The following is a 144,179-nucleotide window of genomic DNA, read 5'->3' as shown; positions in this document are numbered from 1 at the left end:
ATTTGTTCCGCTATTGATCAGATAATTATATTTCACTTTAGCTGCTTACCAATAATCGCAACTTGGTAGTTCTAGTTTGAGTGAGACATGCTCTTCATCGTTTGGCACATGAGATACGTCCCTCTAGCAACTACTGCGATGAAGGTGCAGCTTCATCTCGACATCACCGTCTCATTGAGTTTCCAGGATTCCAACCACACCAGGGACAGACCTACCCATTGGACAGGGTGGGTCAGCTGGTCTAGCTATCCATCTATATGGTGCAAAGATTATTCCTTTACTTTAAAAAGATGGGTACTATTTTGATATCATTTTTTGTCTTAATTTATTAATTGTACAAATTTTTTTTACGCGGTTGCAATATAAATATTGTATGTGTTACGTTAGGTTGTCTTTATCGGACGAGCATTTGTTAAAATAATGGGCTAGATCCAATTAAATCCCAATAAATTCCAATGGCCCATATTTAATGCTATAGGTAATAATACCACCTTAGAAATTTAAGTGAAGATGTCTCAACTTAAATATAGAGCTAGTGGAGAGTCTCCGTTGACCGGTTGAGATGGTGGGTGGACAGCCACACATACGCGCACTCGCCGGGCCAGGGCTGCTCTCTCTCTGTCTCTCTCGTAAATTTTGCAACGGACGAGAATTGAATCCAGCGCAATTGACACAATTTCAATACGGTTACGGGTAGATGAGAATTGAATCCAGCGCAATTGACACAAATTCAATACGGTTACAGGTAGGGGTGGATAGGAAGCTCGTGGCTCGTTAGCTCGCTCGGCTCATGACAGGCTCGGCTCGGCTCGTTTGATTTTCCTAACGAGCCGAGCTGGCATTTTAGCTCGTTAGGGATAACAAGCTGGCTCGCGAGCCTTAACGAGCCAAGACTTCATCGGACAACTGCAAAGGCCTAGCCCAATACAATAGCAAAGGCCTAAGCCCAAGACAACAGCAAAAGCAAAACACTAGTCCTGGCTTGATCACTCCTAGTCCTGGCGGCGACTGCACCACACGAGAGTCGAGACCGCACATCCACATCGGCATCAGCATCGCTCCGCCGCATGAGACTGCGCCGACACTGTCGCCAGGCGCTCGTGCCGCCGCCGGCCGCTGCCGTCGCACATCCCCAGCCGCCACCGCCGCCAGCTGCACTTCCCCAGCAGGCGCTAGGGCCCCCGCCGCTAGGGCCGCCGTCGCCAGGCGCTCGCGCCGCCGTCAGCCGCACTTCCCCAGCCGGTGCTAGGGCCACCGCCGCCGCCCACCGTTAGGGCCGCCACCGACGAAGGCGCAGGTCGCACTCACAGGTCCCCTCCTACGGAGCTTGATGTCTTGTTGGATTGGCTCGCGAGCCTAACGAGCTGGCTCGAGCTTTCAAACGAGCCGAGCCGAGCTAGGTTTCTAGCTCGTTAGGATAACGAGCCGAGCCAAGCCGGCTCGCTATCCACCCCTAGTTACGGGCGTGATTACTCCTATAACGGACGAATCAATCTTGACGTAAATCAGATTGATTGCGTTGTTACTGCAGTAATGATTCTCCCTCCCGTACGCTATAAAATGCCACCAGCTCTCTCTCTCTCTCTCGTAAATTTTTCAATGGACACGAATTGAATCCTGCTCTAGCGCAATTGATACAATTTCAATACGGGCGCGATTACTCCTATAACGGGCAAATCAATCTCAACTTAAATCGGATTGATACCGTTGTTACTACAGTAGCGATTCTCCCTCCCGTACGCTATAAAAGACTACCACCGAGGCAGACGAAAACACAATTCTCTAGTCTCTGCTCTCCTCCTCTCGCACTCAGATCTTCCTCTGTTCTTGCGCTAGCTATTGCTTCCCCGGTTCTGTCCACCTGCGCGCGCGAGTGACAGGATGAGCAAGCCTTCAGAACTCCGTCCGCTTGCGTACCTACACGGGTAGCCGGGCGATCAAGTTTTCTGGGAGCATCTCGGTGCGACTGCTCCTGTACTGCTTCCTCTGCATCCATCTGTTCTTCTGCAACGCGATGGCTTTCTCTGGCAATGGCCCACCAGGAGCTGGAGGGAATGGTCCTGCACCAGGAGCTGGAAGGAACGACAGCGCTCCAGGAGACAACACCAACAGAAGCAATACAAATACCTCAACCTCCACTGCACTGTTTTCTAGGTATATGGTTTTATCTCTAATTGATGTTCTTCCTGTTATTTACATATTGATCATTCTATCCTTCGGATTACAATCCTATGTGAATGTTGATGATGCTTATGCTTATGTTATAAAAAGCATGCCCATATTTCGTTTAGCGCCATCACTAGATCACTTACTATTGTGAATGTCATGTTTATTATCTTATCTTGTTGTTTTGGATTAAAATATATCGAATTATGATCATATTTCCAACAGCATCATCATCTCATCTTTATTTAAAGCTGTGTTCGCCATCTAACCACACTATACATAGAGGGATGATGGGACGATATCAAGACCGAGGCTGCTACTATGTAGGAGTAGTCGAGCCGCTGAGTGGTTCATTGAGACAAAATGTGAATTTGTGATTCACTTGTTTTTCATTCCTTGTTCTTTAACTGCACACTGATTCAGTTGAGTGTTGAGAGTTAGTAGATCTCTTGTTTTTTCTTGTCCTCTTAGTTACTGTACTTAATTAGGATTGTTTAGCTGTCTGTCGATTTTTTTAAAAACAATGTCTGATGATTCTTATCCTAGCTATTAAAGTGACGATGTTGATGCCTGCTATAAATAACGTGTGCACGTGAGAAAGAAGCTAGGGATATACTAGTTCTTGTTTAACCAAACATATCTGCTATAATCATTTTTTTTTGTTAATTAACACGATCTCAGTGTTCGGAGAGAACAGGCATTTTTTTTGGTATTTTTGAGATGGGGACAGAGAAGATCACCAGACTAAACAAGAAACAGAATCGTAGTTGAAACCAAACCCTTCTGTATATTTGCAACAGAGCTGGTGAACCCTGTAACCGATCGATCGAGCTGGATTCTCATGAACCATGCCTTTTTTCCCCAATAATTTAAAGTAAATCTAGTTGAGCTCAAAGAAACATCTCCAAATCACCGATCGTATTAATCCTGCAGAGATATGAATAAATATTTTAGTCCCAGCAGACACACGTGAGCCAGTCAGCCAGACAACATTTTATTAACGTCAGTATCAATGTACTCTCTCCATTTCATAATACTAATACTAAGCATCTGTAGGTTCAAATTTTAAACACGATGTAAGCATTTATCATCTGTAGAATACTAGCTACTTCTTCATCGATGCTCATTCAAATTCCTCATCATCATCATATCTCTAACCTTACCATCCTTTCACTTCCAACCATCCCTTATTTAATTAGGGGTTGCATAGTTTTTTCTCAAACTTTAATCTTAACTAAATAATATAGAAATACTTATATTTAAATTTGAAGACAGACAATCCAATCCGTTATGAAGACATATAGTATGATAGTAGCCTGTCTGCATGGGCAAGGAAGAAGGAAAAAGGGACGCGGCGACGGTTGGGCTCCCCTCATTCGAGAAAAAAAATTATTTGTTAGAGTGGCATCATCGATTTGATACTAACAAATAGCGAAGATAAGGTGAAAAACAAGGTGGTGGCGACGGTATCGGCTAGGGTTTGCCATCGAGCAGCTGCACATAGGTGACACGGGTCCCCTTGTTTGAGAGAAAAATATTTATTTGTTAGAGTGGCATCATCTATTTGATTCTAACGAATAATGAAGATAAGGTGAAAAGGCATCTATAATTTGTAAAATGACTTGTATTTGGAGTTGGAGGGAATATTGAAGAAATCATGGACTTACAGATTATTAGCTGACTAAAACTTCAGTACGTAACGCGAGTGTCGATGGATGTCATTTGGAGTAAGTGGTTATGGAAGTTTGGTTGAAATTAGAATGATGTGACCGAAAAGTTAGAAGTTTGTGTGTGTAGAAAAGTTTTGATATGATAAAAAAATTAAAAGTTTGAAAAAAAAAACTTTGTAACTAAACACGGCCTAAACTGGACACAAGTTTCCCGGTGCAATAATAAAATCAAAGTTGATGCACGCATGATGTTGCCAAAGTACCGAGGAGTATCTTTAGATTAAATTCTAAGCTTCTAGAAAGAGTACCGACAGAGGTCAGCAGCCATGGTGCGTGAACATTTGAACCAAATTAACGGTCAGGAAATGTTTTACCCGAAAATATTGGTCACGATTAACCTTTAAATTGATGGTGTATGTATCCATTAAAACTTTTAGATGTGTGTTTATGAACCATCTAATTATATCTTACTTCCTCCGTTTCATATTATAAGACTTTGGCCACATTTATATATATGTTAATGAATCTAGATGCTTTCTAGCATTGCCTACATTCATATATATGTTAATGAATCTAGACATAACATATATATGAATGTGGGCAATGCTAAAAAGTCTTATAATCTGAAACGGAGGTAGTAGTTATGTAGAGATCAGAAATAATTCTGAAAACTGAGAGATCCGACCATGAGCCTAATACATCGGGAAGAACTTACTGGACAATATGTAATGTGGACGCATACAATTGGTATCGTAGTTATGCATCATGTCCACATCGTGATATATAATTGTATATATTTAAATTCAGCTAGCTCAGACATATACAAATATCCAACTCTACTCAACTCTCTCTCTCTCTCTCGCTCTCTCTCTCTCTATTTCAATATTTGTCACCTTTGACCAGTGAAATTTTCAAATCAATAAGTTTTGAATGGTTAATTAGATCGATCATGATGTACGGAAGTTTTATGACTGTATTTAGAATGCAATCCACTTCGTTAATATGAGTATATGACATACTTTACTTAAAAGGGATTTAAATTATAACTAGTCTAAGTAAATAGGTGGTGAAATTTTAAAAACAAATACTACTACATTTGTTTCATATGATAAATCGTTTTGATTTTCTTTCTAATTAAACCATTTTAGTTTGACTGAATTTATGTGCTCAAAGACAAATAGAGTATATGTATTAATTTCCGGAGCAGTTTCGGCGACCACGTGCGTGCGTACTCCAGCTGCTAGCTAGCTGAGTACTAAAGGGGTGTTTGGGAGAGAGGGGCTCAAAAACATAAGCCCCTCCCCTAGGGACTTATTGTTTTGTGAGAGTCTCCCAAACACCAAAAGCAAAGATCGATCGATCTAATCGTGCCATTTTTTCTAGCGAGCGATTTGTCAGTTTCTCCTCCTCTTCATCTGCAGAATCTCCAATTTTTTTTTCCTTATTCCGACTTCCAAGCCAGTCAGCACAGCAACAGTTAATAATTGGCTAGAGCTGGACGATGACGAGAGATAGATAGATAAAGGCAGGCGACTCTCTATTCTCTATTGGCCGAATCCACTGGCTGTTACGTAAGCTAAGCTAGCTCACTCATCAGCAACGTTAACGCGCAGTAGCTTCGGCGCAAGTGAGGTATCAAATTATCGACTAAATTTCCCAGTTGACCCGGGGCTTGCTCTCCAAGGCATCGACAAATGCGTCAAAACTGCACTTTTTCTTTCTTTCTTTCTTCAAATTATTCAGTGTGTTCTTTTTTCCTTGGTTTTTGAAGACTTCTTGTTCGGTGTTGCACTAGCTAGTCTCTCTCGCGGCTTGATATGCGTATGCGTGTATAAATTAAACAAGAAGATCAGATGGACCGTATGCGTTCTAATCACATACATATACATGTTCCATAAAAAATCAATCCGGTATCTATATCCAGATTTATTGTAATTTATTGTACATACTATGATGTGTCACACACATTCTAGATTATTTTTTATGTGACGGAAGGGGTACGCGGCTAGCTAGCTGGTCAGAAGATATGATGCATGGTTGAGAATATACTAGTATATCTTTGTCGACTACCGGCTTCAATTAAAATTCGTTAGCCCTGATTACAGGAGTACTAGTAGTAGGTGTGAGGATGGTATATACTAATGCAAAGTAAGGTTTGTGTAGGGTTTTGTTAATTCTCGCAGATCAAGCTGGATTTGATTGGCAGTCTAGCTGATAAGGCTGTGTTTAGTTCAAGCCAAAGTTTGAAATTTGGTTGAAATTAGAGACGATGTGACTGAAAAGTTATGTGTGTATGACAAGTTGATGTGATGGAAAAAGAGCAAAGTTTGGATCCAAAGTTTGGATCTAAATACGGCCTAAATTAAGTAGATGCCCTATACTGTTGCACTTGCACTTCCAGATCTTTAATATTTGAGTTCCCTTTTGTTTAATTGAAGTATATGGGAGGGTGTTGCATCGGGATAAGGGTGTTTATCTCAAAGTAAGTCTTATAGAAGAGGTAGATGTCACCTCTAATTTTATCCATATAGACTATTCATTAATGAAGAGATAACATGTACAATAAATTACATGTCTAGCGCACTAAGCCTAATAGTTTTATTTTATTTGTTTGTCCCATCTTCTATCTCTCCTTTTCCTTTTTTTTTAAGTTTGTACGGAGACTGCCATTTGCTTGCATGAGGGGTGGTTCCTCCTCTCTCTCTCTCTCTCCTCTCTTATGTCCTCCAACTCATCATATGAGTCTACGGGGTATGTGACATCTTAGGGCAAATGTTTAGATGCCCATAGTACTTGCTCTCAGTTATCGATCCGCATCTAAATATTCTAGGGTTGTATTGGGCTGAGGGCCGATTTAACCGTCATATCAACCCTACCCCCACCCCCAAAATTAAGAAAAAAACACACATTTTACTCATTTTGATTTCAGTATTCAGTCATTTTAGCCTTATCAACTGTTCTCTAAATATTAACCGTTTTAAAACATTGTTGAAGTTGCACGGACCATTATAATTGATATTGTTGTTTTGAGATTTCTCCTCATAACACATTTTGTTGTAAAAGCCTACCCTCAATAGTGCTAAGCTGAAATTGACCACTTGGTGTTCATGAGTAACTAATTCATTCTGTCTTATCCTATGTGGGTTTACAGCGGGCCATATATATCAGCTAGGTCGGGCTCAACTAGTGTAGCTATGAGGTGAGTTCGACTCAAACCCGTTTTTAGGCTATTTCTTGACACGACGTCAGGTTAAAGGCTTGTTTGCTGTGATCTATAAGCAACACCATTCTTTCGCTGAGAAAAAAACTTGAGTCAAACTCACTACACTACTCTAGATGAGCCCCTCTTGACTGATATAGCGATATGACCTGCGGTGGATCCATGTTGGAAGAAATGGACCGAATCAGCTACTCATGTGCTCGGTGGAATGGATAACTTTGGTCTAGTGGTTTGAGTTTTTGCAATAAAATGGGTTATAGATGGAATCTCGAAACAAGGGTGACATGAGTTTTGCAATATAGGTGGGGTGATTTATGCAATTTTACCTAAACCTTTTATGGCACCTTCTTTTCAAGTATTGTTCCCAATTTCTTCTTGCTAATAAATAAATGTTACCTTGTCACGAATAAAATTATCCATATTTTTAGTGTTGTACAAAAGGCAACAAACTTACCGAGTTATTTTCTTTTCTTACACACAAGTCTAAGATGATATACATTTGGAACCATATGCTATAATTTTCTAAACATCAAATCTTTTAGCTAGACTGGTAAACAAAAAGACTGTTGTGGAGTTTTCAACATATTCTAACATAATTTTGGCACAAAGCTAGGTATGAAAAGTAAACCCGAATTTGATATATGACTATTATTAATTTCTGTTACATATATAAAAAAAGTGTATTTTGTATGCAATATATCAAATCAATTTATATTTCCAACTCCATTTCAAACAAAACCACAGAGAAAAATATATGGTCTAGGGTATTATTTGTCCAGAATTAAAAAGTTGAGGTGAAAAACAATCGGTTTATAGTGTAGGCTGAAATGGACTTCGAGCCAAATTCAATGCCCAAAATTAGACGTCACCCTAATAAAAAATTGACCAATAAGTAGTGTGAAATATGAAGATTGTCAAGTGAAGAATGGCATTAATAGTTCATTTTTCCTAAAATACACTTCCGTGTCAATATATTTTTAATATTTACCATTGAAAGGCTGAAATAAGAATAGTACTAGCTAAATTATGAGTATGTGGGGCTACAGGTAAAATAGGAAAGGTTAGATGGAATAAATACACGCAGCTACAGCTGACACTGAGTCTGCTAGCTGTATATATACATGTAACTAACGGATGCTGTCCGGTGACAAAATAGGCATTAACTCGATCTGTTCGAGCGACTGGCATGGAGAGATGTTACTCATATCAGGAATCGTATTATATGTCGTCGTACTCTCGCTGTCTCGCCGTTGATGATCCACTGTCAACCGATTGCATCGATACTGTATTAGGATTAAAACTATGCTGTTCTCCATTAATTTATTCCATTCTCGAATATAATCATTATACTAGCTACAATCTTTGGACATTTTTCTTAAATAAGTACTTTATGTTTGTCTTCTATTCAACAGATTTAGGAGAAAATGCAATGTGATAAAAATAATATAAAACATATTCCCTATATATCGAGGTTCTTTTTTTAACTAGGGGACAAGGCCCCCATTTCTCTTACTAGAAACGAGGTAATGTCAGCTACAAGGAGTATTAAAAAAACAAAAGAAAGGAACAGCTTAAAATGAGCCTGGGGACATTTTCACCCCACGACTTCACAAGACCCAGAATAGCCTGACCATTTGTATCGAGGTTCTATTCGAATAATATTAATTGTTGTAACATTATCTTAAATTGTTGGTCAAAGTTATAAACATCGTAGGTGGATGTTTGCAGGTGGGTACGTTCCTGCCTAAGATAAATATATAAAAGAAATAATCTTGTGCCATCGAAATATATCAAAATGAAATCTAACAAAAGAACATATAATAGAGAAATAACGGCATCTGTGCTTGCAAATCACAAATGAGCCATTTGATTTGAGGAATAAAATGATCAATTGATCATTCAATCTTGAGAGGTTTTACGGTGTTTGCATTCCAAAAAAGGTAAAGATCCAACGCTCCTCAATCACAGGTACCATGTTAAAGGTTTAAGTATTGATATAGGTGCTTAGGTACTAAGGGTAAAAATATAATTTTGCTAATAGAGAGTAAAGGGTAGAATCGTCTCCCAAATTATAAAAGGTACCGCAGAAATATAACGGTACGCGTTAACACCGTAAAACCTCTCTCTGCACGGTTTAATTTCCTGTTTTGCATGGTTTCTTGTAGATTTATGTTGTATTGCAGTTAAGTCATTTACCGCAGCACTAGGGTTTAATATTCTGTTTTGCGTGGTTTCTTGTAGATTTACGTTGTATTGGAGTCTAGATTTACATTATGTTCTTATAACACATTATTGGCCTAATTATGCGAATTTTTTCTACATTTACATTTTATTCCAATGAATATGTAAAAACTCCTACCTTAATTGTATTGAAAATTATATTTTATTTCCAACAAGAGATTTATATTGTGTTATATTGTTATATTGCGCTAGTTTGAGCCTAGCTAGTCGTCGACCAGGCGATTTAGTCTCCTATTCAACCCTCAACTATGCCTACACTTTTCCCTCTGTCTCCTTCCGGTGAACCCTGTCTCCTTCCGGTGAAACGTTCAAACCCTAGAACAAGAAGTACAAAGCAGGGAAAGAAGACGATGCGATCCGGGAAAGAAGACGATGCAATCTAGTATAGATCGATCGGATATCCGTGATTTACTCTTTTTTCTGATGACATACCGATCGATGGATGTTAGATTTATTCTTTTTTCTGATGGCATACCGATCGATGGATGTTAGTATTCAATTAAAGTATAATGCCCATGTTTTACAAGTTAATTACTCCACTGCCATTATGTTATAATAAATTTGTTCCGTACCTTGCCCCTCTATTGATCAATGGTGCACGTTGTTCCACCTCCAAGTACCTCTCTAGGTACCTCGCAAACACCGTAAAACATCTCTTCAATCTTACGTAATAAGTACGTTGTTTGGTTTGAGAAATAATGGAATGAGTTTGTGTATACCATTGTCTTGTTCCTCATACATGTTAGGTGGATATATAAATGTGAAGTAAAGCTATGTATTCCACCAAATTTGCAAAATAATCGTAAATATAGACAGTTTGCTTATACCTAATTAATAGAGACCGAAATAAACACAAATCATCAGAGATGGATGGTACGGAGTCTTGGATCATATTAACTCCATCCAAAAAGATTTAATACCGATCCTCATAAATATACATACTTAAATATGCTACCGGAGATGATGATCAAGAGTGCTTAATTATCTAACTATTCGCCTCTTAGAGCACCCGCAATGGTAAAGTAATATGCTATCTATAAAACATGTACATCTCAGTAATAGACTAGATTAATAGTAAACCACTTCAATGGTATGTCTACATGGGTATCTATAGCTCTCTAATCTATAGCCTCGTTTTTCTCTATAGACTATCTTCAGATTAGTAGATACATTTGCTCTCTCTCTTCATTTAATCTCTTCCAAGTAGGAAAATATGCTGACATAGATCTCTTGTAGAGAGCCTATAGATAACCATTGCGGGTGCCCTTACATGTATCATGGCCAGCTAAACAATCGATCAATCCTTCACGCAAAAAAAAACGAAAATGACAAAATGGGAACATCTACCAACTATAACTCCTAAATATTCACTTCATCATTACAAAGGGTTATCCAGATTCATTGGAAGGAGGAATCACATCTGATTGAGTTTTTTTTGTTGGAGAGAGCGATATTTCCAACTGAGGGGATTGAGGAGCGCACGATACCATATCGGTCTGGGAATACGCATCACCTGGCATACAAGCCCTATCTTATTTGACCATAGTAGTGACGATAAGATTGCCGTTTTACTCATAAACACCCTGCACGTGCTCATTTAGTGCTGTCCATGCAATGCACTACTGGCGTGTATATGCACGTGTCAGATTTATATATATCCCTCTAGAAGGAATAACATCCATATTACGGTGCTAAACTAAAAGAACCGCTTCTTTTTCGTGTAGGGATTTGAAAAATAGTACCGAAAAATCATGGAAGATTCTTGTGAAATTCGCTAGCTCTAGCTGCACTGTTCTTACTCAAGAAATGATATGATGGATGAATGCACACGCTTTTTGATAATATTTTTTAAGAAAACACTCTCTCTATATATTAATTTATTATAATTATATTTTAGTTCATTTTTCAGTTTATAATGTTTACTTTATTTGATGTATCATCTACTAATAGTACTCCCTCCGTCATAAATTATAAATTGTATATTTTTTATGCAGTCTACCATGACATATTTTGATCATTAATTTATTTCATATTATGTTATCAAACAACTATAATATTATTATCATATAAAAAATAAATACAATTCTAATAATATAACATGTATAATATTTACTATAGATATTGTTAGTGTAATTATTATTTAAAATTTACTGAGTTTTATTTTCCTAGTATAATATAGAAATAAAAGATGTCCTATAATTTGAGGCGGATGGAGTAATAATTATGCCAGTCATCCAATTATTCAGCTATAAAAAAAAAAAGACAGTGGCTGGCACATATCCGAGAGGGTGGGAGCCAAAAAGGAGAGGTCACAACTGACACAACTCACAACGTTGGCCGTCCGCCGCCCGCGGTTGCACGGCGGAAACGAGAAGCGCCACAGATAAGCAGCCAAGCCTCCGCCACAAAGCCGCTCGCCGCAACGCAACAAATTCACAATTCAAACCTACCCCCTCTCCCCTCCTTCCAAGACGAGGAGGACCAAAACTCCCGCACGGAACCCGACCCCGACCCAGCCGCACACCGAGACAACCACACGACACGCCCTCTCCCCCTCCCTCCGCATGCGCCGCCGCTGCCGCTGATCGCTCCATCGATCGGCGCGCGGCCAGCGCCCATGGATCTCGCATCCTCCTCGTCGGCGGCGCCGGCTCCCCCGTGGTGGCTCACCTCGCGCACGTGCGACGTGCTCCCCTCCGCGTCCCCCTCCTCTTCGGGATTCGCGGAGTGGGCCGCCTTCCTCTTCCTCTCCGACTGCTCCCAGCGGGTGCTCCTCTCCGCGCTCGCCTCCCTCTTCCTGCTCCTGCTCCTCTGCTTCGCTCGGCGCAGGGCCGTCTCGTCGTCGTCGTCGTCGCGGCGGCGAGGGGGTGGTGCTGATGGGATCGACGGCGACGATGGCAAGCGGCCGCTGCTCCACCGCCCTGGGCCGGCCCCCGCGGTGCGGGTCGGGGTGGGGTACGTCGTCGCGCTCGCGGCGTCGCTCGCCCTCGCCGTGTTCTACGCCGTGCTGCTGGTGCTCTCGCTCGTGACGCGGGGAGGAGGAGGCGGCGTGCTGGAGCCGGTGTTCCTGGCGCTGCAGTGCGCCGCGCACCTCGCCGCGGCGGCGGTGGTCGCCCACGAGAAGCGGTTCCGCGCGGCGCACCACCCGCTCACGCTCCGCCTCTTCTGGCTCGCGGCGTCCGCGCTCGCCGTGCTCCTCGCCGGCTCCGCCATCGCTCGCCTCGCCTCCGGCGCAGCCGCCCTCCCCGACGACGCGCTCGCGATCGCCGTGCTCGTCCTCTCCCTTCCCCTGCCTCTCCTCGCGATCGCCGGCGCCACCGGCATCACCGTCGTCGTCGCCGCGGCGGAGAGCAGCCACGAAGAGGGCGCCGAGGGGAACGGGAACGGCGAGGACGTGAGGGACTACAAGAACGTGACGCTGTACGCGACGGCGTCGTGGCCGTCGCGGCTGATGTGGGCGTGGATGCACCCGCTGCTGAAGCGCGGGTACCGCGCGGCGCTGGACCTGACCGACGTGCCGACGCTGGCGCCGGAGCACCGGCCGGAGCGCATGTACGAGCTGTTCCTCTCCAACTGGCCGGCGGCGTGGGCGACCAAGGACAACAACCCGGTGCGCCACGCGCTGCTCCGCTGCTTCTGGCCGCTCTTCCTCCTCAACGCGTCCCTGGCTGTGCTCCGGCTGACGGTGATGTACGTGGGGCCGACGCTGATCCAGAGCTTCGTGGACTTCACGTCGGCGTCGCCGCGACGGCCGCTGTGGGACGGCGTGCGGCTGGTGGCGGCGCTGCTGGCGGCGAAGACGGCGGAGGCGTTCTGCAGCCACCAGTACAACTTCCACTGCCAGAAGCTGGGGATGCAGATCCGCGGCGCGCTCATCACGGCGCTCTACCGCAAGGGCCTCCGCCTCTCCTGCTCCGCGCGCCAGAAGCACGGCCTCGGCATGATCGTCAACTACATGGCCGTCGACGCGCAGCAGCTCTCCGACATGATGCTCCAGATTCACTACCTCTGGCTCATGCCGCTCCAGGTACGCACACGCCACACCTTTTTTCCATTTTTTTTTTACATTTTCACATGTGAAAATTTCTCCTCTGTTTACACGCATTTCGTCCTGTCCTTCGCAAAAATAATGTTCACGATCCCCTGTTTCGCGTCAAATTACTAGTACTCCACGAAGTTGGGTGCACTTGCCGATTCCCTTGTGACACGATGATTCATAGGAATGGTCTAGGATTTCGTTGTCTTATGTTAAAAAGTTTTAGACACCGACAGGTACCATGCATTTCTTGATAGACATCGAAAACTAAACCATCTTTACGTGACAAAATCCATTGGTATGAACGCGCGCATTGCTGGGAAACTCACATCTCATCCCTGACGATGGAGCCAGAAATGTGTAACAATCATTACATTGTACTGTACATATGGTAGCCCTGAACTTCTGCAGCGATGGTGTTCCCACTTCCCGTGCCAGAGACAGAGTGGACCAGTAGAACCTTGGGTGGGGTCTCTGGTCCCAGTGGCAGTTACACGTAGTAGTTAATATGTGGAGGGACCGGTTCTGTATTAGCAGTAGTGTTTTTCGGGAGCAACGTGCCCATCAGCTTCCAACGTGATTCGGTTGTATGTTGTCCAATCAACTACTCTCTCCGTTCTAACATTTCCTACATTTATATTGATATTAATTAATCTAGATATATATATTTATCTAGATTCATTAACATTAATATGAATATGAAAAATGCTAAAATGACTTACATTATGAAACGGATGAAGTATTATACCCGTACCACATTCTCAAAAACTGGGTGCTTTGTGTTTTTCGTAGCATTTCTCTTTCTTTTTTCTTTTCCAAGCATAAAAGGACGTATTGATTCGTAGAGCTGTTGTCCTATCTCTATTGTACGGTCGTACGTACGCCTGCCTACATACTTGAAATCCCGATGATTTGTCCTTACGAGATCCACAAAACAAACAAAAGATCATTTCATAAATTGAGTCCTAAAATACACCTGAACTCATAGGAATTTTTCTGTTCAAGAGTAAGGGTGTGTTTAGTTTCTGGAAAAAGTTGAAAGTTTGAATAAAGTTAAGAGTTTAGAAAAAAAAGTTAAAAGTTTATGTGTGTAGGAAAGTTTTTGATTTGGTATGATATGATGGAAAGTTGGGTATAAGGGAGAAACTAAACACGGCCTAATACTACATATACTCGGCACACCACTTGTCAGGAAAGTACTCCAGGTCACCAGTCACTGTATTCACCGATTTGTTTACAGCACACATCTACTCCCTCCGTCTAAAAAAGACAAACCCTGGGTTTCCGTGTCTAACATTTGACTGTCCGTCTTATATGAAATTTTTTTATAATTATTATTTTTATTGTTGTTAGATGATAAAACATGATTAATACTTTATGCGTGACTTGTCTTTTTAATTTTCTTTCATAATTTTTTTTAAATAAGATGACGGTCAAACGTGGGACACGGAAAGTTAGGGTTTGTCTTTTTTTTTTTTGGACGGAGAGAGTAAATAATTAATTAACGGTACATGTTAGTACATCCGGATCTATAAGACCAATGTCGTCAGACTCAAATCGTGTTTCAACCATCAATTAAGATTTGCCATGTGAAGATCCTTGCACATGGAGGAGACAAAACTCAAGGACGTGAGCATTGCCGGCCACTAACTCCGTCGTCCTTTGTTTTATCGCTGGAGGAGGTGGGGACTACAACGATGTGCCACCCTAGGAGAAAACAACAAATACAATAATTTTTTTCTATGAAAAACACACGAACCCAAGTATACTTTGATTTTCTTTTCTTATGTCATTTCTTTGAAAAACAAACACAAATCTATACCTGCACTGCACTCTGCGCTTCACATGTTAACCAGAAAATAGTTGGCTGTTGATTATGTTGATTATATAATCGTGGTTGTAGACCGTATTAAAGTTGAATAAAATGGACAAATTTCATCTAGATTTATTAAACATAACAGTTGAAAACTCTATGTATTAAATGTAATACATAATATGTTTAACCGAAAGAGAATAATTGTGAGATCAATGTCCTATATATGTATTGCATGCAAACGCGTGGTATGTTAATCGTATAGTTTTTGGACTCCGCTTTTCATTTTTCAAGAAAGATCGTCCGTGGAGGTAGTTGAGTGAATCATGTCCATGCATGTTGAGAAAAACATTCAAAAAATAAAGAGAGATATTGATCAGATAAAGAATTTGCCTTAAATAAGTAGGAGTATAGGTTTAGTATTTAAATACTCAGTTTAACTACATGATTTTTAATTACTTATCATCATCATTTGAAAAAAATATGAAAAATACCAAATATATTCAATATACGATTAGTATTTTAATTGTTATAGCGTTAATAATAATGGCTGCATGATGAACAGGTAGATGGTACATTATTTTGCTACTCCCTCCGTCCCAGATATAGTAAATCAGAATTGGATGAGACGTATGCTTAGAATATGTTCTGGTTCTAAGTTGCTATATTCTGAGTTGAATCGATCTATATACAGCCTAATTTGGTTCTAGTACTTTCTAGTTTGGGCATTAATTGGTGGGAGAGCACAGTTTTTCCGGTGTGCCTACTCCTTGGCCTAAAGCAGTCCATTTTGTGTCTCTGGTTTTGTTTCTTTGTACCAAGTAGTTTTTTGTTTTGTTTTCATATATATTTGGTGGTTGGTGCCAATAGTAGCTCGATCATATTGCTGCGAATTAATTAAAGACCGTAAGGCGTAGGTAGCAAGTTAAGTTTGTCACGACGCAGCGCGAGCCCACTTTTGTTGTTGGTGAAGAATTTTAAAACAATATACTTACAGTATACACTACAGTACCTATGTTTTGATGTTGTACTTCAACTGTGCACAGAGAATCACTTTTGCAGCATAAAAAACCTAGGACGTTTCATGGAAAAAAATGTTTTGGCTCAATTTGACATAGATTGTTGAACACTTGCGGATTATCTACTTGATTATATGGATAAATTAAATATTTTGTTAAATAAACTTAATAAATAACTTAAAACAAATGGTCTAAGCAATACAATGAAATATTTTTTTTTAGAATATGTGTTTTTTGAAGCATGGAGGAAATAATTCATTTGGGCAATCTGGTAAATGATCTGAAAAAAAAAAACTCAACCTTAATACTACTCAATTGGATCTTAATTTCAAAATTTAAGTTTCATGTGTTCTGAAATTTAAGTTTTTATTTCTAAGGAGAGCATTTATACTAGTATGGTTTTAATAGTTCTTTTACAAATATTTAAGGTTTAGGAAAGATTCGGTCAAATTTTTAGAATTTTAAAAATCAATTATAGATTAGAATAAATTTAAAAAATGTACGCGCATCATTTTGTTCTGGTTTTAAAACTAGCATTTGAGAATAATGTGTGGACAAATCCAGCTTGTCTAGGCAGAATAATTTAGTGTGGGTTTTTGCTATTGACCAGTGACAGCGACTGTAGTTATTGGATCATCGGCACTGGGATCCGCGCCCGAATACTAATAATTGAACTAATACTATATTTTTGCACGTGATCCGCGACCAAAATTAATTAATTTACTGTCGCACTGGTCAAACGTAGCCCACCATCCCCCAATGACTCCGGCGATGTAACAGTGCACTGGTCTTGTACCGCAAATCGTACGTTCATACTCGAGAGCAGTAAGGCCCTGTTTAGTCGTTTAGGTGTAAAATTTTTGAAGTATACGGATATATATATTTGAAGTATTAAACGTAGACTAATAACAAAATAAATTATAAATTTCACATGTAAACTGCGAGACGAACCTATTAAACCTAATTAATTCATCATTAGCAAATATTTACTGTAACACCACATTGTCAAATCATGGCATAATTAGGCTCAAAAGATTCGTCTCGCAATTTACATACAAACTGTGCAATTGGTTTTCTTTGTCCATATTTAATACTCCATGTATGTGTCCAAACATTTCATGTGATGGAATTTTTAGAAGTTTGATGGGAACTAAACCTAAATGTAAATTGAACTAGTAAACATTATTATTATTATTATTATTATTATTATTATTATTATTATTATTTTGGACTGCAGGTTGGGGTGGCGCTGGGATTGCTGTACTTGTACTTGGGCCCGCCGGTGACGGCGGCGCTGGGCGGTGTGGTGGCGGTGATGATGTTCGTGCTGGCGGGGGCGCGGCGGAACAACCGGTACCAGTTCCGGCTGATGACGGAGCGAGACAAGCGGATGAAGGCGACGAACGAGATGCTCAACTACATGCGGGTGATCAAGTTCCAGGCGTGGGAAGAGCACTTCAGCGCCCGCATCGAGGCGTTCCGGCGCGGCGAGTTCGGGTGGCTCACCCGCTTCATGTACTCCATCTCGGGCAACATCATCGCGCTCTGGAGCGCCCCCATCGCCATCGCCGCTCTCGTCTTCGCCACCTCCGTCCTCCTCGGTGTCCGCCTCGACGCCGGCCTCGTCTTCACCGCCACCTCCTTCTTCAAGATCCTCCAGGAGCCCATGCGCAACTTCCCCCAGTCCATCATCCAGGTCTCCCAGGCCATGGTCTCTCTCGGCCGTCTCGACTCGTAAGCCCACTCCCCTATACATAGATCTCTCTTTGGATAATATGTAGTCAGGTTATAAGACATTTTGACTTTGGTCAAAGTCAAACTGTTTCAAGTTTTTAACTAAATTTATAGACAAATATATTAATATTTATAATACTAAATTAGTTTCATCAAATGAATAATTAATATATTTTTATAATAAATTTGTCTTGGGTTGAAAATGTTACTACTTTTTTTTATGAACTTAATCAAACTTAAAGCAAGTCAAAATGTCTTATAGCCTAGAACTGAGTAACTGGCTACTGTTCAACATTGTATTGTGTTGCAATCGATTGCAGGTACATGACGAGCGCGGAGCTGGACGAGGGCGCGGTGGAGCGGGGGCCGGCGGTGGGGGCGGGGATGACGGCCGTGCGGGTGAGAGGTGGGGAGTTCGCGTGGGAGGAGGAGGAGGAGGCGGCAGGGCAGCAGGCGGTGCTGCGCGGGATCGACATCGACGTCCGCGCTGGCACGCTGGCGGCCGTCGTCGGCATGGTCGGCTCCGGCAAGTCGTCGCTGCTGGGTTGCATCCTCGGCGAGATGCGCAAGATCTCCGGCGAGGTACGTATAATTTAACCAACTACTCCCATCTTAGTACCATTCTATTATTAGCTATTTAGCAGCTGGGTAGTATAGTATACGTACGTACGATCGAATGCATGTCACCGTCACGTTGTGTGCTCACCTAACGCGTGGGGGGAAACAGCTTTGAACGACCCGTGAATTGCGGCGGTGCATATATACGTGCGTTATGGCATGCATGCAAAGCGACGTGCAATGATTCGACGATCGGGACACAGTACCGACCGATGGATATAGCTTGTTCGTGGGCACGCTCCGGCATTAACTCCGATCCAATGGATAGAGGCATAGAGCTAGCTAGTACAGGTACAGCAGTGTGTGCCCTGCCTATGGACCGGAGACCAGCTACAGTGATGACAATATATTGGAGGAGTCCTACATGCCGTTAGCTATAAGTATGGGGAACATTTGTACCGTGAAGATAAAAAAAAACACTAAATTCTTAAGAGCAAGTTTAATAGTATAGCCAATTACTAACTCCAATTCATCTATAGCCAATTTAATAGCTCATTCATACAATAGTTACATATTACACTATTAATACATGGTCCTACCTGTCATACACACACTGCGTCTTGGAGTCCGTGCTATAGCTGGCTACAAATCTGTAGCCCGCTGCTCTTCTCTCTCCTCACTTATCTCTTTAAAATATGTTTGCAGCTGGCTTATAGCCTGCTATTATACCTGCTCTAAGATCAAACTACTACTCCTACGTAAGTTGTTTTTTCTGATTATATATGTACTTTCTCTATTCTAAGAGAAATCAACTCTTCTGATTACGTTCAGACTCGTAACTACTACGTAAGTTGTTTTTTCTGACTATAGAGTACTATCAATCAGCAATTCCAATGGAAATAGTGCGAGTTTATACTTTCTTGGTTGATCATATATATAGTGATAATTAGGTCTTGCAAGCTAGCTATGTGGTCATGGGGAAATCTCAACACCTATTATGTTAGCTCGTGAAAGTTCCAGTTCTCTTGCATGCCGAACACCTCTCAAACGAGAGCGATAATTTTGAAAGAAGGTACAATTATTTTGTTCTTTGGGGGGATTATTGCAATTAAGTTGTTGTTATAGTCCACGTCTACTAGAATTGGCGATATAGACACGACATATATGTCATAATCACTCCAATGAATATGATGTACAACAAAAGACTCGTTCAGAGATCTGCCATCAATATCAGATCTTCCATCAACCGTACATCTCCTCCTTTAAATATCATCGGTCGGTAGGCTGTGTCGCACGTTTGTCCTGATCTATTGTGAGCATACGAGTATGCTTGATTTTTTTTTCTTCCCTGTTGATTGTGAGCGTTCGGTAGAATGATTGCTTGATGACAGTGGAACTGTGGAAGTCTAAGCTCTATCAAGAAGGTTCACGAATCAAAAGCCTAGGGTATAAGAATACATATGTTCGGATGCAAGTGTTCTCAACCTACACAGTGTTTACGGAAAACGGAGCGATTCATTAGTGCTTGATTAATTAAGTATTTGCTAATCTTTTTTTCAAAAATAAATTAATATGATTTTTTTAAACAAATTTCGTATTGAAACTTTTTTAAAAAATTCACCGTTTAGTAGTTTGAAAAGCGTGCACGCGGAATATGAGAGAGACGGTTTTTTCTCCTTCCCTAAAGCAGTTAAGTGACGTTTTAAAACATATAATTAATTGAAATGCTGAAGTCTTCAAAACTCTTTTGATGAATTATGTGATATATATGAAAATGATATTAGTGTATTTCCCTACAAAATACTTATATATAAGTTACATTTTTAATGTTTTATTAACAGAGAGTAATTAGGGAAGGCAGTAACTAAAATATGCGCTGAAAACCTATATTTGTGCTGGATTCTTTTCATGATTATTGCTTTGATGCAATCAATAATAACCGTATAGTTACGACGTGGCTTGATAGGACAATTATGCATACATGTATATATAAATCTTTTTTAAAAAAAATATAATGTACTCCCTTCATTCGAAAGCATAACATATTATAGTATTATAAATGTGTCATAAAATATAATAACTTCTTAATCTATATTTTTCTTAACTAATCATAATATTTCACTATTTAAATTCTTCGCCTACCTTTTCCCATCCAACCTTATAGTTTGTCCAAATAATACGATCATCTGATCGTCTGTTTGCTGGCCGTGGGCCTCTTCCCACTGTTGTACCCGTGACCGTGAGACATCATAGCGAAAGCTGCCAGCGAAAGCTGTTGATTTTGCTTGTTTCAGGGGGCCATAAACTTTCGGCAGCAGTAGGTGTATTGTACGCGTTCAGCTGAAAAAACGCACGTTCTGAAGCGTCATCTAGTCTGCCCTTGTTTGCAGACAGCAGATGCCTGCAACTAGTACTATGGCCTGCAAATGATGTGATGGAGTTGAAGTTTTTGATTTTTCTTTCGCTAGAATCGTTTTTTTCTTTTTTTGACAAACTCATGTCTCCCTTGAGATTTTAGATTTTTTATTTTTACAAAAGGAATAGTAAAACTGATCATTTTTTTGAGACGGAGGATTATTCATGCTCCGAGTTGTAGACCACTATTCGCGCATCCCCCAATAGTCCCTTTTGTATACGATAAAATTTTTGCTATGTTATTAGAGCAGGTACAATGACAGGCTATTAGCCAGCTATAAATATATTTTAATAAGATAAAAGATGTTAGAGAAGAGCAGCGAGCTACAGATCTATAGCTAGCTGCAGCACGGACTCCAAGACGCAGTGTGTGTATGACATATGGGACCATATGCTAATAGTATAGTAAATAACTATTATATGAATTAGTTATTAGATTAGTTATAGATAAATTGGAGTTAGTAGTGGGCTATACTATTGAACTTGCTCTTATACGCGTGTCAGCGTTTTTTAAGTTCACTCCACTACTATTTGAGCGTGTCGTCTCGCGACTGGACTGTTGCTACCTTGCAAGTGACATGAGCCCAAAACGGCATCCCAAAAAATTGCAGTAGTAGGAGTAGCATCAATTGGTTTGGTTCCAAGACAGCCGGCTTTGGTTGTTGCTCGGTTGTTTCAAGGCAGGAGAGGAGTACTTTTACTACGGCTGTTTCTGTTTCCCTTATACCCCCCACAGCCAAGTGGTCCGCTGTGCTGACACTCTTCAGCTGAAAAGGCTGCAGCTAGCTCATCCAATCAAACACATTGAACTTTTAAGTTGAAACTTTTGCGTGATGGTACATGTCCCGTTGCAAAACTCCAAATGTAGGGCTTATTCGGATTAGAACAACTTCACAGGATTTTTGGAGGAATAATGTGCATAGGAATTTTTCCCTTACCTGTCGTTCGGATCATAAAAACTGGTTATAAGAAATCCAAAGGAAAGTTTCCTTTGATGCTGATTTCACAGGAAAACTACAGGAAAAATCCATCCACCTCAAGCTCTTTTTTTTTTTTTTTTGCTTCCTGCATGCAAATCCTAGACAATCAATTTCATGTGATCCGAATGCTCTTAACTTTTGTATTCCTTTGTTTTTCATTCCTTTATTTTACACTTAGATTCCTTTCCTATTTCTATACTTTTCCTATCCTATAATCCGAACAAGTCCGTATTGTCGTATTTTCTTAACGCATTTGCGTGCATTTCGGTGCAACCATAGTACTACTAGAAGATTTGTTACGGCATTCACAGTGAGTCACCTATTTTCGCCGTTCCTCGTGTGCCACGTAGACGAAGAACCTCGTAAACCATATACTCCACAGTGCAAGTATCGGTAGTGGGTCCCACCAGTACATCTTTTCACTTTTCATCTCTCAATCTCTCTCCTTTACTTCCTTTCTTCTCTCTCCCGAGTAGTACTAGTAGCGGAGACGCCGGGCATCGCGTCGGGGAGGTCGAGCGGCGACGGCTGCGACCGGCGGCGCACTCGAGCGGTGACGCCGCGGGGCGGTGGGGTGGTCGAGCGGCGGCGGGGGCGGTCGAGTGGCTGCGCGGGCGGCGGGGCACTCGAGCGGTGCCGGCGACCGGCGGGGCAGCCCGAGCGGCGATCAACGGGCGGCGGGGCGGTCGAGCGGCGCTGGCGCCGACGGAGCAGCACAAGCGGTCGAGCGGCGACGGCACCGGCTTCGAATCGGCGTCGGCCTCGACCTCCTCTGCCTCTCCGTCGCCTCCCTCTCCCATTCTCTTCTCTTCCTCCGGCTCGGCGGCAGATCGACGTCTTCCTCGCTTCTCCACTGCGGCGGCGGTCCGGCGTCGTGCGGAGTAAGGCTCCCCGGCGGAGGCGCGGTCCGACGAGGTCTCTCTCCTCCATCTCCTTTCCCTGGCGACACGGCGCTTGATTGTGGGCCCCACCTACAAAAGTGAGGAGGAACGGGGAGCCAAAATTGGCTCCGCGTGCTTGAGCAGGCTGCTCGGTTTGCCTAGGTGGCCAAGAATATTCGCCTTTTTTTATGAGCCCGAACGCGACGTCCTTGCATTGTAAATGGCCTTAGATGTTCGTGTGGGGCTATGCAGCCATATGATTTGTTTATTCTTTCTGCACTCATATAGATCTGAGTCATCTGACCATGATTTCCAGAGGACAAAGTTGTCCTCTCCGTTCCAGCTAATCATGAAAGCAATTGTAGGTCATTATTTAGAAAACATGAATTTTCACATTGTTTTCACATACTGTAGGAAATAATTTATGACAGTAGAAATAGGAAAAAGGACTTCTCTTTCCCACAGAACAAACCAAAATGTTGAGCTAGAAAATGGGGTTATCAGTAGGTAGAACACCACAATCAGAGAGAAGCAAAATGCAAAAGCTGATGCATATAGATCCTTGTTTTCTGTGGCAAAGACAAAGTTCATCTTTTGCAAATTAATTAGCTTTTAATGGAGAAAGGGAAAACATAGCATAATCTTGTGCTACATCTTTGTGATTAATTGTGATGCTAGGACTGGTGATGCTCGCTGAGCCACAGCATGCATCACATCCAGCATCTCCAAGTCCCAGATCATGCTGCAATGTGTTACTCCACTTTTTGAGCAAACTGTACTACACCTGCACAAGTTCCTGCCGTCCTGGTTTTTTTTAAAAAAAGAATCTTTGAGATTAATTGGCTTTTGAATGTTTTAACGAAACTATAGATAATGAATTCTGAATTCTTCACTGATGTTCACTACGACAAAATGGGAACAAAATTTCACGTTTCACTTACAAAAACACCACCGCAAGAACATTCATTCCTCAGGGGGTGTCTCTCCAAAAAAAATAAGTCTCTACCCTAGAGACTTATTTTTTGAGAGAGGGAGTCCCTCCCTCCCAAACACCCCCTCACTTTTTTCAGAGGAATAAAAACTTCTTCTAATGTTCCATAGATTGGTGCCCTTCCATTGTATTGGATCTGTTTTAATGTTTTGTCGTACATTCACTGACATTAGGGGTGGATAGTCATGTACTACATCTATCCCAAAATAAGTGCACCCATGAGTTTCTGCGCCCAACTTTGATCATCCGTCTTATTTGAAATTTTTTTAGAATTAACATTTTTGTTGTTATGAGATGATAAAACATGAATAGTACTTTACTCGTGACTTATATTTTTAATTTTTTCAAAAAGTTTTCAAATAAGACGAACGGTCAAAGTTGAACGCGGAAAACCATGGCTGCACTTATTTTGGGACGGAGGGAGTATGAATTAACTGAAACTTTATGTTCTTTGTTATTCCTGTGCTATTATGTCGGTGGTTGGATCCTGAATTTCTATGAAAGATACCCGTTTCTGAATTCCGAACGATATTGGGTCTGGTTCGACAAAATGCTGGGGCTGATTCTTCAATCGTCGGATCTGCCAACTGAATATGATGTGCATTAATGTATTGGATTTGATTATCTCTGAAACAAAAACTTGTCCATGCATCGATTGGCGTTGGGTTTGATAATCTCTGAAGCTGAAACTTGTCCATCAATGGATTGGCATTGGATTTGATCATCTCTAAACCTGAAATTTGTCCATCGATTATTGGCATTTGATTTGATCATCTCTGAACCTGAAACTTGTCCATCAATGGATTGCCATTGAGTTTGATCAGCTCTAAACCTCAAACTTGTCCATCAATTAATATATAATTGGCATTGGGTTTGATCATCTCTGGAACTGAAACTCGTCGATCGATTATGGGCATTGGACTTGATAATCTCTGAACCTGAAACTTGTACATCAATGGATTGGCATTAATTAGTATTTGGTTGGATTGTTGCAGGTGACAGTGCGGGGGAGCATGGCGTACGTGCCGCAGACGGCGTGGATCCAGAACGGGACGATCGAGGAGAACATCCTGTTCGGGCGGGGGATGCAGCGGGAGCGGTACAGGGAGGCGATCCGGGTGTGCTCCCTGGACAAGGACCTGGAGATGATGGAGTTCGGGGACCAGACGGAGATCGGGGAGCGCGGCATCAACCTGAGCGGCGGGCAGAAGCAGCGCATCCAGCTCGCCCGCGCCGTCTACCAGGACGCCGACGTCTACCTCCTCGACGACGTCTTCAGCGCCGTCGACGCCCACACCGGCTCCGACATCTTCCGCGACTGCGTCCGCGGCGCCCTCAGGGACAAGACCGTCCTCCTCGTCACCCACCAGCTCGACTTCCTCCGCAACGCCCACGCCATCTACGTCATGCGCGACGGCGCCGTCGCCCAGTCCGGCCGCTACCACGACCTCCTCCGCACCGGCACCGACTTCGCCGCGCTCGTCGCGGCCCACGAGTCCTCCATGGAGCTCGTCGAGAGCGCCGCGCCCGGTCCTTCGCCGTCGCCCGCGGGCAACCTGCCGCTCTCCCGCCAGCCGTCGTCCGCGCCCAAGGAGAGGGAGAGCGCGTCGTCGAACGGCGACATCAAGACGGCGAAGGCGTCGTCGCGGCTGATCAAGGCGGAGGAGCGGGCGAGCGGGCACGTGAGCTTCACGGTGTACAGGCAGTACATGACGGAGGCGTGGGGGTGGTGGGGGCTGATGCTGGTGCTCGCCGTGTCCGTGGCGTGGCAGGGCTCCACCATGGCCGCCGACTACTGGCTCGCCTACCAGACCTCCGGCGACGCGTTCCGGCCCGCCCTCTTCATCAAGGTGTACGCCATCATCGCCGCCGTGTCCGTGGTGATCGTCACGGTGAGGTCCCTCCTCGTCGCCACCATCGGCCTCGACACCGCCAACATCTTCTTCAGGCAGGTCCTCAGCACCATCCTCCACGCCCCCATGTCCTTCTTCGACACCACCCCCTCCGGCAGGATCCTCACCAGGGTAACCCACAACATTCCCAACTAATCAACCATATTTTCTAGTGTAAAATTTAAGTACAGGCATCAAAATTTACATTAAAAATATTGCTACCTCCCGATACTGACCGTAGAATTACTCTAGATAGGTGTATATTACGATTTTATATATGAGTGAGGTAACATTTCTATCTTTGTGATGTGCAGGCGTCATCGGACCAGACGAACGTGGATCTGTTGTTGCCGTTCTTCGTGTGGATGAGCGTTTCCATGTACATCACGGTGATAGGCGTGGTGATCATGACGTGTCAGGTGGCCTGGCCTTCGGTCGTCCTCGTCGTACCCTTGCTCGTGCTCAACCTCTGGTTCCGGGTAAAGTTGCTAGACCTGGATTTCTTTTTTCTACGCTTAGGCGTAACCCGTTTATTACACGTGATGTAAATAGTTCTAGAAAGAAATTTGACATTTTTTTTTTGCTGATTTGATTTGCAGAAATACTACATCTCGACGTCGAGGGAGCTGACCAGGCTGGAGTCGATCACCAAGGCTCCCGTGATCCACCACTTCTCGGAGACGGTGCAGGGCGTCATGGTGATCAGGTGCTTCCAGAAGCAGGACAACTTCTTCCACGAGAACCTCAGCCGCCTCAACGCCAGCCTCAAGATGGACTTCCACAACAATGCCGCCAACGAGTGGCTCGGCCTGCGGCTGGAGCTCATCGGAAGCCTTGTCCTCTGCGTCACCGCCTTGCTCATGGTCACGTTGCCGTCCAACATCGTCCTTCCAGGTACAGCAAAATGGACCACAGTATTTTTTTTTTGGAATTTTACGGTTTTTGAGAAAATATCTTAAGATATCTAAATTTTATATTAAAATTTTTGGTACGTCAAAACACTTAGTATCTAGAGGTATCAAATTTTACAATAGAAAATATGATACCTTACTTTCTTAAGGATGGTAAAATCACCCATTTTCTTTATCATGTACTCCCTCCGTTTTTTAATAGATGACGCCGTTGATTTTTTCTCACATGTTTGACCATTCGTCTTATTCAAAAAATTTACGTAATTATAATTTATTTTGTTATGAGTTGTTTTATCACTCATAGTACTTTAAGTGTGATTTATATCTTATACATTTGCATAAAATTTTTTAATAAAAGGAATGGTCAAACATGTGAGAAAAAGTCAACGGCGTCATCTATTAAAAAACAGAGGTAGTATGTAGCGGCTGTATTTTTCTATGCTGAAGAGCTGAACATGTTATCGCTGCTGCAGAGTATGTCGGTTTGTCGCTCTCGTATGGCCTGTCACTTAACTCGGTGATGTTCTGGGCCATTTGGTTGAGTTGCAATATTGAAAACAAAATGGTCTCAGTTGAGAGGATAAAGCAGTTCACGAACATCCCATCTGAGGCAGAATGGAGGATCAAGGAGACTGCTCCCTCTGCAAACTGGCCACACAAAGGCGACATCGATATCATTGATCTCAAGGTAACTCCCAACTCCGTAAGTTTTACTTGTTCGGTATAACACAGTCAAAAAAGATCTTTACCAATTTGATCAAGATTTAAAATCATCAGCACTGGAGAATATACATTTGGTTTTCTTCTTTCTAATGGTCCTGAAGATTAAAAATGTGCAGTAGCTAAACCTGAAGTACTCTGTCTGCCCTTGCAGTTTCGGTACAGGCACAACACTCCCCTAGTGCTGAAGGGCATCACGCTAAGCATACACGGAGGGGAGAAGATTGGTGTGGTTGGGAGAACTGGCAGTGGGAAATCGACGCTGATCCAGGCATTGTTCAGAATAGTTGAGCCTTCTGAGGGGAAGATAATCATCGACGGCATCGACATCTGCACGCTAGGGCTCCATGATCTGAGGTCTCGGTTCGGCATTATCCCTCAGGAGCCTGTCCTCTTCGAAGGGACGATTCGGAGCAACATCGACCCGCTTCAGCTGTACTCTGATGATGAAATTTGGCAGGTATTTGACAAGCAGGTTTAAATTTGTGTCCCAGCACATATTCTGTTATTTAAACATTTTTTTTCCCTTTTAGGCCTTGGAACGTTGTCAGCTGAAAGATGCAGTGACTTCAAAACCCGAGAAGCTTGATGCATCAGGTACTTCATTTACAAATCACTGTTATTTGTATACATTTTTAGCTCAGGTGCTGAGCAATTATTCCATAGACTTTAGCTTACATGAACTAGTAGTGACCTTGTTACATAAGTTCTAGTACAACTCACTCTCGTGGCAATCTTTTCACAGAAAAAAAAAATCCTTCTTTTGTTACATCGGTTACAGCTACGTACTAATATGAGTATGGCTTGCCCTTTTCATCTAGTTGTCGACAACGGCGAGAACTGGAGTGTTGGGCAGAGGCAGTTGCTGTGCCTTGGCCGAGTGATGCTGAAGCACAGCAGGATACTGTTCATGGACGAGGCCACTGCTTCAGTGGATTCCCAAACCGATGCCGTGATTCAGAAGATCATCCGGGAAGAGTTCTCAGCCTGCACCATCATCAGCATCGCGCACAGGATACCGACGGTCATGGACTGCGACAGAGTCCTGGTCATCGATGCCGGTAAGCTTCACTGAAACTTCGAAACAGGAAGCAATGTCTTCTATTTCCGAATACCGAAACTTTAGCTCATGATATCCTAGCTTTAATGTTATCTGACGCTCTTAGCAATCTGAAAAACTGAAGAATTTTTTTTCTTCTTATTACCAGGCCTAGCGAAGGAATTTGACAGTCCTGCAAACCTGATCGAAAGGCCATCACTGTTTGGAGCATTGGTTCAAGAGTACGCAACCCGGTCATCCGATATATAACTAATGATGAGATGAGCTGATTTTTGACTCAGAATTTGGGAGGAAATAAGGGCGACGGATGGCCACCCAAGCTGATCTAGTGCTCTCTCCACACTGTGAGATGCTTTTCAATTTTTATGAGCAGTGAGCCTGTGAGTAGTAAGTAGCGTGAGAAGGCACCAGGAAAAGAAATACGAAAAAAAAAACGCAGGTTTCGGTGTATTGTTTAGCACGTGTTCAGCGCGTGCACTGTGAAAGCTATGATGCTTTGTGTAACAACGATGAGATAAGTTAATTCAATTAATATATTGTTACCGTGGAAAATTTTCAGTCAAGGGCAGTAAAGACTTCATAAATCCCTAGACCGTGTTCGAGAAAAAAAAAACCCTAGACCGATGCATAAATAATCATAAGGTTTAGGCTTGTAACTTGTTCTTAGTCTTGAATATATATGTCCACCCAAACCATATTGATAAATCTATTGAAGATTTGAAGGCGAGTTATTTGCAAGGTATTTTCACGAGAAAATTCTCTGCATGCATTATTCCACTCAATTTCCCTGAGTTTTGTTTCATTCATGCATTCAACTGGTTTTTTGTATTAGGACCAGTTGGATTTACAAAGTTGAAAGTGTACACAATAACACAAGTATTCTAAGAAACTTATATACAAAGATTTTGTAATAATCACACTGGTTTGGAGCTTGAGAAGTGTGCCCGTGATAATCTAAAATTCATATAAGAAAAATCACGTATTCTTAGAACGTACCCATTTGATTAGTTTGACCATGAGTTGGCCTTTGATTTTCTTAAATGACCATATTGTCCTCGCTTGAAAAACACCGAGAAACAAATTCTTCACTTGTATATTTTTTATGTGATTCAACCTTTTGAAATTTTCAATTTTTTTGGTGGAATGATTTGGTATGGTCAAGTGGATGGATGAAACGGATGTCGTGTAAATGAAGGAGTGGTTCCAGGGGCAGATCTACCCATTAGACAGGGTGGGTCAACCGATCCAGCTACGACTCATGTCGTCCCACACCCTCCAAACCCCCGTAACCCCTTATAATAGTTATGTGCCATCAAAATTAGGTATAACAAGGTGTAAACACCCAATAGATGTTCGTTTCTTCACAACATATGCATGCCGCAAATAATGATCGAGACGGTTATGCGATTAATCTATAAATACGATATATGTTGTATTCGATTGCTCTTATCGAGTGAATATCTCTGTTCTCCGCCCCATCTACGTCGGCCACTCAGTGACTTGGATTGAATGGTGGATGAAGCGCCCGAGCGATCGTCGTTTCTCCGGGCACCCAGATCTGCGTATTCTCCCATTAATCATGACGCGTGTGATATTGCCTTCACATTTCCTCTTCAACTGTTTGCTGACTTCTTTCCTTCTACGGCTACTTGGCTCTTTGCCTTCTACACGCTCGTGCACTGTTTTCATCTGAGTACTAGCATGCTAGTAATGAAATTAATGGATACGCACACAGGAGGCTATGATCTCGATGACCGCTTGCTAGCTTAGAGGGGAGTGTGGCGACATCGATAAAAGCAGGAGGCGTTGTGTAGAGCAAACATGAGCGAATGAAAAACTGACCAGGATAGTTTAAGAGAAAAAAACTTTTAAAGCTTAAAACATACTTGCATGCGCATTCCCCTTGGCACATGAGTATGAGTACACCTAACAAATTGCTTTGCCATGCACTTGTGCTTTTGCTGACACCGGTCATACGTATGCTGTGCTGCTGCCCTTCACTCCCTCTACACGCACATATGCACCCATCAACAAGGCTCTCATAGAGACGTACTAGACTAGTAGGCCTATACCCATATGCATCCAAACATGTAGAATTTGAATGAAGATTCAAGTATTTTTCTCTTCTAAACTACTTATTGTATTTAAGATCTAATTACACTATCATATTTATTATAATTAAATCTTTATAACAAGATATCACTTAATTATATTTTAATAAAAAATCGAACGTTGTTTCACCCCTTGAAGAAAATTGTTTCAGTTCCAAGAAATGCAATATTTAAAAATATTGACTGCAACATCGGTAACCACTTATATGAAACATTGAGTGTGAAAGAGCGAAAACATGTCATATTTATATCATATTAATATTGAACTATAACTATAATTATTGAAACATTATAAAACACTTATTGAAACATTTCAGGAAAACACGTGCAACATTTACAAATTAACTAGTGATACATTTAAGTAAAACATGTGCAACATTTAAAAGAAATATATTTAAAAAGCTAAATAATCATGTGATCACATTAAACATAAAATAAATTTGCAAAATACTTGATCTTGTTTAAAAAATTATATCAGCATTGAGTTGTGATTTTTGAAACATCGCAAAATAGTTACTGAATCATCTAAAAATATCGCGTGCAACATTTACATGAACTAGTGAAACATCATAAAACCACTTATTGGAACACGAAATAATAACATGTGCAGCAACTAAAAATATCCATTCCAAAAATTTATCGTAATATAATCTGATAATCATGTGGGATCTTATTTTAAATATTTAATTGATATGAATATAATGGTGTAATCAAATAGTAATTTGGATAAGTAATTCGACATAAAATTCGTTTTGAAGGTTAATAAAAACTTTGCATGCATGAATAGAAAGGAATAAAGCTACCGTGTATGCTGTTTCACTCCCTATATATCTATTGTCCGCCAAAATTGGAAGTTTGGTTGAAATTGGAACGATGTGATAGAAAAAATTGGAAGTTTGAAGAAAAATTTTGGAACTAAACTCGGCCAGAATTGCTACTTTCAATGCTATTGATTCCTTGCAGGTTAGGTGGATTCCAAGAGAAATGAACAAGATGGCTGACAAGCTTGCAAAAGAAGCCAGGAAAATGACAAACAGGGATTTAGTGCAGAACTGTCAAAATATTTCCCACATAGCTAGCTTACCCTGACAGAAGCTGTTTTGCCAAACGTCTGAATGATCAGTTCAGATCTCTTAACTGTATTATCAATTATGTACTTTGCTTCTAAGTATAATATATTCCCTGTTTAAAAAAAAGTTTGGCGAGAACCATCCACGGAAGTGAAGTTTATTTTGGTTCGGGTGCTACAACGCTAGCATCGATTTATCGGGCCCACCTAGAATCAGCCGTAACCTTTCCTCCCTCACACAAACAAACGAAGAAATATTTTTCTAAATCGACTGTTTGGCTAAGGTCAATTTCCTCACTGACAAATAACAACCGCATCTCACAGTGTGTTAGGTTCGATATTTTTGCCTCACTCATCGATTCAACCCAACGCTACAGATGCTCTAAGCTGGTTGTCGTTTTACAGCTCACGCAATGTCCTAGAAAGGTTGTCATTTTACGGCTCACACAATGTCCCAAAAAGCTGGTCGTTTCAGCTCTGGGAAACATTTGCTTCGGAAAGTTTTTTCCTTGGATTATTCTAAACCACTCATTTAAACAGAGTAAACTCTCATTTATACAATTAATTTTATTATTAGTCTATATTTAATACTCCAATTTAACATCTAAACATCCGACGTGACAGGGAAAAAAAAAGTTTAGTCCCATCTAAACACCCCCTAACACTATTCCATATTATGTTTTAATCCCATCTAAACACCCCCTACCACTATTCCACATCATGTCTATAGAAAAGTGATGCAATGTATAGATACCTTGTGGACCCCACTGCTTGATTAGAAAAACAAAATAACTAGTTTCTCTCTCTTCTGCTACTTCGTTCTCACCAGTGATGATGGTCTCCTGTCTCTTTCTCTTTCTCTATTTTGGACTGACAAATGGACCCATACCATTCTCTCTCCTCAAGAATCGGGTGCTATCCATGATGCCGGTTGCTATGCAAGGACCTGTGAAAAAAACACCTGCAGTGTATATGATCGGTACTAGAGAGCTCTCTCTCCTCTGATACCCCTCTAAAACCTACATTGTGGACGCTCTAACTCCCTCTACACGCACGTATGCACCCATCAACAAGTCTCCCATAGAGACGTACTAGACTAGTAGGCCTTTACCCATATGCATGCAAACATGAAGAATTTGAATAAAGATTCAAGTATTTTTCTCTTCTAAACTACTTATTGTATTTAAGATCTAATTACACTATCATATTTGTTACAATTAAATCTTTATAACAAGATATCACATAATTATATTTTAATAAAAAAATCGAACGTTGTTTCACCCATTGAAGAAAATTGTTTCAGTTCCAAGAAATGCAATATTTAAAAATATTGACAGCAACATCGATAATCACTTATATGAAACATTGAGTCTGAAAGAGCGAAAACATGTCATATTTATATCATATTAATATTAAACTATAATTATAATTATTGAAACATTTCAGGAAAACCACGTGCAACATTTACGAATTAACTAGTGAAACATTTAAGTAAAACATGTGCAACATTTAAAAGAAATATATTTAAAAAGCTACATAATCATGTGATCACATTAAACATAAAATTAATTTGCAAAATACTTGATCTTGTTTTAAAAATTATATCAGCATTGAGTTGTGATTTTTGAAACATCGCAAAGTAGTTACTGAATCATCTAAAAATACCGCGTGCAACATTTACATGAACTAGTGAAACATCATAAAACCACTTATTGGAACACCGAAATAATAACACGTGTAGCAACTAAAAATATCCATTCCAAAAATTTATTGGAATATAATCACAGGGGCGGAGGCAGAAAATAGCATGAGTGGGGGCTAAGGATCTACCGCTTAGGTAGACTAAGGAAGTAAAAAGTGTCAAGGGGCATTTGCCCCCACTCGTTGCAAAATTGAGTGGGGGCCAAGGCCCCCGCTTGTTACACTCTAGATGCGCCTCTGTATAATCATGTGAGATCTTATTTTAAAGATTTAATTGATATGAATATAATGGTGTAATCAAATAGTAAATCAGATAAGTAATTTGAGATAGAATTTGTTTTGAAGGTTAATAAAAAATTTGCATGCATGAATAGAAATGAATAAAGCTACCGTGTATGTTGTTTCACTCCCTATATATCTATTGTCCGAATTTTTTTTAACAACGCTACCATCTCAGTGAGTACCTATGGTTTTACCGAACACTAACTAAATTGTAGTCAGCATACCTATAATATACGCATGTAGTACTTAGAATATCTCGTAAAATCAGATCTTAGTTTACAAGAAAAAATCCGTTGAAGATTTGTACAGTTAGATTTGTATATACGGAAACAGCCGAACGTCCGTCTGACGTAGAAACCACTACGTCAGAGGATCCTGTTCCGCATGCTACATAGAGCTTGCTCTCTCAAAGCATGATACGTGGTGGTCTTTCTTCTTACCTAGGTCCCATCCATCTTAGGTTAGATAAACATTTTCGCGATTATAACAGAACAACGTTGCAAATCAAGAGTCTTGATTCTATCCTATCTCCATCTCATCTTTGACTGATTATGTATGTGGCTGAGGATGAAAGGCCGTGTTCTGGGGCGTGGGTATCGGACATGTACAGGGATATGCGGATGATTAACAGAGAGACAGCATTGACGCATTGACACGTAAAGTGATATGCCGATGTTGACGTCCGATTCGTAGCTTTCCTCAGATTGATGCATTCAAGGCTGTATCTGTTTCTGCATCTTGAGAGCAAGTGTAGTTATTTCCACATCATTCAAAGGCTAGCTAAAAGCCCTAATGTATAATAGACAGTCTCTAATACATCTGTGGGCCTTTTGAAGCAAATAATATTTTATTCTACTTTCCAGCCACTGTTGCCATGGTACGGCCGCTACCACTCCTCTTGCCGTCTCGCGTGTAGGTAGGCTGGCCCACTTCTCTTGGCGCGCGTGTGTCGCTAGCAACTAATCAATCGAGTGAACATCCCTATTCTCCGCCCCATCTTTATTTTGAAGCTGCGTCCGCCACTGAGTGGTTCCAAGAAATTTATTTTCGCTTTTTTTCTAATTTCCCATAGGCCTACCCAATTGTTAGTATTGGTGCTAGCCACTAAATAAGAAAACATTAAGTATACCCATATTTTCACTGAAAGACACTAAAAAAACACAACGCTCACATAGACATGCAAACTGATCCCTCTAAATACACATACATATCTTATCCCTACGAGTACCTACGTGGCAAACTCAGCATCTATTTACATTGTACATATCTGATAAATTTGTACATATATTTTTTCCCCTTTCTCGTACATATCTCGATGCAGTCAAATGGTCTAGAAATTAAAAGCTTACAACTTACCCCCTCTATCCCTAAATATAGGATGCAATTTCCTTTCTTTTCAAGTTTAACATACAGTGCAACACCTCTTTGGCTCCCTCTCATATGCATGCAGTTGATGGCATCAACTTTTTCTAATTTGGTTTCGTTAGTTTCAAGGTCTCGGCCCCATGACTAGTGAAGCATGCTCCATCGCTTGCCCTCTCTCTTGCCACAACAATTGGCGATGGCGATGACAGAGTTCGTGATGAAGGAGGCTCAAACGTGGGTTAGGTGACTATTGGAGTTGACCAAGAAGGTCGCGAGCGCATAGCACATGTGACGGGAGACATATATTGGATACATGTTGACAAGTGGATCTCACCCGTGTGCAAACTTACAACACCGATAATGACAACATCGGAAAATGGCCAATGAGGATGATATTCACGACGCAACATTGGACACGCTAGAATCAACGAGGGCAGCATTACTGAATCAACTATCATGGGATCAATAATTTCACCGACTCTGAACCAAATTACAATTTCTTAATCTTTGCGTCTAAACCAGTTACACCTTATATCGAAAAGAGAGCATAAGGAAGTTACAATGTATATATAACATAATTACATGGCAATTGTGCTACAATAGCATTTAAAAGCTTACACCAACGCACACTCACAATTGAATACTTTCCTGAAAATCGGTTGCTCCTTTGCTCCTCTGAAAAAGAAATTTAAAAAAGAAGAAGAGAGAAACGCCTCCTTCCGGGCAGTGAGCCTACCAGTTCACAACTGCACGCGATAAAAAGTAAAAAAAAAGAAAAAAAAGGAAAAAGACGGAGAAAATGACCGAGCGGGCCCATGGGCCATACCTCCATTTCCCCGAGACGCCGCCCCGCCCTCCGCTCGATCTGAGGCCAATCGACGAAAGGCGAAGCTAGGGTTTCCGCCGGCGGCGATGGGCGCGCTCACCGACAGCCGCAAGCGCCTCTCCGCCGACCACCGCCTCCTCCCCTCCTTCCCTCCCTCCCCGCCGCCTCCCTCCAAGAAGCCCAAGCTCGCGCCCCTCCCCTCCTCCTCATCCCTCGCCGACGCCTCCTCTCCGCCTCCTTCTCCGCCGCCCCCTCATCTCCCCTCCTCCTCGTCCTCCGCCGCGCAGGACCCCTCCTCCTCGTCCTCCGCCGCCGCCGGAGGCGCCTCCACCTCGTACGCTTCCTCCTTGCCCCCCAGCCGCCACCGCCGCCTGCCTCCGCCGCCGCCGCACCCGCGCCCAATCCACGGGCCCCAACGCGTCCTCCGCGCGTTCCGCCTCGGTTCCGCGCTCTCCCGTCCCAATCCGTCCTGCTTCACCCCGTCCCCTTCGTCGCCGCAGCATCCGCGGTCTCTCGGCCTCGAGCAGTATGTCGAGCTCGTCAACAGCGTCGCCCACCCGCCGCCGCTGCCGCCTTCTCCTTCCACCGCCGATGCGCCGTCGAGGGTGGAGGTGATCGCTGTCGACGATGCGGAGGAGAGGAAAGATGACGAGGAAGCGCGAGAAGAGGAGGAGGAGGAGGTGAAGGGTAGCGTTGTTGTGAGGAGGGTCCCCCTCTACAAGGAGCTCTATGAGGCTTCCAGCCGGCGACGGGACGCCAAGCTCAGGACACTCGAGTTCGAGGTGCGCCTCGCAGAGAAGGGCCGCCTCGGCCTTGAGCAGCTCGCCGATGTCCTCCCACGGTTCGGGCCCCGGAAGGAGGTAACTCCATTTTGCAACTTCTGTTGCTTATCTTCTGATAGATAGTTTATGAATTTGTTAAGCGCTCGCTTTAATCGAACATAAATGCTACAATTTTGCGGAAATGTATGGGTTGTCTATACAAAATAGCTATTACAATATACTGCAGCATATTTTATTTTATGAACCATAGTGTACTTATTGCAACAATGAAATTGGTAGAGGAGAGAGGCATTTTTAGAAAACAATGATGACGATAAAAGGGAACTTTTGTTTGTTTCCGTCACCAACATGGATAACATTATTAACTTGTTCATAACGCTAGTACACTTCAGTTATAGCGTGATACTTTTAGTGTGTCATAGGTTAACACAATCTTGTAGCATAGTGCCAACTTGCTCATTGCCATGGCATGTGGCTTTTCAGTTGCTTAATCTTACTAGAAATATCATGAAGACTAGAAAGATCGTGAAGAAAGAAAATTGAAGTTAGAAATTCCATGTGTCCTATTTGGTTGAGAAAGAAAATGATGAGTCCATTCCTGGATATGTGTCAATCGAGTCTTTTATACAAAGGGGTAGAAAATTTGGTACTATTTTTTTACTTCCCATAATTTATGGCCTTCCAAAAGGACAGTAAACTAATTATGATCCAAGCATTTTGTTGATATACCTAGGGATATGAACTTGCAGGTTAGCAATTGCATTAATACTGAAAAGTGAAAAAGAAATACTGTAATTTTATGTTTTTTAAATATTGAAAATTGCATTTGCAGTAAAACAAAGCTTGTGAAATTAGCACATGATCTTACTGAAGTGTATGCTATTTCATTTCTCGTTTTTAAATGTCTGGTCCCACTTCTTGCATATGTTTCAGGATGAACCTTTTGTTCCTTTTACGGACGAGGATGAGGATAGTGTTGATCATGCTCTTGGTGGCCGTAACAGGTTTGGTTCCTTGTCTTCTCTTCATAAACAGTAAACAGTAGAACATTTCTTGAGCAAATATGTCGCTTAATTCGTGGCATCTTTTTTTTTCCAGACGTGAAAGGCTAGTGGTACATGAATCATCAAATATTGTCATAACAAGAGAGACCTTGCAGTGCTTGAACGAAACGGAGTGGCTAAATGATGAGGTATTTTATTGCTTGTGCTGTTTTCTTCTGTTTGAACTCAAAAGGTGAGCATATGGGATTTGACCTGAGCTCCTTGACATTTTCAGGTCATAAATTTGTATCTTGAGCTGCTGAAAGAGAGGGAACTGAGAGAACCTAACAAGTTTTTGAAATGCCACTTCTTCAATACCTTTTTCTACAAAAAGGTCAGCTTCTGTTTCTATAATTCAGTTTCCCTGATACTTCCTCCGTTTCATATTATAAGACTTTTTAGCATTGCCCACATTCATATATATGTTAATGAATCTAGACATATCTGTGTGCCTAGATTCAACATCTATATGAATGTGGCAATGCTAGAAAGTCTTATAACCTGAAACGGAGGTAGTACCATTTTGATATGCTTTACCTTAACATGATTAGTGTAGAGAGAGTTATGAAGGTTTTGCTTGTGCCATGTTTCCAAGGACTAGACAAAAAATTTCTTGTTTTGCTGAGTTTGTTTTTGTTTGTTTATTCCTTTTTTATATCTTTACAAGAAAGTTGCACTTGTGCATGCTATTCAACTAGTATGTTTCTTTTTCTATATTCATGGTATCAACTGTTTGCACAGCCTTTATTGGCAAAGTTAATTAGGAACTAATGATGCTGATCAATATTATATTTGAGTTGAGTATTCCACTAATCCTAACTCGTATGATATATGTTCTAACAAAACTCAACAGATACAAACTAACTAGCCATGTATTTTTCCCCTGTGATCAGCTCATTACTGGTGGGTATGATTATAAGTCTGTCAGAAGATGGACAACTAAAAGGAAGTTAGGTTACAGCCTACTTGAATGTGATAAGGTAAAATGCCTCTCTTTCAGGTCATAATAACTTTCTCTTTTCAAGCTGAATTCTCCTGGGATTTTACTATTATCTGACTGAACCAGTTATTTCTGTCCAGATCTTTGTTCCTATACACAAGGAAGTGCATTGGTGTTTAGCAGTCATAAACATAAGGGACAAAAAGTTTCAATTTCTGGATTCACTTGGCAGCATGGACATGAAGGCATTGAGAACTTTAGTAAGTAGTATAATCTGACTGTCTGATTAGTTGCTTGGTTTGTGTCTATACATGAGAAAATCTGATGGCTTTTGAAATTCCTTTCTTAATTTCTACTGAAGTGATGGTATGAGTTACGGAAAGACCATGTAAACAAGAACTATAGAAGTTTAGAATTTAATTTTGAGGAAAACATCACAAAATCCAATTGTATTATAATACATTTCTTCATTCTAGAATCCAGGATCTATTCAGTTCACGTTTTACATGCATTTGCTGGAGATTCTTAACATTGTAGTGCCATGTGATCCTAAATTATTTTTTCCCACTTAACCAGGCAAGGTATCTTGTAGATGAGGTGAAAGATAAGAGTGGCCAACATATTGATGCTCTTTCATGGAAGCAGGAGGGTGTAAAAAACCTTCCTTTGCAAGAGAATGGGTATTTTTCTCAATTTTTTTTCTAGTATGTGTATCAGTCTTGCTAACCAACATTATACAATAGTAGAACTTGTTTTTTCCTTTAAAGGAGGTGCAATTCTAAGAATATTATATAGTTCACCACAGGCATATCGCATTACTATGCCTTCGAAAATTTGCGTAATGTACTCATTACTTGGTTGCCTTCCATTTAGGTGGGATTGTGGCATGTTCATGCTCAAATACATAGATTTCTACAGCAGAGATATGGGCCTTACTTTTGGACAGGTACCAAATTGGATCTTGCGCTTCCTGCCAATTTATATGCTCTACTTGGAAGAAGTTAAAATGGAATTTATGATTTTTTTTCAAGTGAAATTAACTGGTTTTGAAATTGGTTGTCTTTCATAGAAACATATGCATTACTTTCGGAAGAGGACTGCCAAGGAAATTTTGAATTTGAGGGCTGAATAAACTGTGAAGGACATATAAGGCCACTTAGAATGTTCACCGCTGGTTAGCATATGTATTTTAGGAATGGTGGCGTTGTCTTTCACGGAGTGCTGAATGCTGGGTTTCCATGATTTCTCCAATAAGACACTTGTCACGCTACCTGCTGAAGTGATGCTGAAGATGGCATTCAGAACTTATTACTTGGCTGTGTCCATGGCGGCTTTCATTGCGGTGAAGTATTGGACAATGACATGGTTTTATGGCTGGCTGCAGACTAAGACCACAGTGGGCCACTGAGAAAGGTATGGTTGACTTCTGTTTCCCAGGCAGGCGTCCACCCATGAGCAAGTTTGATGTCTTCACAGGACCTGCTTTGATGCAGCGAGAGTTTTGTGTACTTCTCACCCCTTTATTTTCAACATGTATAGTGCTCCTACACTGAGAAACATATTTGTGGAATGTCTGCTTAGCCCTGTGCTGCATCTCCCAATTTTCTCATGATATATGTAATCGGTTGAGCATGAGTCTACATGGAAGTGTTTGGTGGTTCAAGTAACGTTCACATTCAGAATATATAAATCAAATGATCCCTTTTTGTGTGTTAATGTAATCAAGCAATTTAGGAGCAAAGTTAGTGACTGCTGTTGATGTTCCTTGGTGTCCTAAACATTCATTATACGTTGGCAGTGATTTGCGGAAGTTATTTTCTATATGCCGGTTGATTTATATGGTTTCTACTCTTATAACATGAGTTGGTAAATTGGAAGTGATGATGCACGTTTTTTTTACTCCAGTGGATCATCTGTTATACGTGTGCATCTATTTGTTATATGGTGGATGTTATAAAAGAACCGGCATTATCTGTGCATTTGTGTGCGTATGTTTAACTTAAAAAAAATCAAAGTGACTTATAATATGATTGGAGGAAATATTGAACAACGGAAATGACCCACGCAATGCGTGCTAGTAGTGCCGAGGTGGATCAGGATCGTCTGCCTTGGGTGACTGCATGAGCGTGCCTTCAGCACCCATCCACCGTCCAAACAAACTGACGACTCACATGGGGGATGGGGCACGCCATACCCATGAAAACCCTGCAAGAAGCAGCGATGGCATGCCCACCGCCGCCTGCGACGGGGAGCTTGTCCGACGGTATATATACTTATTGAGATACTACCATTTTTTTTTATCATTTCTCTATCTGAGTTAACTATATAAAATTTGAATTTTAAAATATAATAAATTTAAATAATTTTTCGGGTATTAAATAATTTTAAATGGAAAAGTCATCAACAACAAAGCTGTATAACTCATCAAGATTTACAACTTTTGTTTTGGTCATTTTTCTATATAACTTTGTATGAACAGTTTGAATTTGAATTTTAAAATATGACAATTTTAAACAACATTTTAAAATATTAAATGATTTCAACTGAAAAAGTCATCAACAACAAAGTTGTATAACTCATTATGATCTATAACTTTTATTTTGGTCATTTCTTCATCCGACAAAGTGATTTGTAATATTATTCACAAAATGCACATATCTCTTATATAGTTTTATAAAATATAAGAGAGAAATGTAAATTTTGTGAAAATGCTACTATCACTTTATCGAATGAAGAAATGACCAAAATAGAAGTTATAGATCTTGATGAGTTATACAACTTTGTTGTTGATGACTTTTTCAGCAGAAATTATTTACTGCTTCAAAATATTATTTGAAGTTTTGAAATTCAAATTTTTAATTGATAAAACAAAGTCACAAGAAAAAAAGGCCAAAAATATTAGCAGTAAGAACATGATTTTAGAAACATTTAGGAAACAAATCATCCAATTTGGAGTTCATATGAGTGAGATAAACTAGTTTCAAATTTTTCAAATTTTATTTTCACATACGGCTCCTTAAGAAACCCGTATGAAAAAAACCAATTTTTCCATGCGGGTGCTTAAGTGAGCCACATGCAAAAATGATGTCATTTTTGCATGCGGAATGCGGACCTCTTAAGAGGCCCATATGGGAAAATCGATTTTTCTATACGGCGTCTTAAGGAGCTGTATGCGAAAATGCCGCTCGATTTTTGAAGATACCACTAGCTATGTTCCGTTTGTAAAAATTATGGGGTCTCAAACAGTGTAGTCGTGTTTACAAAAACAAGCAAGTGAATTTCATAATTCAAACATAGCACAAGATTATACTACATAATCCCCTTATTAGTTCAAGGCTAAGAAGCATGGCAGCCAAAAAAGAAAACAAAAACCAAAAATCAGGCGTAGGTGTTGGCGACGTCGGCGAGGTGTCCGGCGAGCACCGCCGGCGCGGAGAACATGACCATGTGGTCGGCGCCGGCGATCTCCCTCACCTCCTCCACCGGGCAGTCGGCGATCATCCGCCGCTGGTAGGCCTCCACGATGGCCTGGTCCTGCCCGCACACCACGTACACCTTGCGCGCCGCGCCGTAGCGGGCCTCGCTGAACGGCGGCCGGCGGCGCATGTCGTCCACGTAGCTGGAGCCCATCCGGACCAGGCTCTGCGCCAGCGTGAAGTCCTCCTCCGGGCTCAGCTGGTAGAACTTCCGCCGCATCAGCTCCGCCCCGAGCTTCACCGACGGCGGAGCGTGCTCCTCGTCCCTCACGCTGTCCATCCAGTCCAGCCATGGAAGCTTTAATTTCACCGGAGAGAACAACAAGAATGGCGTCAGCTCGAGCATGACACCGAGCGAGAAGCTCTTTGCGTACCTTGTCGATGACGCTGGGGCGCGGGCTGGCGCAGTCGGGCATGAACGCGGCGACGAACACGGCGGCGGCGACCTTCTCCGGGAGCTCCTCGGCGGCGAGCGCGACGCTCATGCCGCCGAGGCTGTGCCCCACCAGCACGGCGCGCTCGCCGTCGCCGCCCGGGAGCGCGCGGACGGCGTCGAGCAGCGGGCGCGAGTAGTCGCCGAACGTGGGCGCGTCGCGCAGCCGGCGCGCGTCGGCGCCCGACGCCGCGAGGTCGGGCGCGTGGACGCTGGCCTGCGGCGCGCAGCATCGTGGCGATCCTGTACCAGCACCACCCGCCGTGGCCCGCGCCGTGTACCAGGATGAGGCGGCTCGCCGTCGCCGTCGCCGCTGCCGGAACGGTGGACGTCATCATGATTGCTGCCTCCACGGTATGTACGTACGGTCTCCAAATATAAAGATTTATGGAGTTTAATTCACGTGAATTATTATTCAAGTAGATAAAATTAGAGAGTGATGGTTATAATTGGTTTAAGGATAATCAAAACGATCTCCGCTTTAATTTCTTTAACTACTTTATTCTATCCGCTAATTACAATCATTTTCCATTTAATTCCACGTACTTGCTTAACTATCGTGTAAAATTTCACAAATCTGTATAATTTTCATCCAAAGAAAGTATATACTCCATCCGTTTTATACAGCTCTTTTTTTTATTAGTCAAACATTTTTAAGTTTGATTAAGGTTATAGAAAAATATAGCAATATTTTCAATGCAAAACAAACATATTACTAAAATATATTAAATGTTAGTTTTAATTGAACAAATTTGGCGTTATAGATATTGCTAAATTTTTCTATAAATTTGATAAAACTTAAAAGAAGTTTAATCAGGAAAAAAATCAAACATTATAATATGAAGCGGAGGGAGTATGAGATTGGTTGTAATTGATTGCGAAGGGAGGAAGAGAGCTGTCCTAGCTCACTAATAGAAATATGATTATTAACTGCAAGGAGTAGGTGCTAGCATATTTGAAGCAAAGACTAAATTATTATCTGTTACAATAGTAGATGACCGTCGGTGAAGGGATCGTAGCTAGCTCAACTGATTAGGTTTTCAGCGGTGGAACCAATTTATCCGGGTTTAAGTTCTAGAAGATACAATACTCTTATTTACGGATAATTATTCTTTTAGTGATATGTGATGTACGTATCTATTGATAGCGATAGGTGCTCGTATTTACAATTAATTATTGTTTTAATAGTAGTATATCTGTCAATAGCGAGACGGTCACATATATTCATCAACCTTAACGTATACGGGCCCAATCAATTGAAGGGACTTATAGGGGTAAGGTGTGCGTGTATACGTTCATAGGGATGAGTGGGTGTGTCTTGTAAGCGCCTGCATTGTACTACAAAGAAATAGATGAGTGATGAGCGTTGATTGTTACCCTCTCATTTAAGTTGTCTGGACTCCGAAATAAAAGGTACAGCTTGTTTGTAAGGATAGCCCACCCGCAAATGCTTCTTGTTTAAGTTAATTTTGTGAACTTTTATTTCTTTCGTATATACTCCGATCCCTCCATTTTTTTATATTATAAGTTGCTTTGACTATTTTTTTTATATTATAAGTTGCTTTGACTCTTATATTTAAACATTTTTATGTTTGAATAAGTTTAAAAAAATAGCAACATCTAGTATATCAAATTAATTAATTTACTAAAACAAACATTTAATATATTTTGGTAATATATGTTTATTTTGTGTCGAAAATGCTGCTATATTTTTCTATAAACTTTATCAAATTAAAAGATTTGACTAGGAAAAAAGCCAAATCAACTTACAATATAAAACAAAGAGAGTAGATATTAGAGCAAGGCTAATAATAGAGATGATATGGTTATATTTATTGCCATATAATTTAAGTCAATATAACAGTCTACTGATACACTAACGAGCTATGTATATATATTACATCATTAATATTATTTTCTTTTTATTTCTGGTATAAATCTTCTTAGAGTTCATATTGCAGCAAGCTATAGACTCGTAGCCTGTTTCGTTTCCCTCTCACATTCTCTCTCCAACTCAGAATATCAGCGTAAATCTAATGTAGTAGCTCATATAGCCCGCTATTGTAACTGTTCTCACTGAAACCGAGTGTCGAAACATGAATTCGGCAATAATAAAAGGGGGTAGCGCACGAGCCCTAAAAGTGGATGGATGCGGAGACAAAGGATTTAGACAGGTTTAGGCCCTCTCAATGAGAGGTAATACCCTACTCCTATTTGGGGATTTGAATCCGCCAGGTGTAGTATAGATCTGACGATCTAGTTGTGTCATGCCCCTAGAGGGCCTCCTGCCCACCTTATATAGGATGGGGTGCAGGATTACAAGATAGAAACCTTAACCAATACGGTGTCGGTTTCCTAAATCTACTTTACAATCTTATCAAACCAGGACTTTAGGCCGTTCTATAATATACAGGGAAACGTAATACCCAAGTCATGATCCGTTACATATTTCATATTTCATAGGTATAAATTATCCCCTATAACCAGTCGGATAACCACGCCGTGTGGGTATGGGGTACCCATAATCTCCACAGTAGCCCCTGAGACCTTCGCAGTCGAAAAAATAATCTTCTCTCAAACCAGATTACTCCAAAGCCGAGTGCTTCAATTATCTTTGCCATGGTCTCCTGAGTACTTTTACCAAATCTGAAGACTGTGGAGGGCTGAAAAATAATTAAATGTAAACTTAGGTGCATCGACTAGATGCACCTAATAGGTGTAGCCCCCGACTATGGGGTTAATTGAATAAACCAAGTATATGGTTAGGGAATAAATAATCCAACCAACTGAGTGGTTTTTGATAATTATAGTCAACCAAGTGACTTGATATTAATATGTAGTATATGTAGTGTGAATCCCCAAATAATATAATCCAAGTGATATACCAACTGCTTTGTAAAACATGATGCGTAAAACCTAAAGTTAACTACATCATTGAAAATTCACATAGCAAAAATAGCTATAAAGAACCTTGTATGTTGTGAATAAAGAATTTTCCAAAGTATTGGGCATACATCATGCGCACACTGCTTTAACAGATGTGCTTAAGTCCCTAAAAGACACATGGTTTCACCACACCTGGAAATATATGGCATATGTGGTGTAACATCCGAGTAAATAAACTCATAAAGGATTTACCAACCGCCTGGAAAATGACCACAATACATAATCAGCCTAAGCCATAATATTGGTCAATAAAAATGCACACTTACGTGGCAAAAAGCAATGATATTGTATCCATCAATTGCTTAAAAACCCAAACAGCACCTTGACTTATATAAAAAAGTCAGCGGGGTAGCTATATAAAGCTTTACTGTTTGACACCTTTTAAGATGCATTGTACCAACTCCTAAAAAGTTGAGTAACTGCGGTATAAAAGGATTTTAAGGTATTGGGCACTTGATCACGCGCACTTTGGCCTAAGCAAAAAGTGCCTAAGTCCCTAAAAGAACGTGACAGGCCATGCCTGAAAATATGGGCTGCAGACATATTAGGCCTAGGCCAAAAAAATATGCCTTCGACACCCTTTAAAGGATGACGCATGTAACATGCTCCCGAGTAATAAATCTTCCGGGTGATGTAGACCAAGTGTAGCTCATATGAATAGCTTCTGATATGAGTGATTATCCCTTATAGGATACTCCAAAATAAAAATTGAATCCCGACTAGCGCAAGTATTCGGTTGATAACCCTTACGGGGAATAATAAATAGTCCAGTCTTTGAGCATAGAAAATAGACCCATGATCATGAATTCATGTTGCATGTATCCGGAACAAGTCCAAATTGAAGGTATGATACTTGTGTTTGAACTAGTAAGCCCCTGAGCATATAGTTTGTCCTTCTGTTGTAGTTACAATTGTCTATTGATGGTAGCTGACGCAGTTGGCATAGAGACAAGACGACCAATATAGAGATAATGTTGCCCACCAGAGGTGGCAAAAATATTGGTGGTAGTGAAGATAGTGATACTAATCAAAAGTGATGAAGTTGCACAGCCATGGAGGCGAAGAAACCAGTCGGCAGTAGTCAAGTCAGCCATCAATGAAGATGAAAGCGCCCAGCGATAAAGTTGTGTAGCTGGTGAAGAAGATGAAGATGCCCATTAGTGGTGACATAGTAAGCCATCCGTGAAGGCGAGGATACCAGTCGGTGGTGACGAAAGCAAGCCGACGGTGAAGATGTAGACACGCATCAAAGGTGATGACGAAATCCACCAATCATGAAGATGAAGAAAATAGTCGGCGACGACAAACGCAACCGACAGTAATGATGATAAGCAGCAACGGAGATGATCGACTATGATGACGAAGTTGCCCATCAAACAGCAGTAGAATAGGCTATGTTGAAGAGGTTTGACAGGATATTGATGAAGATGACGATGTCGGTGATCCAGTCAATAGCAGTGTAGCAACCAATGATAATGACGAACACGCTGATCAGCATTTGCATAGTAGGTCAACCGTGAGGGCGAAATAACAAGCCGGCAATGATGGAAGCAACCGGAGGCGAAGACGTAGTCATCCATTAGCAACGGCAGAGATGTCAGAGCCGATGAAGTAGAGGAAAGTAAATGTTGTTGTCCAACTCATCGAAACTGAGCTGATTTGTTGATAACTCTAAACTCCCGGACATGTAGATAGAATCTCAAACTTGATACTTGAAAAATTTGGAGTAGATTGTGGCGGCGTGGAGAAGCCAAAATTGCCGGTGAAATCATTGGAGTTGCTGAAGTAGAACACTTGCTCTGAAGTGAAGACAAAACTTATAACTCCCGAAGTAGATTCCAGAGAACTCGTTGGCTGATTTGAGAGTCTTGTATTTGTATAGCCCCCGACTCTTTGGTTAGTTGGGAAACAACTGAACATAGAGTCGAGAACTGTAGCTTCTTGTCATCGAGTAGTCATTGCAATCAAAAGTGAAGATGCATGTTGAAGATGTCCGAGAAAAAATATTGAAGATTTGAACACCACTTGTTGTACTAAAATAATACGGCATCATATTTGGTGACGCATGCCGAGATGTCGAAGCTTTTGTAGACGTCATGGCTGGTGAAGTAGCAAAACTTGCGAAGTAGCGGCAATTGAGTTTGCTGGTGCCGAAGATAATAAAGATGATGTCGCTCCACCATGGTGACAAAGTTGCAAAGCCGTGATGAAGTGACCACGAGTCAACGGCAACAGAAGCAAACCGGTAGCGAAGACGCGTAGTTGTGAAGATAAAAACACCAGTCGACAGCGGCATAACCAGTCGGCGACGGAAGAAGTAGAATAATGATGAAAATGAAGACGTTCTTTAACAGCGGCAAAATAGGCCAGCCATGAAAGTGAAGACACCATGGGCGGCGCCGAAGGCAAACCGGCGATGACGATGACGCCAGTCAATGATGACGATGACTTCCATCAGCAGTGGTAGCAGTATAAACCAGCCGTAGAGGCGAGGATACTAGTCAACAGCAGACGAGATGACCGGCGGTGAAGAAGATAAGGCCAATCAACACTGGCAGAATCAGGCAGCCATGGAAGTGAATAAACTAGTCGGCAGCAGACGTAGACAGCTTGCGTTGAAGATGATGACGCCTATTAGCGGTGACGGCGACGTAGCCAGCCGTGAAGAAGATAGCATCAGTTGGCGTCATAACAGGCCAGCTGTGCAGGCAGAAACACCAGTCGGCGGTGGACAAGGCGGCCGGTCGGTGAAGAGGTAGACGCCCAACAATGGCGACATAATAGGCCAGCCGTGCAGGTAGAAATACCAGTCGGCGGCGGCGAAGGCAAGCCGGTCGGTGAAGACATAGACGCCCAACAACGGCGGCATAATAGGCCAGCCGTGCAGGCGGAAACACCAGTCCGCGGCGACGAAGGCAAGCCGGTCGGTGATGTTCTGACTGATCCATTTCTGAAGCGTAGGAGATAAGCTTTGAAAGCCATGAATCCCTATTATGCATATCTGGATCTGGATCCTGCAGAACAAACATAGGATGAGTAGTATCTGATGTAAATATAATACTCGAGAAAAATTCAAGTATTTTAAAATATTTATAAATATGTATTTCTACTCTTGTTAATTTTGATTTCCCCGAGCAGATGACTCCGTACGTTTAAACGCTCTGCCCGACTAATCATAGCCCCCAAGCACTGGGAGTCGGCCTAGGCACTTCCCAAACATGCATATGAGTGACATGAGTTCGTCATTAATGGAACAAAGTTCCACGAATCAAAATTTACTACTCGGGTATTTTTGCAATTGTTAAGAGCAGAAAATAAATTTATCTTATCTCTATGCTTTTGATTTATTCCGATTAATACTTAGCACCTTGCGTTACTCGGTCTATCGAACGAGCCCCCAGGTGCTAGGAATCGGCCCAAAGACAACTATCCATTGGCAAACCAAACGGAAAGCATAGGAGGATAAAACTCCATAACTCGATAGGAACTTTATTGTTACTCGGATTATTTCACAAGCAATCAAGATAGATATTATGAAAATTGTTTAAAAAATATGATATAACATATGTAGCCCTCGACTCACTAGGCAACGGCGAACCAGTTGACATAGTGAGGCAGAGGAAAAGGAAAAGTATCATATAAAAAATGATGACTTAGCTTTTTTGTATTCCCTCGGTGACAACAGAAGCAGCCGATGTAGGATCGAACCCATCCATCAATAGCAACGAAAACACCAGGCAGCGGCGGCGAAGGCAAGCCGGTGTAGATGACGAGGATGCCCATGAGCGATGGTGTGACCAACCAACCGTATAGGCGAGGACACCAGTTGGCGGCGACAGAAGCAAGCTAGCGGTGAAGCCGTAGACGCCCAATAACGGCGGCATAATAGGCCAGCCGTGTAGGCGGAGACACCAGTCGGCGGCGGCGAAGGCAAGCCGGTCAGTGAAGACGTGGACGCCCATGAATGGTGGTGTGACTAACCAACCATATAGGCGAGGACACCAGTCGCCGGCGATAGAGACAGGCCGGCGGTGAAGCCGTAGACGCCCAATAACGACAGTATAATAGGCCAGCCGTGTAGGCAGAGACACCAGTCGGCGGCGGCGAAGGCAAGCCGGTCAGTGAAGACGTGGACGCCCATGAACGGTGGTGTGACTAACCAACCGTATAGACGAGGACACCAGTCGGCGGCAACGGAGGCAGGCCGGTCGGTGAAGTCATGGACGCCCAGCAACGGTGGCGAAGTCCGCCAACCGTATAGGCGAAAACACCAGTCGGCGGCGATGGCGGCGACCGGTGGTGAAGGCAATATCGTCATCAGTAACGGTGGCAGAGTACACCAACCATGAAGATGAAGAAACCAGTCGGCAACGACGAAGGCGGCCAGAGGTACATGTCTGATGAAGGCTTGTGACCCAGTTTCTTGATGAACGTATATTGTCGGCATTACATGCATTGAGCTGGTTAACCTGGTGAATATACATGCTTATCGTTGATTTTTGTGCATGTGACACGAGTCACAGTAGCCAAACAGGAGCAATACATGGCCAGATGGCAAAGCATGTATAGCCGAGTCCGACGTGGGAACTTCTTGCATGAAGATATATATAAATTTCTGGTTGTCAGGCTGGATTACTGATCGATGGCTGCCCCATTATTGGAGACACGTAGTGCCGTCTGCTGTGCATGACTCATATCAATCTATTGTTGCTAGACTCCGCTTTGGGACTCCATATGGTAAACTTAATTTCACTGAAGAAATTAACTCGATGAGATATCAAAGCTGATGCTGTCACGACCGAGAAAATTTGCATTTTTCCGAACGCTAGTGTATTAATCCCCGTCCCAGGAAAAGCCGGGGTACACCACACAAACATGATACAAAAGGCACATTTTTATTATATCGATAATATTTACACTATTACAAAGGCACTTAAGGCCTGACAATCAAAAATAAACAGCAGCGGACTAGCGGGCCTACGGCTCCATCTTCACAGGCGTTCAACTGGGGTATAAGCCAGGACTCCACCTAAGACTTCTTCTCCAAAGCTTCTCTTACTGAAGGAGGGGGGAAAGATTGAGCAAGAATGAGTACAACCACAGTACTCAGCAAGCCACACCGGCAGATGCAAGATTAATGCAAGGGGGTACAAGGGGTAATAATATAGGGGTTAAGTTTTGCAGTAAACAGCTTTTAAAAGTCACTTAGTTGCCCAAAGCCATTTTATAAAGATGATCCTAGAGTTACACAGTGTTATTAATCAAGGCCGTGAACCCTCACGAACCTGCCTTAACCCAAGGCCTACGATGATTCAGACCGAACTGGCAACCCGACCCTGGGTCCCAGCTCGTCCCAAGCCAACCCAGGCCAACCATTCCACATTTTAGTTGTTAAGCAGGTTTTAAGAATTAAAACACTAACTTGGGTACATTGCTAGGCTTGCCCATAACCGAGGGCGCGGCTATTCGAATAAATTATACTCTGATCAGAGGTGTACATCTTTACCCACAAGACACATCTTCCTCACGTGTAACCACGTGCCACATACCACCACGGCATACGGACGAAAGACGTGACATAGTTCCCAACCCACCCTAGCCATAAACAAGAGTACCGACCCAACCCCGCCTACGGCCGGAACCTTCGGGACAGGCAGGCAGGATTGAGCCCCTAGCTGCAGGACACCAGCCCTGTGCCATGACATCTCGACTACCAGACCGCAGCTCGTGTAGCCTTCATTTGTCCTAGAGATGTCCATCGACCCCCGACTTCGTCCATCTCCATCCGTGTACCTTTGTTTATAACTAGACTTAGCCACAAACTAAGCCTTACCCACTAGACATATGGAAGTACGCTAGTGCTTTGCAACAGAGGCTCGAGCTTAATCCTTGTAGTACCCGAGGTACGACTAACAAAACCCAACCACGCACCTCGAGCTCAGCCTAAAACCATTTTGGGGGTTTTGAATAGAGGGGGAGGTGTGTGTCCAATTCCAACATAAGCCAGCCATTCTATACTGTCCAAACGATATGAGAATTCCCAAAGTCTAAAGTTATAAAACCACCTATTGTTGCCTAATTAATCAGCGAAGCATCTACCTAAATTCATACTAGTGGAACCATAAATAGAGTACCCACTAGTTGGGGTTTTATTTTCCTAGGGTGAACAAGGTAATAATAACAATAGCAATAATAATAAGGTCATAACAAAGATAAATAGGCATGGCTAAATAAAACAATGATAACGCAGGAATTTAAATAAAGCGACAATGCATTAATTTAAATCAAAATAATTTTATAAACTGGGATTCAATATGCTCAAGGATGATGTGACTTGCCTTGCTCAGAGACAACGGCCTTCCGAACCTTCGGCGATGACCACGAACCACGCTTCGGGAACCTCCGGAACGACAGAAGCTACGCGAAGCACACAAGCAAAGCTACAAGCCTATAAAGAAACAATAATAATACATAAAAAGAAAGCACAGGGTTCTTTAGGTTATAACAAACATTAAGAGACTTGAACGGGTCGATTCGGAGCTCGTATAACCAAGACATGGTCATCCGAAGTTTAATGCTGTTATATGGAGATTTGCGGATTATTGTAATTAGGTTTTACAACTATAAAACATGTGTAAGCGCTAGCCTGGAAAAGACAGGAAGACTGCGCTGTTGACATGCGGACTCCACATGTCAACCTAAGGGACCACGGTGGACCGGGTACACAGAGACGGTCCACGGGTAGACAGAAGCAGATCCCGTGACTCCACTAGACACCACATGGGCTGCACACGTGGAAACCACGCGGCTACCGAGCGGACACACTAACACGGTCACCACACGCACAAGCGAACGACTGCCGACACCGATACACGGGTATCGGGGCCGACAACCGCACAACAGGCACGGGCGATACCGAAAGGACGAGGACGGGGCAGCGAGGGAGAGGGATCCTTACCACCAAGCGACGAGGCGTGGGAACGACAACGACGAACGGGCGCGGCGGAGACGGACGGCGAGGGAACGACTTCGGCGGCGATCCTTGGACGAAGGCGAGACGCGGCCGGCACAAGGCTTGACGACGCGGAGGCGAGGACGAAGACGACGACGGGGCTGCAGCGGCACACTTGACGGACGCGGACGATGGACGAGAACGGCTTGACGGAGGGACGAATGCCACGACGACCGGGAACGACGAGAGGACGACGACCGGAACCGGCGAGGAGGCGATGAGGGCAGCCGGCAGCAGCTGCGCGGAGACGAGGACGGCACGAAACACGCCGCTGCGATGACGACGAGGGTGGCGGCGCAGCGAGACGACGAGACGGCGAGGACGAACGACCGACCGGAGGAGTCGTCGACGAGGACGAACGGAGACGACGATAACGAACACCGGCGGGGTTCGAATGGAGGGGAGGCGAGGCCAAGGGCAACCTTGACGCTGCGATGCTGGAGGAGGGGATGGCGACGTCGGCCGATGCACGGGCACGGTGGAAGGGGTTGCCGAAGGAACTCCGGCGAGGCGGAGGGCGAGACTGGCGTGGGCGACGGCGTTCTGGCGAAACCGAGGGCAGGCCGGGGTGGAGGGCGACGCGGCGACGTCGAGGGAGGATGGCGATGACGGTAGCCGCGGCACCGGCGAGGCGGCACAGGCGGCTGGAGGCGGTGGAGTGGTGGCGACACCACTAGTCGTCGGCGAGGACGCGTCTCCGGTGGCTTCCCCGCAAAACGGAGGCGACACCGGAGAAGAGGAAGCGGCTGCGACGCCGGGGGAGACGACGGCATAGCCGGCCGGAGCGCTGACGCGGCGGCAGGGGCGGCTGGAGGTTGGCTGGCGCCGGAGAGAGAGAAGGGAAGGCGGGGAGAGGTGGTGTGGCCGCGGGGGAGCTCGAGAAGGGGCTAAAACGATAGAACGGAGCGAGGAGATTCCGTTTTATAGGGGAGGAGAGGGAGCCGGCCACGGGAGAGGCGGGGAACGGCGGCGGAATTCGTGGCCGGCGGCCATGGAAGGTGCCCGGGGTTGGCGCGGGCGTTCCCGACGATTGGGGGCACGAATCAAGGGGGAAATTAGGGGAATTGAAGAGGAAGGAATGGGGATTAAAACCCCCTAATCAATTTGGAAAGAAGGGCATTGATTCGCGTGGATTTAGGGGAGGAATCGACGCTAGGTTTCACGGGAGAGAGAAGAGAGAGAGGATGCCGGGCGGGAGGAAGGAGACGACCGGGTGGGTGGGACCCACCGGTCGGGCACGCAGTCAGCGCACGCACGTGCGCGGCACGGGCGGGAGGGCGCCGCTCTGCTTGGGCCCGGAGGCGGCCCAGGAGGAGAGGAGGGAGAGGCAGCCCGGGAGGGGAAGGGGAGGCCCAAGAGAAGGGAAAGGGAGGGAGGAGAGGGAAGGAAAAAGAGAGGGAGGAGGGAAGGACTTTGGCCGCGGGCCGAGAGAGAGAGGCAGGCTTTGGGCTAGACTTGGCCCAAAGGAGGAGGGGGATTATATTTTAGGTTTTTCTTTTTAATAAACTTTGATAATAGTTGTTGTTGCTTAATAAATATTTCTGGTGCTCGGAAAATTCAAGTAAAATTTAAGGGCTCTTTTTAGACCAAGGAGAATTTAACAAAAATTCTCCGGACCACATTCGAATTTTTCTTGTACGTATTTTAGTGTTTGCCAATTTCTTTTCGAATTTTAATTAATTCTATTATTCCTTTTAGAGAATGATTTTTATTTCGGGATGAATTTATCAGGACGTGACAGATGCCAACTTGAAGAAACTGTCTCGGCGAGTTGCTGTCTTCAATTATATCGACAGACTTGAAGATCTCCAATCTGATCTCACAAGTGAAATTGATTTGAAGAAAACTATGGCTCCGGTGAACAACGTCACTGCATAAATCATGTCGATCGAAGATAAAAGTATTGCTGGCAGCTCCTCGGCGACTCGGGTCCAGGTGTAGATTGATTTGATCGGGAAGTGATCTTGACGGTCGCAGAATCCAGAAAGCTTGAGCGAAGATAATATCGTCGACACAAGTTGATTCCATCGCACTTCTCGATAGATAACTCAATGCAATCCCTACTTAGCACGCCAACTGTCGAAACATGAATTCGGCAATAATAAAAGGGGGTAGCGCACGAGCTCTAAAAGTGGATGGATGCGGAGACAAAGGATTTAGACAGGTGCAGGCCCTCTCAATAAGAGGTAATACCCTACTCCTGTTTGGGGATTTGAATCCGCCGGGTGTAGTATAGATCTGACAATCTAGTTGTGTCATGCCCCCTAGAGGGCCTCCTGCCCACCTTATATAGGATGGGGAGCAGGATTACAAGATGGAAACCTTAACCAATACGGTGTCGGTTTCCTAAATCTACTTTACAATCTTATCAAATCAGGACTTTAGGCCGTTCCATAATATACAGGGAAACGTAATACCCAAGTCATGATCCGTTACATATTTCATAGATATAAGTTATCCCCTATAACCAGTCGGATAACCACGCCATGTGGGTATGGGGTACCTATAATCTCCACACAGAGGAACCCAGTAAGGTGATATAGAGACCGATCTATCAATAACGAGAAAGGGAGTGGCTCCACCACATTTTTTTTATTATCAAATGTTTGAAACTTTTACAAAGTTACAACCATACATATATGTATGCATAACAAACATATACATATACTCCCTCCATCCAAAAAAAACAAACTTTGCTAAAAAGAAAAAATGGGGGTACAACTATACACTCATGTCCCATACTAGGTCCGCCCCTGCTAGGATTGGATATGACGTAACCTAGTACAAAGAATTTATTATACTAGAATATGTCACATCCAATTCTAGGTTTATTTTTTATGGGACAGAGGGGTACATAACAATCACTTAGAGCGGCTGAAATAAAGAAAAAAAACTTGTGGCGCCACAATTCTTTTTTTTGCAAAACCGAGCTTGAAAATAACTATTAGATCGATCCTTAAAACCGAGCTCGATTATAAAATAATTACACAAACATATTGACTATTACACAATCCAAACAACTTCGCAAATGTAAGAAGAATAATACTGGATGGAACTGAAGAAAGATAGCCCTTGGGTTTAATCTTGATAAATTTGTAGTTAAATCTATATACCTATACATTCATACATGTATATAAAAAGCACATACTCCACTTTACACCTAGGTGCATTGAAAGTATTACTTAATACAAGGATACATCATTAAACTATAGAAATTCCATGAAACTATATGACCCAACCTAGTGCAAAGTGTAAAGTGAAAGTTTATAGTAAACCCGGTGTAAAGTGAAATGAGATACAATCTTGATTGAAACTCGATTGAAGGTCCTACTAAAGATATTGCTTTTCTGGTTAATTAAGTACTTTCTATGTTTTTAAATAGTTATATTATCATTTTTTTAACTTTGATCATTGATCATTGATAAATGATAGATTACGATGAATCAAAGTTCATTTAGACGTTGGTATCAATTTTTAGTAAGAAAACTAGCTAACAGAGTGTCGTCCAGGGCACGGGATCCTTCATGCGAATGCTCTCACCACCTTATTTTTCCCACACACAGATGTGTCTCCGCTTCCTCTTATCCATACCACATATGACCTTCCCTCTCTCTCTCTCTTCTCTCATTCTCGTTCCCTTCTTCTATACGACGCCGCTAGTGCTATGAAGCTCAAGCATAGCTGGGCAGCTTAGGAATGGCAGCGTGTTCCTGATCGGTCAACAAAGTAGGGCTCCGGTGAGGCGGCGAGGTCAATGGTGAGGTGGAGCAGCTAAGCCGTGGCTAGTACAGGGTAGCATATCTAATACTGGGCATCAAAATAGATACGCACATATATCATTCTACTAACTATATCTATCAGTTGCAGGTCTAGTATCTATGGGTGGTATGGTGCTTGTGGGCATCAGATCTACCCTAGTACTAGGTCTGGTGCATAGGTATCTGGCAATGGTTCTCGTGCCTCATCGGTGATGAGCAGAGAAGTGGCTGCCGCATGCATCCACTAACCCGGAGCACACGGCCAAGGAACGATGTCGATGCATCAGGGGTTGTGGACGTAGAGAGGGAGGCACATGGCGGAGACGACAATGAGTGTGTGGTGGTGGTGGCTGCCGCACGACGGTAATGGCCACCCTAGCAATGCACACGGATATTGGGTAAGCCAGAATGCTGATGCTTCACTCTCTTCTCTTTTCATTCACGGGAACTTGAAACGCAAATTAAGCCCGGCCTGGAGGTGGATATATTCATTTAACTATCCTGAAACATGGACATGACTCGCTCATTTTTTTCTAGTAATTATAATTTTCTTTTAGAAAAAGACGAGTGATTAAAATTTCAAAATAAATAATGTCCTAGTTTATTAGCGTGCATATACAGGAAAAACTCCAGCTGTGCGTTGCCTTAGACCAAACGAGCTGGACATTTACTGCATCTCGGTTTTAACTCACATGAAAAATTCTGGTACAGATTTTTCCTTGAACCAAACGCGCCGATTCTGTGGCTGGCGCTGCTTTGACTGCCTGAGCACATGAACAACGCTTTCTTTGGCTTGTATCAGCAAGTCCTTCCAAAACAATGACACGCCGGGTGCCGGCTCCTCTAGGCTACAGTGACATCTAATTTAGTCGCATTTTACTTTGCTAACATAAAAATACGTATTTTTATTAGGTAGTAACATATTCTTTTCTGAATTAATATTAACTCGAGAAAATGAATTTGGTCACCTTTAAGAATTCTTGTTCAATCAAAACATTGGACTTCAATGAAAAGTGAGATATTATTATTGGCACCATGTACCGGGATGTGTTCAGCTGCTTTGGCTTATTGATATTAGGGCATCCACAGTGTGCTTCCAAACTAGGTAATAGGCAATATTTTAATCTTCATACAAGGTAATAAGCATTGTGGAACCTGAGACTCATCGACGAAATATTTTAATCTTCATACCAAGTAATAAGATCGTCATGAGAATTTGTTGCGTCAGCTGGTCCTTTTGTACCTGAAACTCATCGACGAAATATAGTGTTAGTTACTTAGTTTTTCCTCATGCTATCTTATATTTTTCTCTTGTTTTGCAAGACATTTTCTTCATAGGGTTAATTTTCACTTTTAATCACTTGCGGCTCTCTTATTTTTTGTATGTTTTCAGAAATACAAGATTTTTTTTTTCATCCACTGTGATCACCTATATATATGAATCTATCAATTTGTCGATGGAAGTTGTCCAGACTTCTCTATCAGAATGAACAAGAGTATTTTTATATTAGAAGAAAAATAACATGCATACAGATATAATACGCCGAGACAACCACCTGGGGTTAGGAGGGGGCATAATCTGGTACACAAGAAGCTAGCTAGGCTAAACTAAGCAAAGCTCCTAAGCTAAGATTGAGATGACGAAGAGAAAAAGAGCTATGTGCCTAACAACTCTCTAGTAGGATTGGCAGACGACGCCTCCCATTGCCGACCTTTTTCCACAGTCCGCTTCACCACCGTCAACACTTAAAACATAATACTCCCTCCGTTTTTAAAATGTTTAACACCATTGATTTTTTAGCACATGTTTGCCCGTTCGTCTTATTAAAAAAATTATGAAATATGTAAGACTATATGTGTACATGAAAGTATATTTAACAATAAATCAAATGATATGAAAAGAATAAATAATTACTTATTTTTTTTGTCAAACACGTAATAAAAAGTTAACGGTGTCAAATATTTTGAAATGCAGGGAGTACCATCGAAGACGTATGTGTTCCTCTCCTTCCATAAGCACAAGGGCGTAAAGAGTTTCTTTTATACATTTGTGATGATAAAGTTCATGTCAAATTGATCTTCTCCTTCTATTAAACATTTAGGCAGCGTGAAATTCTCAAGTCTTTAGGTATTGAATACTTGGTTGACGTGCACAATACTTCTAATAAACAATACATTTGCTCATGGATTTTCCAGCCCAACCTTATAGCCCAATGTGATAAGAAGCGAAGCGGTGATGGCTGATGGGCCAAAATCCGTCGCAGTTGGCAGCAGGTGAGCGTAAACTTGTGCCCATCTAGTTGTGTAGCTGATGGACCAAACCAGGATAGGCTGAAGCAGTAAATTCATATTTCCAATTTGCTCCTAATTAAACTAAATTTTGACGATCCTTAATTGGCAGGCAGTTGAACTGCCAACATGTCACGAGCCTACACAAAATTTCATCCGAATACCCTGTGATTATTGACGATTATCAGACAGGTTCTATTCAGAAGATTTGTCACAAAGTGAAGCCGAAGTTCCGAAGATGAGTTTGAAACAGTGAAAGGCTGGAAGATTTTGTAAAGGGAGAGTGTTCGGCTTGAAGGAAAAAGTTCAAGGTTCTCACGTGGAGATTAGAAGCTTGCCAACCTGATCGTCTCGTTGTTTCTTGAAGATTGAAATTATCCGAAAACTGAAACTGTAATGTAAATCTGAACATCTGTCAAGTACTGTGTTTCCAGCTAGTATATGAACAATCCAAGCACCTACATATAATGTACAGAAGAATGCAGCTAATCATCTTATTAATCTGAAGTACATCATTTTTATTTGTCAGAACAAAAGATTTTAAGTTTTCTATGTCTAGCCTTTCTAAGACTTGAGACAGTTTTTTTTATCTATATTTCCCTTCAAATTTATTTGGATGGTGGTTGACTGGTTGCAGACTTGCAGAGCAGGAGCAGGTATATGAATAATTCAAAGTCAATGATTAGTGATATCATCTTAACTTAAGGAGATGGTACCTGCCAAATATGCACAAACCATGTTCAAGTGAGGCAAAGGTCTATGAAAAAAAGATATACTCCCTCCATCTTTTCTATTAGAATGTTTTTCAAACAGTTAATTTTTTTAAAAAAACTTTTTATATGAAAGTTTCCTTAAAATCAAAAATAAACTTATTTTTTAAGCTTGTTATAATTATAGTGGCGCTAATGACTTTTTGTTTGCATGCTATCGAAAAGCTCAATCAAATTGCATATTCAAACAAGGCTTACGAATTGGAACAAAAGGTCAATCATATGCATGGAAGGTGGAAGCTGGACTTTGTACGTGTATAAGAATCACTAAGATTTTTCTGTAGATAATGGAATATAATTCCGGCATTTACTTAATGAGTTACAACTAATTATTACAGAAATTCGCTCAAAAGTAATTACACACCAGTAGTCCAAAAAAGTTTACGATATGCATTATTTATTCACTTGATGTCCTCATCACACCTTTGTAACTTAGTCCAACACCGACGCTAGTATGTTGCCCTGGAAAATACATGCATATAAGATTTTGATGGTGCTCCTATAGGAATAAATTTCTTGGTTTTTTATCAATACCCACAAACTAATTCTCGAAAATATAAGATATATTATGCGGAGAGTATAACCCAAAAGAAATAAATTGCAATCCAAGAATAAATGGTATATTTTTTTCTTTTTCATTAAAAACATCTCATACTACCATTCTAATTCCCCCAGCCAAATTATCCTTTGTTAACACAACCCCTTTAAGCAGATACAACATAAAAATCTTAATCTTAAGACAAATTTTAAGTTTTCAAATAATCTTATTCCTCTCAATATAACCATTAATAATTAAAGCTAAATATATAGATCGAACCGAGAATTGATCATTTTGATGAAAGTTCCATCTAAAAATATTTTCTTCCGTCAAATGAATATGCACAATTGAAGCACATTGGTAATGCCAATTGACCACGTTCTGGCCTACTAATGCTCTTAAAAAAAACATTCAACAGAACAGAACTCATAACATCTGCAATTGAAGAATTTCTCGTTCGAACTATATAGTACAAAGAAGGGTACATGTACTTAAAGGAAATATTTCCTATCCACTTATCCTTCAATAATCTAACTTATTCACCATTATTAATTATCTAGAAACCCATATTTAAGAATTTACTCTTAACTTTCATAAGTTCCGACTAAAAAAAGGGAATCCCTTTCCTTTCAACTTGATTTATGGATTGATTATTGAGCCTTTTTTTTCTCAATAAGGCCTAGTTCTTTTCTTCAACTCTAAACTTCAACTTCCTTATTTTCCGTTAGCACGTTTTTCAGACGATTAAATGATGTGTTTTTTGCAAAAAAAAAACTTATATATAGAAGTTGTTTAAAAAATTCAAATAAATCCATTTTTCAAGTTTATAATTATTAATACTTAATTAACTATGTGCTAATAAACTTTCTCGTTTTGCGTGCGCGAAAAATTTCTCAGTTTTGGAGTTGATCGAATGCAGCCTAAGTCTTGCCAAACACCATGCTTATTTATTAGTTTAAACAACCATTTGCTCAATAAACATCCGTTTTGCATTTCTAAATTATGAACTCTTATCTTTTGGCTGACATATATATAATATCCCATCTTGCTAGTCCATAATAATCAATATTTTGAAGAATCCCTTTAGGAATCTAAAATAAGATATCATAAACATGGCTAGACTCGATTGCGTAGAGTTAATCAAAACCAATCTTTCCCCTACAGAAATATGTTCTTTCCAACTACTAAGTTTTTTTAATTCCTTGCTCAATTGTTTTCCAGTCTACGTTACTAAGCTTTCTAAAATTCATAGCAATAACAAGATATCTGACGAAAAAATTCCTGCAACAAAAAATTCTCCTAGGTATGAAAGTTGTTTGAGTTGGGTTATTTACTTTTTGAGCCACCCCAATAATTATATTTGTATCAATATTGGTAAAAATTATAAAACTGATATTAAGTATGCAGATAGGCCTATATTATTGAATCTTTATAACCTCTTTGCACTTAGGCAACTGTAATATAATAGTACCAAAATTGAGCGAGTATAGAGGAAAACTTCCACTATGAAAATCTTTAAATAAATCAAACAAATCTGATTTAATAACATCCCAGAACACTTGGTAAAACTCAGCTGGAAATCCATCCGGAACCGGAGCTTTATTGTGTTACATTTGAAAAATTGCATCTCTAATTTCCTTCTCAGTGAATTCTTCTTTTAAAGCATCATTTTCCAGTTGAGATACCTGGGGGATATTATTTATTTGACTCTTATCCAATGTTAAAGAAGAACTATCATATGGACCAAATAATTTTTTATAATAAGTAGTAATACGTGATTTTAAATTCGCATCACCATTTATTATTTGGTCTCCATCATATAACTGTTAAATTATTATTTTTCTATACTTACCATTTGCTATCAAATGACAAAATTTAGTATTTGAGTCCCCTTGCAAAATATCTTTAATCTTAGCACGCTAATAACATTTAATTTCTTCTTCTCTTAACAAACATGCTAGCCTCCTCCTCAAATATTGTCTAGTATCAAGCTACTCCACAGATAGATTCTTTTGAATCTCATGAGAGAATTTGTATTGTAAAGTTCCAAGAAATCAACTTTACGTGTTTGGTGGGTGGATTGACTTATTTATTTATCTTTCTAGTTTTCTTCTTCATCATGACCGATAGACTAGTCATACTCAAGTCCTCAGTCTTCAGTTCATGCATCCACACGGCATTCGCATGCTTTCAATGTTTTTCTCTGTATCTTTTACATTTACTTCTTCACTTGTAAATTCAGATGGAAAATTCTCATGAGTTCTAAAATCTTGTACTTTAATGAAATAGACTACCAACAGAACAAGTTCATGCCGTAACACTACACGTCATTACTAACCATTACGCGTGATTGACTTTAGACCATGGTTTCGATCCTACAAGCAACCAAATAAACTAACCAGAACGAGTAAGTGCAACGTAAAATGGTGGATAGAAAATAAATTCAACGATTAGGACTAGTAGCAATGGGCATTCTAGTTGAATTAAGCAAATCGATCGACAAGATGGGACTTAATTTTGAAGAAACCGTACAGCGGTCAATTAATTCGAAGGAAAATATTATTATTAATGGAAACAAACTAAAAAAATCAAACAATAAAGACAAAATTTGCTACAGGATATTGAAAAATCGTGGTTTAATTTTGCTGTGAGACACCTAAAAAACGCGTATCCGTTCATGGACACGGTAAAATCATAATAACTCGCTGCTGGACACCCGACACATTATTTTCATATATTCCGTGGAAATGGAGAGAGATGATTTCATAAAAGACAAGTTTGCCCTTAGGGCCTCACCTCCGTCACCGTCCCCCTCCCCTTCCTGCCAACAACCACCGCCACCACCTCCTCCTTGTTGCTACAGCAGCCAGCGCCACAGCCATGATGCTCCTCCTGCTCCTGCTGCTTGTCACGCTCCACCTCTACAGCCGCAACTGATGTCCCGCGCTCCCGTTCTCGCCACCGTCGGACCGCTCGCTCCGCAGATACTCCCATCGTGTGCTCCGCTGTGCCACGGGCAGGTTCCACCCGTCTAGCCTTGGCTACAGCGCTGCCTCTTCGGTTTACCTCGCCACCTTTCCCTGACGCGTCGCTCGCTACTATGAGGTTCCTCGACTGGCCTAGGCGGCTCACCGTCATCCACGACGTGTCGTGCGTGACGTGGCCGACCCGGACGCCACACGGACCACTGAGGTGACCACTTTGATTGACGCCGAGAACCTCGCCGCTCATCTTGTGCACAATCAGTAATAGTTGTCCTATCCTATGCTCAAAGTGAGTCAGAGGCCTACGACAGCTCTAGAGCTAGTGCCTATTATCGAAAGAAGACCAGGAAAAAGGAGAAGCAAATGAGGGCAAAACTGACATTTTACACGATTTATCTCTCATCAATTGGGTGGATATTATATTTTAATGTGTTCGGTGTCCTACGATAAATTACCATACTTTTGGAGTGTTCTCGGACAAATTCACGTTCTTGTGGTGTTTACCAATAAAAATCATACCTTTTGAGTGTCATGTAGCAAATTTTGCCATAATTGGTATCCAAAAGATTTTCGAAAGGGAGGAGGAACAGCTGCTAGGAGCATGGAACTGTCCAACTCAGCTAAGGATCCGAAGTGGGACAGTCTCATAAAGATACAAGGGTTAAGGCTGAGTTCTATACTATTCCCTCGTTTATTGCAAACCTGAACAATTAAACGATGAGTTTTTTTTTTACAAATACCTTCTACATAAACGTTAATTCTTGTATAAGTTCAAATAATGTTTTTTCAACTGTAATACTTAATATTCAATTAATCATATATTAATGGCTCGTGTCGTTTCACGTGCCACCGAAAAACAAAGAAGGAGTTTCGAACCATAAGCCTTATTAGTGACCATTATGGATGTTGTCGCACCTTGTTTCAAATATTTTGACTAGTAGATGAGGAATTTAGTCATAAGACTAGAACACATTTGTAAGTACATCTGAAACAGGGCTCACATATGAAGAAGCTATACGCTTAAAATAAGTGCTTTATCTAGAGGCCGAACCATATGGACATAGTAAGCTTGATTTGTAGCTTGACTCTGGGTAGAAATGCCTCCTTGCTGATCCAATCCTGGATTAAATATATGCACATTACAAGCATTAGGTAGTAAAGAGAAAAGCCCTACAAGAGCACGGATCGTTGCCACTAGCTTTTTTTTTTTTTTCAAAACAAGTAAGACCGTCGTATCCACATGTGCAAATGAAATTGTGAAAACTTTTGTCTAGGCAAAATTGATTCCATGACATCGAAATATCCTGAAAATATTTTACCAAATTATACAGATATACTTAAATACCAATATACCATCCAAATTAGGTGTAGACATTTAGAACTGTGGTGCTAATGGGGAGGAAATTAAAATAAAAAAGATTTGTAAATTATTTTTTGTGTGGATCCATATCATTAACAATATTTCCCTGTGAACATAATATATGTCAACAATATAGATATTGCAGGTCTTGCAGCTATGTGCCCTCCATTCACAAATATATTTTGCTTTTCACGTTCTTTCTGTGCAATACTTCTACTATGTTCTTAATATCTTTAACTCAAATTCAAAGATATTTTACTAGCTCATATTACATGGTTTTCTAACTGTATATTTAGATGACAAATACCTAGAATAAAAGATTACTTAAAAATGGCATATATATAGGTTCAAATTTAGTTTAAACTTATTTGAAATAGTTAGTTAACAAAATAAGCTTCATACCCAAAAAGTTTCAAATTTGTTCATACTCGTTTAAATTAGGCATATACCCCATTTAAATCTTGAAGCCTGGGCGCCATACAGTCCCATGTAATCTTTCAAAGTATTTGCTAGTAAATAAAATAGCACTATTTACTTATTTTTATATACTCAATTCATACACGTACTTAGCTAGTATACTGGTCCTATTAGTGTTACTATCCACACAGGACCAACGAGAGGTACAGCCAACATCATCTTGAGTCTATTCAATCCAAAAGATATTAATAGTTCATTCGCACAACGGCCTTAATCTGTTGGGTGGTTACACCTTGTTATACATAATTTTAATGGCCCATGACTATCATAAAAGGGTAAGGGGGTCTTTAGAATGTGGGACGGCACGAGTCGTAGCTGAGTCGGTCGACCCACCCTACCTAATGGGTAGATCCGCCCCTGGTTTTAGGAATGTTCCAGGTTTCTAGACCTAGAGCTCTGGTACCATGCAAGAAGAATGGAATAGGGGAGCCATAGATTGTTATGAATACATTGTATTGAGCCTTGTGGACATGTATGTAGAGTACATGATAATTTTCATATTAAATCAAATCAATAAAGGTAACTAACGACCAAGTCATATCGAATTATTATAATCTATCTCTAACAATAATATTATCCTATGCACTCTAATACACTTTGTCTAAGCTTTTATTTTGTGTGGGCCTCTAAGCTATAAATACATGTCCCAGTTAACGTTGTTTCTTGTAAGTAGAGCAGAGGATCTTCCTTTGTCAAAAAAAATGGAGGTGATTGTTTCTGCTATTATGGGCGAATTTGCCAACAGAACCATATCTTTCCTTATCCAAAAATACTCAAAAAGAGTGACAACAACAACAGAAGAGGAGAGATTGGACAACCTGCAACGGCTACTACTACGAGTCCGTATCATTATTGAAGATGCAGAAGAGCGCCACGTCACGAACCAAGCGATGCTGCATCAGCTCAACATACTGAGAAAGGAAATGTACAGAGGCTACTATACGTTGGACACCTTCAGGTTTCGAGCCCATGACGTTAAGAAGGAGAAAGATCATGAAGTGAGTTACTCCTTTGTCTTGTCTAAATTCAATCATGCCAAACGTGTTTGCTTCTGCAGTGACAGTGATGAGAGGGTGAAGGAGCTCGAGAAGGTTGTTGTAAGCCTAGAAACTATCATTGGAGATGCCAATGAGTTCATAAAATTATCAAGCACATACCCTCGTCTCTCCCGTCAGCCGTACAGCATGTACTTGCTTCTGGACAAGTGCATGTTTGGCCGGCAGATGGAGATGGAATGTGTGATCAACTTCCTGTTGCAGGAAGAGATCACCTATGGCGCTGACCATCTGGGCGTCCTGCCCATCATCGGCCCAGGAAAAGTGGGCAAGAGCACCCTTGTCGAGCATGCCTGCATCGACGAGCGAGTGCGCAGCCACTTCTCGCAAATTGTGTTCTTCAGCAAAGATGGTCTTACAGATGGAAACATAGTGACTCTCAAAGATTGTGGTACAACCAAGCACCAGACCCATGATGCCCTGGGTGGATCAGAAAGGAGGCTGGTTGTTGTTGAACTAGACGGTGAGATCGACCAGGGTTTATGGGAAAGATTCTACTCAGCTTCAAAGAGTTGCTTCGCATATGGAAGTAAGATCATAATCACAAGCCGATCTGACAAGATTGCGAGCTTCGGAACCACTCAGCCACTTAAGTTACAGTTCCTGACTCATGAGGCATTCTGGTACTTATTCAGAGTGCGTGCATTTGGAAGCTCAGATCCAGCAGAGAACCCCAAGCTGGCATCATTGGCGATGGACATGGCCAGCGAGGTGAGTGGATGTTTCACAAGTGTAAACATGTTCAATGGCCCACTGAGATCGAACACCACCACTCGTTTTTGGAGCTTTGTTCTTGCAACCATCCGAGGATTCAAGCAGAAGAACCTAAGTATTTATAGCAGCACAAATCCACTTGATCCCTGGGCAGTGGTGGCGCCACTGTATATCCCTAGGGCAAATAAAAATTTGGATCCAGTTGCAATTCTCAATAATTATCAGAGAAATTGTAACGAGACTCACAGTTACTCTGGCCTGATTACGGCCTCTAGTCCTAGTGCAGCTTCGCAGATAATGGTGCAAGATATCATGTTTGGAACCGCTACGCCTCCGGGGAAATTTGAGGTTCTTGCATGGAGATCTCACATACCACCATACTACAGTTGTGTATTTGACTGTGAGATAAAGAGGCCACCAACGTGTATGGTCTCTAGGAAGAAGAAGACCAAGAAGATTGGCATCTGAGCACACATCACTCCACCCAAATGTCCAATCAGATCCAGCACTATATATGAAAGAGAGACGCTCCGGTGCCCTCTACTTGCAGTATTCTACTCCAAGTAGAATTAATCTCGACCGTTTATTTTAAAGGGTAGATTAGTAAAGTGCTAAAACCGAATAGGGGTAAATCTGGCACTTAATTTTTTTTCTCATTTGTGCGTCCTATGGTCAAGCGTCGCTCGATCCCTCTCCATCGAACAGCAGAGTCACTCTCCATCGAAAAGGAGAGCGCAGGGAAAGAAAAAGAAAAGCAGATCGCGAGGTCCGGCCACCGCCGGCGCTTGTGCATCGCGTTCCATAGATGTTTCTTGCTGTAGGTATTTGGTTTCCATTCAGCTTGATTGTTTCATGTAAAATTTAAATATATTAGTTATATATCTGAATATTACACACGATGGACAAATCGAAACACTCCAATCCAGCAATGACAAATACAAGGCAACGGAAGAATAATCCGGTATGTTTTTTTACATAGACTTTACAATTGCAATTACAACAAGTAATATACATTGAACTACGTACAAAAACGATGATATACACAGATAGGCACTTTCAAAACCACAAGCTGTTAATAAGCTATAGTTTTGAAAAAAAACATGGCCATCAGTAACAAGCCAAAGCCACCCAAAGCCATCTTGAGATATTGAATTCACAGGAATTACAGGACATAGCACACCAGGAATCTCTCAAGCGTTGATTGACCTAGTGATCATTAGCTTGTCCACCTTGTCATGCTCAGCCATTCTGAACAAGCTCACTTGCTCCGGATTCAGTTTACTGGCATTCAACTTGAATCCCTTCTTCTAGGAGGAAAAATTATGACCAAGAACTGCAGAACTTGAGCAGACAAGCAGAAAAACTATTCGAGAACTAGAGGCCAACGAAAAAGAAGATTCAGTGCAGATGTTCGAGCTGCAAACCTACAAGCAGCAAGAAAAACAAATCAAATCTGACCTGCAAAGCAGAAAAAGAGTCTTCTCATGTCAGCTAATCCATTGGAGAGCAGCGCTATAGCCAGCGAGAGAAGACTTGGATGATGATTCGGAGGTCGAGAGATTGGTGGTCATTGGCTCCGGAGGCTGCAGGTTCCGCTTGGGAGGCGATGGATTGGGGGCTCGCTCTCGCGGCTGTGGGATCAATGGCGGGCGGAGATGGACAGGGCTGGAGCCGAGCGTGGGGGAGGAGGCCGACGACGAGGAAGGGGATAGCGAGGTGGACGAGGTCTCGGCGGCGGCCGGTGGCACGGTGCTGGGGTCGGAGGCGGAGATCCGGGAGGCGAACTCGTCGGAAGGTGGGCCGACGTGGGGGAGCGGCAGAGAGGGCGCAGCTCTGGCGATCCCGGACGGAGATGCGAGCTCGTCGAGGGCGGCTGAGGCAGCCAGTGCGACGGAGGTGAGGGAGTAGAAGGCGTCGAGGGCGGTGGAGCAGGCGAGGTCGTCAAGGTGGTGATGGGAGCCGCGGGGTTCTCTCTGCATCGGCTCCAGATGCGCGATTCGGAAAGGACGAAAATATCCCTCCGCATATAATTTTTCCTGGACAAAAGTACCCCTCCACGATTCTACTACCACTAAGTGTGGTGGTAGTAGAAATAGATCTGAACCATTGGATCAAATAAGATCAACGGTTCAGATTTTTTTTCTACTCTAGGTAGAAGGCACCGGAGTGAGACTCTATATGAAAGTGATTGTCGGGTGAGTAGAGAATTGTATGTGTGAGTGTTGTGCCGTCGTCAATAATCCGAACCTATCCATGTCTATTAATTTAATCGCCTATATTGAGGTGTGTAAATCCACATGTATGACAGTGTTAGTGTGATATTGTCACAAATAAAACTATGCTTGTTTCATCTCATTGCTTGTTCAACTTTATATATGGCCATATGTATATTATATGGGTGCTATGTTGTCACCAACAAAAACTATGCTTTTACAGGTGTGTATGTTGTCAGTGGTACAAAATTATGCTTATTTATTTGTTACTACCATCTGTTCAGGTATGTATAACTACATGCATGTAGGATTGTTGTCGCTGACTGGTAGAATGCATGAATTTTAAAAAGATTTATCGTAAGAACCTCAAAACAGTTTCACAAGGCAAATGTAAAGACTTCCCGTGTTCCAAACAAGGAGGGTCTAGTGTTAATGCTTTCTGAAAATGGTGGAAGAGAAAGATGATCAAGATTGTGCTGTTATGATGGTATAATATCATTTGGTATCCTTCGGCCTATAGTCTCCAAGGAGATGAGATGTGAATAACCAAAAACTAATTTGAACCACATAAAGTAATGCTCCAGCCTATCTCATGATCCAAACATCCCCAATTGAAACACTTAGCACCCTCGCTCAAGATATACTAAATGACGATCTAACGACATCAGGAGAGCACTAAATAATTGTGGTCATCACAGTGCATTCTACATGATGGAGAGATCACTGCTATAGGCCTATTCTAACAGCTAAAGTTTCTACCAGATCCTCCAACTACCAAACAGTCCAAATACTCACCTACCTAGGTTCTAAGAATCTATAGCTACAAAATTCAGAAAATAAACTAGAATCAATAGCTATAAAATTTAGGAAACAAACTAGTATAAGCTAGAAGCCTAGAAACTCAAATGCCTATAAAGCCGAACTTTTAGATTCTCACAAGTTGACTATCAACCTTGATCTTAAGGTCCATAAGAGAACCATTCAAGATTTGACTCTTTTTTTTTTTTGGAAACTTCAGAGTTTATTAACCCACTGCTCTAGGCAAGTCACCGGAGACAAATTCAATTACAAAAGCCAGGGCTTGGCTCCAGAAACAGGGGGAGCCAGAGGCCGCGGTAAAAACACCATACCTACCATAGGAGGCCAAACAATCTGCCACCTTGTTACACGATCTAGGGCAAACATAAATAGAAGCTTGATTAAAATTCATCCACAGTAGCGCCCTACTAAATTCAAGATTTGACTTGAAACCATAAACTCCTAGTAAATTTATGCTAACATGTAATGGTTCATAATTAAGAAAGAACCGTATAGATATTCTTTAACAGGTAAACTCCATCGTTTGCAGCTGAAATGCTACCCTACAAAATTTCACGCATCAAATCCCATTCACATGAAATGCCCGCTAAACTCAACTACTGTGTGAGCAGCATTTCAGTGCCGAGGGAGCATTTGAAACAAATCATTCATGGATTATTTGGATTAGCCAGTTGATTATAGGAATAAATAAATTAGATAACTTAGAACGAGAGGTCTAATATATGCAGTACAAAGTTTTTTGAAAAATCATATTTTCAAAAGCATGGAGCAAATAATTCACGGTAATAATTCACCGTTATAATCCAGTGAGTAAAATGGAAAGAATTGGGCTTGGCATAGCTGGTCTAGTAATTTGGTAAATACACCTTTCCCAAAATATTTACCCAAAAAAGAACTCATACAAATTTGGTTCCTACACCTATACAGACATAAAGACTTCATACATGTATTTCAAGTGTAACTTGCAACATTGAAAAGCGAAATCAATCTCTCGTGGCAGAAAAACCTACAATAAGTTGAATTTCTAGACATTCTATACCAAAAAAAATGAATTTCCAGAAATTCAGCAAATTCCCAGATTCCTTGAATCAGATCACTGGAAGATCAAAGTAGAAAACAACGAAACATCATGAAAGCAACTGTATTTCTTGCGGCATCGTGGCCGCTGTCAGCTTGTCACCACAGCGGCTGCATCTGTATGCACTGCATGTCCGGGTAAAACCAATAGTTTACAACATCATCAATCTGACTACCACCAGGTATGATCAGTTCAATATTCCATCATGGCAGATACAACCTATAATAAGGTAAAGCAAAGTAAGTAAGAACATTATGCATGTTCCATAGTTGAGCTTACCTAGTAAATACATCGTTTCTTTATTGTAACTAACAATGAAGTTCCATTTAGAATTAATGATGATTTGCCCCTTTCCATAAAGAAAGCATTAACACAATCCAATTTTGGTGAAAAAACAGTGCTGTCTCCTGTTCCACGATTCATTTGTATGAGAGGATTAGCCACAAACTTCTTGGTAGCCTATTAATTATTCCAGAATCTCATACAAGTAACTCAAGCGGCTGCAGCATGGTGGCATTGTTCAGTTGCCAGCAAAATATCAGCAAACTAACAATAGAAGAAAATTCTAAAACTTAGCATGTTCTAGCCAGCTGACTTCAGCAAATTAGAAGATTTGTACATAACATTAATGTGAACTATTATAGGGCAAACTAGATTTCTGAAATGGCATTAAATAATTGCTCATGAGAATACACTGCAAATCAATTTCTTAGTAAAATGCTCTTTTAATTAACCAAAATATCATAGTGGTCTCTTACTTAAAGACAACTTACCTATGCAAAGAAAGAGAATGTAACCTAGAAAGTCATAGACCATTACCTCACATATCAATATATCATACTGCTGAGAGACTTCCAATCTTTCCCATTTCATATGTATCAGCATAGTAATACAACTTGATCTTATTTGACAAAGACAACCCAGTGGCCAAAGGAAGATTTCGCAAGTTTGAGCCATCAATCTCGGCAATGTCATCCACAAAGGCAGTGACATCCCCAAGTAATCTAAAGAGAACACAACGGACATCTTGTTGTAAATCTTGAAAATCATAATAGAGTGGAGTATTCACTTTTACTTCTGGTAAACGGTATTCCTCAACAACCAGCTTTCCAGACTCCTGTAGAAAGCCACAAGCATGTGAAAAAATAAGGTAAAAGTATACGGATGGCAACTAAAAAATCCATAGCGACCTAAAAGGTTTGGTCATAGGCCTCTTAAACCCTTATAGTGATATCATGTAGCAAAAGAATGATTGCTATAAGCAGCCAACATCATACAGATGAAAGTTGTTGCATATGATCCACTAGCTTCACTAACATTAGAATTTATACTAAGACGTGATTTGATGTTTTAGTAATAACATTTGAACTATTAAAAAAACAAACTAATAAAGATCATGAGAAGCACAAAAGGAACAATTATAGTCATCAAAGCAAGTGAAATTTGACTACACAGGCAGCTGCTTCTTACCTTAACAATTGTGACTTGTAAATAAAGAATTGCTGGATTTATAACTCTATCTTCCATAGGTATCAATGAAAATTCCTTCATATCCAACTCTGACGAGGAAGGTGAATGGGTCACCCGCGGTCTAACAACATTGAAGAAATCAAGGCGAAATCCAGCTATTCCAGGTGTATTAGGCAAGAGATATTGCTCCAGAACAAGATCATTATCTCTCAGCCTTTCAGCTTCAACTGGAATCTGGGAAATAGGAAGAAAAGAACTAAGTCACAGTTCAAAGATAGAGCTCAGAATGTGTTTAAAAGCATCATAGTGTTTACCCTAAATCTGCCCAGTGGTTGCGATCTATCTAAATAAGTCTTCATCCTCATTATTCCCATAGATGTGTCAGGATTTGTCTCCTTTCTCAGAGTGTTGCCAAAAATAACAATCCTTTTTGCATGGATAAATGAATTCTGTGGAGTGGTTGGCTTGGATTCAGAAAATGTGCCTTCACTTAATGACAAAAGATCAAATTCCTCACTGAACTTGGTTGAATGAGAGTCAATATGGTTGAGTGTCATCTTTATTGAAACAATACGACAGCGGATAGGGTTTGGGAAGTGAAATTTAATGTGCCTTGGCTCTTCACTCATGCTACTTGTTTTTTCGGGTCCAGAAAGATGTGGAGATGACAACATCATGTCGTGTACATCCCATTTTCCTATAAATGTTCGATCTTCTCGATTTATTTTATTACCAGCCCATATCTCCACCTGCACAAGAAGCACAATTGTTACTTTTAGCATGTAAAGGAAGTAAAGCAATACACCAAAAGGAATATGAAAAATGAAAATAGCTGAATGGATAAATCAAATTATCTTCTAGTTAACTCTGCCTGTCTACCAGACCCAGTATATAAACAAGGTGACAGACAGCACTTGCCCATTGCGTTTAAATCCAGATCAGGAGTACGTGAACAAACTAGGTGTATTTGCACCATGTCTCTGCCTCCATGCTTCACCCTTTCAATAGAAGGAATATTGAAGCAAGGGGTAAGTAGGTGGAATTTGCCCTTACTCTGTGCTGTAAAATTTGTGCTACCATGCTACTGCATGCCAACAGTCCCAAGTTTCCAAACCCTATGCAGCTTTGTCAAGTGTCAACACTCAACCGCCAGAAAACCTAGGTTCAGGACTTCAGGTTTGTCACATGGATCTGTCGTGAAGTTCATAGTAAATCATGCACAGTTCCTATTGACTCTATTTTACTCCAAACTTTAATTGAGTTTGCACATGTCAAAGAAAACACTTTCAAGGAGTTAGCAGTACTCATACACCATTTCGTGATTGATCGTTGACTCTTAGAATCTGCCATCAGAAAGAATGGTTGTCTTCCCACCCAAGAAGAACGGTCTTGTGTGTTCTTTTCATTGTATTAATCTAATAATAGTCCACTTTCAAAATATAATATAGTGATTAAAACATCTGTGTCCAGCATTGCACCTGATCACAACCTCTGCTGTCAAGTAATGCGACTAGTCATGACAAGAAGTAGGCCAGGGAGCATGACTTGACTTGCGCTGCATGAGAGAAAATTGGGCCTTGCATGGGAGGCCCAGTCCATAGGATAGGGAGATATGAGGAGAGATGTTTAGGTTTCCTCCCCCGTACATAACCAGCCACTAGATCCAGAGCCAGATTAGAGGGAGCCAGTTGCGCACCTCTTTTCCTCATGTGCTTCCCATTTTTCCTTTATCACCTCCCTTCTAATAAACTAGTCAACTCAACTACTAATCATGACTTGGCATGACTAGTCCAAAAGCCGGTAGAGTGACAACTCGACTCAACTTTATGACAACAAACTTGATCCTAACCTACCGGTCTATTAGTTTGAGCCCATGAAAAAATCACGATTTTTTATATGTTCCTTACTAGTTAGAACCTTTTCCATGCTGAAATAAAAACTATCCATCAGATTTCAGCTCCGGCAATGTCATGTTGGTTCGCACAAATTGGAAATATATTTTTTTTCTTCATATTTTTCTTTAACGTTTACATCAAATAAAAGTATTAGAAACCCTATTTATTACAATTTCAGCTCCGGCAATGTCATGTTGGTTCATGTTGGTTCACACAAATTGGAAATTTATTTTTTTTCTTCATATTTTTCTTTAACGTTTACATCAAATTTTAGAAATCCTATTTATTACATTCCAGCACAAAGGTCAGTCTAAAAAACAAAAAAAAAATCTGCAATTCAGTGATAATGAATTAATTCTGTGAACTGCTAATGAAAGGAAGCTGCATTTTAATGCCTTAAAAGTCATCGGTGTTTTTTTCACAAGTTTATGCCATGCATACAATGCAGGGTGCCTAGACACTCGAATGCCTATAAGTTTGAAAATAAGATAGATTTAATGACTTCAGTTTAAACTCATTGTACATAAGAACCCTACTAATCACCACCTACAAAGGCACCCTCGGAACCTGATTATCAAGAAAACTGACATGGAATCAACATATAACTATAATTCCCATATGGTTTATATTTCTGGCCAGCTAGCATCATTTGTACTCCTTTTCTAGATAAACTAAGAAAACCTGCTGAAGAAAAAAGAAAACTAAGTAAGCGATCTTACAATTGGGCAGTCAGATGTTGAGTATCCACAGGAACCAACAATTATTGCAGCTCCTGAAACATCAGATAGACCACCAAGAACAATTGAGAACTCCACAGATGTGTTATCCAGTGGAGCTTTCCAATAAGACTTTTGCTCTCCAATACCAAATGGTGCCAGTAATGACAACAGTGGTTCTGAGTCATCAGCAGTTTCTACCTGAAAAAAGAAAATATGAGAGCAAGCTCTAAGCATATTCAGTGGCTCAATGGGCAAGCAAAATCGGTAGGAATTATCTTCAGACAAATAAAAAGGAGTTCTCTTCAGACAAAGAAAATGTTAAAAAAAAGTTACAAGAAAAGGTTGAAAAAGTTCTCTTTTAGGTGGTGCATTATCTGACACCAGGATAATACTAATAAAAGAATAAATAAAAGGAAAAATGACTATAATTATCATAAATAAGGTAGAGGAATACCGTTTGTAAAAAGCTTGCATATGGAAATTCTGCAAGGGATTCTTCACCATCAAGGAGCTGCTTCAATTGCTTTTGACCATATTGAACACTTTTTGTGAAATCGGATATCCTACTGAATTCAAGTCCGCAGACCTGATTCACAGCTTTCAGTACTGCTTGCTCGGTACGACCTTTTTTTCGCAGGCTGCGAAGAACCCTCACATAATCCACATATAATGCATGTTTGATCACCTCACTGCAGCATGATTTGCACACAAAATTATCTGCAAGAGCTGAATAGCCACCACCTTGACTCCCACCATATATCTTCAGATCTCTGTAAGTGTTATTAAGCAAAAGAAAGGCTCCTTTCCCAGCACAACATGCTTTGCATGCTGTCCTTCCACACTGGGAACACTCTACAAATATTGATGAGTTCTCACTAGTGGCAGAAGCGTGTGATGAAGACAAAGCACGGACTTCACATACATCACCTGTGCACGACTCATCATTTTCACAAATATTCCAAAAGTCTATAGCATGACCATTGATATTTTCGAGCCCTATTGAAGCATTGACACGATCCTCATGGACAGTATGGCCCAGCAATGCCAGATAATCAGCAAGGCTAGACAACTTCAACAGGTAAGAATAATCAACCGAGCGGTTTGGGTCTACTGTGGCAGGAATAATACCGATCGATAATAACGCCCGGTCTCTTTCGGCAGCAGAAAGATCAAGACAAAGACGCTTTATTTCAAGCTTCATCATTTGCTCGAAGTTAAGACCCTTACCCTGGAAGGATGAATAAAGTTGACATTTAACAATCCTGACTGAAACTTACATATCGGTTCGAAGTAAGCCATATTTTCCTTTATCAAGAAAATATTAAGCAAGTATATACACCGAAAGATGAAAGTAATGTCATATGAAAAATAGCTTATATTTATTCAACTTGCTTTCAAAACAGCGGTATTATCAAAATGCACAACTATATCTACATTTCAGCAGACAGAATAGAACTAGTACTGAGTTTAACAATGCAGCACAGAGCATAAGTCGGCAAGTTTTTACAAAAGAAATATATATTTAGTTACCTTATGCTAGTTTATAGGAATTTGAATATTTCCGGGCATTCTTGTATGAGAGCAGCAATTTAAGATATTCAGGATAAGCTCAACATAGATTCAATAAGAAAATACATCAAGGAGATTATAAAATATAATGGACTTGATATGAAAAGAATGGAGATAAATTGTACGTAAAATACCTTGATATTTCCAGAAAATGATTCAAAAAACTTAAGATAAATGTGTGCACTGTCAAATTCTTCAACCTGGCTATTCACTTTAACAGAAGGTGTTTCTGATGCAGTGGCGAAAGGGTTAACATCAAAGTCATCATCAAATGAGTTCGTTTGTTCCACATTAACAAAAGATGTATTTTCAGTTGCATCTGATTGATTCAGCATGTCAAAATCACCAGTGAGAAAGTCCACAAAATTTCCTGAACTGCCTTGTAGAACTGATGAAGAGCTTTTAGTAGAAGAGGCTCTTTCACTACCAACAATACCATTTTGAGGCAAGAAAGAATTTGAAGAATTTGCAACTTCCTTTGAACCAACATTGCCAGGAATACTAGACAACTTTTCATGTAGAAGCTCTACAAAATCAGGGCCACGTCTGCTATCTGTTAACATATCCACCCATGGAAGAGAAACCCCAAGCACTTCAATCTGTTATAGAAGCTCAACAAGTTAAAAAAAGAAGTTAAAAATGGGGGAACAGTTCCAGTTCTAAAAGTGATGTACTCTGAACATCTACATCGAGAAGAATCAAGCCAAACTTTTACCTCACCAAGAGTAATTGGTGTTCTTGCCCTGGCCGATGGATGAAAAGATAATGCAACAACTCTATTTAAAAAGTTTAATTCTCCTTCCAGCTCTTCAAAGTCATACAGCAAAGGAAGGTAAGTGCTCTCTTGAATATTTGGACGAGCACTTTTACCTGTCACAGCTAAGTCCTCTGGATCAATTCTTCCAGTAAGTGGGATCAACAAATTCGTCCCATTGGAGCATTGTGGAATGCAAGCACCCTGAACAAATAATCTTGCAGTTAACTATATAACTACTAGCCAAATAAGGAGTGTAAAAGAACAAAGGCATGCAGAGCACAAGTGAAATCATCTAAGTCAAGATACAAAAATAGAAAAGAGCCAAACTACTACAAACAAGCAGTTACTACACATTGCCAAAAGTATAGTAGTTGAATAATATATGATAGGATATAATAATTTGCCAAAATCAAGGCTGAACCAGGGGCTGAGCTTTGTTTCAAGCCTAGCACAACGAAGTTAAGGAGCATGCACTTCGACATTGGTTTTCAACCATGATAGTAATGTGCTCATAGCAGCAACATAGCATTTTGGCCAGATATCAAAATTACAGGACACATTTGAAGAGGCACAAAACTAGAAAGGGCTATTTATTGTGTTTTTCCAGTTTTGAATTTTGACAGCGAGTGAGCCAACTTGATATGTCAAAGGAACTTGATGAAACAAATGAGTTAAAAACTATTAACAAAAAAGGAGATTAATAATAAACAGTGAGATAGGATGATGAAAAAGACCTCAAGAACAAGCTTAAGGGTATCTACGCTGGAGCCAACTCTAACATCAATAGTTGCTGGATATGAAGAATCATCAACACCATGAGAGACAGTAAGAAGAAGCTGACAAACTTGACAAGGTTCTCCAAGGTATATAAAAAGTTCAACATAGTCAGCACCTTGCTGACATACCTGCAGGAGTAAAAGTTTAGTGAGACACAGGTAAAACAATAACACAATAGTCATATATCAAGAAATAATACTGGACAATAACTATCCAAAGCAGAATACCCAAGTCAGATCCTTCTTTTTGAAGCTGAGAAGACTAGAACTACCATCAGCCACTGGGGTGATACTAGGAACTGGTTTTAACATGCATCCAGATGGCCTCGAAAGTACCTGAATTATGAAAATCAGGCATGATTCAACCAAAAATTGTTTAAAACCAAAATTAGCTACAAGAAGATAAAATATCAATCTTACACATGTAATTTGTTGAAGCAGATGCATTGAGAGATGATTATAGAAGTTTGTAGGATTGGATTTTAGTTACATGTAAATTTAACATCAGCTAAAACTCAGGAATTTTTTACATCTTTGCGATGAAAACTGTTTGGCATAAAGAAGTTGCAGTACTGCAATATTGAAAATTAAAATCAAGTTTACTGGTAAAGTTTGCAAGAATGGTATTGACAGGGAGCAAGTTTACCAACTTTGAGAGGAGAAATAGGGATGGATGGGAGATGCTTAAACAGCCTCAATCCAAGGAACATCTCAAACTGTTTTTGACGAGAACTATCATTAATATAATTCTGGAACCTTCTTTGCAGCGTAATCTTGACATTCTGAGCAGCTGAGAATTTACTAAATTTTCCAGTCTCTTCCTTGAATATGTTCAGAATTTCACTGTGCATAGCTTTTGAGCCAGTGTACAATGTAGCATGGATATCACCAGCCAGAAGAAAAAGTTCAGCAAGGTGATTCACTGGAGCAAGCATCGTCGAGCCTTTGAACTGATCAAATGTCATATCAAATCTCTTCCAGGGCTTTTGGGGAGCCTCCTGACATGGATGCTCCCACGTTGTAGTGCGTGTATTATGATCAATATAGAATGATTTTCCTGTTACAGAATCAAAGCGCTCCTCCCATCCAGGGGGCAAAGTACGAGGGTTTCTGCCATTATATTCAGGATACCTGCTTGATGATAACCCAAACATTGCATCAACATCAAGGGATATACTCAATCGACTACACTGTTCGACAAAAACTTGAAGTGCCCCAAAGTAGCTTGCAGCATTGGTTCGATCAAGAGAGTCTGCACAATTGAAGCGCACCACCCCGTTTTGTATAGATTCCATGCAAAACCCACCATTGATGTCATCATTGAAGATAACTGATCCTTTACATTCCTTAAGCTGCTGCTTTACATTATAGTATTTTCCTTCACTGAAGCCAATTGCCATTGTAGGTGCTTTAAGGTGTCTCCAAAGGCCCTCAACTGTCTGTTGTTGCCCTTTTAACTTCACAGTGGCATGCCAGTCATAATTTATCAACTGAATCCAGGTTTTCCCAAGCTTTTTAGTAGACCTCAGGTACTCTAGTGAACTTTTGAAAGAATCAACAAGAACTGTCTCAGGTTTTCCATCACCATATCTCAGCAAGTTAACGCACACAATGGGAACCACTCCAGGTTTCTTTTGACTTGTTGCATTGACTTCCAATAATTTATTTCCATATCTTCTACCCAGCCGTTGGTAGTATTGTAAGCTCCCATTGAAAGGATCATCAGCAACATAAATTTCAGCCTCTACTGAAACAGCATTTTTTATCTCGGCACCCCACCATATTGGTATAGTTCCACGGCGCCAAATATAAGAGCTAAAGGGAATAGATTGCCCTTGACCATCCTTCCGAGGAGCCCATACAAGCTGCTCACACTCCACCTCATTACCTGTGCCTGAACAAGCATTTATGCCACGGGCCAAATAGCGGGTCCCAGGATGCAACCGACTACGTCGTGCAAGGAGGGCAACTATCCCACCTTGCTGTCCTGTACCTCCAAAACTCCGGCACTCGGCAAAACCCTGCAATAGAACAACACAATGGCCTAGCAACCCAATATCCATAAAAGGCTTTGCTAACCATCTGTTCCACACAAATTCTTCATCTGGTTCCCGAAGAGTCATATGGCTCGGAAACGGCCTGGTAATATCCCTTGTTTCACAGAAGTAGTACTTCCCATCAATGTCAAGTTCAGCCAATTCCTTGATATTCTTCGATTCTCCATTACCTTGGGCTTGTGGGTTTTGCAGTTGGATCTTTATCCATTGACTCTCTGCCACTGTATATATACACCCACCTCCAGGTAGGGTTGGTACTGTCGCACTCAGCTGCGTCGCAACCAGAAGCAATGCGTAACTCCCTAATACCGCATAACCTAGTACAGCTTTAGAGTACGTAGTACTCTTGCACAGAATCTTTGATCCATTAGTGATATAGTTCAATGCTGCTGCCTCCGAATCAAAAAGGTCCTCGCCGTGCTTCCCCAGGTAGTGCAGGTAACCCGTGGTTGGGTCGACGTAGATTACCTGAGTATCCTTCCTTGTTGACAAACTAGCCACAATGTACACTTCGCTCGTATCTAACACGACGACGACGACCGAAGTGTCCCTGGGCCGACCACCTGAAATGGAGACAAGGCAATCATCCAAAGCACTTTGTAAATAAATGGAAGGAGGCGAATATGTGATTGGTCAAGGAGGTAGAACAGCAGCAAAATTGTATGCCCGTCGAATCTGCACAAAAATACCATCGCGCAGCTAGCAGCCAGCCATGATCGATTCATTCATTCATTAATAGCAGCACTAATTGCTACGCACAAACAGGAAGCAACCAGTACGATGTAGTATGGTATTACAGTTTGATCCAATTAGGTGCAGCAAACTATAATAAGCGGAGCCTAACTAATTAACCGACTGCGCGCGCGATCTCGGATCAAGCCCAGTCGCTGCCGATCCGCTCTGCACGAAACGAAGAGCGGAGAGCGGGGGAGGGAGAGGCAGGGCACAGATCTAGCGAGGGAGAGAGGGAGGGGAGGGCGTACGGGGGTTGGCCGGCGGCGAGGGATCCGAGGGGTAGTAGGATCGCGACGCCATCCTCACGGGGGCGCCCGCCGCGCCGGCGGGCAAGGAGGCCGGCAAGGGGTGGGGGGAGCGCGACGGCGGCGGCGGCGGCGGCGGGATCTCGAGGGCGGAGGAGGTCGCGGTCGTTAGTAGTGGGCGGGCGCCTGCGCCGTAATCCGTGGGCCGTGGCCGTGGACGCTGAGGAGGCTCGGTTCCCGTCAACACGGGACGCAGCAGCCTCGATCGATGTCGGGAAAGGCGGAGGAGGAGAGATCAGCGGCTGGGTCACGAACGAATCGTGTAGCACCCGCAAAGGTGCAAAAGTAATACCGCGACGACACCGTTTGGTTTGGGTTTTCTTTTCTTTTCCTTCCGAGTACGGAGAACTTGATTAAATAATAATATATATAAATACATACTAAAAAGCGTCTCAACTTTGGCAAATCCTTAGGCAGTGTTTTATCACTTGTTAAAAAATATATTTTATATATAATTCTTTACTTAGCGAAAAATATTTTTCAGATGTTTCATCGCTCGCTAAAAATGTTTCAACCAAATACAACATTCAAAAATTACTTATTGTAACACGAGTAAATCACTATCTACATCATCGAAGAAATATCGACTAATAACTTGAGAAAGCATTATTTCAATGTGCATCATGTGCAACGTCGGGTAAAATACTTGAATATAACAAAATACAACTGATAAAACGATAGATTACAACATCGTCAAACTTCAATGAGAACCTATTGTTCACCTTATTCTTCTACTCCATGGTCGGATATGTCTTTTCCCTCTTCTCTGGCCAACAGATCTTCTTTCTTCCCCTACTTCACCTGTCAAATTCGGATAAACCATATGCTCCTTGCCCATGAGACGCGTGACTCAGCATGAACACCAACGCACACTTTATGGCGACCTTGAAGCCGTTGAATTGGAGCATCTAGCTGAAGAGGGTTGACTTCTCGAGGTCGGCGAATCATTGTACAATCTCCTCGTGGCCAGCCTTCATGTACATGGGAAGGTCCATCGAGAGGCTCTCGAGCGCTCACCATCACAACTGCCTCTGCTTGGCAGGGAAACGAGATGAGGTAGGTGGTTGTCCAACTATTTCGACCTAAACCAATTGTTTCCCGGAAAAATAAGAGTATTTTGATTTATCAAGCTCAAATTAAAATCCAGCAAAGTTAGTGGATCATCTATCATAGGCAAAAGAAGATCAAACTCACAATCATTTTGTGATAAATTGAACTTAAAAAAGAAACTTGCAAAGTTAACTTAAATATAGATAGAATCTGAACCTGGGGAGTGATTTTAAACCAACTATTTTGATTCATTAAACATGCCTATATATTATAGTGCAAGGAAAGATATATGACAGCAGCATGCCTCACTATCATGGTACAATTGTTGTCACTCTATATTCGATATTTCTTGGATCCTCGAAGGCTAGTAAATTTATGTTTAGTTGCACCACATGATGAGGAATTGATATATTGTAGATTTGGAATATGATGAGGCTTAATCGAGAAGGGAAATGGGTAGCATAGTACATGGGTTCGTTTATGCATTGTAAAAGAGAATAAAAGCTGTAGTTTCATATAACCAAAAAAAAGCCAAAAAAAGGCATGATAAATTTACTGATAATACAATAAAGGTGTTTTGGTATGCGAATAATCCCAATTGAGATAATTTTTTCCTATTGAACCAACTCTACTCATTATGTCTAAACTGTTTTGTACTCCATCACTATTTTTTCCGAGGAAAAAGGTGCTCAATTTTAATAATACCCTAAATTTGCATGCTACAGTGGTGAATAAATACATACTTGTAACCTAAATCACTATTTTCTCTAAGGAAAAAGGTGCTCAATTTATTAAGATATTAAACATAGGCGGAAATATGCTCTCGTCACGCTGCACAATGCTTTGCTCTATTAACTAGTTGCTCTAACTCATGTGCTACTCTTGATGAGGACATCACTCTTTCGGATATACACGACAATCCTCCACCAGTCATTCAAGAACCAATTACAAGAGCTTGCGCGCGATATTTGAATTTAGAGGTGAGCTCGTTCCTATGTTATTCTTTATATGATTTTGAGATTAGATTGCTACCTAATTATTATATTATGATTAGAAACAATGGAGAGGACAAAGGAGACACTTAGAGAGAGACTTAGAGGCGTGGAGGATCAGCAAGGGCGTCCAAGTCAAGAGGGACAAGTTGACTTCGAGTACGTTTCGGAGTCCAGAACTAGTTTGCACTAAAACGAGCACCCAGGTTGCATACGTGCTCGGATTGGGACGTTCTTTATATGGATGGAAAGCTAAGAAGATACCTTTCCAATGGTTCTAGTTCCATATCCAAATTCTTTCCGAGTCATCAGGAATCGACTGAACAAGTTGATGTCTAGAATCTGTCCCGGTGCTGCGTCGCCGTATTTGGGCCTTTGGGCCGTGTATCGTGTTGGAACCCATTAGGGTTGCGTCAAGGGTTGTTTGCACGACCCTAAACTCTATATATCAGTACCCGCCGTCACCTTTAGGGTTTGAGTGTTGCTTAGATTATTCTGTCAAAAACAGTTTCGCCGCTAGATCGGTTTGTAAGACCCCAACTTGTGAGCTTAATCATTAATCTACAATTTGGTTGTATTTTTCTTTGTTCTTGTTTGTGTTCTTCGATTCGCAAACAATAATTAGCCTTCTCGGCGAGGTCAACCGTGTTTCGACACGATTGATAACCAGAGGAGACGTGGTGCTGCGATTGCGGGGCTCAAGAGCGTGTTCGTTCAGAAACAGGATCGATTTGTGTCGCGACTCCGCCCAATCGACTATCTATCAAAACCTTTCGGAAGAACGGGAACCCTAATCCACATCAAGTCTATCGCATTATCTTTCAATGTGATGAGATCTTCGCTTGTAAATGCTCCTTCTTACAATGTGCATCAATACTGGCTTGGCAAAATCTAGATCACCAATATGACCTCACCTCCTCAACACAATAACTCTCGCTAACTGCTTCATGGCAATGACATTTTGCTAATATAATATATTGGCAATATAATATCATTTTTGAATTATATCATGTGTAAATTGGTCAAGTGGTACAAAATATATCATTTTGACTTGTTCCAAAGGTTCTTTAAAATTCCAACAAACGTATGAGACGACAACAACATTCTGGCAAAAATGGTAACAATAATTACAATGACTTATACTCCATCTATCCACAAATATAAGGGCTTTTGCCCAGATGTGACATAGGATATGCCACATCTAACCAAAAACATTATATTTATGGATAAAGGGAGTATCATTTGTATTTATAGGTTCTTAAGAAAAAAAACAATTTTTTTTTCAAATTATAACAATGATATATGTTGTGAAAATCATATTTACTCTCTATAAAACTATAAACACGAGCCTTGCTCACTACTTTACTAGACAAACGAATTTTTATCGTGAGTTTAACCTTTCTAATTTTTAAATAAACTGTCATCGAAATTTGAACTTTTTCTCACGCCAAGAGTTTTGTTAGACCAAGTGAATTGGTGTGGCAAGTGATTCAGATTTGATAATAACTAGCAAGAGTCACGCGCTACGCCACGTGCGTGGGAATTAATGTTTGAAGCTGGGATATCATAATCAAAATAGCACAAGATATATAGTGTACCTTTTAAGCATTATATCCAAACATTATCTAAAAAAAATCATTATATCATAAGCATACTCACATATGCATAGACACTACAACTATACATCACAAGATTAAAGGCGAATATAATCCATTTGCTCATATAATTATTTTTACAATCATGCACATTTACAGAAAAGCAGCAACCATAGAGGACAATGGTGCTTACGTGATGTGGGGGTATAGATTAGAAAAGTAGCAGTGTTACAACGACAATCATTAAATGATCAGAGAATTGCAACATTTTCTCATAGACATCTTCATCATGAACTAATTGAATATATTCACATATAGAACTGCACCACAAAGAAAATTTAGTGCTTTAGCTCCCAATAAAAACAACACCACATCACATTACGTACTTGCAACAGTTTAGTAGATGAACTGGTACCTCCTTTGCATAGCACCACTGAGTACTGAGGTATCCCATACATAATTATGTCTAAGGGCATGTTTGGATATCATCTATATATTGCCATGCGATGAGTATATATGACAGGTAGGACAAAACACTTGTCAAATAAACTGTGTTGAAACATCTATGTCTTCCAAGAAGGGGCAAACAAAACAATAATAAATTAAACAGAAAACAAATTAATGAAATCATATCTTGAAGTTGGTTGATAATGAAAACTCTGTAAGCATATTTACAAAGCAAATAATATAAATTCGGAAGGATGGGTCATTAGAAAATTCCAAAACCATGTCGAGATGGGAAAAACAAAAGCAGGAATAACGCTTGTATAGAAGAAAAATAATATCCCAGTACGTCCCTATTGGAACATATAGCATGTCCCATCTAAAATTGTTTGAAGTGCATGTAGCTTTGTCACACACCAATGAACTGAAATAAAATTTTATGATCAACGCGAGAACCACACAGTATAGCTAGAGATATGTGTAGCCAGAGATATGGAGGCTTGGGTCATTTGGGGTGGCACATATGTACCGTCATCCTATATGGACTACACATATCAACTGAGGATGGTACTATATAGTTTAGAACTTATACCTGTGGCTTTAATCCTTTCGGGTAAGCAATAGTTCGCCCTGCAAACAACACTAACCTATGGAATCAATGTTGTATTAAATATTAAATATTAATAGCTTATAAATGGTTATAGTGGAAGAAAAAATGTTAGCCTCTTATACAAAGTGCCTGAACCTATCGTAATTGTGGTTTACTAAATTTCTTGCCAATATTGAAATCTTCAATTGAGACAATTAGATTTGTTTTTTTGCTAGGTGTGCAACATACTTTGTGATCAATTATTGTCTTGACTTATAGACTCTTGACTTATAGACCCAGCGCTGACCCACTTTAGTCGTTATAATATGATTCGTAAAATAATGTAGTCTCCAAATATGAGGCTAAAAGACCTGTGGCGGTCTATACTAAGCCCTAAAGACCGTTGTGTCTCAGAAAATGAACTACATGATCCAAATTTTGGGTTCATATGCCAAGTTGTCAGGTTGACAGATAATTTTTTTATGATGTATGCATCACTATTGCGAATATAAAATTGTCCACAAAGGATATTATCAATGCATATGTATTTTCACTCTGTGTACAAATATAGAGCACAACAGATTAACAAATAAAATATGATTTGTTGCATAGGGAAGGAAATTGAGGAAAAACCTACTTGTACCATAAACATTATGCTATCATGACACTAAACCTAAATAATTTGATAAGAGATCTGAAGGCCACATATATCACCCAGATAAGACAGTAAAAAAACATATATACCTCCAAGCATAAGCACATAAAGGTGGCTGCTGGAAGGTGCCATTGATAAAAGCACAGAAAGGTGGCTGCAAAAAGACTGGTATACAATGAAGGAATATTGACATTACTTCAGAATTAACTCATTAACATCTACAGGAAAAGGGAAGCTAAGCCAAGAACATCAAAACTCGTACCCTCCAAACTAACTTTGTATATTTTCAAGTATATATCTTGGCAAATAAAATCACAACTTCCATGCAGTACCATGCCATATACTCATATCTACATTCCTGAATCAGTGTAACTGAGAATAATAAAAATCAGAAATTTTTTCGAAGCATATGTTCTTTTAGACCAAATTTGTTTAAGATTCCAGAAACAATTGGCCTGTATATGTACCTATGTACATCAGGATTACATTATGAAGGGCCATGCATGAATCTTGAACCTGTACATCTCTGATAAATGACATAGATGGTGTATGGCCCATCTTCAATATTTTATCATTACTAGCCTAGAGCCTGTGCGTTGCAACGGAAAACAATTTGAGTTTCTACCTTGTTAAATTAATCAATAAACAGTATGATTTTCCTTATTAAACAAGTAGGTGATTTTGAAATTTGTGAAGAGCCAATAGTGAAACGGGAGAGGACTCATTGAAAAGATGGTGTAACAATATAGATTGTGGGGCCCACATGTTAGTGGTAAGGGTGGTGTGGGAATGGACACCACCACTACTAACATTTTAAGTAGTATAGATTAGTGAGAAGTTATTTGTGTAGAAGTTAACTGATACAAAAACTATAAGACATTATAATTATGAAAGCTGCAGAAACAAATATATTTTGAGAGTAAACTTAGATCTGCTTCTAGGAATTTTACCAAGCATCTAGAAGGCATCTGTTAAAGAGAAAAATTTACTGGCATCACCCCAATTATTTATCCTCCTCCTTACCCCAGATGCACAGGATCCGATTAGCCAAAGAGAACAAATTGAACAGGAGGAATTTAGGCATCCTACCTGGACACGGTTGGTGTTCTGGACGATGACGATGAAGCAGCGTATTGCTCCTAGCCGCAAGCCCGCAACGCAGGTCCATCAGGCCGCAACGGCAATGAATCAATCCTGGCAACTTGCGGCGGCAGCGAGATCCAACTCCATGCCGGGGGCAAAGGCTGCTTCGGTTGATGATGTCACTGAATAATTAATATATCTAAGGTCCAAGAGAACTACAAACTCAACATTGAATTAAGCATAACAGGCACAACACGTCAGAGAGACTTACTAATCACCATTAACCTGTATACAAAACAGAAGGTTGTAAATTTGCTTTATTAGTTACGAAATAATTTCAGCACATTTTACACTAGTACACTCCAGCAATGAAATGCACTCACCCAACATCTAAACTACTCTCCCCCACGGATGGAAAGTATATCGGATATGCTCTGTGTTGCATATATTACGACTGAAAACTCCCTCCCTAGCAGTCATGCAACAGTAAAAGAAAAGAAGATTAGTCAATGCTTGCCGATGACAATGATTTTGAAGGTTGACAAAATAAACAATGAATTTTACAATCCCATAGGAAAGTATACTACAGTTATCCTACATCCAGTCAAAATTATAACACCTTTTGGGGAATTCTATTATCTCTGTCATATCAAGTTATCAAAGTACGGTGAAAGGAACAACCATGCAGTTTCGATGCTAAAATAACTTTTCTTGCTCAAATTTTGAGGTGCTAGTGCTAGTAAAAGTGTTTCCTGCATTAAAGGGAGGAAAATGGATGAGCATATGGTTGGATTGGAAAACTTTAACTATAGAGTCATTTATTCTACATATTTGAGAAAACTAATTAAGTAGCATTCAGAAAGAACTGGCAATACACTGAAATGGGCTGAGTAGACCCAATGCATTTAAACTGAATATTCATTGATGCAAATAGGAGGCATTACTTGATCGGACAAAGATTCTTTTTATAGTTCAAGGTGAATCACCAGGATACATAAGAGTCATATCTATCCTGCCATCACTCCTTAGTGGGCTGTAGGAAATCATCTCTGTTTACAACGACAAATGCTCTGCTACTATTCTGATCTCATAGCTAGTAATTCAGTTTTAAAAGACCGATAACTGAATATAATTATGAAAACTACAATAATTCCATCAAAATAGCTATTGCAGAAGGCCTGGATGAGTAAAATAAAAATAAAAAGTAATACCTCACAATAGAGAAGGATGATAGGGGAAGGGAAGGGAAAAAATCCTGCAGACAAATATACACCATATTAGCATACAACCCATAATTGACCATATTAACCATTCAATGATCTACCAGCTAAGAGAATTAAAAATGTAAAGAAGGATCAAATCCATTTGGTCCAATGATATGTATGTAACATTGCTAGGATAGGTATAACAGTCATACAACAAAAATACTGAAAATGGCATGTAGATAGTAGAGTATTGAAGCAAATCGGATCTTCCTGCGTATAAATCATCTATTTAACTTAAAATCTAGTTCTATTAGCGCCAAATCTAAGTCATCTAGAAATTGCATGAAGAACCAAGTGGGCAGTGAGAGCAAATACACAAAGAAAAAAAATGTTAATCAGTAAAGTGACTGAAAGCCTACCTGATGCTTGAAATACTAAGAGCTTCAAAACACATATCGTCTGTACGTTATCAATAAGAGCTCCTCTGATGGTGCATAGCATGCAATTTGAGAGGGGAACGGAAGCAGAGATGCACATCGGAGCAGCGTTCTTGGTTGGCCACGATACCTTGATCGCTGGAGATTGAAATGACCTTAGAAGTTTGGGGTCGGGAGCCTCAAATCCACGGCAGCGCATCGTAGACGAAACCCCCACCCCCTGCTCCAACAGCGGCATCTTCGATGATGCTTTAGGCCAACCTAGGGTTTGGGAGGTGAGGCTGGGGATTGGAGGCATCGATTGGTCATAGTGGAGAGGGGCCGACGGAATCAGGGAGCGAGAGGGAGGATGGGAGGGCAGAGAAGGAGGCAATGCAGGCGAGAGGGCGAGCGAGCGAGCAGGTGAGGTGTCACGCCTCCGCCGCCGTCTGTGCCTCACGCGAGAGAAAGGCGAGGAGCACGAGGCCGGCGCCTGGGCGGAGACCGTGAGATAGCGAGGAAGAGGCCGCGTCTGGTGTGCGGAGCGAGGGGAGCAGCACGACAGCAGGCAAGCAACAGTGGCAGCGGCGACAGGCGAGCAGTGGCGGCGGCGGCAGGCGAGGTCACGTGCGCGCGAGCCTGGTAGTGCGGCTAGGGTTTATGAGCGGCACGGCGATGATGGTTGGAGGAGGGCGAGGATGCGCCGGCGACGGCGCGCGCAAAGGAGAAAGGCGACGGCGGCGGCAGCGTGGCTGCGTAGAAGGGCGAGGCGGCGGCGTGGCTGCGGGCGAGACGGGCGCGGGGGCTAGGGTTTGGTCCGGGTAGACGAAATCTACGCCGTTCATTCGCGATTCGACGATCCCACGGCTGAGAAAGGGCCGGCACAGCAGGACACGTGGACACCCAGATCGACCCTACGGTGAGATCGGACGGTGGACAACAGCGGAGACCGGCACATAATTAACCGAAAGTACAGGGGGGTTTTTGTAAAAAATACTGACGTGGCGCTCTAAATTTTCACCGCTCCCACGGCGTTTAAGTAAATCAATAAACCGAAAGCACAGGGGGGTTTTTGTAAAAAATGCTGACGTGGCGCTCTAAATTTTCACTGCTCCCACGGCGTTTAAGTAAATCAATATTTTCAAGAGCGTTTATTTTTAAAATGTAAAATATAAAAAGGTTCAAAAAAAAAAAATTGCAGGCAGCAGCCACCCTCCTACTACGAGAAAAACCGCGTAAAAGACAAAACGAATTTCTCCAAGAAAAAAAACACTCAATCCGTGAACGCACGCTCCTAGCTAGTCCTCCCCTCTTCCTTCCCACTCCCTCCGGAGAAGCCGTCAACACGCAAACCCTCCCTTCGAACTCCGGCGATCACCGGCGGCCACACCACAGTCCCCCTACCGCCGCTGCCGGCGGTCTTGATCCGGCGGCCATGGACGACTTCGTCCTCGTCGACGACTTCGGCCCGTTCAAGCCGCCGGCCGCCTCCGCCTCCACCACCTCCTTCTCCGCCTCTCACTACGACGACATGTTCGACTCCTACTTCAACCGCTCGGCGGAGCCCGCCGAGCCGTCCCCCTCGTCCTCCGCGCCGTCGCCGCCTCCGCCCGTGTTCGACAAGCCGGTGTTCGACGACGCCGACGCCGCCGATCCCTTCGACGCGATTCCCTTGTTCGGAGATGGGGGCGGCGGTGGCGGCGAAGGGGAGGACTTCCTCGATAGCCTCGGGAAGGGCGCGAAGAAGCCAGATGTGAGCGAGCCGGAGGTGGTGGGGTTTGACGACGATTTAATCCCAGCTCTTGGGAACACCAAATCGAAGACGCCCGTGGGTGAGGAGGAGGTGGAGCAGGAGGCGGAAGCGGTGGGGTTCGTCGACGACGTAATCCCCGAGTGGTTCGGTGGGAGCACGAGCACGACGCCGATGAAGCCGACACCGCAGGCGGAGCCCAAGGCGACGGGGTTTGAAGACGATGTGATTCCCGGGTTTGGTGAAAGCACAAGCCATCACGATTCACCATGGTATGAGAAGGCCTTTGATCCTGGAATTTCCAGTTTTGCTTCTGTTACTACTTCATTTACACAGTTTCTGTAGCTTAATCCATTATTGTGAAGTGCGGTTGACCAAGTAAATTTCATTTATATAAGGATTAAGGATAAAACTATAGCCCATTATGGATGCTAAAATTCCCTGAGGTTGAAGCCTGGTCCATGCATTTTTAGGTTTGGTTCGTTGGAGCTTGCATATTATGACGCGGTGTAATAGCATTTTATAGATTTCAGGACCAATTGGAGCTGGTGTTGTTGCTAGTTTTAACTATGTGAGATAAGTGGGTAAAGTAGTGCAAAGCGATATGGACTGGATTTCACAGTACCGCTGCTATCTGAACGACTTCACTGATTAAGGTGTGCAAGAAAGGGGCAACTTCTTATTAAATCACTGCCTCTGGTGAATGATAAATCCTTGCTAGTTATTGAAAATGATTATATTACATAGCGGGTTTTGAGTTCTATGTTTGAAACATGTATATACATTACATGTTGCATGTTGGGGGGGGGGGGGGGGTTGTGAATATCCTAATAAAAAAGTGTGTTTTTTTCTGCATGGTTTTCTTTATACTGGTTATCTTATACTACAACCTGCAGGCATCTCATGGGTGCATACTTTCTGTCATAGGAATTATGTCTTGATGTTTCTCTATGTTTTTTTAACCCATTTAAGAACTTTTAGGATTAATTCCTTTAAATGCTCACCTTTTTTAGAAGCACCGAGCATTGTTATTTCTGATCCCTAGGATCAACTTGAACTTGGGATACTCAACCAAAATCAGCACGAATTGTAGGCAACTTGCTGTATTTTGTCATTACTGTGTATTTTTTTTTTGGTCAATTGGGGGGCTTTTTTTTTTTTACCTAGGTAGGTGATAAAACACACAGTTTTGTTTGTTTATTATAATGTCAAATCTTCAAAATGATGCCTTCTAGGTCACATCTATTGGAAGATATTCCAATGCCTGCAATTTTGTGCATAGTTGATTAATGTGTTCAATTGACACATGTACCATTTGCTAGTTCAGTGTTTAATTATGGACAGTATAGATGGTCAATTGTTGGCAATTGGAGGTTTTAAAATTTTCGATTCAAAATAGTTGTTTATCTGCTAACTGCATAAGCTATTCTTCTCTTGATTGTTGTTCATTTGCGAACAAATCTGTACAGGGAGGAGCCTAGAACTAGACCGGAAAACGAATCAATTTCATCCAGCAAAACGAGTGTGAGCATGCCAGGAGATGCTTTTGTTACTCTAGGTGCTACATCCAACTTGGGAAATTCAAATTTTGGATTGTTTACTGATCATTTGGATAACATGGGCAAGTCAGAGAGCAAAAATATGGACCCCTGTTCTACTGCCAATGGGATGTTTGATAGTTCTAATATTTTTGTTGGGGTTCCAAAACCAATGTCCTCGTCTTCATTTGCATCTGAGAAAGAGAGTGTTTTTGGTGATAGTAAATCCTTGGATGGCATTTACAGCATGAGCCATTCCATTAAAATGCCTAAGGAGAAACCAGTCCAGCAAGCTTCAGCTGAAACAATGAGCAGTATATTGCCTGAGATGCATATCCATGAAGCTCCTGGAACCACTGGTTTCAATAATTCAGATCCACTTTCTACAAGTATGCAGGACCAGTTGCCAGAGGAGAATCAATGTTCCAAAATGTCCGACGACGTGTGGTTGACTGTTTCAGATGTTGTTTTAGTGACACAGCCTACGAGTGCTCCACCTCCTTCACGGCCTCCCCCTACGCTTGCCGCCAAGAAAGGACCAACGGAATCCAACACTAGTAATGCATATCCACATGATCATAATCAAGGTTACAATCCTTTTATAAGTTCAACAAATACTTCTAAAACACCCAAAATTGAGGAATTAGAAGATTTTGTCATGGCAAAGCCTTCTAGCTTGGCTAATGGTTGTCTGCAAGATCTAAATCATAATGGAATTGGGATTGGACAAGATTCATCTACATCTGCTGCAGGTTTCATGGATTGGGCTGAGCTAAAACACTCTAAAGGGGTGAACCAAGGGAACTTTGATTCTTTGTTCGCTAGCAGTCAGTACCAAGAAAAAGAGAAAGCAGTGCTCTATGCTTCTGGAATGGAAAGCAGAGATGAGGAAGAACTATTAGAGTATGAGAAAAAACAAAGAGAAAAGGAAGAGGAACAGAGAAAACTAGAAAGGGACAGGGAGGAAGAGCTTGAGAGGGAAAGAGAAATGATGAGAAGAAGGGAACATGAGGAGCGGAAGAGGCGTGAAAAAGAGAGAGAGGCGAGGCACATTGTGGAGAAGGCCATGCGAGAGGCACGTGAAAGGGCAGCTGCAGAGGCACGCATGCAAGCTGAGAGGGAGGCTCGTCAAAGAGCAGAGCGAGCTGCTGTACAGAAAGCAGCAGCAGAAGCACGGGAGAGAGCAGCAGCAGAAGCACGGGAGAGAGCTGCAAAGGCGGCTGCAGAAGCGAAGGAAAGGGTGGCTGAGGAGGCTAGGGAAAGGGCTGCTAAAGCTGCTGCAGAAGCCAGGGAAAGGGCTGCAGCAGAAGCAAGGGAAAGAGTAGCCAAAGCTGCTGCAGAAGCCAGGGAACGGGCAGCTACAGAAGCTAGGGAAAAGGCAGCAGCAGAAGCTCGGGCTAAAGCTGAGCGAGCTGCTGTTGATAAAGTTGCAGCAGAAGCACGAAGAAGGGCTGAAAGAGCAGCAGTTGAGAGGGCTGCTGCAGAAGCTCGACAAAGGGCTGCTAATGAAGCTAGAAAAAGGGCTGAAGCTGAAGCTCGAGCAAGAGAAAGTCAGCAGAAAACAGCTCAACCTGATCTCGACTCATTCTTTGGTATGCCTTCTAGATCAAGCAGTGTACCGAGGTCACAGACTGCAACAACGGTAAGCAGCTATGCAAATTGTTTTGGCACAAAATTGGGGGGGGGGGGGGGGATCCTAATTTATGTTTGTCTTATCACCTTTTCATCTTTTCAGAATCCTTTTGATGTCCAACCTCAAGGTGGTTCAGATTTTGGTTCTATAAGGAGGACTTCTTCTGGTTCAGCTTCTCCCTTTGCACAACCTCCATCTACTAATCTTATGGATGACCTCTCTTCTATATTTGGAGGTATGATTATAGTAGATTTTGAACAGTGCCTTGTTTTGAACATCTCAAGTTACCACTGATCATTTGTTGAATGTTCTTCATAATAGCACCTTCATCATCTGCTGTGTTTCAAGAAGTGGATGGAGAGAGTGAAGAGAGAAGGAAGGCAAGATTGGAGCGTCACCAGAGGACAATGGAGCGTGCGGTATGCTGACATATAATTTATTAGCTCATAATTTCTGAAAGCAGCATTTATTGAAGATAGTTCTGCTGCATCATATTGCCATCAATATGACATTTGCAGGCAAAAGCTCTTGCTGAGAAAAATGAGCGTGATTTGCAAGTTCAGTGGGAGCAGGAAGAGAGACATGTAAGTCTATATGATTTTAGCCATACTGTTAGAACCCAGTGTGACTGGGCAATATTTGAATTTCAGCTTATCAGCCGCAGCCAAAATTTAAATTTTAGAACTTAATTTTAGAGTTGATTTTGTTGTTTTTTCCAAGCGTAGTTTATTTTTCAACATTGGCTTTTAAGTCGCTAAGAACACATATATAACGTTCTACCCATAAATTAAGTTCTTTGTCACTAATAAGCGTTACGGCTTATAATCGGTTGTAGACGAAACGATGGGACTGTTAATGGCTATTTCTTTTGTCAGCACAAAAGAAACACCAATTTTAGTTTAGCAGTGAAATGCCAATTTTAGTTTCTGGCAATCACTATCAATCGTAGTTTAGCTGTGAAATGGCAATTTCTTTTGTGTTCTTCTTTCCTTCTTTTTTTTTTTCCTTTTCCAATTGCGCATCTTCATTTTATCAGTGATGTGGTCTTTCTTTTCAGAGAATTGGTGAAACACTTGATTTTGAGATAAAGAGGTGGGCCGCTGGGAAAGAAGGCAATTTGCGAGCCTTGTTGTCAACGTTGCAATATGTAAGTATGCTGTTTCCAGTATCTGTATCCTCCTTTGATTCTTTTAGGCCTTGTTCGGTTCCATGGGATTTAATCCCCAAGTGGAATATATCCAGGGAGGGATTGAGTGAATCCCTGTCATTTCACTCAATCCCTGTTGGGGATGAATTCCCTTGATTTTTCTAATCCCTGTCTTGAAAACGTTTGTTCGGTTTTGGCTTGGTGCGCCTGCTTCAAACCCGTGTCAAGGCAGCAACAGCAACAACAGAAGGATTGGTGCTTTCCTGCTTCAACGCTGCACGCTGTCCATTGAGTTTAGAATAGCAAAATTGATGTTCAGGTTGGCAGTTTAGAATAGCAAAAAAATATTCCAAACCGATATTTTTGTATAAGTGAAAAGTGCAACATGAATGAAATTACACTTCAGTAAAAAATATTGCCGTAACCTCATCAATTACACGAAAACCACATTGATTAATCATTAAAACAAAAATATTGCAGTATCATCAAGACCTGTATTCGGTTTAAGGCAAGGAGGCATCACCCAACAAAGCTTGAGGCCACTTGACAATACGGAGACAATTAAATACAGTCTTAGTAGTGAAATTTGACAATAAAAAAGAAAAAAGATAAAACTATGTCATGATTCACTTGAGATAATTAGCTAGGAGATAATTGTCAAGCTATAAAAATAAATGTGAGCTGCCACACCAGGACTCCCAGGCCAAATGGTTACATCAGCAATATACAATGATTCAAAGATCAACATTTGTTGCTCCTGCAAAAAGCCAACATCGTGTACATGTCTGCTCATCCACTCAGTATATGAACCACCATCCTCTCAGACTTCCTTCCTCCCAAAGCCTGAAGAGAAGAAAGAAGTTTTCTTTAGTTTTCAGTTGTAAACTGCAATATGTTAGGCAATGCTTCTGTGCGGTGAGCAATTGTCTCAAATTTCTTGAAACCAGCCAACTATTGATCCTTGGCAACATTTTTACCAAGTTTTCAGTTTGGCAAGTGATTGTTTGAAGCTGTATTGCGTGCTTTGCCTAATAGCTAGCAGTGCTAGAAACATGGACATGCATATGAGACTAATGCTAGCAGTGCTTCAGATATCAAAATGAAATTAGGACACATATAAGATTGAGTAAGCAAAAAACTGAAATCAATAGTAGCTATAGTAGAAGCAAAAATCAGTAGTCTGCAAAAGTAGATTAAGCAAGCAATAGCTGCAAAAAACATGTTTTACATCCAGAATTTCTTCATTAGATGGTTCTACAAAAGATCTACTAAAAATGGACCAACCCAGAACATTATTTTTAGACCATTTGAACCATGTACCAAAACAGTTCAGATTTAAGTAAGTTGTATTCTGCCGACTGCCAAGAGCTTTTTACAGGCCTGAACTAAAGCTGCACAGGACTCATTTTTCTGACTACTTCAATTTGAACTTTGTACTTTGTTCAGAAAATATGGCATGTGGAATGGCTCCTCGATCTACTTGTATTATGGGCACTGTCAAGTATGGGTGAGATTACAAGAGCAGACAACTTGTTGGAATCACTTCTCCAACTCTAATTGGTGCACATGCAATCTACATAAATTAAAATATAGCGTGACTTTGTGCATACTTAGAAAAAAGGACAATATCAAGCAGCTATCCTTATATCAATTATAAAAACTTCAAAAGGAACAGACACCTCAATTGCCAATTGATCATCAGAGTTTAACACTAAACTATGGGAATTAATCTTAAGAAGTTCCAAGTTATGAAGCATATTTAAAGATTGAATAAAAGATAGCATGAGTGGCTTGGATAATTTCTAAATTATACAAATTTGACACTATATAATTTTCTCTCTGTTCTCAGTAAGAACAGAACACTTGAACATTGAGCTTTTGCAGACTTATTACAAACTACAAATCCAAGTCTGTACTTCATCCAAAGCAAAGCACATGAGAACAATCTTAATTTTAGTGTGGAGCAGCTTTCAGTCAGAGTATCGAGAACATGAGACAAAAGCACAAGAATCTTTGCCTACTAGCTTGCTGCCTGGCTGTGCTTGCCCAATCAACACTAATATCCAACCAACAGTGACCCCTCCTTCCTTGTGTTGTGCACACTGCACAGAGAAAATTAAAGATCCTACTACTATCTCACAAATCATTGATCATATAGGAGTATCTGTCAGGAGGGCTAGTTAACATTTGTGAAGAAATGAGTAGTGCTGCTGCCACTATCAGCCAACACTTCATCTTATCTATTCTTGAGATCGCATCTCTAATAGTCTCCACTAATTTTAATTTTATTCTTCTCTGAGAACCAAGGGAGAAAGAAGAACAAATCAAGAAACCTTGTGAGGAACAAAGAACAGATCCATGTCCTCCCGCTTCTCCTTGCCGCAGCGCTAGAGCTTCAACGGCACCACAGTGAGGGGGTGTGATGCTGCGGCGTCCCCCGCCATGCCTGTCACCGTCGTGCTCTGTTGCCGTCGCCGCCGCAGTAGCATGAGCACAAGAAACCCTAACACTGGATGAGGAGGCTAGGGGAGATGGGAAGGGAAAGAACTCACCGGGGAGAAGGTGGCCACCGGAGGAGACAACTGCTGGAGAAGAGAGCGTGCCGTCGCCATCGCTGTCGCGTCGGAGCCGCGCCGCGCCGTGCAGCTGTCCCTGCCGTAGCGCCCCCTCTCGTTGCTCCGCTGCATCAAGAGGGTTTTTTCCTCGCCACCAGAGAAGCTGAATATTTCCCGGCCGATGACGAGGGGAAAACACCGGGGTGGGCCGGGATAAAATCTCGCCTGGGCTTAACCGAACGCCTATATTTGCGTGGACCGGTATTCTTTCCTCGGCGGGATTATCCCCGGGTGTTTCAGCCCAATCCCGGGGGTTCCCGGTCCAACAGAACAAAGCCTTAGGGACACTAAGAATTTGCTGACACCCTGGCTGACTGTTGGGGTGCTACATAATGTGGTATAATTACTGTTGTTAACATGCTACTTGTGTGCAATAAAGGTTGTTTTCTTAAATAAATAAGAAGCTATACTTGAAAGGGTAAAGTCCTTTTTTAGCCCTTAAACTTTTGTCAAAGTTCATTTTTCACCCTACTTGAAATATTGTCAGCTTAGTTTGGGAGCTTGAAATGGATATTTAGCTACACTACTACACTAGCAAAGTATAAAATAGCTTATACTTCTGAGCAGATCCACAATAATTCATTAATATGAGGTGTTAGTGTTATTTATGATATTGCAATTATACGCTATGGTTTCACTACGTCCTTGAGTCCTTGTACTATACAATATATACACCCTTCACTAGTGCAATATAACTAACATCATTTTTGTGATTCCTCTTCACAATTTAACATAAGGCACCAAAGCCTTTTGCATGTGGATTTGGGAGGTAAAAAATCTAGATCATTCTACATGAATATTAGATGTGGTTGCTTGCTCAATTTTCTTCTGGCCCCTCATTGTTGCCAAACTAAGAGTTGAAATGGTTTTGTGCCTACAAGGATTTGCCATTTATTTGTTATAAGTTGTTTTGCATGCCCTTAGTGCACTTCTAATATATCTGAACCTATGCCAGATTCTGAACCACACTATTAAATCTTTTACTCATGCATGGATATCTTGTAGATGACCTTTAGTATCTCCCATCCTCTATTAATAGATCTGTGCTACAATTTACACCTGATAGAATTGTCTTGAAGGTATAAGACATGGTACAAAAATACTTATGCCACTCTACTATGGGGTGAAGTGAACACAATTTAAATTTAACTTTCCTAACTATTATTATTATTATTATCTTTTTGCAGTACTTATACTCTTTGTTAATTTAATTCAGGTTCTTTGGCCTGAATGTGGGTGGCGACCTGTATCATTGACTGATTTGATTACAGCCGCATCTGTCAAGAAAGAATACAGGAAAGCAACATTATGCATCCATCCTGATAAGGTGCAGCAAAAGGGTGCAAATCTTCAACAGAAATACATTGCAGAAAAGGTGTTCGACCTTCTGAAGGTATGATTTGTTTGCTAAATGCCGTTCTGGCTTCTGACAAGTCTAATTTGAGTTTATCCCTGCACTCTACAAGTTATTTGAGCACACTTGCATAACTGTGCTTCAAATGCATTGATAGTTACAACTTACAACACAAATATGCGGTTTTTTGTACGAGTAGTGGTAGAAATTTTCATTTCTGGCACATGCTGGTCTAGTGTAAATGCGCTATCATAACTTCACTTAAAATGTTTAAAATGGAAACACCAGCATTTATCCTGTGCCCATCATTAAGACAGCTAATCATCTTCCCATTTTCTTGAAAAACCTTACTTGGGAGCATGCATGGAGTTCCAGAATTGCAGAATTATTTTGTTTTGCAACTGAAATTACGCCAATAATCACTTCTGTCATTTCTCAAAATAAGGTTCCTGGTCTAACAATCTGAACCCTCATTTGCGTACCTTCTATCGTTCCCTGGGAACAGCCAATGTGCAAAAGTAAACATCAATGAATATCGACCACAGCTTATTCATTTGAGTAAAAGAAGTAGTATTAAACTATGAGCCAACTTTCCAGCACAATGCTTTATAGCCAATTAACTTGCTCGTGGCCAACAGAGATGTATTTAATTAACACTATAGGAGCTCCATCCCTCAAGCCTGTGATCTTCTCTAGAGTTTCTTGGTATGTTATGTCCATAGCCTTAGTCAGCTTGACTTAACGTTGGTGTTGTAATAGTTGTTTTACTCCCTCCGTTTCATATTATAAGTTGCTTTGACTTTTTTTATAATCAAACTTCTTTAGGTTTGACTAAGTTTATAGAAAAATTTAACAACGTCTACAACACTAAATTAATTTTCATTAAATGTGACATTAATTGTATTTTGATAATATGTTTGTTTTGTGTTGAAAATATTGTTATATTCTTTTATATATTTAGTCAAACTTTAAAAAATTTGACTAGAAAAAAGTCAAAACAACTTATGATATGAAACGGAAGGAGTAGTTGATTGTACGAAGAAACATATAGGAATGTATAATGTCCATAGTGAACATATATAAATTTACAATGTCCATAGCCTTAGACAGCATGAATAAATTGGTACAATGACTCCCCTAAATCAGCTTCATACATGTCCAAAACCATAGGATAGCCTCTCGTGCAGCACTTAAGACACACCACATGGAATGTAACCCTCATGGACTTTGCCTAGAAGGTTTGCAAAACTGTTTCCTTCTCTGTGCTACCTGAGTGTTACGTCACTGATCTCGAGGGCAACTCATGCTAAGGTGGAGTTAGAATGCCTAGAGGAGATGTACAACATCCAGCAGAGTCTGCGTGGGTTTAAGATGCAAATGGTGCGTTTGCCATTATTAGTATATGTTTCTTTTGTTTTGTGATGCCGAGCACGTAAACTCTGGCATCTTACTGAGATCTAGTACTCTTCGTTCATTTTCATTCTCATGCATGGACGACATATTCATCAAGGCTGCGTAGAGCTGTAGTGTGTGCATTTGCTTCCTGGACTGGTGTACATGATTGTATTAATTTTTAGTCCGTGCCCCCACATTTCCTGTGTCCTACTGTCCTTCATTGGCTAGTTGATTAATGAAAACTTATGAGCCATAATGTTCTATTACACTTCTCTTATATTCTATTGTGGAATAAACAGGAAGCATGGACCAAATTCAACTCGGAAGAACTCTTCTAACACTTAATTGTTTGTCAATCCCTGAGCCACTGAGGTACTAGGAAGGAAACAAATGACATACTGCTAAAGCTTTTATTATTTTCTATCATTATGATAGCTCTTTTTCTTTTTTGCTTATTCTTTGGTATGATTCTTTGGATTCATTCTCATGTAACCATAGTTTGCTTCCTGGAACTTGTGTGTTGTATGTATCTGCCAATTTTGGTACCCATGGCTGTGTAAGTAGATTTGTAGAGAAACAACCCTGTAAATCCGGTGATGTTAAACATTCCATTTTGGGAGAGTAGTATATATTCTTAAAGAAATTTTATGGTCCCTGGGAAAGTATTAGGAGGTACTCCCTCCATCTATTTTTGATAGTCATATTTTCAAATATGAAAAATTTATTTTTGATTGGCATATTTCAATCCAACAATCTATTCTCTTAATTAATGACTTTCTCGAATTTAATCCGTAACTCTCTATTCTTTTACACAAGATTGGCTACATGGGCATCGAGAAATGTAAATATTAATGAATCGTTTGTTTACAAGGAATGACTAGTAGCATGTTTAAATGCATGATAAGTAGAATTATTTATCCTTGGTCTGTGTAACAAGATAGTAAAATATTACTATCAAAAAGTAGATGGAGGGAGTACTAAAATATTACACTAAAACTTTGTATGTTCTATGGGTGATGTAGTACTTGGTAAATCTATATCAGATTTGCTGTCAGGAGGACAGTCCATGCAATAATTAATCCTGGAACAGAGTTTTGCTAACTTGTGTCCTGCTTTGCAAACTCTTTCATATCTTTACGCAGGATTATCATATCGTTCCCAAGTCGCGTTCTGAACGGTGGGTTCAAGTAATATTTGTTTGCCCGCTTTTATCTGTAATGCTCTGTTCAAAGCAAGAGGTACACAATTTGTGAAACAAGGTACTCTCTACCTACGAGAGTTGTGCGGATTGGTGCAATAAAAGCGTTTCATACAGCTGGTACAAGCTATTGTGACTATGAGGCAGTACTTCTCTATTGCAGCGCTGTTAGTTTCCAGTCAGTAATTTCCAGCCAGTAATTTGGATCTCATTGTGATACGTGGATGATGTTAAAAACCTTTGTGATGCTAGTGTACGCATGATATGTGTGACCTGGACCTGATCCATATTCCAGCATCATGTTTAGCACAATAGTAGTAACAATTTTTTTTTTGACGACAATACGATAAGTGGAAATGATAACCGGATACTTCAACAGCATGCACAACTGCAAAGACGTGCAAGCCACCGCTGCATTGTTACATTGACACTTTAGTACTAGGCTACTAGCCTACTGCCTCTTCGTCGCTTGGCGGAGACCAGGGTTTCCCAAACCGCTGGAGCCGGGGTTACCGCGCCCCGGCGGCAAGCACGGTTACCGTGAAAAACCATAAAAAAACCGTTCAAAATTTATTAAAAATTCAAATTATTTTTTAAATTTATTTGAATTTAAGGAGGTTACCGTGGTATCTTATATTACCGTACCTCGCAGTAAACCCGGTGACCGCGTGATTACCGGCAGTAACGTAAACTTTAGCGGAGACATGGGCTTCTTGAGCACAGAGACGGTGCACCGCACGACGAAGCAGTCATCGAACCTCTCCACGGCCTCCTTCCTGAGACTAAGCACCTTCCACGCCTCCGCCCCGGCGCCGGAGCGGAATGCGTGCGACGCGCTGTCCGCAGTGTCCTTGGACTCCGGCGACGCCGGCTTGCCGGACTTGTCCAGGAGCGTGCACGCGAACGACGCGTGCACGTGATCACCATCATCATCCGCCGTTCTGCTCAGGAGCATGGGGTAGAGAGACACCCCACCCTGGAGCTGTCGTGGTTGGGGTAGTAGCGGATTGCCCAGTTGTGGCCGCCGACGGAGAAGGCCTCGGACTCGTAGAAGTCGTCTTCGCCGGTGACCGCCTTGGTGAGGGAATAGCCGTCGAACCGGAAGTCGTGGACCCCTGTTGCCGCGGCGGTGACGCTGATGGTTTGGACGACGGTGTTGGTCGACCCTGCCATTGCGGGCTCCTGCATCGGCTGCGCCTACTAGCTGGAGTGTACTTGTGGAGCGCAGGTTGGTTGCGACTTGGGAAAACACACACTGCTTCATCAGAGAGTGGGATTTATACTTGTGGAGCAGTCGTTCTTTGGTGCGGCGCTGGTATACCTCTAAGAGGCTTCATCAGAGAGTGGGATTTATACTTGTGGAGCAGTCGTTCTTTGGTGCGGCGCTGGTATACCTCTAAGAGCAGCAGGTAAATAGCAGGCTATAAGTCAGCTGTAAACATATTTTAAGCAGATAAATAAGACAGAAGGGTAGCGGGCTACAGATTTATAGCCAGCTGTAGTATGGACTTCAGGACGCAGCGTGTGTATAACAGGTGGGACCAGATATTAATAGTGTAGTATGTAACTATTGTATGAATGAGCTATTAGATTGGTTATAGGTGAATTGGAGTCAGTAGTGGGCTATACTATTAAACTTGCTCTAATATGTTGGCACGCACGCGCGTGCAGTACTGTACTGGCGGCGACTCCTCGTGGCTCGTGTAATGCAATTGACGAGGCCGTTATCGTCGGTTTCCAACAAGCGTTGAAGCATCGCTGCAGCTGAGGCTGGAAGACTGTATCTATAAATATATTTTAAAGAGATAAAAAAAGAGAGAGAAAAGCAGCAGGCTGTAGATTTGTAGCCAGCTGCAGCACAGACTTTAAGACGTAATGTGTTTATGACAGGTAGGACCAGATATTAATAGTATAGTAAGCAACTATTGTATGAATTGGCTATTACGTTAGCTATAAATAATTTGGAGCTAATAGTTGGCTATACTATTAAACTTGCTCTTATCATCAATAACGTCGCTGTTGGTTATCATGAACTCAACTACACGGGGCAGTAGCATTGGAAATCAACTAGTATGAAACGAGGCTATTTGCATGCTAAACGTAGAAGAACTATCTGCGGTGATAACATATTCACTTTAAAGCAAATTATATTGAAGATTTAGATGCCATTGTTGGTATCAAATGCCGCCAAACCTTGAGTACTCCCTCCGTACTCGTAAAAGAAGTCGTTTAGGACATCGACACGGTCTCCAAAACACAACTTTGACTTCTTTTTTCTCTAAAAATATTTATTGAAAAGTGATATATATATTTGTGATAGTATTTTTCAAGACAAATCTATTTATATAATTTTTATATTTTCAAACTAAACAACTTGAGAGTTATTCATGATTTATATTCCTAAGGTTTGACTTAAACATTGTCCTAAACGACTTGCTGTATTAGTATGGAGGGAGTACATCGTATGCCCCACAATGTTACCCGAAGACATGCCACCATTAGAGCAAGTTTAATAATATAGCCAACTACTAACTCCAAATCATCTATAAACAATGTAATAGCCAATTCATATAATAGTTGCTTACTATACTATTAATACCTGGTCCTACCTATCGTACACACATTACGTTTTGGAGTCCGTGCTACAGCTGGCTACAAATCTGTAGCCCGCTGCTCTTCTCTCTCTTCCTTTATCTCTTTAAAATATTTCTATAGCTGGCTTCACTACAACAAATATACCTTGTAGAGACATTTTTAAAATGCCTTTACAATGTTATAGAGACATTTTGAAGAATGTCTCATAAGTGCCTTTTGGTGAATTGTCTCTATGAACTAAGAGACATTTTATAAGATGTCTATGCAAATAGATACACTTTGTAGAGGCATTAATATGTTGCGGCAACTATAGCAAATCAATAGAAAAAAAAGGAAAAAAAATATTATCCTTTACCAATCCTTGAACTCATGATCTTTTGAGTTGACCATTTTTATCTTCAATGCACTAACCATCTTAACCTCATATAATTATATGCAAATATGTGATTTGTGTTACTTATATTTAGTTACTTGATATATATTAATATTTGAAAAAATGCCTTTACATCGTTTTAAATGCCTTAAGAAAATGCCTTTCGATATGAGGCAAATTTTAAAGTGCCGAAAAGATGTCTCAACAAGATAAATTTAACAAAATATGCTAAAAATGTCTCTAAAGTGTCTCTAGAGTAAAAATATTTTAGGCGATTTTGAAAGTGCCTCTAAAAAGTGTCAATAGAATAAAGAGCTTCAAAACTTAGAGTCATTTTGAAAATTGTCTCTACAAAAAAGCCTCTACATAAAGTTTTAGTTGTAGTGCTTATAGCATGCTATTGTACCTGCTCTTATAATAGTGAGCTATAAGCCTAGTATAAGTTTATGTGGAGGAGAGAGGTAGTGAAAAATCAAGGATGTTAGCTGTCATGCAAGAGTTAGCTTATCACAAGCCACAAGACAAATACATTAAATGTATAAGTGAGAGATAGAGAGAGGAGAAGAAAATTGTAGCTAACTTTATAGCTAATATATTATACTATATGTTGGCTTTAAGATGAGCTAACAGTAGTATGTGAGCTCTACTATTATCCTTGAGGGAGGTAGATGCCGCCAAATACACAGCCGAGGAAAGGATCCTCTTAGGTAGAGATTAAAACGGAACGGATACGAACGGATAATGCTCATACCATATTCGTTTTTATATTTTTTGTTGGATGCGAAAACGAATACGAATAGCTCGGATACGAATTATCTCGAATAGAATAAGGGTCGAATATGATCATACACGAATACGGAAATATTTTTTTTCTCGGAATACGAAAACCACCTCAACTTCTAATAGAAACAAGGAACAATTGCTTTTTGACCCGTTTCGAAGCCCAACTACCAAATGTTTTCCTAGTTTGCTTATTTTACCCCGCTTTTCAAAATTGAACATCCTGACTGACCCTATTTCCATACACCGTTAGGGTTTTATTTAGAAAAATAGAAAAAAATATATATTATTCGAATGGACCAAAATACCCTTGAAGAGGGTTGAACCCTATCCATTCGGCTCAACCTCTCCTCCCCTCTCTCTCATTCGGCCTAACCCTATCCATTTGGCACTGGCGGGGACGGCACGCGTCGCATCCTGTCTACGCGAGTAGAAGGGGATCTGCCATGGCGCCAGCATGTAGAGGGAGGGAGCGCTGGCAAGCAGGGGAGCACGTGGTGGTGGTTGCTGCACTTAGAGGAAGGGCTACGGCGGCACCGGCGTGCAGAGAAAGGGAGCGACAGAAGCACTGGCGCATGGAGGGAGGGGGCAAAGTGTGTTGCGCGTAGCGACAGCGTCGGGGGAGGCGGCGGTTGCGACACTCAGAGGGAGGGCCATGGCGGCGCCGTTTTGCGGAGGAAGGCTCCGGTGGAAGCGCCGGCATGCAGGGGATGGGGTTGGGGCAGCGCGGCGGGTGCAGCGCGCAGTGTCGGCGTCGGGGGTGGCGGCGGTCACGACGCTCAGAGGGAGGACCATGGTGGCACCGGCGTTGGAGGAAGGGAGCGGCGGAAGCGTTGGGGGTAGCGGCTGTAAAAAAATCTACCATAATTTTATCCAATTTTGTTTACTTGATTTTGTCAAAAATCAACCAAATTAGTCAAAATTTTTAAATGTAAGCCAAATCTATCAAACTTGCCTCGAATGTGAAAGACGTGTTAAATTTATTACAAATATGTCAAAAGATCCGAATATATGCATGTTTTGATATAACAAGGTCAAATAAGCATAACATAACAGGGTCGAATAAGCAAGAGCAAAATGTACTATTTGCCCCCTTAATGCTATTAACTCGTCCTAATGGAATACGGTCAGACGACATATTCGATTTTGAAAATAGGGTCAAATAAGCAAAGTATGAAAAGTAGGGCCAAATTTGTAGTTACGCTTTGAAGCCCACAACCGCCGGAGCCGTGACTCCAACGTCGCGCTCCGCTCCCTCCTCTCTCGCTGGCCACCGCGCGCCGGGCACCGCTCCCTCCTCTACCTATAGTAGGCCAAATGGGCGGCCCAGCCAGCGGGCCGTGCCGTGCCAGCCACGTGCCGTCCCTCAGGCCCAGGCACGGCCCAAGGGGACGCCGTGCCGTACGGTGCTGGCACTGGCCCATTAGTAGCACGTGGGCCGGCGCAGGCCCGAAGGCACGCGAGAGGCCGAGAGGGGAAGCGCGCCAGCGCCACGCCGCCACGCGCGCGGTCTCGCCTCGCGCACAAATCGCGCCGTCGCCTACCGCCTGCCTGGCGCGCGACGCGTGGAGGCGAAAGATTGGAGCCACGGCTCGCCCGACGCGGCGCGGTGGCGACGCAAGCGTGCGTAGGAGAGGGAGGTTTAGGGTGTGTTTGGTTCGTGGTTAAGGTTGGATAGGATATGGCCATCTATATTTATAGGGATATGGTGGTCCACTTTTTTGTTTAATTGGGTGGATATGGCCATCCAGTTTTTTTTGGTTGAGTGGATGACAATGGATTGAATGAAGATAACAACATATTAATTAATAATAAAATGTGTTAATTATCATTAATATAGCTATAATTTGTACTAATTAACAACAAAATAGACTAATTATATCTAATCAACACTAATTTTGACAAGTTACAAGATTAGTAAAGGTGGATATCCTCATCCGGCCGGATACACTCATCCAACATCTTTGTGAAATATTCCCTCTTCGGGCCGCCCTATCCACCCTCGCCCACCAACTAAACACACTCAAAAACTGGATCGCCAACTTCCATCCAGGGATATCCCTCCAACCAAACACACCCTAAATTGTTTTTGACGTCCCAAGGTCGTTTTGACCAAAAAAAAAATTATGCGAAAAGAAAAAGGATGCATGCTGGTTGGGTGCATGCATGTTTTTGAGTTTTGACGTTGCCAAGGTCGTTTAGAGCAAGTTTAATAGTATAGATCAACTACTATTAATTCATCTATAGCCAATCTAATAGCTCATTCATACAATAGTTACATAATACACTATTAATACATGGTCCCACTTGTCATACACATACTGCGTCTTGGAGTCCGTGCTATAGCTGGCTACAAATCTGTAGCCCGTTTCTCTTCTCTCTCCATATTTATCTCCTTAAAATATGTTTGCAGCATGCTATCGTACCTGCTCTTATGCAGCGATACTACGGGAGAATTAATTCAAGAAGCAATTAATGCATGTTTGTGGGGGGTGGCTGCACGCCTGCACTGCCTTTTCGGTTCCCGTGCATGCCACACAAACCAACCATGCACGCATGCAAACTGTAAAAAAGGAGCGAGTGGTTTAACTAATCTCGGAAAAATCTCTCGCAATTAAATCCCCGCATCTATGCACCCAGTAAAAAAGGAAATTCATTGGCCTCTCCTGCCATGCCGGGCCACGTGTCGGGCCCTGCCGTGCTGGCCCACGGGCTTTGGCGTCGGCACGGCCCGGCCCATAAGCTCGCGGGCTCGTGCCGACATGGTCGGTTACTATAGCATCATGCTAGGGCCGGCCCGACATAGCATGGCCCATTTGGCCAGCTATAACTCTATCGCTGGCAGCCGCGCGCCGGGCTGAGAGTGACATATGGGGCCCACGTGGGCCCATCTTTTCTTTTATTAATTTTTGTGTGAAACTGACATGTGGGTCTCACGAGGTTTATTATTTTTCCGAATCAAATTGCCACATAAGCACCACGTTAATACCACATCAGATCAAGACCAAGTCAAATTAACCACGTAGGCGCCACGTCAGCCAAAACCGCCGAGGGACCTCATCTGTACTGGTTTTGACAGTTGAGAGACCCGTTGTATCTGGTTTTTCGATTGAAGGATGAAAATCAGATTCGTTGATAAGTTAAGGGACCTTGGATGAACTTATCCTTTCTATATAAGTTGGATGACTATGATTACATGACATACACATTGGACATATATATTAAAATTTCGGCTTAAATCTTCCTTTTCACTCCTTATTATCTCTCACTTACAAATAAATACCTACCACTGTGTAATGATAAATTGATAACTTACAACTGACGTACGCAAATATGTTATACTGTTAGTTATTCAAAGTTGTTCGTTTAACCTTTCAAAATAGGCAAAACCGCCATCCAAAATCTAAGGCCATGTCATACCGCTGCCTGAGAAGTTAAAGTGAAAATCATATTGTAAGTGGGCACAATTTATATTAGGACAATTGCATTCGTGACCCCACTTTGAATCCCAATTGATATTTTACCCTCATTTTTAAGGTTTGCAATTTTGCCCCCACTTTTTGAAAAACGTTTGCCCTCACTTTTAACGCCTAGTTTTGATGGTGTTAGTTTTTAGGGTGAAAGGATGTTTATACCCTTAGTTGTTGTTGCATTTTTGCCCTTACAAATAAGCCACAATACATAGAAGTCATAGATAGCAAGTATTACTTAGCGTCACAGTCCTAAATACCGAAGGTAATTTATCCTACGAATCAAACTGAATCAAGGGATAACCACAATGGCATGAATAGATCAAATTACATGTTAATCTCTTCAATGAAAATCTGCTCCATTGATAGGAAATCCTCCATTAAAGCTCTTCCCCTCACCTTCACCTCACCTACACCGAGCGCCTGTTCACTTTGATGCCAAAAAAAAAAAACCTTACCAAAATTTGGCATTGCCAAAATTTTGGCATAGTTGCCAAAATTAGGCAACTTACCAAAATTTTGGCAGGATTTCTTATATAGTTACCAAAATTTGGCAGCAAATTAAATGTAGCCACTTTTTTGATAACTTTACCAAAATTTGGTAAGGTTGAAAATGGCCAAAGTGAACAGGCCCCGAGCCTCTCTTCTTCCCGCCTAACACCAAGCCTAGCGGCCGCCACTCGCCGCACTGAGTTCCCATCTACCGACTTCTCGCTCTATTGGTAAAGGGAGCTTGATCTTGCCTCTTCCACTCCCAATGACGCGCTCCCCGCCTCTCTTCTCTCGTTCCCGCGCGTGGCCGCGTTGGTGCCATCTCTTTTTGCGCAGGGAAGGAAGAAAACGAAAATTTCTGTTGGTAGTTTAACAGAAGGGTCTGCTTTCAATTTTTGGAAATTGAATTTAGGCTTTCTTTTGAAAGGATGAGTTTTTTTCACTTCTTATTTTCAGTGTAGGAAACCCCAAAAAACAAATTTTAGGGATAAATTATTGCTAATCTGCCGGTGATGCTCTTATCAACAGGGCGATAATTTGGGAGATGGGAACTCCAAATCTTGGGCATGAGAGTAGAGAATTTTTGGACTAAAATCCCTCAAAATCAGTTTTGGGAATGGATTAGAGGGACTATTGGTGATGCTCTTACTTTAATTAGAGTTACCGAGTTCCTATACCATTAACACTCTGTAACTTACCAGACAGCGAAAGGTAGGTGAAGACGGGAAAATATACGGTAGAAATACATGTGTAGTGGAAACTTGAAAACTAACGTTGGATCGAAAAATGGACTGTCCGAGATTCGTCCACGTCATCACAAACAAAAATTTTATTCATGGATTTACTCATGAGTGACATGGACAAATCTCGAGCATCAATTTTGATCCAATGGTAATTTTCAAGTTTTCACTATATATGTGGTTTCTACCACATATTTTACCGCCGAAGACGGCAAAGGGAAGGGTCAGACCTCTCCTCCATCAGCTTACTCTCCCGGTTCCTCCCCTCACCATGTTCACAGGCAGAGAATTGAACCATTAGCATGTCCGAGACAATTTTGGACTAAACACAATACATCCTCCTCATATATATATATGGTGTCTCACGGTTCTTTATTCAATCATATAACGCTTGATGAATATTAACAAGACAAAGCAGACCTTCCAAGGGATCAAGTGAACACATACAAATGATCCCCGACTTATTGCAATTACACACGTGCACGACACACAACACAGGTGGAACTATAATTAATTACAACAATATGGTTTTTCTTCGACAAAATACATATATATCAACTGTCATCGTCGCTACTGTCGTTGCAGCAGTAACGACACCGTGGCACATATGTCCTTCCTCTATTTCTAAATATTTGACACCGTTAACTTTTTAGCACGTATTTGACAGTTCGTCTTATTCAAAAACTTCTATGAAAAATATAAATCTATGAGTATACATAAAAGTATATTTAAGAATAAATCAAATGATAGAAAAAGAATCTATAATTACTTAATTTTTTTAATAAGACGAATGTTCAAATATGTTTAAAAGAATCAACGACATCAAATATTTAGAAATGGAGGGAGTATATAAATAGGCGTAGCGTGCCCAGGATCATCATGGGCGGATGTAGACGCCAACTGCATCAAGGAGTGCTCCAGAGCGTCCAAAGAAACCAACAACAGTAGCGTTGCCCTGCAGCGGAACATTGAAGGGTGTTCCGCTCTTGTCACCCAGCTCATACGTTGTAGCATCGGTGACGATCTTCAGGTATGTCACAATGTCGGCCAAGGTTCCAAACGGGCCATGGGTTCCAGAGAATTCCTTCACACGCTCTGTAGGGCCAATCTTGAACTGAAATTGCGAGAAGATGATTTGATTTAGTTGCATGCATGGTATGCTAGATTGGCTGTCATGTTTTGGCTTCTATGTTATTGCAGCGGAAAGCTAAAGAAAACTATTGTACGCTAGAATGTGGTCACTAATTAATCACCAACTAATGCCGTATACAGAATCTGATTTCGACTCCTAAGAATCATTGTGCTCCATTTTTCCGTACAGACAACGGTAGGAACGGACTCAGACCGACTGCAAGGCCTATGGTTCTTTTTTACTGAAATTATTGTCAGACCTTACCCAGCATATATCAATAAAACAAAATCCAGCATATGGTATTTTGTCAGGAGCTCAACCTAACATGGTGGAAATTTATATTCGCTCATGGGCTTTCAAGAACAAAGCTCTGAACCATATATAGCCAGAGGGTGCCCAGGTCCGCCTGTTGATAACCAGTGGCGGAGCTAGCTAGCCATAGTTTTTTCAAACATATGGCTCAATTAGTTGAATTTATATAATTTTACCTTTATCTTCTAGTTTTGAAGTTTTTAAATAGAATTTCAATGAATATTTTGGATTAGGAGTAGGGCTACAGCCCTAGCTGCCCTACTCTGGTCTCCGCCCCAGGATGACAATGTATACCGTAGTAGGGCTTCCGCCAGGACCACCCCATGGACCAACCACATGCTCCAGTCCATCCATTCCCACGTAGGAGAAGGTGATAGCATCAATCGCTTGTCCACTGCGAATAGTCACGCTAGTGAGTTTGCAGGGTGGCACATTGATGTCCTGAGCGGACCCTCCATTTCCACCCCACTGCCCAATCTTCACCAGCGCCATATGTGCTCTGCATACACTCATGGGCTAGTTTTAGCTATAAAAAGAGCACAAAACCAACTGAAAGAATTTGAGATACAAATTAAATTGAAGCACACAACATATAATGTAACAATAGCATTATACAGATAATGCTGACAAGAGATGGAAGAGCAATATTAATGAAGCACATAAAATAACTACATGCTATATTTGTATATAATACCTCACACTTGAATTGAATGTTGTCTTACGAAGATGGTAGGTATGTTTATGTGATCCTTTTGAGAATAGGAGGCCTCTATTTATAGTGGTCTAGATAGAGCCTAGGTGGTATAATCTAGTCTTCATTCGCCTTTCTTTTTCTTTTTGGGGAGTCTACATTTGATTTTGATCAGGTACATTCTTCAAAACCCCATTCGCGATGTTAACCCCTAGTATACGTAACGGTAGTCAGTTGATGAGGCACACATTTGGTATAGAAATCCGGATGCTTTAATTTCTTAGTAAAATTATCTATTATATAAAAGTTTCAATAATGTGTAGTTTCTGGTTAGACGGGTCAACTTTGCTCGTTTATAGCAACACCATTTGAATGCATATGTGCAATGAATCCTCATCAGTGTGAGGGGCGGCCACTTGATAGCATCGCTACTGGAGAAACCATATTTGGTTGGTGCCCAAAATCCACAATAATCCCGATTTGAATAGGAACCGGGACTAAAGAATATCTTTAGTCAAGGTTAAAAGACCCGACGACACTTTTTGATACCAATCGGGACTAAAGACTTATTTTTAGTCCCGGTTGTTAAACATCTGGGAAAAAAAAAATCATCCAAACTGCCGTGCACGCACCCCTCCTCGTCCTCCCCGCCCCCAATTCTCAGCCAAACCTTATCTCTCCTCTCTTCTCCTCTTTTCACCCTCATTCTAACCTTATCTCTTCCCCATCTCCTCCTCCTCCTCCTCTTCTCCTCTCACCCCTCTCATTGCCCTTATTCTCTCCCCCCTTCCCTCCGATGAGGCGGCCGGGCGGCGGCGGCGAAGGCCAGCGCAGCGGAGTGCGGAGGGCGGCGGCCGGCCACAAGGTAGTGCACGGCCGGGCGGCGGCCAGGCGCAAGGTGGCTGGCAGCGACTCAGCGCACGACCGGGCGGCGACTGGGCGGAAGGCGGCTGGCGGCCCATGGCCGGGCGGTGGCGAATGGCGATGGTGGATTTTTCTTTTTTGTATTATTTGTATGGAATGATTTGTATGTTTTGTTGGAGATATTTTTGTTGATTTGGGGATGATTTTATGATTGATTTGTGGATTATGGATGATTTTATTGTGCATAATTTGTGGATAATTTTATTGTGAATGATTTGTGTGGGGGAACATATACAAGCAGCAAAAAAACAATAAATAAAAGAAAAAAACAACCGGACTGATTCGGACGTGGCCCAAGTTCATATTGGACTAAAGATAGATTTTCTTTAGTCCCAATTGATAATACCTACCGGGACTAAAGATGGATTTTTAGTCCCGGTTATTTCACCCAGAACTAAATATAGTCTTTAGTCCCAGATTCATACTCCCGGACAGGGGAGTAGAAGGGATTACGAACCGGGGGTAAATACCCTTTCTTCACTAGTGCATATAGCAACTGCAAAAAATCCTTAACTAGCATGTCGATCGAATACGTACTGGCAGCTCGACATAACATTATCCTGCTGTTTCTCTAGTATCCACTAGATGTTGTTAGTGACTTGACTTTAGATGGACAAGCGTGCACGCCTAAGGTGAAGCATAATTATCAGAAACCCAAGATGAGGTATACGCCGCGTCTTCATTACAGGGATACACTGTTTTGTTTGAGGGAATTTGATACAGGAATACTGGCAGCTAATATTGGTGTATATATATGTCCCTTTCTGATCAAATCATCAAATGGATAATGCACACCCGTCAAAAAAAAAAAGGATAATGCGCACACATGGCTAATCCATGTAAAGCGTAGAACAATAAATAGTAACTAAAATGAGGTAATAACTACAAGGTAAGATAGAACCATGTTGATGCATATGCCGCTGATGTATAGAAAAAAAAAACCCTGTTATTAGCGTGGAAGTGACTCGATCCATATGTCGCTGGTTCCGTACAAGTGGCTTGATTAGTTTGCTTGGTACGTAATAACCGTTATCATCTATATATTGAATTATTTGCCGCTATAGTTCTGTACAGGTTGTTTGATCGATCTGCTTGATACTACCTCCATATTTTAATATTTTAATGTATAACGCTGTTAATTTTTTATCCAACGTTTGACCATTCGTCTTATTAAAAAAATTATGTAATTGTCATTTATTTTATTGTGACTTGATTTATCATCAAATGTTCTTTAAGCGTGACATAAATATTTTTATATTTGCATAAAAATTTTAAATAAAACAAATGGTCAAACGTTGATAAAAAATTAACGACGTCATACCTTAAAATACGGAGGGAGTACATGGTTATGGACGAGAAGCGTACGTGCACGGGCATAGAAGTTTGAAGGGCTTATTCGATTTGAAGAAATTGTAACCTATAGGAATAGAAAAAAAAAGACGAATCTGAATGAACCTACACATCAATTAATCCTTAGGAAATGTTCCAGAAGGTTAAGGGCCCCTTTAAATCGTAGGAATGAAAAAACAGATGAATAGGAAAAACACAGGATTTTGACAGAAATACAATTGTAAAACAGATGATTGCAAAACACAGGAAAAATATAGGAATGGTCGTTTGATTGGACCATAGGAAAAACGCAGGAATCAGATGAGAGAGATAGACTAAGAGGAAATGTTCCAAGAGGTTAAACCTCTTGCTAACTTTCCTCCAAAATGTGCATAGGATTACCTATTTCATAGGAATTTTAAAGGATTGGATATGATTCAATCCTTTGTTTCAAAGGTCTTCATGGGATTTTTTTTTTCATTGGATTGAAATCCTCCAAAATTCCTACATTTTTCCTACAAATCAAATGGGCCCTAAGTGATGAAAAATTTCCTATAATTTCTCGATACAACTAGTAGGAAAGAAAAAAAATTCTTTGATTTTCCTATACTCCATTCCTACAATCCGAATGATACTAATCTCAACTATCATAAAAATCGAAGATGTTTCCACCAGAATTTTGGTACGTCATCGATGTTTAAATCGGTTTTAATTTTATGATTGGTTTTAATCTATATACCTAATAAAAAAATTCGTAAGGCTTCCGGTTTTTTATGCCCTATTCGGATTTTTTTCATCGCCGCCGTTTCCTTCCTATGTGGTTTTCTTTATTTTCCAGCTTTTTTCATACGGTTTTTTATGGTCCGTCCGGATTTTTTCATACGGTTTTTTGTGGTCTGTCCGGATTTTTTCGTCGCGGTTTTATATTTTCTGGTTTTTTCAGCTGCCTTTTTTCGTTGTGATTTTTTTCTTGCATACGGTAAGGGCTTCCGGTTTTCTTTTCGTCACCATCTTTTTCCTTCGCCAAGCCGAATCCTAGCTCCATCGCCACGTTGATATGTCTCTCCATGTGTTTCTTCCTCCAATTGATTCCCCACTCCCCTCATCATTTTTTCCATGATTTCCCCCTTAAATTTGACTTTAATTTGCTGGATTTAATCTCCATTTAACCATCGCCAATGATGGTCGGCCAGCGAGTTTCATCTACCGTTTTATATCCCCGAGTTTTGTTCGCTCCGATTTTGGGGAAAACGGAAAGAGAAAATCGAGTAGATCAAAAGCCCTAAACCAATTTTAGAAGATCGAGAAAGATTCGGCCGGATTTAATGGGGGAAGAATCAGCTCTGGCATCGTAATGGCACAGCACCATCTTCTGGAGGTTGAAGACGTGTGAGCTAGACCTAAGACTCCACCTGTGGGTTGGGCCAAAGAGAGGAAGTCCGAGCAGAGGAAGGTAGCAAGTGGGCTGGGGCTGAAAAAGAAGAAAGGGATGGGCTTTCGGCCCAAAACTAAGAAAGGAGTATATTGTATACTGATTCAAAAACATCTTACCCGTTGTAATGCACGGACATTTTTTCTAGTAAAAGTTAATTCTTAGAAATTCAAATGCTTTACCTTTCCTCCAAACAGAATAAGCCCTTAATGGATTGAGAGGTGCACACAATTACATAGGCACTAGTGTTGGATGGAACACTAAGAAAATTTTGGTGGGCCAAATCAAATCAGTTTAATTGGTTCATCAGTTTGACATTTTTACTCTAGTGAAACCTATGGGTATCTATTATACCCATACCCAATTTTGTATGAGGGGGGGGGGGGGGGTAATACTACAATTTTTTTTACCCATTTTAACGGTATCTGTTAGATTTAAGTAAAATTTCATTCCAAGTATTTTAAATCAGTGTTCACAAAATACAAACCTGTTAAATTTTGCTGAACTTTGCTGGGATATTTGTATGTACTGGGTATGGGTAGAATAGGTACCCAAAGGTTTGATCTGTAGTGGGCATCAAACCATTGAGTGTAAAATTCAATTTGTTTGCCCACATGAGATGGCTTAAAGGGTTATTTACAAACGGCAGATATATTTAGGATGTTGGCAATGTATAATCAGGATTCAGCATTGCAATATATAACACACAGATGTTGGCAGTGCCTAATCAGGATTCAGTATTAACAAATAATGTCTTTTACGGTGTTTGGAGGTACCACCGTTCCAGGTATCTCCTAAACCAATTAATATCAACTGTTGATTTCTAAAGGATAATATATGTAGGAATAAGAAATAGTGTGTTAACAAGGATAGATTAGTAATTCGTCAATCCCCATACCCATCCATTGGCTAGTGGCATCCTATGCCGATGTGATTGTGTTAACCCACTTTCTCTGTGTCTAACCCTAAGTGAAAGGACGAGCAAGCCAGGAGCGGGGGCTGCTGAGCGCGGGTGCATAGGGCTTGCAGCGGCTGATGGTTACAGCACGCTGAAACAGTCATTGTTGTGAAGCTGTTAAATGGAATTGAAAAGTTTTGAGTAATTGATTTCTTGCGGAATTGATGCGCTAAATTGCTATGAGGATTTTTACCGTCAAACAGTACCCGAAAATACCAAATCGTGGTCATTGGATCGGGCTAGACAATACCTAATAATGCGCTAAGTTTTTTTTTCTTGTACGGTTCTCTTACTATTACAACAACTTTTACTTACAAAATTTGCACATTTTAGCTGCTGGTTATTTAAAAAAAATCCTCTTACCTCATACTAGCTGCTAGGAGATAAAATTAATATATTTTTTAGATAATGAAAATGGATTACATCTCCGGCTTCTGTCATAAGACATACAACAATAAGTTTAATAGTAATAAAAAGGTAAGATAAAAGTAAATCAAAATAAGAAATAAGGTGATGGGATAAATCTCCACCTCCCCTTTATTAATGACTAACGTTAAACCACATAATTTTTTTTAGCTAGCAATTCTAATGGAACTACGCACTCACAGTGGAATAAGAAACCCTTGGCTACCGATTCCAAGAGTGTAGCACCATTGCGCATAGTATCCTGCTCCTCCTGTGGTAGCATCGTAGACCAAAAGTGAAGCCAATAGGAAGACATGAAGATAACCTACATAAGATTAGATAATTGTTTACCATTAAAAACTTTATCATTACGACAACGCCAAATTGACCAATATACAATACTAGCTCCAATTAGAATCATCTTCTTAATGGACCTAGATACCCCTCTAAGCCAATTACCGAAAATGTTTTTAGCGTTACGGGGTGGGGGATATTAAAAGCAAAAAACACACATCTCCAAACAAACTAAGCGACATGACACTCAAAGAAAAGATGTTGGATTGTCTCTTGCGCATAGCAGAAAGAACAATGTTTGTCTCCCTCCCCCCTATTTTATTTTAGGCAGGTTATCTTTCGTTAGAATTACTTTCTTATGAAGAAACCACATAAAGACCTAAATCTTTAGTGGAATTTTCAAGTCCCACAGAATTCTCTTTTTATCCGAACATTACAGTTCATGATCTCGGCATATATAGATTTGACGGAAAATTGATCATTCTTATAGAGCGACCATACAAAGCAGTCATTTTCATTTGACAGAGTTATATTAGCTAGCCTGAGGATCAAATTGTTCCACTCGATTAGCTTTTGGCCAACAATAGCTCTCCTAAAAGAGATATTATTAGCGGCGTTGTGCTCATAACCTCTGCCACAGTAGACTACTTCTTTCGAGCCACATTATATAATATAGGGTATTGATCTTTGAAAGCACGCGATCCCAACCACGTGTCTTCCCAAAATCTTATGTTTGTTCCATTGCCACATCTAAAAGAACCAAAACTAAGAAATCGGTCTTTGACTTTCATTAAACCGGCCCAGAACTGAGAAATACCAATCTTGCTGGACATACCAGAAAGAGGTTTACCCTTTAATTATTTATTCCGCAAAAGGTCTTGCCATAGGCCTTCACCATTAAACAACTGGAAAAGCCATTTGCTTAATAAGCAGCTATTTTTTATATCAAGGTTATGGACACCTAGTCCACCTTGATCTTTTGGTCGGCATATGTTTTCCCACTTAGTCTGTATTTTCTTTTCCGGTCATCATTACTCAAAAAAAAAACGTGACCTAAAGTAATTCAATCTTTGAAGCACACCTCCTGGAATTTCAGAGAAGGATAACATAAACAAGGGAAGGCTCGAAAGAACTGAGTTTAGGACCAACCTCCCACCGTATGACATATTTTTGCCTTTCCATGCGTTGAGTTTCCTCTCAAATCTATCTTCAACTCCTTTCCAATATTCTAAAAATTCTGAAAACTTGACATCCCAAAACACTTTTCAGAAAATGGCAAAGAAAATACATACAATACTTTTTAGAACAGAATTGTAAAACTTTGTCCCCTTCGATCTGATCATAGAGAAAATTCATTCCATAAAGTACTTTCCAGACCAGGAATATAAAAGATTTTCCCCTTCAGTTTCAGGTTAAACCAAGGCACCAAGATCAGGTTAAATACCATTAACTACCAAGCCATTAATTTTGTTTATAATTGTGATTGTGATTTGTGAGCTCAAAAATGACCTTAAACATATTAGTTTTTTCTGTTATAATCACCAATGCAAAAATAATAATAATAATAACTTAACATTTTATAGACAAAATTACCACCTTTCTGAACAAAAAAAGATCTAACATGGAGCAAAGTTTCTAGCAGCAACGGAAATTGGTTTCTCGTCTAACAGCAACAACAATTGGTTTCTCAGCTAGCAGCAACAACAAAGTTAGTTAAGGTATGCTCAGGTCAGCAGCATGGAGTACAGGCAAATTAGTACAGACAAGAATTCACATTAACCTCAATGAGCAGCAATCATAAAACTTGCCCCAATGAGCAGGAATAAAAAAAACTTCCCAGTTTGCAAAATTGAGGCCAAAGAATTCACTTGAAATTTTATTAAAAAAATGTTTTTCAATGCCAGCATTTTGGTAAAGTGATATACATACTTAACAACTAAAGTAGTCAGACCAACATGTATGGTTATATATTGAGTGGTTCGAGTGGTTAAAAGAATATACTTGGTTAAGGACCCCATTAGTTACCTATTATTTATTATAAACCATAATGGTTTATTAGTAATTAAACAATTTCTAGATAAAACTTTTACATATATGTTCTAAGCGACTTAAAAATTACTATAAGAGATACCAGGTTGTAAACTTGCTATAGCTAAATTCTGTTCTATCCTATAACAATTAAGAATGTCTAAAAAATCATGTACATGAGGACTGCTCCTTCGTTAACACAACAGAAAAAACAAAATTTTGGACCTTTCTGGCTAAGTGCGGAGTGTGTTGTAGATTCAGCTACAGAAACCACATAGCTTATCAAATACTCCAACAACTGCCTAAAATGGTTGCTAAAGTGGGTACACAATTTTGTAAATTGTTAAGCCTCTCTGAGCATGTGTATACTTTTCTGACCACCACAATTCTCAAAAAGCAACAAAAAATCCTGTTCCGAACTGTTTCTACCAGTAATCACCGCAAGAACATGTCCCATCTCTGAAATGATGGAATCGGTTGATGTCTCTGATGATAATTTCCCTTGAAACAATCTTTGAAATGAACTTAAATGCCACATGGCAATCTCTGCATATGCGCAGATTTTTCTTGACTCTAATGGGTGCTCCAGGTGGAGTGCTGAGCAAAGCGAATGCAACAGCTAGCCTTTCACTATGATGAGAAAGAAGCAACTCCTTTTCACTCCTGTCTAAATCATGGAGATCAACGTCTACATTTGGAACATAACCAGCTTTGCTCATTAGATCTCCCAATTCATCTAGCTTTGCGTATATCTCTTTTGTCAATGGGTGGCTCTTGTCACCAACAATGAAAGTATGCACCTTGTCCTTAACCTCAACCCAGCTCATGGCAGGTTCCTTCTTGATGTTACTGTCTTTCATTAGCTTTCGCACCTTAGCCACCTCATTCCACATGCCTGCAGATGCATAAGTGTTTGCAAGCAGAACATGTGTACCAGATTTCTCGGGCTCTAGGATGAAGAGCTTTTCAGCTGCCAGCTTTCCCAGTTCTGGGTCTTTGTGTACTCTTGAGGCTCCTAGTAGTGCCCCCCAAATTGAGGCATTTGCTTGGAATGGCATGCTGTTAACAAGCTCCATTGCATCGTCTAGTTTACCAGCACGGCCAAGCAAATCAATCATGCATGAGTAATGTTCCTCCGTCCTGTCAATGCCAAACATCTCTTTCATTGAATTGAAGTACCGCTTGGCCTCATCAACAAGTCCTGCATGGTTGCAAGCACAGAGAACACTAGTCATGGTGATGTGGTTTGGATTAATGCCTTCATCAACCATCCTGCCAAACAATTCCAATGCTCTCTTCCCATGCCCATGCTGTGCTAGCCCTCCGATCATTGCAGACCATGAGACAACTCCCCTCTCTGGCAGGCTGGAGAAAGCCAACTCTGCATCCTCTATGCTACCACACTTAGCATATGTGTACACAAGAGCATTCCCTGCAAACGCATCTGACATGAACTGTTGCTTGATCAGATGAGCATGGACTTGCTTCCCTTGCTCATAAGCTGATAAGCTAGCACAAGCATTCAGTAGGCTACTTAGCACGAAAGGATCTGGCTCAAGCCCCTTCCTTAGCATTTCCATGAACAGCTTTATTGCACCCTCACCATGGTCACACTGTGAGAGTGCTGTGATCATGGATGTAAAAGCTATAATGTCACCAGAAGAACATTCTTCAAACACTCTGTTTGCATCACTGAGACAACTGCACTTCCAATATGAATCAATAAGCCCATTGACAACATGAGCGTCAAATATGAAACCTATCTTCTCTGCAAGAGCATGAACCTGTCTTGTGGTGCTGGCTGCCTCCAAGCTTGCTGTGGACTTGAGAACAGCAGCCAATGTTGTCCTATTAACGCCGAGACCCTCCTTTCTCAACTCGTAAAAGAGGGACAAAGCCTCATCATGTCGCCCTCCATGAGAACAACCTGATATCAGTGCATTACACAGAATCAAATCCCTATGGAACATCCAATCAAACACCTTCCTTGCATCGTCCAAAAAATGGTTCTTTGCATACATATCCACAAGACCAACACCTATATAATCATCTGAATCTGCATTGACTTTGATCATGAACCCGTGGATTTGCCGACCCAAATCAAATGCCCCAGTACCAGCACAAGCCTTCAGGATGCTAGACAACGTAAACACGTTGGGAACCAGTCCTGAAGACTTCATCTGCAGTAACAACTCTATCGCACGGTGATCATGACCATTAAGTACGCACCCAGAAATTAAAGCATTCCAAGAGACCACATCCGAATCAGGCATTTTCTCAAAAATAAGAGAAGCAATATCAACACGCCCCATTTTCACATACATGTCAACCAATGCATTGGCCGTGAACACATCCTTGTCATAGCCCATCCGTACCACCATACCATGCACTTGTCTTCCAGCCTCTATATTCCTGGAACCCGTGCAGGCGTTCACCACGCAAGAGAACCCAAATTCAGTAGGCTGAATCCCACTCCACACCATCTCACCAAACACCTGGATGGCATCACCGCACTGGTCATTCTTGACATACGCTGACATCAGGCCATTCCAAGAGACGGCGTTCCTCTCGCTGCCAGCCTCATCGAACACCCTCCTCGCATCATCCATGAAGCCAAATCCACCGTACATGGCCACAAGCGCGTTCGCCACGAAGACGTCACTGCCAAACCCCGTAGCCATCGCCATGGCGTGCACCTGCGCACCGAGCCGGGCGTCCGGCACGCACTTGAGCACAACAGGGAGAGCGAACTCATTGCAGCATACACCCTCCGCGCGCATGCCGTGGAATGCCTGGATCGCACTCCGGGGCAGGCCGTTGTTGGAGTAGGCGGTGACGAGGGATGACCAGGAGACGTGGCACGGGTCAGGGATTTCGTCGAACATCCTGCGGGCGCAGCAGGGGCGGCGGCACTTGGAGTAGAAGGAGATGAGGTGATTGCGGAACGAGGCGAGGAGGCCGGACTTGAGGAGGTTGGCGTGGAGGTGCGCCCCCGGGAGCAGCGCCTGCGCCGCGGCGTAGCGGGTGAGCTGCTGGCTGATGGTGCCGGCGCTTCTCATCGGGAAAGGCGTAGTTACGGCACGAGCGGCGCCCGCCGGAGAGAATGCTCTAGGGTGGAGGGCCTTTGCTTCCCTTCACGCGGCTCTAGAGATGGCAACGGGGGCGAGGCCCCGGCGATGGCTGCACGGCGAATGGGACTTTGAGACGGTGGCCGCCGCGGGATTGATGGCGGCGGCGCCGAGAGAGGAGATCGGCGAGGCAGTGGTGGGTGATGGGGAGGAGATGGACATGGAGGCGGTGGGGAGGAGGAGGAGGACGCGGCGGCGGTGGGTGGGGTGGGGAGGAGGCGATGCAGCGGCGGTGAGTGGGGTGGGGAGGACGCGGCAGCGGTGGCCGACGGCGCGGGGGAGTGGCGTGGCGTCCCAGGGGGAAATTTAACTCTTCGCCAATTTTAGATTGGGCAATTATCCAAATGTCCCTCTTTAGATTTGCATATACATTTTTTTACTATTTTTAAGAGATGACATCTTAACAATTTGCCACTTTTACTCACGTAGCATGCCAACATGGCAACAGGGTGTAGAAACCGGTGTGGGACCCGCTAGTCAGCCTCTCCTCTCTCTCCTTCACTCTCCAGTCCAGCGTGGTGCCGCACCACGCCCACCGCTGCCGCTACGCCTCCTCCGGCGCCACCATTCCGCCGGCAACACCGCCGCAAAGGGTCCGTCCGGCGCTGCTACGCCTCCTCTGCCAACGCCACCGCCGCGAGGGGGCCTGCCCGCCGCCACTAAGCTTCCTCCTCCGCCGGCGCCGCCACTACGCCTCCTCGGCCGTCGCGAGGAGCCCGTTCGCTGCCGCTGCCTCCTCCTCCGCCAGTGCCGCTGCTACACGTCCTCCGCCAACGCCGTCGCTCCGCCTTCACCGCCTCCACGAGGAGCCCGTCCGTCGCCGCTAAGCCTCCTCCTCCGCTGCGTCCTCCACCGCTACGAGGAGCCCCGTCTGCCGCTGCTCCTCCTCATCCATCGCTGCTGCTACGTCATGATGGCGCAACGCCGGATCGGAGGGAGAGAAGAAGGAGAGAGGAGAGGCTAACTAATAGGTCCCACACCAGTTTCTCCCCTCCGTTGCTATGTTGGCATGCTAGTGGGTAAAAGTGGTAAATAGTTAAGATGGCATCTCTTAACGGGAAAAAAAATGTATAAACCTAAAGAGTATTTGGATAATTGCTTAATTTAAAAATGGCGAATAATTAAATTCCCCGCGTCCCAGGAGGACGCGGATCGTCTGACCTTCAGGCCATATCCACCGTCCGACTCATCCGACGGAGGACGTCTCTCCCGCGCGCTGCTTCCTGCCATGTGATTGCTGATTCCATGTGAAGATTGATTAGTGTAATCAATATTATCAAAAAAAAAAAGTGTAAGCAATCCATGAGAGGTTTTACAGTGGTTGATATGTTCCTATATAGCAATGTACTTTTTTTCGTTTTACACAGTTACTTGCTTAAATTTATATTGTTACATACTCTCTTGTGATAAAATATAGCAAGAGTATTAGGTTTGCTACTCCCTCGGTCCCAAATTACGGGACGCTCTCTTTTTAAGAAAAATCAAAATCGGTAATTTTTAACTAATAATCATACTAACTATATATACTAAGTATTATGCATTTTAAAGTATTTTTTTATACTAATTTCATATTTGTTGGGAATATAACATGGAATAAATTAATGATCTAAGTATGTTATTGAAGACCGTGTAAAAAAATATAGACCTTACAATTTGGGATGAAGGTGGTATGTTTTAGTATGGAACACGGGAGAGCGCATGCATCACATGGGCGTGGAGAAGGTGGGAGAGCTCATGCAGCATGGGCCATGGGGGTTGCAGGGCGACGATGCACGGGCGTGTGGCACGGGTGCACTCGCATGCTCTAGTTGATATCGTTTGGGAGAGTAGGAGGTTGTTGACGGCTATTAAGTACTAAATTCACGCTGTCAATACCTGCATAAAATTAAAAATTTGTGGAACATATATGTGTTGGTATTTGCTATAGTAGATAAGCATGCTCCCTCCATCCAAAAATGTTAGACTTATTTCATATTTGAGTTTTTCTATATAAGTTACTCATACTAGATGATACCCCGCCGCGTTGCTGTGGAATATCTATGTGTCAAATAACTATGATGCATATAGAGATGTGCATATTGCATACAAAGAACATGACAGTTGAAATATACATAAAGCATTGGGCATCTTAATGAAGAAGATACCTCCACACTGCTGCGAGGATTTTAAGGTGCACTGTAGAATAGCTAGATAGACTGATACAGGTATGACAAAAATTGATACAATGTAACACATGTATGAGATGGGAATGGTAGATAGAGTCACATGTGTGTTATGAAGAGGAATGTCTGAATCTATATGTAGTCAAAAGTTACAGCTTGAAGTTGGTCAAATAGCATATAGAAAGTAAACAAAAGACTACTAAAAATCAGTCACGCGGCATATGTTTGATAGATGTATATTAATAGAATATGATAGAAAAAAGGTTGGCGTGTTGAATCGTAGTATATTTTCCACCAAATATTAAGTGGTATACTGTCAAAGGGGATCTATGTATTTGAGAAGGTAGTTGCTAAGTTGTTGTACTAAATGTTGAGATTATAGGCAAATAATGATTTAATCTATTCCATAAATAAATCATGACATTACAGATGAAACTAGCATGAATGCATCATTAGATCTACACATGTAAGCTACACAGTATAACATGAACAGATCAAATATGCGCAACATATTGAACACGTACCGAGGTGACGGAAAGACCGGCTGCTTGGTCGAAACTTTTCGCAGGCGTCTACGAAGGCACGAAACACGCGAGCGAAGAGGAAGGCGAGCCGTCGCGAACGAACAGGGAGCAGTCGCGCGAAGCGCTTCCCAAGAACCTTATTGCCGCCTTCTCCCGGTGCAGGACGTCGAAGGCAGAGGTTCCGGAGACCTGCTCTCCCGATCGCCGGTGCACGCCGGCGAGCGAGATGGAGTAGTCTACGAGCGACGGTGCAGTACAGAGTAGGAGGCAAACCCTAGATTGATTTCGCGTGTGTTCCGTGAAGACGGCAGGTCGGTTTATATAGAGAAGGGTCGCTTGATCAGGGCGCCCGCACGATCTCTACTGCGCGTAACCGAACCGGATAAGTCGCGCGTAACTTATCCGGACTCCACGCTGTTTGCACGCACCGAATTTTTCGGAACGTTTCCAAAACAAAAACGAATCCGAATTTGCAACAAAACAAAACTGCAAAAGGAGGCTGCATCTGCGCAAGGGTGAGAAGCCAATTTTTTGGACCATTCGACGCGTACGTCGTGCACGCGCGCCAGCCCAGGCGAGGCGAGCGAGCGCGCGCGTGTGTTTCCCCTCTTCTCTCCACCACACATGCTTCAAGTGGCTAGGAGGGCATCCTCCCTTTTAAGGAGGTCCCCCTCTCCTAGAATAAGCAAGGTGGTACTAAACTCCACATGCATGCCATCCCATGAGATGGGCTTTTGTGATTTTCCAAAGAATTAATCTTCGAGTGGGCTAAAGCCCATTCATTAATTCCAACACTAAATAATGTAGGAGGATATACACTAAATATTGTAATTCTGAGGGGTTTTATGTTGCCAAGAAATTACCTAAAAAAGCTTCAGTGATTTACCATTTCTTAACAACATATCTCTTGGTTAATATATGTTTTCCTGGGAAAGAAAGAGGGAGGGGGGGATTATTAATACCTGGTGCTGCACCAATATTGATGTAGGGAGAGATAAAACTGTCCACAAACTGTTAGGGAGATAGAAACACCTTAATGTGGTTCTGCGGCTCCATCGTTGCACATTTCAAAGGTTGTTAAGTGAATCATGATTCTGGTGCTACCTGCCTACTTGAAATATATGATGCGTGTAAATAAGCATTTCATCAAATAGGGGAAAACATTGTTCGAAGAAATTTACCTCAGAATTGATTCACTCGGTTCAACTGTTTGGGGAGCAGACAGCCTGAGCGCTTATCAGTCTTGATCATACTCAAGCGAGGAAGCAAGAACACAAATGCTCATGGTATCCATCTCCATCCAAGCAACTGTAGTCGACCATATATAGCCGGCTGAATTAAACATCTTGATTTGCTTCTTGGAAGACTGGGGGGAACAGTTTGGGGCAAAAGAGGCGAACCGGATGATTGGCTTCCATGCAGCTGCAGGAGTCCGTGCGGTGGTCGACAATTGAGGCGGTTTGAATGCTGTGGGAGTTTTGACATCCATGAAGTCTGCTCTTCATGGGCGTCGACGGTTCCGTTCTTCCTTAGTCCTGACATGCCAAGGAGGCAAACAGGCTGCAAGGCAGCTGGTGGTAGGCATGCTCGGCTCGACGTGGGAGGGGGAGAGACGGGCGTCGCAGGCTCCGGTGCAGGCGTGCAGCGCTGGGGACAGGGGGGGCGATGCGGCTGAGAGGCGACCTTGCGCGTCACGCGGCGTGGGAGAGGGAAAGATCGATGCGGCGTCGTGGGAGGAGGCGATGCAGATGCTGCGGTGTGTGGATTAACGGTGAAGAACTCACTGCTGTGTTGGGCTTGGGCTATCTGTTGTTTTTGGCCCAGTAAGCAAATCGACTGAAAATATCATTGGACGCTTGATTTTGATCAACGGTTGGAAGAAAAAAAAGTGACGTGGAAGCACCAAAACTCATAGAATTGCTATTAGTGGGGATGATGTGTATAGGTATATAGGATTAGTAGTCTAATGTATATAAGATTTAAATAAAAAGATAAATTAAATGTTTCATGGATAACCAAAGAACCATCGTAATTCTCATTAATTGTATGCATACATATATCTCTTGATCTGCTATATGTACGATGAGTTAATTTCTATTTGGTCTCAGTAACAATAATCCAGATCCTCTGGAGTACTGTATAGGACCCTCACTGCAGTAATAAAAAGTAATAGGTCAACCATTTTTTTAATGGAGGGACTATATACATTGGAACTTACTAAAAGTGAAGGGCAATCTAGTTATTTGAACTTTATATTGGTACGTGTAAAATAGATTCAAAATAACGTCTTTATGGTACGAAGGTTACAGTTTTTCTTTGGTTCATACTAGCTTCATCTCTTCTTTTATCTAAAGGGATATTTTTCTTTTGAGATTAATTCTCTAGTCCAACCATATTTCAAATAAAGGTTAGCCTACTCCTACTTTTAAGGTCTTGTTTAGATAACAAAATTTTGGTCAAAAACATCACATCAAATGTTTGGTGGACACATGCATGGGGCTAAATATGGGAAAAACCAATTGCACAATTTGTATGTAAATTGCGAGACGAATCTTTTGAGCCTAATTACGCCATAATTTGATAATGTGATGCTACAGTAAACATTTGCTAATGACGGATTAATTAGACTTAATAAATTCATCTCGCAGTTTACGGGCGAAATCTGTAATTTATTTTTGTTATTAGTCTACCTTTAATATTTTAAATGCGCGTCCGTATACTTTAAAAACTTTACCCCCAAAGAACTAAACACACCCTAAGATGGACGTGTCTTGTCCATTACACCCTCCATTTCAAAATAACTGCAGCACAATCAATGACGGATCGTGCATCTTCTAGAATCTCTAGGAAGTATGTACGGTCTTCCTTCGTCTGAAACGTAAAACACATGATAGCGCAGAAATCCTCTAATTAAAATGTTGGTATACTATAGAGAACTAGTAGTATCAAACTATCAATTGAGTTAGGTGTAGAGTATATCGGCATGCAACTATAGCTTAATTGAGCTAAATACCTTAACCATAAATGTTCATAAGTCATAACTTAATTATAGGTACACAGTATTATGCATCATCCATTGGAACTATCAGAAGTTTTTCAGGGCCGCAGCTAATATATTACGAGGTTCAGGGTTCAGTACACGCTACAGGTCCGACTTTTGCTGTATTTTGTTTATCCATGACAATTGAGCTCCCTTAGCCTGTCCGCTATATCACTTGCAGTATCAGATACCACCTGCAATCACATGTATCAGTTAGACAGAAAGAGGCAAAATACGAGGGAGCAGCAAAACGGCAAGATTAAGTAACTAATTTATCAAACTGTACAAATATAGACACTAGTTCATTGCAGCTGGCCAGCATGTGTGCACTATGATCAATTTCAATCGACAATTGCGTCTTTACTGGTGGTATCATATGATTCATGAAACTAAATAAATAAATAACATTAATTTCAAATTTTCCGTACAACCCATCTAATGTGTACTGTACTATCTAGGTGATAATACCAGCATACTAGAATGTACTCGATGTAAGAGAAGAACTAATGCTGGGCACTTCGTGAATGATTCACAGTGAGTTCTTGCACCCAAAGCACCCAGATATATTTTTCACAAATTTTCTTGGGACCAATGAAGTGAAAATTATTTACATAATTGACCATGCAATATATTGCGCCACTGACACTGTTAAGCATCCAAATTTCACAATAAACCGTGGTAGAAAAAAATGAATGTATTGCACTATACGTTATGGTAGAATGAGCAAAGACAAGAATAAATGTATTTTTGCATTGAACCAACACTGTTTTTTTATAACAATCATACCAATACTGATGCATGTGGTTCTATATATCTCACATTTCAACCGCTGGAAAATTTAGCTAGAGCTTTGGTTTGCAGAAAGAACAAATCACATTAGTGGGCAGAATCTCAATTAACTATTACCTGGAGCAGACATGTAGGGACTGTAAAACTACTGCGGAAAAAGATATCGGCATTTTCCAAAAGCTGACGAGAAACAGGAGTGATCAAATGAATACAATCTCGTGAAACATCTATGGCTTTGATGAAACCTAAATTGCAAGTCAAGAAAAATGGCATGCAAAAAAAATAGTCAACATCTGACCAATTCATTTCAACACAGTTGAACTAAATGGAAGGCTATCAAAATCATAAATCAATATTTAAACTGAACATACCTAGTCCAATGCAACAAGGTGTGGAACACTGATTTGACAAAGGTACAGATGCACTTGTTGCAATGCCAACAATAGTACCTTTCAAGAAGTGATGCACTGTATAATCAGACACCTACAGAGAAGCAAAACTTAGACCCTACATCAGTAATTTAATACAAAACCTCAAGAAAATTGCTGCCAGGAGCGATACTCCAAACAGCGTCGACTTTATCGCAGCATACTGGATTATTACAGTAAGCATGTCATAAGCAATTCTTATCTGAGCTATAAGTTGGTAACCAGTTGTAAACATGACATATTTCGTTTTGCTAAACTCCAGTCCTTGCATACAAAATTATTGTTCAAGATGACAATTTGATGACTATATATGTGACTGACAGTGCTGCCTGCACAAATAGCGGAATCAAATACTCATACAAACTTAACTTTACAACTTTTAGAATGACATCCATTGACTACTTGACTAGGTAAACGGGGAATAAGCTATAATATGCATTTTGTTTTCATTTTCCTGTGAAGCACTGAATGTGAAATTAGCTTTCTAAAAATCTATATATACAAAATGCCATTATTTTTGTTGCTGGCAAATACTAATTTGTAGTATTTCGAACATAGGAAATAAAGGATTAGTAAAAACATCACTACATCATATAATCTGAATAACGCATGATTCTTCTAAAAAAAAATTCTTGATTATAGTAGTGTTGAAAATGTAGATAGGTCCAAAGATTTCACCTGGCTGTGCAGATCAATAACCTGAAGTTTTGACAAAGGAAGCTGAAACGGTTCAATAGAAGCAAAGCCTTGAATTAAATCATTGTAAGAGAAAACAGGAAACTCCATGGGTAAGCACTGCCTGAAGTATGCAATTATCCTTAGATCACGAATGATCCTTGCCTCTTTCTTTACTAATAGACTGCACTCAAAAGCCATATATCCATTAATACTTGAAAGAAATATAAACTTATTAATTTCATTGCAATAGACACTTACTGACGAGGAGAGTGTTGTGCAGCACGAATTTCAACTAAATTAATGGCCGGGTCTCCTTCAGGTTCATCTAACCAAAACATCCCAGCAGGTAAATTTTTTCCCTCTACTGATGTTCTTAGCCGAATAACATGAGTTGGAGATGCATATTTCAACATCTCAGTCAGCATATGCAGGCCAGTACCTAAATATAGTAGAAAATCAATACATTTGCAAAAATAAGCAATACATTCAAATTCAATAAAAGTGACCCAATCATTTAGCCAAATCAACCATTGTTATTAACAGTAATAACTAATAACTTGGATGGGATGAACAATAAAATGGAGAAATTAAACATCACCTTTCACCCATCCAGAAGTGTTAATAACAAGTGGTATTGCTGATTTGTTAGGGTTATCGGTGTCTTCAAAGCGATAGAGTTCTTTGAGGAAATAATCATAAAGGCTAAATATGTAGCTCAAGAGAAGTTTTGGATTCTTCTTTGCAGAGCAATCACCGAAAAAGAAGCACCTAAAATATGCGCAACATGAATGTCTTAGGCCACTCCAAGAAGATAATCAATTTCACTTTCTCAAACATGATTGGGAAGTGAATTGAGTACACAAAAATCAGAGATATATTAACTTGAACAAGTATGATGCTTAAGATGCCTATTTCATGCTTAGCTTTATTATGATCATGTTCAGACTTATATTTATTACTATTGAAATTACAAGTGTATGAAAGTATTGACTACGTGGATACTTCAAACTGAACAGGCATCTCTTGCGTATTTGTGTATTTAGCTCCAAACTGGACTTTAGAAAGCTATATTAACTTAACTTTGATATTTTGAGAAACAGAAATGACTTATTATGGATTATTGGACAACAAATCAATGATTTGATGAAGAAATCAGGGAAGTATTTTAATAATTGAAATAAATTTATCGCATGCAGATATTGATATGCATTAAAGCAGTTAAGCAGAGGAATGCCAAAAGACCACACACATCATCGCACACTGAAAAACTGAAGATAATAACACTGCTGCTTACCTCTTTGGTGTCCGCAGGTACAACATTTTAAAATCTGCAATGATCACAAACCAACAAAATTTTTAGTCTTTTTGAGTAAATTTCACAAAACTACAAGTATTTTGACCAAATTATCACAAAACTACAGATTTAAGGAGTTGTATCACAAAACTACATATTTAGCACCAAATTTATCACAAAACTACATATTTTAGATTAAGTATCATAAAAATGCATATTCAATATTGAATTTATCACAAAACTACAACTTTAGAGTTTAAATCCCTAGCACCATTGTTATGGTGGAGCTATAAACATCATTACTTTGTGCTTAGATTGATTCTAAACCTGTAGTTTTGTGATAATTTAGTTACTAAATATGTAGTTTTGTGACACTTCATCTTAAATGTGTAGTTTTGTGATAAATTTGGTGTTAAATGTGTAGTTTTGTGATACATCGAGTTAAATATGTAGTTTTGTGATAATTTGGTCATAGTATCTGTAGTTTTGTGAAATGTAGTTTTGTGAAATTTAGTCTTTTTAGCCAGTTACACAGAAATGAGAAGAAAACTCAGGGAAGATTGAAAGGAACATAAATGTGACACCTTCAGCCTGTTCCTCAAGTACATGAATCGATACAAACCCAGGAGGTGTGAACTCTGGTTGGCCAACATCAGTATCCAGGTAGGCCACCTTCTTATACCTATAGCAAAGAAAAAAAAATTCTGAATAATGTAATAGCAAACTGAATTCCGAATGAAGCAAAACGCCGCAATAAGTAAAAAGAGTCACAGAAAATTGTAGTGCTTGCACTACTAATTATTAACATCAGATTAAGTAAATTACAAGCCAACATTGTTAAAATTTCTCACTCCTTATATTTTAATTAAGTGAAAGAAGATAGTTAACACCAATGCTGACCAAAGCAAACATACATAAATCAAAACAAGCTTAAACAGGGGAAAACTGTCGACAGATTAGCCACATTGTAGTACTTGATTGTACTATCTATTTGCTCATCATCCAACCACAGTCCACAGACAGCAGTACTAACTAATATTCACACGTCTAGTCACACACACACACACACACACTCAAACAGAAGAACGATCATCAATTCATTAGAAAGTTTTTAGTGGGGGACTTGTCCAGCAGAGTAAATTCAGGAAAACAGAGCCATTCTAGTAGAATCGCGGGCACTGTCAAGTCTCACTCACCTCCCCACGAGGGTGTTGAGGAGGAGGCGGGAGAAGGCGGACTTGCCGCTGTTCCCGGGGCCGCACACCGCCACCACCGGCGGCGGCCAGGTGCAGGAGTCGTACGCCACCGCCTCCGCCGCCTCCTCCCACTCCCTCTCCCTCTCCCTCTCCTCCGACCCCTCGCCGCCGCCGCGCCCCATCTCTCTCTAGCAGTTCGCTAAAACGCACGCGAAACAGCAGGTCCAAGAACTAGCGAGGCGAGGGCGCCGTGGCCTGAGCTGACCTTATATGGCGAAGCGCACACACGCTTGTTGCGTTCTCGCCGTGGGGAGCGACACGATGACGAGTGGGGCCGTCCTGTCAGTCCCCGGGGTTTTAGGTCTGTGTGCAGTGCAACGTGGTGCGGAATCAAAGCACCACGATTCGGGATCGTTGGTGGTTTGTTTGAGGGGCCCAAAATAAATATTCTTTTTTAAGATAACACTTAGTCATGCATTTACGACTCCACCACCACACCACCTATGTTTTGCTTGAAAGGGCGATTGCTTATTTGGCCCTATTCTAAAGGCTAACTACCAATTTGACCCTTTTTTTTGAGTTTGCTTGTTTGACCCTACTTTTCGAAAACGAACAATCCGTCTGACCCTATTTTCATTACAACGTTAAGGTTTGAGTTAAAAAAAAAGGAAGAAATATAATTAAAAATCATAATGCCCAAACTACCCTCAAGGAAACCCTATCGATCCCTAACCCTATCCACACCCGTTTCTCTCGCTCTCTCCGTCTCGCGTGCCGGCGAGTTGCGGCGGCGGCGCTCGTCTCTCTCTTTCTTTGTCTCGCGTGCTGAGTGGCGGTGGCGCTCGTCTCTCTCTCTGTCTCGCGTGCCGAGCGGCGATGGCGCTCGTCTCTCTCTCTCTCTCTTTGTCTCGCTCGTGTCGGCAGGGAACCCGCGCGGAGGAGAGGCGGATCCGCGCGCGGCGCCAGCTTGTGGAGGTAGGGGGTGGCGGCGGCGGCGGGATGTGCGCGCGGAGGGGAGGCGGATCCGCGCCGGCGCCAGCTTGTGGAGGTAGGTGCGGCGGTGGCGGCGGCGGCGGCGGGATGCGCGCGGAGGGGAGGCGGATCCGCGCCGGCGCCAGCTTGTGGAGGTAGGTGCGGCGGCGGCGGCGGGATGCGCGCGGAGGGGAGGCGGATCCTCACCGGCGCTAGCTTGTGGTGGTAGGTACGGCGGCGGCGGGATGCGCACGGAGGGGAGGCGGATCCATGCCGGTGCTAGCTTGTGGAGGTAGGGGGCGGCGGCGGGATGCGCGTGGAGGGGACATGTGCCAATGCCCACTTGTGAAGGGAAAGAGCGGCAGCGGTGGGAAGCTGAGAGGGATCCGCGCCGAAGATGGCGCCCTTGCCCCTCCCCAGGCTGCCAAGGCCCCCACCGCCGTCGATGATGATGGCCTCGCCGCCGGCCCCGCCGATGTCCCTGGCCTCTGTTAGTGATATGCCCTAGAGGCAATCATAGAGATGATTGTATCACATACTATGTTTACATATTTATCCGAATTTGTTCCTTGAAATAGATAAACTCATTATTGGTTAATGAATATCTAATTCTTTCATGAGACTCTTTATGTTATGTATTGCTATTTCTAAAGGATCCCTGATCAAATATCATATGTGGAACAAATATGTTTAGATGATCAGCACATATATTAATTGATGATCATGTCTCATGGATCATGGTATAGAGATACCAAATTAATAATATGGACACATGTTGGTGAACATGTTGTTGGATAGACCCAACATGAGACACTGCAAGAGTCATATGTGTTGTGTCATCAGTGATCTCATTTAGTGTTGGTGTTGAATCCTTAGACCTGAGATTATCATGGTTCTCAACATATGTAGCAGCTTACTTAGGGACTGCTAAACGCTACTCCGTAAATGGGTAGTATAAAAGTAGTTTTCGGGTATGCTATGAAACATGTAGTGGGATATGAATAATCAAGATGGGATTTGCCCCTCCTATGGAGAGATTTCTCTGGGCCCTTTGATGTTGTAGATTATGAAAGTGCATAGCCATGCCAAAGGTGATTGAGGAGTCAATCACAAATTATATAATCTATCAACAGGTTCGAGTGAATGATTGAGCTATTAGAGGATGGCACATATCTAGCCTTGAGCTTAATTGATATCGTGAGGCAAAGGGGTTCATACAAGTATACACTAGAGGTTCAGTCGATATGATCTTTATGTATGCCCAGTGGGTCAATACATTCTGCTAGGAGCCGCTGTTGACGCGTGGACCGAAAAGGAGTTTTTGGGTTACAGCCGAGTATATATGAACCTACAGGATCGCACGCTTAATGGGCCGGATTAAGGGGATTGGATAGAGATCCAATATAAGCTTAATTCGGATAGGGATCCGAATAGGAGTCCTACGGGCCTTGGAGGCCCGAGTGATGGATCCTATATATTTGTGAGGGGTGTGACCGGCGGAGGCATTGCATCACGTGAGAAAGCCCTAGCCGTCTCTTCCCTCCCCGAGCAAAACCCTAGCCGCGCGCGGGTGCTAGCACATCTGCGCGTGGCGTTCCGTACCTGTACGTGTGGATACCGGTAGAGGCACCGCTGGTTTACGATGCTGATCGGTGTGGGAGTACGGTGAGGAGAACGCACGAAGAGGAGAAGGTCGAGCCGGTGCGATCGACTACTTCCTCTACATCGACACGCGGTACTTCGCGAGAGTTCCTTCGACTTCTCAGCGTTTTCTTCCGCTGCACAGCGCGTTTGAGTGGTAACGATCTATGATCTAATACTTGCATAGTTCCTGGTTTACGCGATAGAAAATTTTGATTTATGCTATCGTAGCCTACTCGTATCCCAACAACCTCGTCACCCCACTAACTCGTCGGCTGCGGCGCCGAGCCCCGCCGACGCAGGCGCCGGGATGGCCCCGTCCAGCAGCGAGCTCACGCTCGCACTCGCGCCCACCGCGGCTGGGAAGAGTGCTGCTGGCGCCATCTCCGCCTCCGCCAGCTTCGTCGCCGTCGCCGGTGCATTGGCCGCCGCCGCCGTCGCGTTCTTGATTTAGATTTTTTAGATAGCCATGGTTTCGCCGCCGCTGCTATTGAAGATACTTGTACTCTACTACCACTTTGTCAAAATTCAGTTAAATTAAAATCAATTTTGTCAAAATGATTCAAATTTGTCAAATTTATGGCAAATCTACCAAACTTGTCTTAAATGTGAAAGAAATGTGTAAATATGTCAAAATATTTGAACATATACACGGTATGACATAATAGGGTCAAATAAGCAATATATAACATGGTCAAATAAGCAAGCGCAAAATAGACTATTCACCCCTAACTTAACACCGTCAACTCACCTTAACAGAACAGGGTCAGACCGATCGTTCGTTTTCGAAAAGCAGGATCAAACAAGCAAACTAAAAAAAAAGAGGGTCAAATTGGTAGTTAGCCTTCAAAATGGGGCCAAATAAGCAATTGCCCCTTCCCTTGAATTAAAAAATAATCAATCTTAGTGAAATATAAATGTAGCACTCATAAAATCGAGGGCCGCTTCCCTTGTTATCCACACCACGTACTATGAATACTCATCTACTAGGGATCCTTATATTGCAATAATTTTTCATTAATCGCAAAATAAACTTGACAAGTACTTTAGGACATATTAATTTGATGCAAAATTTATTGTGCATTTATCGATCTTTGTTTCATGTGGTTGTGTGCTTTTGTTAGTCCCTACCCATCCCACAAGAAACAACTGATGGTGAATCTAAATCGAGAGGTCTCTCCATATAGTTCATATTGTTTTAATGGGAGACCCACTTACATTAGAGAAGTGTTATATGCATTTCTTTTTTCTATTATAACATTGATGCCTTTTTTTCCTTCTTATGTTCTACAATCTGATTACACCATTGTGTTCGTTGCAATTAAATCTTTATGACAAGATCTTACATAACTATATTATGATAAAAAAATATTTATGTTGGTAAATTGCTTTTATTATATATGTAAGTTACTTTTATATTTGATTAAATTATTTCTTATGCATTCATAATGCTCTGAGTTGATCTTTTTATTATTGCTTTCAGTCTATTCTATAATTTATACAGATTAAATTTAACTTCTAGATAAATTTATGTTTTTATTCCTACAAAGGATTTACTTCTATGTCATTTATGTAAATTACTTTGAGACTTTATTGAATTACTTTCATAAATATATTTACTTAAAAATCTACTCTACACTTTACTTATGAATTTATTCCATATGGTTACTTTAACTTAGTTATAAAGTAATTATTTCTAATGTTATACAGAGTTACTTCTATTGCATATATAAGTTACTTCTACAATTTAGATATTTTTTTAAAAAATATGAGGACAGCTACAGCACGGGATTACGTTACAACATGAAGGTCACGGGTTAACTAAACACATATTTAATGCGTTTCTTTTCCGATCGAGCACCACATTGTCCACGCGATAACCCCCCCCCCCCCACCCGCCGCCTCCGCGCAGAAACCTCGCCGGTGATGCCTTCCCAGCCATGAACTTGCTTGGTATCACGCGCCTCCGCGTGCGATACCTCGCCGGCGGCGACGCGGAGCGCTGCCACAACTACTTCGAGCAGGACCACACTGACGGCACCTTCCCCTGTTAGGAGTCTACTCAGTATCACAACTATGCTCACTGGATCCTTCCCTCATGGACAACATCAACACTAGGAAAGGATGTATAGTGTCGAGAGGAGAAAGGGGGAAGAGAATAGGAGTCAAAGGTAATCAGTTCACCTACCGGCTAGGCAGGTGAGCTGACAGCTCGAGCTCCCTCCTCACAACATCATGCCTGATACCTGGTACTTGGCACCCTGCTATCTATAGGTATCGACTGGTACCTAGGTACGGCTTGATACTAGGTATCAGTTGAGGATGGTGCGGATGACATACCTGTAGACAAACGCAAATAAGCAACGAAGAGCTAGTGAGGAACACGATGCCACAACCTTGAGACCTACAGGAAACACCTCGCGATGCCCTCTCCCCCACCCCAGCCGGGGAACGACCACCTCCACCTGTCGTCGGTACCCAAGCCTCGTTCCCCTCCTCCTGCTTCTTCTCTTTTCTTCCTCCTCAGCGATGACAACGTTGATCTTGCTACTGTAGTTGCCTTCTTCTTTGCTAATCTCAACAATTCTGGTGGCACCATGACCTCACCGACCTCCACACTCTCACTGACGCCCTCCGATCTGGTGTAGGAAGGGGAAAGAAGATGGAGGATGCCGTTGGAATTGGGGATGGCGTCGGTTGGTTCTCCGGCAACCGGAGATGGGGATCACAGGAAGGGAGGGAGGTGGAGAATGGCGACCATGGGGCAGAGGAGTCGAGAAAGGGAGGGAGGAGGAAGGCGACTGTGGGGCAGAGTCATCGAGGAAGGGAGGGAGGAGGAGGACGCCGACTGACTCTGAGGAAGACGGAGTAGAAAACAGATCTCAGAAATGGATCTGACTCTGAGAAGTCGGTTGGGTTGTATATTTATCCTGTGGCCGCAGGGACACCGTTCTACAGTTTTTCTGTTTAAATAATTAAAATGTTACTGAATATATTTAACATGGATCTTATTTTGTCAAGTACAGTTATGCAAATATATCTTAAAAATAATATGTGATTTAAAAGATATATGTTATTAAAGAGGTTAAAAAAAGACATGTACCATTGTATTTTTTAAGCTAAATAGAGATTTTATATGGGATGGAGTAGTCTCCGGTTAAGAATAATGCACTACCATGCACTACCTACTCACGTCCTTACGTTTCCTTTTGAGTAAAATAGGTCATAAATCGTTAAGGGTTGTATTTTTTTATAACCTCTCCAATTAAATTTTAGTCCTAAACTCTAATTATTTTAAAAAAAATGGTGACGTGCCTATCACTACGAGATGCTTCTAATGATGATGAATCTTAAGATATGCTGGCTCAGAAGGATAGAGTGCTCGTGTGTTCATATGCTGGCTCATAAGGATAGAGTGCTCGTGTGTTCATATGCTGGCTCATAAGGATAGAGTGCTCGTGTGTTCATAAGGATATAAGGATAAGTACGTGTGTATATATGAGCATCTACATTTTTAAAAAAATGCATAACAAATCTCTAAATTTGTCCAGCTGACTCGCTTAGGTACACAAACTCTCCATCTACGATTCGATTCTCACCTCTGACCAGCACTTGAGGAAGCCGACCGGTGCCACGCTGGACTGGAGTGCTGCGCGCAACATATGCACTACTCGATCACATGCCGTTCTTTCTTACATAAAACTTTTCAAATAATGTCAATTTTATGCGCCTTAAAATATTTATGTTCCACCTGTACTCTCATAGCTATCATTGATTTTTAGGTATTCAAAAAGTTGATTCACATATATCTGTTTATGTGACTATTATAAATCATACTCTTTGAGGGTCTGATTGCAAAATGCCTCTGAAAATGGCGACAACGCTCCCGGGTGCCCTATCTCCGAAATTTAACTATTTGCCACTTTTAGATTGGGCAATTATCCAAATGCCCCTTTTAGGTTTGCACATATTTTTTTCCCCTCTTATGAGATACCATCTAAACTATTTGCCACTTTTGCCCACGTGGCATGCCAACATGGCAATGGAGGGGAGAAACCGGTGTGGGACCCACTAGTCAGCCTCCTCACTCTCCTTCTTCTCTCCCTCCAATCCGGCGCCACGCCCACTGCTGCCGCTACGCCTCCTCCGGCGCCACCATTCCACCGGCGACGCTGCTGGGAGGGGCCCGTCTGGCACCGCTACGCCTCCTCTGCCAACGCCGCCGCCGCGAGGGGCCTGTCCGCCGCCGCTTCGCCTCCTCCGCCAGCGCCGCCGCCGCTAAGCTTCCTCCTCCGCCGGCGCTACCGCTACGCCTCCTCGGCCGTCGCGAGGAGCCCGTCCGCCGCCGCTGCCTCCTTCTCCGCCAATGCCGCTGCTACACGTCCTCCGCCGATGCCGCCGCTCCGCCTTCACCGCCTCCACGAGGAGCCCGTCCATCGCCGCTATGCCTCCTCCTTCGCCGGCGCTGCCACGTCCTCCACCACCACGAGGAGCTCCGTCTGCCGCTGCTCCGTCACGATGGCGCAACGCCGGATCGGAGGGAGAGAAGAAGAGAGAGGAGAGGCTGACCAGTGGGTCCCTCATGTGACCATGGCTAATATGGATACAACCATTGCTCACATCATGAATCAACAAGAAGACATCAAGATCAAGTCCTTCATGTTCTGCAATCTGATTCGGCCATGTGCTACATTGCTGACTTCAAACGGCCGCCAAATCTACATATGTGCTCCGTTTTGGGCCCGTGAGTACTTGATGGAAAGCTCTCAAAGTCCTCTTTCCAAAGGATCTAGCCTCATCTTGGAGTTCCGTCTCGTTTGGCCGCAATCACAGAAGTAAGGTGCTGCGTCACCTATATTGGGCCAATGGGCTTGTAACTTCGTTTGGGACCTCGGCCCATGTGTGTCCCATGTGGGGTGCGCCCCAACCAGGTGGAGCACGACCCTAGGCACCCGTAGGTCGTCCTCCCACCCTTATATATAGCTAGGTACCCCTTCAGGGTTTCTCAGGTTTTGTTTAGATAAAAGTTTAGCTTCGCTACTTTTCCGTGTAATCCCGTGATCGGTTAGATCGCCGGTTTGCTCATTACGGAACCCTAACTTATCATTTGTGTTCAATTCCTATCTGCAATTCAGATTGATTTGATCTTGTTCTTGCTTGTTTCTTCGATTTGCTTGTGGAATAAGGTTGATCTGCACCGGCAAGAACCCACGGAGAGGTGTATCGATCGCTAAGGCGCAACACAACAACGTCTCGTACGGTTGTAGTCGGGTCATCAACGTTTCTCCCAAATCGTAGTTATCTTCAACTCACCGAAAGATCGGGCCAACAACAGCCTTGAGTGTCTTGAGTGGAGCTCAGGGTTCACCAGTCCCACACCGGTTTCTGCCCTCCATTGCCATGTTGGCATGCCACGTGGGCAAAAGTGGCAAATAGTTAAGATGGCATCTTATAAGAGGGCAAAAAAAAATGTACAAACTTAAAAGGGGCATTTGGATAATGCCAATCTAAAAGTGGCCAATAGTTAAATTCCCGTGATCTGAGCCCAAGTATCAGGCGCTCGCACCCGCACACGTCTAGCCGCTTTCAATCCAATGTTCCTTAGGGTGTGTTCGGAAGTCTATTTTCCCAACTCTCCCCTCTCATTTTCCGTGTGCACGCTTTTCAAACTACTAAACGGTGCGTTTTTTTACAAAAAAGTTTTTATACGAAAGTTGCTTAAAAAATCATATTGATCCATTTTTGAAAAAAAATTAGCTAATACTTAATTAATCACGCGCTAATGGACCGCTCCATTTTCCGTGCATGGGAGATGGGTTCCCAACACCCACCACTGAACACAGCCTACCCGGAGACAAGTGACTAGCAGGGAGTTGTCGATTCTGAAAATCGACAATGATAAAAAGGATAGCGCATAAGACATACAAGTTCTTTTTAAAAAACTAAACCGGCAAGAGAACTGCCAATTATATTTCAATTAAGCAGGAGTAAAAACCTAGATGGGTTACAGAAAAAAAAACCTCTCGGCGAGTAGAGACTCACCAAGTCCCTCAACCACGACCGGTACAAACCACACAGCACACGGAGCACCACACAACTCTAGCATAACTACCATAGCGGAATCCAAAGGTGAACATCAACGTCGATAAGCTGAAGAAGCGGCACACAGCTTTCACATCACAAGGCACGTGTCATCGTTGTCGAGCTTGCCGCCCAGCGACCCATCAGCTCCGACTCCATGGCAATCACAACATCATTGGAGGCACCGCCAAAACGAGCAAAACAACACCAAGCTCACACTTTGGACATCAGCCAAAGCCCCTGAGGCGCCAAAACTTGCACTGGCAACACCAACATCCCTAGAGAAACTGCAAATGTTATCGTTGCCAAGCATCATCGCACCCCAACGACGTAGCAGCTCCAACTCCACCTGACAGAGACAAACGAAGAAGTTGGATGCCACTAATACAAGAAAGGAGCCAAGATGGAGAAGGCCTTGCCAAAACCTAGGCACTAGTGCTTCGAGCTGACACAGGAGTCCGCCAACAGCAATCGATGCAAAGATAAGGTTCTCCAAGACGATGCCCCCATGAAGGATATGATGTGAAACACTGCCACCGTCCGTCCGGAAACCGAAACACGGTTTTCACCTGGAGATTGGTAGCGACGGAGAAAACGCCAGAACGATGCCTCCAAGAAGGGAACGACGTCAAAGGATGTCGCCGTCATCACGCCAGTTAAGGCTAAGCAAGGCTTTCGCCGGCGATTTCCATCCATTGCCACCACCACCCCACACAACAACCGTTGTCGAGCCACCATATCATCTCCTCAGCCATCAGCTAGCCCAGTCCACCACCCCACGACCCCTCCTCACACACACCACCAGCCCAGAAAGAGGCTCCGACGCTAAGCGGGCGGCAGTCCTCCCCTCGCCACCGCCGCCGCGGACGGCCTTCGGCCGCAGCCCTACGCCGCGCGACCACATCCGGTCGCGAGAGCACCGGATTCGGCCACCGTGGTGCTGGATCCCCGTCCTCCCTCGCCATCGAGCGCCCCTAGGACTACCGGCGCGCCGCACTCCGCACGGCTCACCATGCGCTGCCCCGCCTCCCTCGCGCCAAAGACAATGCGTCGCCGTGGTATGGCCCCGCCGCCACCATCCCGGCTCTCCGCACGGTTGTCCGGTGGCGGCGAGGCAGAGAGAGGGGAGGAGGGTGGGTGGCGGCGGCGGCTTGGGTTTGCACCTGAGCCGCCTGCGCGTGGGCGACTTGTGGGCCGCGGCCGCTTCTCCACATTAGGCTAAATACGTCCGTCCAGACATAAAAGACAAGGATTTAGATAGATTCAGCCCTTTCAATGAGAGGTAATACCGTACTCTCATTTAGGGATTGTATCCACCGGGTGTTTTTTTTTTGACCAGGAAACAGTGGGGGAAGCCCCAACGGTTAAATTTCATATATAAAAAGGAAAGACGTCAATCCATGTTGCAAAATAGGTCTATCAGCTATCCTAAGTTTAAGTAAATGTATACTTAGCTCCTCCTTGAGATTAGATTTCCATCTCCGAACATAAGGTTGTATATGCTTAAAGATTAAATCATTCCTTTGCTTCCATAACAGCCAACAAGCCACAAGAAAGATCTCCATAAAGCACGAAAGATGAGGTCTGGCACTCCTGTGAGATTGCAGCATTTGATGAAATTCCTGTGTAGTGTCCCAAGAAAAAACCAATTGTGTTCCAGCAAGTAATTGCAAAAGGGCACTGGAAAAATAAATGCTCTCTAGTTTCTCGCAAACCCAGGGAGCATAAAACACAAGTAACAGGAACATTTGGCGGTTTGCAATGTCTTCTTTCCAACAAATCTCTTGTATTAACTCTATCTATGAACAGCAACCAGGCAAAGACTTTAACCTTCATGTATACTTTGCTGGACCAGATCCATGGGAGGGTTACTGCTGGCTGTATGGACCAAAATGACAGCTTATAGAATTTCTGAGAAGAATAAAGATCATTACCCAAGATGTATGTCCATTTATCCACCATGGAGTTCAAAGAGATTTGGGTAACATCATTCAGGAAAACTTTATATTCTTCATATGCTTGAACTGATAGAGGAAGAAAGAACTGATCATCAACTAACCTTGAATGATGCTGAGCAACTGTGTCCAATTTGTGCTTTGCGAAGGAAAAGAGTGTTGGGAAGGAGTGAGCAAAAACCTTTCCATTATACATATCATGCCAAAAACTTACAGAGCATCCATTATTAATGATAGGCTTTGCAAAGCCTCTAAAGAGAATTTCAAGCTGAGAAATATCTTTCCGCCGGGTGTATATTGATCTGACGGTCTAGTTCTTGTGTTTATGTTCTTGGAGGGCTCCTTGCTCACCTTATATAGGTTGGGGACAGAGCTACAAAGAGGAAAACCTAGCTAAGTACAATATTAGTTTTCTAGTCTATTACATGATGATAGTACTAAATCAGGGCTATAGGCTCTGCCATACACAAGGCAACATATGCGACCGAGTTCTACTCTATTATATAATGCATGGATCCGGCCCACCTCCTATCTCTAGTCAGATATGTAGGTTGTGTGGGTACCTGATACACATATCCTCCTTAGGAGCCAACCTTATCTCTTCATCGATCATTCTCGTCCACACATTCCTTGTGTCAAGGTTATGGATAAGACATACCCTATGATCTTGGGTTGAGGTTGGCGGCGCCTACCATATAGGCCAATTTTAGCATGGCTCTAGCTCCAGCCAAACAGTTTCAGTTCCACCTAAAGTGGGAGTGGAGTTGGGTGGAGCTCTCTCACAAAACGAACTAGAAAGGTGGAGCTGGGTTTAGGCACCTCCACAACTTCACTCCAGACCTAATTCCTGGAGCTAAATTTAGGAGCTAGAGCTTTACCAAATAGACCCTCGTAGTGAAGCATATTTTCTCTGGTTTTTGCCAACCAAAACACAATGACGTGCTCTCGGCAGGCTAATTGGGCCACATCAAGGCCCATCTCAAGATTGTTGTGGCTTTGTCCGGTCTGACTGGTGATGGTTTATTGGCCGAGCGGGACAAATGCAT

General features: G+C 41.9%; 9 protein-coding genes, 2 long non-coding RNA genes and 1 pseudogene across 22 annotated transcripts; 5 read left to right on the top strand and 7 right to left on the bottom strand.

Moving 5' to 3' along the window:
* Window positions 1–11,712: 11,712 nt before the first annotated feature.
* Window positions 11,713–28,870, top strand: LOC127760738 (ABC transporter C family member 4-like). Its single transcript, XM_052285037.1, has 11 exons — window positions 11,713–13,324; window positions 17,403–17,899; window positions 18,220–18,481; window positions 24,720–25,748; window positions 25,931–26,095; window positions 26,216–26,510; window positions 27,001–27,215; window positions 27,402–27,707; window positions 27,781–27,844; window positions 28,069–28,308; window positions 28,456–28,870. Exons 1-11 carry the CDS (start codon window positions 11,915–11,917, stop codon window positions 28,554–28,556), a joined length of 4,584 nt encoding a protein of 1,527 aa, XP_052140997.1. The 5' UTR covers window positions 11,713–11,914; the 3' UTR covers window positions 28,557–28,870.
* Window positions 28,871–35,680: 6,810 nt separating this feature from the next.
* On the top strand, window positions 35,681–40,089 carry LOC127760486 (ubiquitin-like-specific protease ESD4). Its single transcript, XM_052284755.1, has 9 exons — window positions 35,681–36,521; window positions 37,377–37,447; window positions 37,542–37,635; window positions 37,722–37,820; window positions 38,380–38,466; window positions 38,567–38,686; window positions 39,003–39,106; window positions 39,300–39,372; window positions 39,496–40,089. The coding sequence occupies exons 1-9, from the start codon at window positions 35,748–35,750 to the stop codon at window positions 39,556–39,558; spliced, it is 1,485 nt and encodes a 494-aa protein (XP_052140715.1). The 5' UTR covers window positions 35,681–35,747; the 3' UTR covers window positions 39,559–40,089.
* A 1,642-nt stretch (window positions 40,090–41,731) lies between these two features.
* LOC127760161 (methylesterase 7-like) lies at window positions 41,732–42,675 on the bottom strand (annotated as a pseudogene).
* A 13,110-nt stretch (window positions 42,676–55,785) lies between these two features.
* Window positions 55,786–58,862, top strand: LOC127757235 (uncharacterized). Of its 2 annotated transcripts, none has more exons than XR_008013405.1 (4): window positions 55,786–56,085; window positions 56,161–56,449; window positions 58,027–58,325; window positions 58,453–58,862. It is a non-coding gene; the product is annotated as an uncharacterized LOC127757235 (long non-coding RNA). The 2 variants fall into 2 exon arrangements; XR_008013406.1 differs by having other exon boundaries at window positions 56,155–56,449.
* Window positions 58,863–65,170: 6,308 nt separating this feature from the next.
* LOC127771851 (putative disease resistance protein RGA3) lies at window positions 65,171–66,706 on the top strand. The gene has a single exon (XM_052297826.1). The coding sequence runs from the start codon at window positions 65,171–65,173 to the stop codon at window positions 66,704–66,706; it is 1,536 nt and encodes a 511-aa protein (XP_052153786.1).
* A 1,019-nt stretch (window positions 66,707–67,725) lies between these two features.
* On the bottom strand, window positions 67,726–68,217 carry LOC127771755 (formin-like protein 14). Its single transcript, XM_052297720.1, has one exon. It carries the CDS (start codon window positions 68,215–68,217, stop codon window positions 67,726–67,728), a length of 492 nt encoding a protein of 163 aa, XP_052153680.1.
* Window positions 68,218–70,081: 1,864 nt separating this feature from the next.
* Window positions 70,082–80,894, bottom strand: LOC127764763 (probable phosphoinositide phosphatase SAC9). Its single transcript, XM_052289681.1, has 12 exons — window positions 80,575–80,894; window positions 78,185–80,154; window positions 77,763–77,870; window positions 77,493–77,663; window positions 76,717–76,959; window positions 76,136–76,600; window positions 74,887–75,660; window positions 74,433–74,630; window positions 72,133–72,567; window positions 71,819–72,052; window positions 71,168–71,465; window positions 70,082–70,567 (listed from the first exon to the last, which is right to left on the bottom strand). Exons 1-11 carry the CDS (start codon window positions 80,624–80,626, stop codon window positions 71,184–71,186), a joined length of 4,932 nt encoding a protein of 1,643 aa, XP_052145641.1. The 5' UTR covers window positions 80,627–80,894; the 3' UTR covers window positions 70,082–70,567; window positions 71,168–71,183.
* Window positions 80,895–83,984: 3,090 nt separating this feature from the next.
* On the bottom strand, window positions 83,985–89,440 carry LOC127785420 (uncharacterized). 9 transcript variants are annotated; one of them, XR_008019737.1, is made up of 6 exons: window positions 88,664–89,440; window positions 88,251–88,294; window positions 87,423–87,508; window positions 87,046–87,324; window positions 86,046–86,110; window positions 83,989–85,342 (listed from the first exon to the last, which is right to left on the bottom strand). It is a non-coding gene; the product is annotated as an uncharacterized LOC127785420 (long non-coding RNA). The 9 variants fall into 9 exon arrangements; XR_008019738.1 differs by having other exon boundaries at window positions 83,985–87,221; window positions 87,311–87,324; window positions 87,423–87,791; XR_008019741.1 differs by adding an exon at window positions 87,721–87,791 and having other exon boundaries at window positions 83,985–87,324.
* A 498-nt stretch (window positions 89,441–89,938) lies between these two features.
* LOC127777715 (auxilin-related protein 1-like) lies at window positions 89,939–101,521 on the top strand. 2 transcript variants are annotated; one of them, XM_052304339.1, is made up of 9 exons: window positions 89,939–90,682; window positions 91,880–93,590; window positions 93,684–93,816; window positions 93,903–94,000; window positions 94,100–94,165; window positions 94,639–94,728; window positions 98,560–98,736; window positions 100,392–100,464; window positions 101,235–101,521. In XM_052304339.1, the coding sequence occupies exons 1-8, from the start codon at window positions 90,096–90,098 to the stop codon at window positions 100,428–100,430; spliced, it is 2,901 nt and encodes a 966-aa protein (XP_052160299.1). In that variant the 5' UTR covers window positions 89,939–90,095; the 3' UTR covers window positions 100,431–100,464; window positions 101,235–101,521. The 2 variants fall into 2 exon arrangements, with proteins under 2 accessions (XP_052160299.1, XP_052160291.1); XM_052304331.1 differs by lacking the exon at window positions 101,235–101,521 and having other exon boundaries at window positions 100,392–100,821.
* Window positions 101,522–110,617: 9,096 nt separating this feature from the next.
* On the bottom strand, window positions 110,618–111,697 carry LOC127760846 (salt stress-induced protein-like). Its single transcript, XM_052285167.1, has 2 exons — window positions 111,479–111,697; window positions 110,618–110,854 (listed from the first exon to the last, which is right to left on the bottom strand). The coding sequence occupies exons 1-2, from the start codon at window positions 111,695–111,697 to the stop codon at window positions 110,618–110,620; spliced, it is 456 nt and encodes a 151-aa protein (XP_052141127.1).
* A 7,357-nt stretch (window positions 111,698–119,054) lies between these two features.
* Window positions 119,055–122,570, bottom strand: LOC127766426 (pentatricopeptide repeat-containing protein At4g14850-like). Its single transcript, XM_052291496.1, has one exon. The coding sequence runs from the start codon at window positions 122,302–122,304 to the stop codon at window positions 119,671–119,673; it is 2,634 nt and encodes an 877-aa protein (XP_052147456.1). The 5' UTR covers window positions 122,305–122,570; the 3' UTR covers window positions 119,055–119,670.
* A 5,503-nt stretch (window positions 122,571–128,073) lies between these two features.
* Window positions 128,074–132,699, bottom strand: LOC127755750 (polynucleotide 5'-hydroxyl-kinase NOL9-like). Of its 2 annotated transcripts, XM_052281411.1 has the most exons (9): window positions 132,485–132,699; window positions 131,873–131,970; window positions 131,289–131,322; window positions 130,593–130,762; window positions 130,253–130,433; window positions 129,995–130,175; window positions 129,260–129,371; window positions 129,006–129,133; window positions 128,074–128,293 (listed from the first exon to the last, which is right to left on the bottom strand). In XM_052281411.1, the coding sequence occupies exons 1-9, from the start codon at window positions 132,664–132,666 to the stop codon at window positions 128,231–128,233; spliced, it is 1,149 nt and encodes a 382-aa protein (XP_052137371.1). In that variant the 5' UTR covers window positions 132,667–132,699; the 3' UTR covers window positions 128,074–128,230. The 2 variants fall into 2 exon arrangements, with proteins under 2 accessions (XP_052137371.1, XP_052137378.1); XM_052281418.1 differs by lacking the exon at window positions 129,006–129,133.
* Between the last annotated feature and the right edge of the window lie 11,480 nt (window positions 132,700–144,179).

This window comes from Oryza glaberrima, chromosome 1 (assembly GCF_000147395.1).
Source record: "Oryza glaberrima chromosome 1, OglaRS2, whole genome shotgun sequence".
NCBI lineage: Eukaryota > Viridiplantae > Streptophyta > Magnoliopsida > Poales > Poaceae > Oryza > Oryza glaberrima.
The sequence above is the reverse complement of the archived record's forward strand: the minus strand, read 5'-3'. Positions and strand labels throughout refer to the sequence as shown.

Excerpts from the sequence above, each read along its gene's own strand:
- LOC127760738 (XM_052285037.1), top strand. The coding sequence starts at position 11,915 with ATGGATCTCGCATCCTCCTCGTCGGCGGCGCCGGCTCCCCCGTGGTGG. Across the intron at positions 13,325-17,402 it reads TCTGGCTCATGCCGCTCCAG|GTTGGGGTGGCGCTGGGATT; the intron begins GTACGCACACGC and ends TTTGGACTGCAG. Across the intron at positions 18,482-24,719 it reads TGCGCAAGATCTCCGGCGAG|GTGACAGTGCGGGGGAGCAT; the intron begins GTACGTATAATT and ends GGATTGTTGCAG.
- LOC127760486 (XM_052284755.1), top strand. The coding sequence starts at position 35,748 with ATGGGCGCGCTCACCGACAGCCGCAAGCGCCTCTCCGCCGACCACCGC. Across the intron at positions 37,448-37,541 it reads GCTCTTGGTGGCCGTAACAG|ACGTGAAAGGCTAGTGGTAC; the intron begins GTTTGGTTCCTT and ends TTTTTTTTCCAG. Across the intron at positions 37,821-38,379 it reads ATACCTTTTTCTACAAAAAG|CTCATTACTGGTGGGTATGA; the intron begins GTCAGCTTCTGT and ends CCCTGTGATCAG.
- LOC127771851 (XM_052297826.1), top strand. The coding sequence starts at position 65,171 with ATGGAGGTGATTGTTTCTGCTATTATGGGCGAATTTGCCAACAGAACC.
- LOC127771755 (XM_052297720.1), bottom strand. The coding sequence starts at position 68,217 with ATGCAGAGAGAACCCCGCGGCTCCCATCACCACCTTGACGACCTCGCC.
- LOC127764763 (XM_052289681.1), bottom strand. The coding sequence starts at position 80,626 with ATGGCGTCGCGATCCTACTACCCCTCGGATCCCTCGCCGCCGGCCAAC. Across the intron at positions 77,664-77,762 it reads AAAAGAAGGATCTGACTTGG|GTATGTCAGCAAGGTGCTGA; the intron begins GTATTCTGCTTT and ends TTACTCCTGCAG. Across the intron at positions 71,466-71,818 it reads TACAAGTCACAATTGTTAAG|GAGTCTGGAAAGCTGGTTGT; the intron begins GTAAGAAGCAGC and ends GGCTTTCTACAG.
- LOC127777715 (XM_052304339.1), top strand. The coding sequence starts at position 90,096 with ATGGACGACTTCGTCCTCGTCGACGACTTCGGCCCGTTCAAGCCGCCG. Across the intron at positions 90,683-91,879 it reads AGCCATCACGATTCACCATG|GGAGGAGCCTAGAACTAGAC; the intron begins GTATGAGAAGGC and ends AAATCTGTACAG. Across the intron at positions 93,817-93,902 it reads CCTCTCTTCTATATTTGGAG|CACCTTCATCATCTGCTGTG; the intron begins GTATGATTATAG and ends TCTTCATAATAG.
- LOC127760846 (XM_052285167.1), bottom strand. The coding sequence starts at position 111,697 with ATGAGTGTATGCAGAGCACATATGGCGCTGGTGAAGATTGGGCAGTGG. Across the intron at positions 110,855-111,478 it reads CTGGCGGAAGCCCTACTACG|TTCAAGATTGGCCCTACAGA; the intron begins GTATACATTGTC and ends TCGCAATTTCAG.
- LOC127766426 (XM_052291496.1), bottom strand. The coding sequence starts at position 122,304 with ATGAGAAGCGCCGGCACCATCAGCCAGCAGCTCACCCGCTACGCCGCG.
- LOC127755750 (XM_052281411.1), bottom strand. The coding sequence starts at position 132,666 with ATGGGGCGCGGCGGCGGCGAGGGGTCGGAGGAGAGGGAGAGGGAGAGG. Across the intron at positions 129,372-129,994 it reads TTATTGATCTGCACAGCCAG|GTGTCTGATTATACAGTGCA; the intron begins GTGAAATCTTTG and ends GCTTCTCTGTAG. Across the intron at positions 128,294-129,005 it reads TCCCTACATGTCTGCTCCAG|GTGGTATCTGATACTGCAAG; the intron begins GTAATAGTTAAT and ends ATGTGATTGCAG.